At 34.5% G+C, this 109,241-nt stretch overlaps 2 protein-coding genes across 2 annotated transcripts; both read right to left on the bottom strand.

Annotated features, from left to right (window-relative positions):
- Positions 1–24,880: 24,880 nt before the first annotated feature.
- Positions 24,881–47,585, bottom strand: LOC143379440 (coagulation factor XIII B chain). The gene is made up of 12 exons (XM_076832043.1): positions 47,522–47,585; positions 41,470–41,670; positions 39,585–39,770; positions 39,221–39,397; positions 38,667–38,843; positions 36,000–36,179; positions 35,729–35,914; positions 34,463–34,645; positions 31,886–32,083; positions 30,982–31,164; positions 26,621–26,837; positions 24,881–24,914 (listed from the first exon to the last, which is right to left on the bottom strand). Exons 1-12 carry the CDS (start codon positions 47,583–47,585, stop codon positions 24,881–24,883), a joined length of 1,986 nt encoding a protein of 661 aa, XP_076688158.1.
- An 11,372-nt stretch (positions 47,586–58,957) lies between these two features.
- Positions 58,958–105,135, bottom strand: Aspm (assembly factor for spindle microtubules). Its single transcript, XM_076872933.1, is given in 31 exon segments — positions 58,958–59,063; positions 61,175–61,344; positions 62,365–62,541; positions 63,881–64,035; positions 64,614–64,806; positions 64,986–65,177; positions 66,140–66,289; positions 67,440–67,649; positions 68,755–68,851; positions 69,999–70,165; positions 72,007–72,413; positions 72,416–72,585; positions 72,587–72,673; positions 72,675–76,312; positions 78,747–78,941; positions 80,120–80,248; positions 80,348–80,490; positions 80,616–80,823; positions 82,044–82,265; positions 83,088–83,173; positions 83,266–83,411; positions 85,219–85,394; positions 86,087–86,217; positions 86,777–86,918; positions 88,302–88,369; positions 89,047–89,292; positions 94,385–94,531; positions 94,962–95,066; positions 101,405–102,869; positions 103,028–103,171; positions 104,839–105,135. Coding segments are annotated over 31 exon segments (9,969 nt in total).
- Positions 105,136–109,241: the final 4,106 nt, after the last annotated feature.

Raw genomic sequence — 109,241 nt, 5'->3', positions numbered from 1 at the left:
TTCAGGATATAGAAGAGAATAGGGAAGGAAAAAGACAGTCCATGCCACAGAACCAAAAGGCAGTAATGATGTTTACACTTCTATTTCACAGAGGAATTTCAGCCAAACATTGTAAGACAGAGATAAAAGAAGGTCATTTTATACACACACAAACACTCTCTCTCTCTCTCTCTCTCTCTCTCTCTCTCTCTCTCTCTCTCTCTCTCTCTTTCTCTCTCCAACATGGGAGAAGCTAAATATAAAAAAGCAAATGTTAATAGATCTTAAGGGAGAAATAGATTGCAAAATAATAATAGTAGGGTGCTTCCATACTCCATCTTTAATACAATAGATCATCCTGACAGAAAATCAATAAGAAAACCTTGGACTTGAGCTGTATGTTACACCAAATAGACCTAACAGATATCCATAGAATATTCTACACAATAGCAGCATACACATTATTCTGTAGTGCATACACAACATTCTCCAGGATAGGTCATGTGTTATGCCACAAAACAAATTTCACATATTTAAGAATGCTGAAATTATATCAAGTATCTTTGCCAAATAAAAGCCCAAAACTATATATCAATAACAGGGAATATTGGTATATTCACAAATATATAGAATTTAAATGACATCCTCTTGATCTTCTAATAGGTCAATGACAAAATTTAAAGAAAAATGACACTTATAGAAAAACAAACATCAAAACATAGAATACTAAAACTATAAGGTGCAGAAAAAGAATTTTGTAAGGGAAATAAGTATATAACTATAAATGCCTATGTGATTTAGATCTCAAATAAATAACAAAGCTTCAAACTTTATGCCTCAAAGAACTAGAAAATGAAGAAGTAACTAAACTAAAGATATTAAGAGGGAGGAAATAAAGGTATCCAAAAAGAAAAAAACAATATTAAGAAAAAAAAGAAAAGAAAATACTCAGAAAACACTATTAAGCATCTACAAAGCTAAAAGCTGATTTTTAACCAATAAACAAAATTGATAAAAAGTTTAGCTGGACAAATATGGAAGTAAATAAATTTCAAAATGAAGAAGAAACATTATAGTTAATAGCACAAAAATACAAAATGTACTACAATTCTGGTATGAACAATTACACCAGCAATTTGGATGACCTAGAAGAAATGAATCTTTGTAAAAAGTTGCAGCCTACCAGAACTGAATCACAAATACAAAATCCCAACAGACTGGTAATGAACAAGGAGTTTGAATTAGTTATTAAAAATTATTTTATGAAAGAAAAGCCCAGGACCTGATAACTTTACAGGTCGGTTTTATAAAACATTCAAAAGTTAACATGACATGGATGAACTCAACTCCCTTGTATAACTATGAAGATTAAAAAAAAAATTAACATGAATCCTTTTCATATCCTTCAAAAAAACTGAGGAGTAGTAAGCACTTCCAAATTCATTTATGAGGCCAGCTGTTAGGGTCCGTAAACAAGTCAAGATGGCACCTGGCATTTTACCAGAGGGAGTGGTTGGAGAAGTAACGCCAGCGAGCCATTGAGATGATAGAGATTCCTTAATGACTGCTGTGTCTAGATTATGTCAATTAAGTTAAGCTGTGTGTAATTATTAAAATGAAGAGAATTCATTAATGACCAATTGATGTATCTGGATGTTAATTGAAACAAGCTGTGTATAATCAGTTAAGTGTATATATACCTCTACTGTCCGACAATAAAGTGGCTCCCAATGTATCAACCTTCACAAGTTCCTTGTGACTCGTCCCCTGGTTATTTCACCTAGCCAGACTGCAGCAGTCAGCATTATCTTGACAACAAAGCTACACCAGTATACTATGAGAAAATAATAACCCAATACACCTGATGAATATCCCTGGTGAATAGAGGTGTAAAACCTCTCAATATAAGATGAATTCAACAGCACTTTTATGGGATCATAAGACTGACTATCTGTGATTTATTTCTGGGACTCAAAGATGGTTCAATAAATACCAGTCATTAAATATTATATATTACATTAACAGAATAAACTTTTAAAATCATGATTATTCAATAGATGGAAAAAACAACATCATTTTATAATAAAAACTCTCAAAACATTTGGCAATGAAGGAGTTATTCCAAGAAAGGCCATATACAAGTTGAATAATCCTAATCCAAAAATCCAAAATCTGAAATGCTTAAACTTCTGAAACTTTCTAGATAGTAATGCCTAAATTGGAAAATTCCACAACATGATTCTTTGCTTCATGCACAAAATTATTTGGAGTGTGCATATAACTCTTTTTGGACAATATTTATGTAGTAAATATGAAAACCAAATAAGTTTTGTGTTTAGGCTCAGGTCCCACCCCAGTGTATCATTATGTATACATAAATACTTCAAAACAACAAAAAAAATGTGGTCACGAGCATTTGTGATTAGGGATATTCAACTTGCATTAGCAGTCTACAATTAGTATCATACTAAATGGTAAGAAATTAAATACTTTACCTCTAAGATCAAGACTAAGGCAAGAATATCCACTGTCTTTGTCTACTTTCTTTTGCTATCATAGAATACCTGAGATTGGGTAACCATAGCATCCAAATTCATGCCCCCAAATTCATGTCTTTCTCACACACAAAATAACATTCTTTTCATCCCAATAGTTTCAAAGTTTTCACTTCCTTTAGCATCAACTCAAAAGTTCCAAGTCCAAAGTCATTTAAATTGAGTATGGGTGAGACTCAAAGTCTAAATCATTCTAAGGCAAATTTTCTATAGCTGTGAACCTATAAAACTAAAACAAGTCACCTCCTTCCAGAATACAATGGGAAGACTGATATAGGATAGACATTTACTTTCCAAAAAAATGGAAAAATAGGCGAGAAGAAAGGAGTAATAGGCATCAAGTCCAGTGGGAAAACAATTCAGTCCTTGAGCTACAAAGTAATCTACTTTGATTCCATGTCTTGCTGATTGGAATCAGCAAGGAGATTGGAATCCCCAAGGATTTCAAATTGACAGTCCTGTGGTTTTGTTGGGCTTAGCCCATGCTTCAGCCCTGTTGCACTGATGTGGTTCTAGAGTTCTGGGGTTTGGGGCAACAGTCCCTATTCCAAACTTGCCTCTGTACTACCATAATGAGAACTGTCTGTGATAGCTCTGCTCCCATGATTTCATTAGTCACTGACCTAGCAGTATTCTGTGTTGTTTCTAGCTCTGACCCCACACTTCTGCTTAGCATTGCCCTAGTGGGAGCTCAAGGTGCTGGTTCCGTCCCATTAAAAAGTTTCTGCCTGAGTCACTGGGTATGACCTTGAAATCTAGGAGGAGACTGCCAAACTTGCATAGCTCTTTGCAGACCTTCAGAATAAATTACTTTCATGTGAATGCTGCCAAAGTTTATGGCATGTACCCTCTGAAGCAGTGTGTCTAGCCATAACTTGAACTTTAACAGGGTATCCCCTTCTAGAAGTTGTCCTTGGCAAGATCACTCACTGTCTTTTCAAATCCTTTAATACCTTCTCCCTGAAAATCAAAGGAAAATCAGTAGAATAGAGAAAAGGGATCAGGGAGAGGAAAGAGGGAAAGGAAAGGGGAAATACTGGGAAAATATTCTCTAAATTATATTGATATGTTATGTACATGTATAAGTAAGTAACAATGAATCCCACTACTGTGTACAACTATAATGCACCAATAAAAAATATGGGGGGAAATCCCCTCCCTTTTACTCAGTATTTTACGTTATAAGGAAAGGCCTCCCCTGCAGAGTCTAAATTCTGAAAGGCCTCACTTGAATAGTTTGGATGTCAAGCATTTTTTGATTCCCAAACTCAGGGGGCCTTTGTAACATTCTTCTTGTCAGCTAGCTTTAGGGAGTCAAAATCTATTGTGACAAGACAAATACACTCTCTGAGGAAGACCCTGCCCAGCCTCCAGGCTGAGTTCATCCTTTCCTCTCCTTAAAAACCCTTTACTCCCTGAGCCTGAGAAAAATCAGAGTTTGAAAGAATTGTATGTGATTCAGCAAAAGCAGCATCAACAGGCAAGTCCATAGCAATAGGAGCCTACATCAAAAGGAGAAAGCTTTCAAATAAACAACCTAATGATACACCTCAGGAAACTAGAAAAGCAAGAAGAAAAAAAAAAAAACACCTTTAAGCCTCATATTATTAGGAGAAAAATAACAAAGATCAGAGTGGAAAAACTACAGAGACAAAAATAAATACAAAAAATCAATGAAACAAAGATTTGGAGGTTTTTTCTTTTTTGAAAAGATAAACAAAATTGAAATAATTTTAGTTAGTCTTATCAAGAATAAAAAAGACACAAACAAATGAAGACAGAGGAGAAATGAGGCATGACAAGTGATAACACAGAAATTAAAATAATAAATGTTGGCAAGGATGTTACCTTTAAAAGTGTTTCTATGATTCCATGGTGAATAAGTGTAAGCTAATTTTGAATAGTTATCTATCAAAAGGAAGAACAATTCTTTGTTGTAGCTTTTAGGATTCCTATCTTTTGGAAGACAAACATTCCTATGACTAAGTTGTGATTTTATACAAAATGATCAACAATATAAACTAACAGTTACAGCTAATTCATCAATAGAAAAAAATAAATTTTCAAATTTCAATGCTCTTCAATATGCAATAGAAGTAGAAGAAAATAAGTTCAGAAGATAGTATTGAATATAGATTTAAAAGTTAGTTGTTATATTGTTGAAAAATAAACATGCCAGTTTATTGCCCATCTAAAATCTATTTTTCTGAAGTGTACTGACCTGAATTTGGGAAGCATTCATAAGCTTCATAAAAATTAATTAAACATAAATATTAAATTATGCGCTCAGTAAATATTAGGATCCTCATAGCTTTGATCTTTTAGTAATAAAAGTGCACTGATGATTTCCTTTAAGAACAAATAGGTGGGCTGGGGATTTGGCTCAAGCAGTAGCGCGCTCACCTGGCATGCGTGCGGCCCGGGTTCGAGCCTCAGCACCACATACAAAACAAAGATGTTGTGTCCACCGAAAACTAAAAATAGGTGCAAGATCATGTAAAAGATCAGGAGCTGGTAAGAATTATTTCCGTGATGGGGCATTTCTTTTTTCTCCTTTGCTTACATATTGAGCTATTTCAATTTTATATGGCATAGAACAATGTCTCATGTGAGGTATGTATATAAGTATATATGTATTTACGTATTTATTCTGGTGCTTGGGATTGAACCCAGGGGCACTCTACAACTGAGAACAGGTCGCACTAAGTGGCCTAGGCTGCCCCTGAACTTTTGATCCTCTAGACTCAGCCTCTCCAGAGCAGCTGGGATTGCAGGATTATATATGTGTGCCACTAACTGAAATGAGCATTTTTTTTTCTTTTAGTACTGAACATTGAACCCAGGGGAACTTTACCACTGAGCTACATCCCTGGCCCTTTTGCTTTTTAATTTTGAGACAGAGTTTCATTAATTTGCTTAGGGCCTCACTAAATTGCTGAGGCTGGCCTCACACTTGTGGTCCTCCTATCTCAGCGCCCAAGTCACTGATATTACAGGCTTGGCCCCACTGTACCCAATGAAATGATACTTTTTAATGATCATTACACTAAAATATCTTGCATTCTGAAACATATTGCATATGAATATTGAGTTTTGAAAATATTCAACCTAATTTTCTTTCCTCCAGGGCTGGAGAGTGAGCCCAGGTCCTCCCGCACACTAGGCATGTGCCTTACCACTGAGCTGTGTCTCCAGCTCTCAACTTCAGTTTTCTATGTATCATTATTTGCACTGTAGGTCTTTCCTAAAATACAGGTCCCAGAACTATTTATCATTGAGAAATTCCTTGTTCACACCTTTCACAATGCTTTGACTTCACACTTCACAAGGTAGTCATTTTGCTTACTATATTAAAGCCAGTTTTGATAATAGTTCAGTTATTGCCCAATTCATTTTGCTCTGAATCAAAACTAGGGGAAATCATATAAAGTATTTACAGTCCTCAAGTATATTTTTTTTTCTAAAATAACTTGTGAAAAATAAGAGATGACACTCATTCTTTAATCTTTTATTTGTTGTGTTATTATCCAATTAGGTTTGGTGGGAGGATGTCTCCACACTTGAGTCCTCGGGTTACAAACTCCACCTAGGTTAGTGCTCACACTACTTGAAAGTCTAGAGTGGAGGACACTAAAGTGACACAGCCAAGTCTCAGCCCAGGGCAGCGACTGAGCCATCAACTTCAGAGTCCTGGGACTCAAGCTCTTTGCAACCCATGAGGCTCCTGTTCACAGGGGCTGTCCTGCCACACAGGGAAACCAAGTTCTTTGAAGCTGTTCCAGTCCTGGGCTGCCAAGTCAGTGGGTCCTTGTTTCTTCTCCCCCTTCCTTTTTTTTTTTTTTTTTTTTTTTTGGTGTTGGGAGCTACCAGGGATTAAATTCAGAGACACTCAGCCACTGAGCCACATCCCTGACCCTATTTTATATTTTATTCATAGACAGGGTCTCACTGAGTTGCTTAGTGCCTCACTGTTGAGGCTGGCATGAACTTGTGATCCTCAGCCTCCTGCGCTACTGGGATTACATGTGTATGCCACCCGGCCACTCATCTATTTTCTTGCTTAAATGAACTCTGCTAAATTTAACTTGTTTAAGGGTTTTCCTTTAACCATCAAGTATGGCACAGAAACTAAAACTTTATTGTCATGTAGTTATAAGTCAGTGATATTTATGTATAGGACCTATTCACATATAATATTTAAGATAAAATGGTATTTCATTCTAATACATGTGAAACATTATGCTTTTTCAGATTTTGCCTATAAAACTCTTAATAAAAATTTGAGCATAAATGAAAGTAAACATATAATCTAGCCAGCAACTAGCGCTGGCTTCATTAAAGAAGGTTCGAACTCTGAGCAAAATGCTAGGGAGTTTTAAATTAAAGAGGCAACACTCTAATTACCTTGAAAACCAGCTCCAGGATGGCTTCTCCTAGCTCCAACCTCCAGCCACCTAATGCAGTAGCGAGGTTTACTAAAGAGGCTAGCACATTCGAGAGAACACACCAGGGAGTGGACTTTTATTGGGGAACAAAAAATTCTGAGGAAAATCCCATCCAATGAAGGTTAATCGGGGCAGCATTCCAAGATCCGGGCAATGATTGGATCTTTGAGCCTCTGCAAGGACAAGCCCTAGGACCTGGAGAAGGGTGGGGAAAGCTCTGACACAGCTGTGTCTGAGTGCCTCTCACCCAGCCAGGGAGGTAACTCAAATCACGTGCAACAATGGCCTCCCACAATATAATGTTTGGCATATACACATATATGCAAAATAAGCTTCAGGGAAATAAAAATTGTCATGCAATCTAATTCACATATCTAAGATAGAAATCACACTATGTGTTGTGACAAATTTTGAGGAGAAAAATGACCAGAAAGTAATTAAATACATTAAAACCATGTTCTCAATGTTTTTGAGTTTTCAAGTCCCTTTTCCTCATTTTGGCACAGAGAGAACAGCATTCCTGCCAAGGAACTGGTAGAAATGAAGCAGAGTTCAGTGCACAAAGTTGGAGGCATGGTCTCCTCCCAGAGACCAGCAGGTGTAGGGTGCAGAGGGAGTCGGCCCTCTTGGAGCTCCAGGGTGTACTCTGAGCACCATCCTAGGAATGAGGATCCCCTCTGGATCTTCAGGAGGTTCAGATGGGAAGTCAGACTCCAGGGGCTCAGTTCATTGGCTGTCCCCTCCTCCCTGTCCCAGCCCAGACGCCTGCCCCACATCAGAAAACCCAATACAGTCCTCTCACCAGAGGAAATGAGGTCCAGGGGGTCAGGGATCAGACCCATACATCCAATAACTGTTTGCTCCATGATGGATTAGGATAAAATATGCTGCTATGTCCCCCCATTCATGGCATCGTGGGAAGGCTCCCATGTGACAGCCCCCTGGAGTTATGCACTTGAGGAGGCTAGGCAGTCCATTTTGATTTCAGTGGGCCTGGGGCCCCAGACAGTATAGATGGACATGTGCTTGGTCAGGGTAGGCAACTAGGGTGCCAGAGGGCAGAGGGGCTGATATGTCATGTGGACACAGGGGGTGGGCGTGAGGACTAATTGATTTGTGTCCCACCCAGGGCCTGAGGTGGAATATATATTCCCCACTTCTGGAAGCACAGGCTGCACCTGGAGCTGCAGGGTGAGCACTATACAGTGAGCTGGGAAAGGTGGAGAGAGAGTGATGAGACAGAAGTGGGCCAGAAGCACTGGACCAAGGTCTCACCTTTTCCCTGTCTCCTGGAGCTCCCTTGGCTTTCCTGACTGGGGACAAAATGGCTCTGCCTTAGGAGAATGGACATAGAATCATTTGTCATGGCTTGAGGGATGTCAAACACCCTCACAAGTCTACCTACTGCTTGTTGACCCCATCAGGTAGCCAGGCTCTGTCCTCCTGATTGTCCAGTTCCCACCTTCAGCAGGGATATGTCCTCACCTGCAGTGCCCCAGATGGTGGGCCAGCTCAGACTCAGCCATCAGAACCTTGCCCCACAGGCCTAGGGTGGGATCCCTGCACCTGGAGGTCCCAGCCCTGGCTCCCCATTTTGTGCCTGGCAAGCAGCCATCTCTAAAACCTTCCTCCTGGGACAGTGGGTTCATGACCCTGTGTAGCAGGGCACTGAGGCAGCTGAGCTACATGCGTGCCACAGGCTTAGTGAGTGACTGCTCCTGCATCTCAAGCTTTAGGTGAAAGGCCACATTGCATATAGCTGCATAAATGCCCACACACATGTGCCTGGAACTCGGACCTGTCCTTCTTCCCCTGGGGAATTGGGTCTCAGGACTGGAGGATTCAGCATGCAACTCCATGCCCTGACATCCCTGCCCTCACGTTGACCATCCCTGCAAGCCCTGGAGGCCCTAAGCTCCACAAAGAGGACCACGCTGGTCCCCCTGTCCTGGCCCTCAAGCCCTGGCCTGACTTCACCTGTGAAGGCACCCTGGGGGCAGGGCCTAGGGCAACAGGGTCCATCCCCACACAAAGTGGCAAGCCCTCTGCAGCCCTACCCCCTCGCGGTCTGGCTCTCCTGGGCTCAGATGGCCACAAGCTCCACTTGTGGATGATCCATGTGCTCCAGTGAGATGCCGGTTGATGTGTATTCTGGCCAAGGATCCAGGCAGGAAAACGGGGTGGCTCGGACCACAGAAGGGCGGGCACGCAGATTGTGAAACAAAGTGGTTCCTGAGTTGGTGGCCAATTGAGATGGAGGCGCAGCCAAGCAGGTGGGTGGGTCCAGCCTGATGCGGCCCTTGCGCCATCCCTGATGGCCTTCCCCAGGACATAACCCACTGTCCTTGGGTGGGTACCAAGAAGGGGGCATGATGCGCTCAGGCTCAGGCCAGTCCCTGTCTTTCCCCTCAGGCAGTTGGCAAGGATCTGATCAGCATGGCGCCGGTGCTCCATAGAGGCGTGCCACCTGCAGGCACCTCCTTCCTATGAGTTCCAGTCCAGAGGGCCTGCTGGGGACAGGATGCCTGGAGACAAGTGCTCTACCACCAACCCCCTCCCTGGTCTGCAAGAAAGACTTGGGAATCCTTTTCCTGGGATGCCCCTCCCCCCCCCCCCCCCCCCCCCCCGTGCTCTCCTCTGTCCCCTGTTTCTGCCATGGCAGACATGGCTGGTTCTTAATAAATTTCTCTTCCTCACAGATCTCCTTGCTTGGATGCTTTTAGGGGGACCAGGGAGATTTGTCTGGGTTGCATCCTGCTCTGAATTGGGGCTGGGCCACCATCCATTAGAGTGAAGGAGTGGTTCTGTAGTATTGGGAATAGAGCAAGGCAAGAGGGCTCCTGGATGCTGTGGAAGTCCCCTGGGCAAAAAAGGACTCTCAAGTGCTTGGGAAGGTGGGAGGCTCTTGAGCTGCCTGGGGGCCAGCAGTACAGACCCTGTGGGGCACCTTCTGACTCTGCTGATCCCTGATGAAGAGCATGGAGAAGGCGAGGTGCTCTGGACAAAACATGCGCCCAGAGATCATGTCCTCAGTGACCTATCTCCTCCTGCTGGGCCCACATCCTAATATCTCTACATTAACCCCTAGCCCACCAGGATACACAATCACCAATGTCTCCATCCATTCGTGAACTCACAGCGCCTTTTACAGCGCCTTTGATCATTCACCTACCCCAGGACCCCAACAGAGAGTACTGCTCCCCTGAGGTTCAAGCCTTCAAGTGAGGAGCTCTCTGGGGACTGGGAAAATTCATAGCAGAACAAGAGGGGTGTAGACTGTTCTTTGAATGTGGATTCGAGGCTGACCATGGGGTCAGAAAACTCAATTCAGATCCATTCTGTTCCACTGACCCTCTGAGATACTATGGACATGTCACAGAACTCTGCAAGCCTTAGAGTTCTTGTTTATTCCAGAGGCCTTATTGAATGCCTACTTTGTGTGTGTGTGTGTGTGTGTGTGTGTATGTGTGTGTGTGTGTGTGTGTGTGTTTACACATGCTTGTCTTTGGGATTCGCCCCAGGATCCCACCACTCATGAAAGCATATTTGTGCCCTGTGACAAAACAGGACCCACACTTTAGCCTCATGAACAGTGAAGCACACACACGAGGCGGATCATAGGAGAGAGCATGACACATCCAAGGGTCTGTGTACATCTCCTCCTGCTTTCCTTTTCCCTAAAAGGAGTCTCCAGAAACAGGGTCTGAGGTCCAAGGCCGAGTCTTGAATAGGATCCACTAGTCCTGGTATGTGGAGGGAGCCTAGTTGGTGCCGGAATCTCTAGATTTTGTCAAGCTGCGTTTTGAAATGCCTTTATGTGAGACAGAACTTCTAATATTAAGCAACTGAACTGATTCATTTTTTTATCTTCTGTAAAGCAACTAAGTTTTTTACAGTGTACACAGGCCAAAAGCTAGGAGTTTATAGGGTTGGGGAAGGTCACTTGGCCTTTAGTCTTCTATTCATTCTGTATCCTCTGAGATTCCTTTGTTCTAAATGTCTTATTGCTCATTTCAGTTGTTTTGTTGTTTTGCATTGTGTGGTGTTTTATTTTGTTTCAGTCTCAGAACATAGTTCCAATTCAGAATCTCTACAGCTGACATATTCACCCAAAGACTTCTTGGGAATCAAACCCATAAGTCATCTTTCTTGCTAGCTTATTGTGAAGTAAGAAGAACATGAATTCTTTGATACTCATCACATCAAGAAGTGGTTGAAAAAGGAACTCTCTTTATCTGGACAGTCTCTTTAACTGTTTTGACCCATAGCATATGGTAGAAGCTGTATCATGTAGATTTCTGGGCCAGGGTATTAAGTTTGTAGCTACCTCCACTTGCTGTCTCTTGGAATACTTACTATGTAAGAAAGTTCAAACATTTCTGTTTAAAAGCCCTCCTGGAGTAGAACTAAAATCCCAGGTCTACAGTCTCAGTCTCCCAGTAACAGGCAGCACCAATGTACTAACCATCATGTGCTACCCATGAGTCAGCCATCTTAGAAGCAGATATTCCATTTCTAGTCAAGTCCTCTCTAATGAAATTCAGGTGACTAGAGAAGCACCATCCTGTCAATTCCTGACTAGACTGCAATTTTGTCAGCACAATTTTTTTAAGCCAAAAAATTTGCAGCGATTTCTTTTATAGGGATAGCATACCGTGAAATATTTTATTAAAAATGTATATTGAATACTGCCCTGTAATATTATGCTTATTTGGCAAAAAAGCATCTGTAGCTATTATCTTATTAAGACATGTTTACCCTTAGGACTATGAAATTCATACCAATAAAATTTAGCAGGGCCAATTACCACCTAATACAATTACCAACTCTATTATTATTATTTTTTTTTTAATACTGAGGATTTTGGTGCTCAGAGGTGCTCTATCATTGAGTTACATCGCCCACCTTTTTTATGCTTTTTGAGAAAGGTTCTCACTAAATTGCTGAGGCTGGCCTCAAACTGTGACCCCTTCTGCCTCAGCACTCTGAGTCTCTGTGATTACAGGTAAGCACCATCACACTGGATTTGGTAGGCTCATGTGGAAGCTTAACATTCCTGCAATTCCAGCCCACCTCTCTAAAGTTAAGCCCCAGGGACTGGGAAGGCTGAGGCAGGAAGATCGCAAGTTTCAGGCCAGCCTGGGAAATTTAGAATTCTAACAACCCTGTAAGACACTGTTTAAAAATAAAAGCTGAGCGAGGTGACCCACTCCTGTAATCCCAGCATCTCAGGAGGTTGAGGCAGGAGGATCAAGAGTTCCAAGCCATCCTCAGCAAAAGTGAGGCACTAAGCAACTCTGTCAGACCCTTTCTATATATACAAAATAGGGCTGGGATGTGGCTCAGTGGCTGAGTGCCCCTGAGTTCAATCCCTAGTAACAAAAAAAAAAAAAAAAAAGAAAGAAAAAAATGCTGAGGATTTAGCTTAGTGTAAAACACCCATGGGTTCAATCCCCATTACTAAACAAAGAAACAAAAACAAAGCAAAAACAAAAAATTTTAAAACCAGCAGATGGGCTTCAAAGGAAAGCTTAAAGGCAGGAAATCAAAAATAGCCTGGAGTCATGCTCATATTTAAGGCTGGAAGGAGAAGAGACTCAAATGGTGGCACTGTCCAATATCATAGCCTTTGTCCAAATGTAGCCATTTATAGTTACGTTTTTTTTTTCATTTCTTAGCTTTTTTCAATTTTTATTTTTGTATTCTAATTTGTTTTATATGACAACAGAATGCATTATAAGTCATGTTACATATATAGAGACCAACTTTTCATATCTCTGGTTGGAAACAAAGTATATACACACCATTCCTGTCTTCATACATGTGCTTTGGATAATCATGTCCATCATATCCCACCATTATTTCTAACCCCATGTCCCCTCCCTTCCCCTCCCACTCTATCTAGAGTTTGTCTATTTCTCCCCCTTCCTACCTGACTATGAAACAGCTTGAGCTGGTTGTGTTAATGAATTATAATAATAGTCATTATTTATCAGGTCGTTAGTGTTTGCCCAAAACTGTTAAAACACTTCATAGACTAGATTTCTTTTTAAAGTCATGTTTGTTGAGATATAATTTATATATGATACAATTTACCCCATTTACTTTATAGTTATATGTATTTTGATTACAAAAATATAAAAAGTGACAACATGTATACATGTATACCATGGATACATGGTACTACCAGCAAGGTACAGAATGTTACCTTGTTCTCCTTTCCTTCTTTTTTTTAAACAAATAGAGAAATTAATTTTAATATATTTCATTTAACCCAATGGATAACCACTATCACTTGCAAAGAAAATAATTGTTAGCAAGATATTTCATGTTCATTTTCTTAGTGCTAGTAATTCTTTGGAATCTAATGTCTATTTAGCACATAGCACACCTCAATTTAGACTATACACATTTCAAATACTCAGTGGCCTCATGTAACCAATGGCTGCCCTATTGGCTCCTTTATCCATCTTTCACCTTTGGATGAGACACATGCTGTAGGCTGCATGATAAGTCTCCTTGTTATGTGGTTTCTTGTTGCATTCTATCAGAAAGGGACACCGAAGAGATGAACTTAAAATATACAAGAGTAGAGCAAGGTGTTTTATTCCTTCCTATAAGACTCTATTATAGATGGTGAGTTGGTTTCTACATGCTTTGAGTGGGAATAACTTCAGTTTGGTCACCTTCCCCTAAAGTTTTTCATAATGGCTCTCTCTTACTTCACCTCCTACCTCTCCAGGTTTACAGAAGGAAAGGTGCTTCACAAAATTTATTAGTTCCCTTCAACCTTGCCCTTATCTTTATAAATACCTTAGTAAACAATTTTTCCTCTGATCTTTTCCATCTTTGAGTCTTAAATAATGGCTTTTTAATTATAAGAGAGTAAAGTATACCTCATCTCATATCACAGGCAATGTATATACACATACTAGATTAATTACATATTAAAATATAACATATAAAATTCTAACACTTTTAAAAAACATATTTATATAACTTTGTGAGGAGAAATGGGAAACAAATAATATGAAATAAACAAAAACCTGAAAAATGAGATGATATTGTAGTTTAAATTTTTATGTGTAAAAATTTATCAAAAAGTTGAAAGAGACATGAATTGTATTACAGGTCATTTTCCTTTATTTTTGATATTTAGCTTGACTTGGTTTCTCCTTTGGTTGGCTTTTCCTTTTGTAGTTCTTCCCTTTACAGATTTTTATTGTTGTTTTTTATTTCCTCCTCATGGAATATTTTGCCAAGAATGTTCTATAGTGCGGGCTTTCTTGCTGTAAATTCTTTTACCTTTTGTTTGTCATGGAAGGTTTTTATTTTATTGTCATATTTGAAGCTTAATTTTGCTGGATATAAGATTCTTGGTTGGCATCCATTACCTTTTAGAGCTTGGTATGTATTGTTCCAGGATCTCCTAGCTTTCAGAGTCTGGGTTGAAAACTCTGCTGAGATCTGAATTGGACTTCCCTTATAGTTAATCTGATTGTTCTCTCTTGCAGCCTTTAAAATTCTATCCTTATTCTGTATGCTAGGCATTTTCATTATAACATGTCTTGATGTAGATCTGTTGTAATTTTGTACATTTGGTTTCCAATAGGCCTCTTGTATTTGATTTTCCAGTTCATTCTTCATGCATGGAGATTTTTCTGCTATTATTGCATTGAAGAGATTGTACATTCCCTTGGTTTGAATCTTTGAACCTTCCTGGATCCCGATAACTCATAAATTTGGTCTTTCAATAGTATCCTATAATTCTTAGATATTCTGTTCATGGTTCCTTACTATCTTCTCTGTGAGGTCAACTTTATTTTTAAGATTGTATATTGTATCTTCATTGTCTGAGGTCCTGAATTGCAAGTGATCTAGTCTGTTAGTGATGCTATCTATTGAGTTTTTAAATTGGCTTATTGTTTCTTCATTTCAATTATTTCTCTTTTTTCCTGCAACTTGTATTTGCTCTCATCTCTTTGTTGGAGTTATCCTTTTTTGCCTGTATCTGCTCACTTAGGTCATTCTTTAATTTCTGAATCATTTTAGTTATGTATATTCTGAACTCCTTCTCTGACATTTCACCTACTTCACTATCTATTGATTCTATTGTTGTAGTATCTTGGTTTGTTTGAGGCACTTTCTTCCCTTGTTTTTTCATGATGTCTATGAGTCTTCCTCTCTTGCAGTGTAAACCCGAGGTATGACAGTTTCTGCCCTATTGTCTTATAGTGTCCCTATATGTTACCAATACCTCACTTTTAAGGGAGAGATCAATATTACAACACTCAATGTACCCAATATGCAGCCATATATCAGTAAGCTTCTATTTTTACATCTTGCTGTATTTTACTCATCAGAAATGATGAGTTTGGTTATCTTCTACCTTATAGTCAGTAGGTTTGCGTAATGGTTTACAGTTTCTCATGGTAGAAGTGGGGCATGGGGGGTTGGCTGAGATGTTTATGAAGTAGGATATTAGAATATGGAGGTGTTAGATTATATGACAGGTGAGAGTGTAATCATAAGAAGTTGGCTGTTAGTAGGAGAAACATGAGATAGGCAACCCCATGCAAGTCTCCCTGTTACCTCAGCAACAGGATAACTCTTAGCACCCCTAGTAGAGAAACCTCTGGTGCAGCCAGGCCCACAGGGACCTTTATGGCATCTTACCAGGTCCTTATTGTTGTCCCTTGATACAAGTGGTGATATCCCAGTTTCGTAGTGGTGGTGGCAGCCTCATACCTTTATGTACCCTGATGTTAGGCTGTGGAGCCATGCTTTGGTGAATAAGGAACCCCAATGTGGGGTGGTTCACCACATATCTCTGGGACCAGGACAGACCTCTCCTCCTGACTTCCTGGCCACATATGCTGGGCCTCTCCTCCAAATCTATGGGCCACGATGTGGCAGTCAGGTCTCTCTGGATCTCTGGGCCACGTGTCACAAGGCTGTTCTTGTTTGGCTTTAAATGTCTCATTCGGTTCTACCTTACATTATTTTCTCACAAATATCATAAAAAATTAACACTGCCCTCCCAGATCCCTATGTTCTTTTCATTTTGATCATGCTATTCTCTCTCTTTTGAAGCCTATTCACAAATTCCTAGAAGTAGACTGAGAAAGCCTTTTGCATATGTTAGACTGAGAGTTTAAATAAATGTAAACCTGCTTAAATATCTAGAATCAATTTTCCTTCTTATACAGGTAGAAAACTTTCTGCCTAGTAATTTGCCTAGCAGAAATCATGATGACTCTTTATCTGGTAATGGTGACCTGAGAAAATCAAATGATTATTTACTTTTACAAGTATACTTCTTTGCACAGCAAGTAATACCTGCTATCTCAGGTTATAGTCCATACCCATCAGTGTAGATTATTGTTTGTGTTTTTCAAATGACGTTGGCAGTTTAATTCATTCTTCCCTAAGGAATATTTCTTATTTTAAGACATAAAAAATAAGATGAGATTAAAGTATAAAATTCTGATGTTAGTGTAAGTTAAATATAAGCTAGTATAAAACACAGGTGATATTCTACCATGTATATCCCTTGATTTGTTATTTCTTAATTTACATAAATATTCAATGCAAATAATAGAACAGAAATATTTTTTCCAGAAGAACAAAATGGCACAATATGTTGTCAAGACTTTTAATATTCCAGTGCAGTATTCTGGCGTTTCATCAATTAGGGAAATATGCATGTTTTTCTCTGACTTGCTGTTGTCTTATTAGTGAATTAACCTTGTTTAACCTTTGAGCCTTTACTTTGAACCACAGCGAAGGCAATATATAAAATAAGTTAAGATGTCAATGCTGAGTTTAGGTAAAGTCAGTGAGGAGAAAACTATGGCAGGAGGAAGAAAGAAATCAGAGCCTGCTAATTATATCTCACAGCCATATCCAAGGGGGATGCATGGTATACAATTGATGTCACTGATTTTTTGCTCTTATATTTTCTTAAAATTGAATATAAATTTAAGAATTATAAATTCAGGTCAAAGAATTTTTCTAATTCGTTTCTTTCTAAAAAACAAAAAGAGTTCTGCCATACTGATTTCTTCACAGCTGTGCCTCCAGTAATTTCCAATTAGAATTGGACAGTTTTGAAAATTCTCCTTACTATTCATTTGATTTGTAATCTACTGTACATCCTAGCTAAGCTAGAATTGGACTGGACTTTAAGAATGATGGAATGTGCAATAATCTCGATTGTAAATTTTAGGTATTAAGATATCTACCAAGCTTATTTTCTAATAAAATGAGAAATATGGGCACAGAGTACTTGAGTACCAAAAGAACTTCCAGATGATTTAGTTGGCAGTTCTAACACTAAAAGTGTAGTTATAAAGTCTGATGTTCACCATGTACCACTATTCTTTACTCATTAGGGAACTGAAAATGATTTGGCTCGTGTCATATTTATTCCCATTTGAATCTTTATGGAAATCAATATTCATTGCCTTATGTTAATACCCTTTTAATAGACCTTCAATTCTAACTGAATGAACGATACAATCAAGAAAGCACATTGGCTTCTAAGTTCATGTTGCATACATTGTGCATGGGCCCTGAAGCAACAATATTGGATTAGATCCATTATCTACCAAGCACATAAATAAAGGAAATGTAATACATTATGCCTGAATCAAATCTGAAAGATGGTTAAATAACTACTTATATGTCAACTCAATGCAATTAATTTTAACACAGTGTGGGACTCTTTTTATTCTTTATAAAAAAACTTTGTTATCCTGTTCTCATCCCACTTCCAGGAAACTAATGGAATCCACTACTCAATCTGGCCAAGCTACTCATTTATTCAGCCCTCATCCTTTCTCCTTCTAACACTGATTTCTGATGAGTACAGTTGCTCCACACACATACATTCTACTATTCCTTTGTCTTCAATCTGAAGATTGACAGAGTTCCTGCCACAGTCATTGCCAAAAAGTTAGCAGAACATGGTACTTAGTCACCCAAACCTCTGCTACCACCCACCTATGCCCACTTATACCTAGTTCACTATGTATTAATTTCTTCCTTTTTTCCCCCCTGGATTTACTTATTATCCTTTCCCTGTCTTTTAGATGTTTAATTTATTTATTATTCTTTTATATTAATTTATTATTTGTAAGCTAGTACTTGAATGATATTTTAGCTACATCCCATAAATTCTGATATATAATATTTTCATTATTTTTTTCTAGAAATTCTATCAATTTAGTTTATACTATCCTTTTGACCCAAGGATTCCTTTATAGAAAGTCTGTACATTTTCAGCGTGGTCAGCCTTTTTACTTGGCTTACGTTTTAAAAGTGTTGCACTGTAACCACAGAATGTGGCTTAAATAAATCTATATTTGGAATTTAGCTGTATTTTCCTTATGGCCTAATATAAATGGCAAGTTTTCATGACTGCTTCCTGTGCACTTGAAAATAACCTACATCTTTATTATTGGGGTGCAGAGTTGGCATAATCCATAAAGCATATCTTTTCTAGTATATTGATCACATAAAGTAGACAAAAATATTTATTAATTTTCCCTCCTTTTACCTGTCACATAGATTTTGCTTCATAAAATTTACTGTTGTGTTAGATCACTATAGATATGTTTAACTGAACTGTATCTCCCTTTGCAATTGAGGCTCTATAAAGGATTCTTCTTTGGTTCTTTTGTTGTTTGTGTCAATATTTTCACCTTCTCAGGATTGAGATGCTTGTAATACTTTTCTCCTCCTCCTCTTCCTCCCCCTCCTCCTTCTTCTTTTTGAATTGGTTATACTTTTACCTGATTTTTTTAACTTGTGATATAATACACGTAACTTAATATTTACCATCATACCTAGTTTTAAGTTTACAGTTCAGTGACATTAAGTGTATTCACACTGTTATGCAACCATCACCAACATTCATCTCCAGACTCTTTCAGTGTTGAGAGACTGTAATTATACCATTGAACATGAGCTCGCCATTCCCCTTGCCTTTCAACACCTGGCAAACACCATTTTATCCATTTCTATAAATTTGCCAACTTGAGAGTATTTTATTTACTGTGCCTGATTGTTTCACTAAACCAAATATCCTCAGTTATCTTATTTTCTCTTGTAATAAGTTGAGTTCTTCTGTTGTTTGTTATATCTATGATGTGTGTTTGTATATGTTTTTAAAGTTCTTTGTTATGTGTTTTTTTCTTTTATTATTATATTTTGCACTTGTTTTTTATATTTATTTCAAGGAGGAATATATTAAGTGTTTTGAGTTCTTGATATATCCTTGGGATTAGTGCTTTATCTAATGTGCATGTGGTAAAAATTTGCCCCCATTCTATAGGCCCTCTCTTCAGTTCATTAATTGTTTCTTTTGCTAAGAAGAAGCTTTTTAGTTGGAATTCATCCCATTTATTGATTCTCGATTTTACTTCTTGTACCTTAGGAGTCTTGTTAAGGAAGTCAGGTTCTAAGCTGATATGATGTAGATTTGGGCCTGCTTTTTTTTATTATTAGATGCAGAGTCTCTGGCCTAATTCCTAGGTCCTTGATCCATCTTGAGTTGAGTTTTGTGCAGGGTAAGAGATAGAAGTTTAATAATTTCATTTAGCTGCATATAGATTTCTAATTTTCCCAGCAACCGTTTGTTGAAGAGGCTATCTTTTCTCCAATGTATGTTTTAGGCACCTTTGTCTAGTATGAGAGAACTGTATTTATGTGGGTTTATCTCAGAAAAAAAACATAACACCAAAAAAACAAATAACCCAATCAATAAATGGGCTGACTTAAAATCAGCATGCTACAGTGATGCAGCCACCTCAATGTTTATAGCAGCTCAATTCACAATAGCTAAACTGTGGAAACAGCCTAGATGCCCTTCAGTATATGAATGGATAAAGAAACTGTGGTATATATACACAATAGAATACTATTCAGCTTTAAAGAAGAATGAAATTATGGCATTTACAGGTAAATGGACAGAATTAGAGAATACCATGCTAAGCAAAGTAAGCCAATCCCAAAAAACCAAAGGCCAATGTTTTCTCTGATTTACATTTGTATTGTTTAAACTGATTAACAGAGTTGCCAAAGAGTTGTTTCTATATTTGAGAAAAATAATGATCCATAATGGGTGAGGGTCAAGGGAAGAAGAAAGGAACTTTGGATGGAGCAGAGAGGAGGGTGGGGGTAGGGGTGGAGTATATGGGGGGGATGGTAGAATGATGTGGACTTTATTACTCTTATTTATGGGTATGATTGCATGAATGGTGTAACTCTACATCATGTACAATCAGAGAAATGAAAAGTTGTGCTCCATTTGTGTGAAAAAATATAAAATTGAATTAATATAAAAAAGAGGACTATTATCAATCAGGTAGTTACATCAATGCTAATATTTAAATAATATCTCAACCCCATATGCCCTGTGCAATATGTATTTGACCTTATCTGAAAAAAAAATACTAGTTTACAATTTCTTCTTTTCTTCTCCTTCCTTTGCTTTTCTCATCATCCACTTTTATTCTGTGTTAATACCTTTCTGGATATTTATTTGTTCTTTGAAATATATTTGAATTCTACTATGTCATTTAGCTTTAAATTTTATTATTTGACTTCCACCTATAGCCTATGAAGGGAAGAATGAGGAAGAAGGAAGAAAGTGAGAAATATAATTCTAAAATATGTCAATTAAAGAATAATTAAATTATTTTGCCTCCAGCTTATGAAATGCTACTCAGTTATAAAAAATTAAATCAATCCACATATCAATGTGGTGATAGATCTATCATATTTTAGATGAAAATAGAAGCTTTCAAACAATAATATAGCATAATATATAATATACATTATTTTTGTATATAAGTGAATATTGGAGAATATATATTTACATCTGAGAACACACAGAGCAGATTTGTTAAAATGCTTACCTCTGGACTGAGAAAATCAATCTAGGATATTGAGGAGAATAAAGAGAATTTCATTCTTTATCTTATTTACACTTGTATTGTTTAAACTGATTAACAGAGTTGCCAAAGAGTTGTGTCTATATTTGAGAAAAATAATAAATATGTTAATATTGAAATTCTTATATCTAATAGTAATAGAATAATCTATTTGATGCCAGCAAATTTATTAACTGAATTTTTATTTTCTCATATTTTGAAAGTACATAAAAAACCAAAATGTTTTTTCAAAAGACATTTTTCAAAATGTCTTATTGAATCCTGCATACTGTCTAATAATTAGTCTTCTATTTACATTTGGGAAAAAATATATTAGGCAAACTACTTCTCAGTTTGGGTTGGTCTTTTTAGAGTTCCCATTTTTTCCTCAATGGAATCATGCTGGGTTGCCCTGAATTCAGTTTTAATGTATAATGTTCTCCAGCATTTTGGTCTTTCTTTTTTATGAAGAAAAAGATAGATAAGTATGAATTCTTAACTACCCTTTGAAAAATTAAAGTTCCTCTTTGCAGAACCAGGCAGCACCCTTCTCAGCTTCAGAATACCTTAGGGTGATCATCAGGTTAGGGATTCTTTGATCATTGATGTAGTGTGTCTATATCACAATGATGGCAAATTACCTAGTCAAAGTCTGCTTTCATATTCATCATGAGGAAAATTTTCATACACACAGTTCTTTAGAAGCAAAATGATAATCATTGTAACATTATGCTCAACACCTTATACATTTAATTCAGTGATAATTCTCTGAAACTATTACAGTTTGTTAATCACCTTGCTAGATTGTTCTTCCTTCAGCTTCTATCTCCATCCACCTATCCCTCATTCTCAGCCACAGAAGAAGCAGAATCCAGAAATGACCTCTTTCTAGCCACAAACCCAGTCCTTCCTCCCATAAAAGGTCAGGCACTCAATTTTTTTTTTTCATTTTATTCAAAAAGATCTCTTTTATCAGTATCTCCCCACTCACAGTCCTACTTATTGACAAGTTCATCATGTTCAAGTCTATGTTTTCTGTACCTTACATTTATTTCTCAACTACTTCCATTCTCAATTTCATACTGGATGCTGTTTCTTCTTTTGGGGGTAATCAATAAGTCCACAGTATCCAAACAGTATTTTTAGTCTCATCTCTTCTGGTTTCCATTGAACCAGTCCAGCCATCCCTTTACAGTTTATTTGTTGTACCTTGTCTTATCCCAAACCACTAAACTTTGAATATGTCACCATTTTTACCTTGTACTTGCTTTCACTTTTACACTTTTCATACTTTTCTTTCTTTAGCATTGAGCATTTGCAAAAGGCAGCTTTGAACTATATTGTCCACAGAAATTTTTATCTCCCTCCAAAATATTAAAATTAGTAGGCCTCACAATTAACAAATCAGAAGATTAAAGTATAGCCATTACTTCAAACTAGAGAGTGACAGTGATGCTCTTTCAGGTCTGCAACAGATCTGTGTGATACAGACACTGTCATCATGCTTGCAGGACTGGCTAATTTCAGACCATATCATTTGCATGACCCCAGTAATTTTCTGACCAAAAAGAATTACTTGGGAAGCATAAAATATAAAAATAGCAATGGCCATTCATTTTTTAACCATGTTCCTTTAGCAATATTTTAGCAGGTGGGTAGTTCACTATCATAAAAACAAATTGACTGTTAACCTTATAGTAAATATCACAATTAATTTTTTATTAGTACATTATAGTTATACACAATATGATGATTCATTTTTATGTAATTACACAAGCCTACAATATAATTATCTCCAATTCAGTCCCTAGTACTTCTTTCCCTTTTCTCCTTCCTCCTCTGTTTCCTTTTTTTTCCTACTCTACTGGTCTTCCTTCTATTTATCTATAGTTTTTAAAAAATTACTTCTTTATAGATATATACATAGGTGAAATGCACTTTGGTATATTCATATATGCACCTAAGATAGTTTGGCCAATTTAATTCTACCATTCCTCCCATTTCCTGTTCCTCCTTCTTCCATTGCAATACTCTTCCTCTACTTCACTGATCTCTCTTCTATTTTCATCTGTCTTCACCCTTTTTCCTTATTTTTTTTCTAGCTTCTGTGTTACGAGATAAAACAGTTGTTTTAGCTTTTTTGCTACTGCAATTGAAAGACCAGATCACAACATTGGTAGAGGAGGAAAAGTTTATTCAGAGGGCTCATGGTTTCAGCAGTCTGAGTCCACAGAAGGCTGACTCCATTCCTTGGGGCTCAAAGAGAGGCAAAACATCATGGCAGAAGAATGTGGCACAGGAAAGTCATTCACATGATGCAGAAAGAGACTCCATTCATCAAATACAAAATATGTACTCCAAAGACAAGCCTCCCCCAATGACCCACCTCCTCCAGCCACAGCCTATCTGCCTTCAGCCACCACTCTTTAATCCTATCAGGGGATTAATTCACTGAGGGAGTCAAGACTTTCATAGCCCAACGATTTCTCCACTAAACCTTCTTGCATTGTCTCACACATGAGCTTTTGGGGGACACCGTGACAACATTTGACCCTTGACTTTCTGAGTGTGCTTATTTCACATAGCATGATGTTTTCCAGTTCCATCCATTTACCAGCAAATGCATATCATCTTCTTTATAGTTGTTTCAAATTCCATTGTGTATATATGCCTCATTTTCTTTACCCACTCATCTGTGAAATGTGCATCTGGACTGGTTCCATAACTTGGCTATTGTGCATTGTGCTACTATAAACTGGATGTGGCTATATCACTATAGCATGCTTATTTTAGTTCTTTTGGATAAGTACCAAGGATTGGGATAGCTTATTCATACAATGGTTCTATTTCTAATTTTTTGAGGAATATCCTTACTTCTTTCCAGAGTGGTTGCTCTAATTTGTAGTCAAACCAACAATGTATGAATGTATCATTCCCCCACATCCTTTCCAGCATCTGTTATTATTGTTTATAATCTTGATTATTGCCATTCTGATTTGAAATGAAATCTCAATGTAGTTTTGATTTGCATTTGCCTGCTTGCTAGAGATGTTGAAGATTTTTTATATATTTGTTGGGCACCTGTATTTCTTCTGCTGAGAAGTATCTGTTTAGTTCTTTTGTCCATTTATTAGTTGTTTTTTTCCTTTTGGTGTTAAGTTTTTGATATATATATATCAAAACTTATATATATATATTATATATATAATATTGATATTAATCCACTAAGGAGCAAGTGGCAAAGATTTTCTCCCATTCTATAGGCTCTCCACACACTTTTAACTGTTTCCTTTGCTGTGCAGAAGCTTTTTAATTTGATGCTTTCTCTCTTATTGGTTCTTGGTTTTATTTCTTGTACTTTAGGAGTCTTGTTAAGGAAGTTGATGCCTGTGCCAATATGTTGGAGTGTTGAGCCTAGGTTTCTTCTAGCAGTTGTAGAGTTTATGGTCTAATTAGTAGGTCTTTAAACCACTTGAGTTACAATTAATTTTAAAACTTTTTATAATTAAACAGTCAAGGAAAGTCTCTTCTGCATTTAATAAAGTAAATTTTCCCTAGTGTGATTGGTTCTTTGCCATTACAAGCATATTGCATTGAAAGTGACAGAAAAGCCTAATATTAATGAAAAGAATAAAGACAAATGTGAATCTCAAATTTTTGCACATATATGAAGACAATAATATAGTCCAGTATTATTGCAAACAAATATTTTGATGTGTGGATTATTTTTAACAGGTTAAAGATATGCAGTAAACATTATGCTATGTCTCAGATCAACCAAAGTAGAAATGAAATATTTTTGGCTTTTATTTACAATTAAAGAAAATGTTCAGCACAAAAAAATAAGATTCATATCTTCCAGTAAATCAATATTTAAGACTTTTTAGTATATACTTTCTAAAGCTTATTTTAAAAGAGATTTTATGATGTGTTGAAATCCTGTTCTTTTTTCTGCCATTTATGTTCATGTCCTTAAGGGTTCTTGATAAGACAGAATCCTTGATTAGAGAGAAAAAGAGACAAGAATTTTTTTGAATACAAGCATTAATTAGAGTCGAGTTTATTATTATCTTAACCATTCAGCATTTCATATACTGAATCATTTTTCTAATTAGGTACCAACAAGAGAAAGTAAACATACTTAGTAAATAATACCATCAGTTCCCTTTTAAAAACCCAATGCCAGGGCTGGAGTTGTACTCAGTGATAAAGTGCTTGCCTGGCATATGCAAGGCACTGGGTTCGATTCCCAGCACTGTGTATAAATAAATGTCTATCAACAACTAAAAACATGTTTTTAAACAAACCCTAAAAATCAATAAAAATATAAATAAATAAATAGTAATTTTGCTTTTATCTAAAAAAAAAAAAAACAAAAAAACCCAATGCCATTTACTTCTCCAACAGTATTTTTTATTTGTAACTTTTTCTGTTATTTTCTCTTGTAAATGAGATATCCAAGATAATCAAAACATTTAAACAATATAAAATTTTTCCACCCTGATTTTATGATGTGTCTTATGAATGTTTTTCTCAGTTTTCAAAGTATACAAAATGTGTTTTTAGTTAGTTCCTATAGATCATTTTTAACAGTTGCTAAAATGGAACTACATGTATTTTGCCAGTACTTTTTAAAAATGTTTATTCTTAGTTGAACACAAAATATAATTTCCCTTTTTTTTGGCGGGGGTTTGGGGCGGTACTGAGGATTGAACTCAGGGGTATTGCACCACTGAGCCACATCCTCAGCCCTATTTTTGTATTTTATTTAGAGGCAGGGTGTCACTGAGTTGCTTGGTGCCTCACTTTTGCTGAGACTGCTTGAACTTGCTATCCTCCTTCTTCAGCCTCTGGAGCTGCTGGGATTACAGGCTTGCACCACCACACCCAGCCTTCATTGTTATTATATCTTCAAAAGGATCAAAATCCTGATTCTATTAAATTATTCACAGCATGTTATTGTATCTCAATATTTGTCTAGGAAAAAACAATTTTTATTAATCAGGTGGTGGAATATATATTTTTAATATCATATAAGGAAACACATTAATGATTTCAATTCTTTTTTTGTTTGTTTTGTTTTTTAATTTTTTTAGTTGTAGGTGGACACAATACCTTTATTTAACTTATTTATTTTTATGTGGTGCTGAGGATGGAACCCAGGGCTTCACATATGCAAGGCAAGCTCTCTACCACTGAGCGACGATCCCAGCCCAGTTCAAATTCTTATACATAAATGTGATCCTGAAAATGAACACCATGATTTCAAACTATTATAAACATGCTCTTTCCTCAGTACAAAGGTTTGTACAACTGTGTTAACAAACCTTTATTGGTTACACACAATGAGAAGCAAAAGAAAATATGTTTTTTTTCTTGTCTCAGAATATGTATGTTAATTTTTGAATATTTAAATATTTCACCTATAAACTGGATTATTTATATAATTGTCAAAGTGCCATAAACAGCAAATAGCAAATAACAGTGGGGGTTCATACAACTCAGAAAGCTTGCCGAATTAAATAATGCTTTCAGGAATTTTCTTAGTTAAAAAAAATGAGGAAAATACAATTCTGTTTCCTTCCAATTGCCATAAAGTAGACATTTTGTAGAACATATTTCTGAAATTTATAACATGATGAATCTCTTGAATAACAATCTGATAGAAAGAAGCAAATAGCCATGGGTGCAAGCCTCTTCTTACCTGTCTCTTGGAATACACCTTGGATACTTCAACTGCCCTCTGTCACACTGTACTCTAAGTTCAGAGACAATAACAGACGATGCTTCAGCTACGTAAGTGTTCCTTCTGCAAAGAAATTCAATATACTCTCCATGGAAAATGTGTGGTCTATTATCAAAATCCCACTTCAAGAGTAAATTATTCCTTTCCATTTCAACAAAAGATAATGTGCAAGGTTCTAGAGGAAAAAGAAGAAGACTATCTTGATACATCTTGGTACTACCAGAAATAATTATGTTGCCTGCTCATGATGACCTCACAATTGCGGAGAATGGCAAATAAATTAGTTAGAATCAACATTCAAGTCAGAAAATACATTCAGACCCCCAGGAAAAAGTGCACCATTTACCTTTGTGGTCCTATATTCAGAGAAAGTATACCCTGCCAGTCACTTAGTTTTATGCCATTAGGATATTCAAAGATAGCAATAAATTATTTTTTCAGAAGTATTGACAGTCAATAGTATTCACTAAAATTATGCTTTTTCTTTATTCTTCTTCAGAAAATTCACATAAAATATTCATGAGACAAACCATTGACTAATGAATAACTTTGTGGAAATGCAGAAACAAGCATGATTCTGAGCAATGACCAAACAATTTTTGGCCTGATACCATCCAAAGCAGTTAAGAGTTTTCTCTTTTAAATTTCCAGTTAAGGAACAGGAAGATTTGATTGTTTTAAATTTGTTACCTTGCTCATTTCCACATGTATTAAAATAAAACAACAAAATTAAAAGCATTAGGCTCTCCAACAAAACTATTTTATGATGATTTTTTCATCATAAAATTATTGACATTTTAAGTTTCAAATAATAAAATATTTCAGAAAATAGGTTTTATTATGTCCTTGTTTGCCTCCAGGATTATGTAACATTAAAGAGTAACTTCTAAGATAAGTTAAAAAAAAGATTCAGGGTTGATGACACAACATATCAATATACCTGTAATACATTAACAAACATATTTATTCAGATATTTTTTCAAGTATTTGAAATGCTTATACGTTTGGCTAGGAGTGCTACAGATAATAAAAATGAAACAATTATTAAAAAAATACTTTAGATTCACTATAAAATAGTTTTAAAAAATGAGGTGAAGTGGAGCTATATAATTTAGGAGTCCTTGTTTTACAAAAAAATGAAATTTTAATTAAAATAAATTAAAAATTGATTTATAGACCTCCTGCTATGATGGGTAGCTAATATCAGACCAGCACTTCTACCAAGGATTAGAAAATCTTGAAAACAGGCAAAAAGCACATATTTCAAGGCAGCAGAGAATCTTCAAGGAAGTCAATGAGCTGAAGTCCTGGAAAAGTTAATTTAGATGAGTTCAACATTTTATGTGCATTTTCCTCTTAGCGTGTTTGTTAATTGTCAGCTCAGTTAAAAGACCAAGTACAGAATGGACCTTAACAGGCATAGAGCAAATAGGGCTTTTCGGAAATCTCATAGGGTTGAGTATAGAAAAATTGGAGTTTGGAGGTTGCTATAGCAACCAAGACTTGAGGAACCAAGAATTAAGAGGAATGGGGAAGAGTATAAAAATGAGCCTGGTGCTCTGTATTGGGTTTTCCTTTGAGGCAGCTGCTGATTCTTGATTGGTACAGAAAGAGAGAATTAAGGAGCTTAGAAAGTTGACTTAAAAGCTACACTCGGCAATCTACAGTCTCCCACTTATATCATCTTCAGTGTATAGGGAGATATATCCCCAAATGCTCAGTAAAGAGCCTTGGAGGGTTACATATTGTGATTAAGGGCAACCAAATATCTGAAAGCAAACACTGAAAGCTCCATTTTCAGTTGGTTTGAGACCAACTATCCCAACCATAACCTTCAGCCAGTGGATAGAATGAGAATTCTGTGGGTTGGATGACATACTTCGTGCTCCTAAAATTTTCCACAATATTCAATTTTCAATTAATTACTAATAGAAATAGTAAGGAATTTGTCTGTTATATAGAAACTTTCCTCTAAAGTGATTCAGATATTGGAATTTTCAGATTAGGCCTTAAAGATAAGTATAATTAAAATGGTCAAAAAAATGATGTCAAGATGGAATCTTTCATTAGACAAGATGAATTTACCAAAAGAAAGTATGAAGCAGACACTCTATAATTGAAGATAATAACTGAAATTAAGTGCTTAATAGACTAGTCTAACGCAGATTAGGCACATCTGAGACGACAGTGTAAAGATACAAGAGCAAAAATGATAGAACAGCAATAAGAAATCCTACAAGGTGCTCAGAGAGATTCGACATGCTTCTCTTGGTATCTTATAAGAAGACAATTGAATAGAAATGGATGAACTTAAAAAAATAAAAATTAAATTCAACCCAATTGACATACATCTAACAACTCACAACGACAAAGTTAATTTTTTTTAGAGAAAAAGGAACAAACATGTGCTTCTTATAAAGCAAGTATAAGTGAATTTCAAAGGACAGATAAAATTCAAAGCATATCACAGTAGAACTAAATTAGAAGTCAAAAGCTGAAAAAACACTAGAAAATCTCCCAAATGTTCAGAACTTAGAAACTTCTCAATGATTCAGAGTGCACAGAAGATAGCAAAATGGATATTATAACATCTTTTGAACTAGATAATAGCAAAAATCCAAAATATCAAACTGTGTAAGATAAATTTGTACTCGGAGTGAAATTTGTATCCTTAAATTCAAATCTGAAAAGGAACATGAAAGTCAGATATTAATAACCAAGGTATACATCTAAATAAGCCAGAAAAATAGTAATTAAAGAATCTCAAGAAAGTATAAAAGAGGGAATAATGAAGATAAGAGCATAAATACAGTGAAATATCAAGAAAAATTTGAGGAAATGACCACTAAATGAAAATATTGACTCTTTTTAAGACTAATAAAATTCACAGGTTAATTTTATTAATTATATACAAATAAAACTTTCAGCCACACATGTCAAGAAAGATATATTAGTAGTATTTTCATCCTAAAAACATGAAAATGAGGATAAAAGAGTGTCACAAGTCACTTTATGTCAACTAAATTTGACAATTTAGATGTAGTGGACAAATTCCAAGACACCACTTTCTACCAAAATGGATGGAAAAGATAATGACTTAATACCTACTGAACTAATTGAAGTTATGATTAAAATCTTTCTACAAAGGAAACTCAAGAGTTACATGACTTCTTTGGTAAGTTCTTAAAATTATTAAAGAATTTTCAGAGAATTGAAAAAGAACGCTTCCCAATTCATTGTATGAGGTCAACAGAAACTTGATACCAAAACTGAAAAGAAAAAAACATGAAAATAGACACAAAATACCTAGGTAAAATATTACCAAATAAAACTCAACAACCTTTAAGAAGCATAATTCATCACAACTATTTGGAATTTCTTATGAGAACACAATCATGCCTTAGCATTCAAAAGGAAGTAATATAACTCACGAAATATACAGAAAAAGTAATAATCTTGTGATTATTCAAACAGCTATTAAACACCCTTTGAAGATCATTAGAAATACTCTTAGCAAATTAAAGTAGAAGGTATATATATCTTAAACCTACTATTTGAAATTATTTATAATTCCACATTTAAAGGTGAATTATTAAAAGTTTTACTTATGAGATTGGGAAATAAAACTATTCATTACCTGCTCCATTCAACATTGTACTAAAATCCAAGCCAATGAAATAAGAAAAATAAATAAATGCCAGAATTGGTTGGGCATGATGGTTTATGCCTGTAATCCCAGCTTTTTGGGAGGCTGAGCCTGGAGGATTTCAAGTTCTAGGTCAGCCTGGGCAATTTAGTGAGACCTTGTCTCAAAATAAATTTTAAAAAAATGGCTGGAGATATATCTCAGTGGTAGAGCACCTGTGTAACATGGCTATTTTATGCCTTCTAATATTCTTGGTAAATGTTGTAATTTCTATTGGAATACCTTGCTAAGAAGGAAATTAATAAGCTTCATCTTTCCATATTGAGATGGCCATTTTTTTATTCCTCTACTGTGCTTGTTCATATTTTCAATTTATAGTGCCAGTCACACTTCATCATAATTGCTAATGTTTGCCCATACCAAAATAGCTTATTCAATTTGTAGCCAATACCACAATACTAACTGATGCATGGTTTGCACTAGGTGTTTATTATAGCAACTGAACAACAGTTATTTGAAATCTACGGGAAAGAATAGAAACCAGTAATTAAATACTAATAAAAAACACAAATGCAGCAAATTAAGTATTAGTTTCATATCAGCATAAAATGACTGAAAGCTAAACATGCGTCATTTTACTCTATTAGCTAGAGGCATATGTAGTACTACATACCTAAGCACAATGGTGGTGTAGTCCATACTCCCTCTACACAATAGGCCTCCCTAGGTCCTTGCAGGAAATGGTGATCAAAACATCTGTATTCTATTGAAGAACCATTCTCATAGATGCCTCCTGCTGAACTAATAAGCACTCCATTTTTAATAAGTGGAGGAGATGAACACATTCCTTTAGATTCTGCAAAAATACACATAGATAGATAGATAGATAGATAGATAATAAATTTCTACAAGTATCCAGAGTTTTAATAATTGCTACAGAAACTAAATGAGATATCTTATTGCCTTCAAGGAATTTTTAATGCAGTTCTGAAATATTTTTTAAGTATTGAAGATATCTGGTAACACTGTCATACTTCAAAATTGACTATTATAGTTAGAATTTCATGTTATAAACTTTGAATACATATTTACAACTATGACAGTATTTTTTTCCCTTTCAATCTAGCTGAAATGAAGGCATACAAGATCTCTCTTAAAGTCTTGCCTTCCATATGTTTTATCTTCCTTTTTTTCTTTTTAAAAGTAATCATCCCTATTACAGGGAGTGCGCAAAATTTCTCACTCTCTGCATCAAGTAGTTTTCTGAGCAAAACCTCTAGTAAAGATATTTTAGTGTTGTTGAGCGCTGACATAAAAATCCACTGATAGCATGGTAATGTTTATTAAATCTTTTATTTTTTTCCCTTCATAAAAATGACCTATTGGAATGAAATTGTTAGTATAGGCTTTTTTTAAGTATATACACTGATTGAAAACTAGAAGTTGGAACACTCTGAACTTAGACATTAGAAGATGTGGTGCCCAATTGCTTACGCTCATAACTTTAAGCTTTCAACCAAGGTAGTTGATATCCATTAGTTAGGTAAGAAATTATGTAAAAGTACTATTATTTTTACCTTTTCTAACACATAAAGGATATTTCACTTCTCCACGATTGCACTGCACAGACAACCCAGACAGGGTTGATGGAGGCAAATCATATCCTTGTTTGCATACAAAATCTATTAAATCTCCATGCAAGATTTTTCCTTCATAGGCCCACTTCATTTCTATGTTATTTATGTTCATGTTATCCACATTCACGGTGCATGGCTCTGAAAAACAAGTGCTCTTTTAAATTCTTTACTCATCTATCCACTATGAAAGTCATGACAGGTATCAAAAGCAATAGTTTACATTTTATATTTATCATTATTAAAGCTCCTCACACAAAGATAACAAAATATACACTTTTATTACTATCAAATGACTTTATTGATTTACATACCATAAATCAAAACCACTCAATTTGAAACATTAAAAATATTGCTTAAGGTCATCAAACAGTTAGGTTAATCATTATTTCTTTTTTTATAAAATAATAATCTTAAAAAAGAAAATGTACTTAATGTATAAATATTTATACAAAACCTGCCACTTGTTACATATCAATGAACAAAATAAAGAACCCTGATCATGTGGAGCTTACCTGCTAAACAAAACTCCCACAATAATTAATAGACATACTAAATATATGAATTTCATAATTTGTAACTATCCTTAAACTACAGCATATGAAATTAGGTGGAAAAAGGGTGAAGGGGGAAGGAGCTATCAAAAGTGCAGGGGGGAAGGAGGTTACACTCCAAGTCAGATAGCTGGGTGGGCCTAAGTAAGTATCTGCAGAAAAACTTGAAGGTTGACAAGTGTCATTATCTGATGAAATAGTGTACCTGACAGAGGAACAACCCGGAGGTGAGAGCATGCCTAGCCTGAGGAAGAGGAAGGAATCCAGAATCCCTAGAGTAGAGGAGAGCAGGAAGACAAGTAGGGAGAGGTTATAGAGATTCCCATCTGAAATAATAATTCAGACAGAAAAGTCTGTTCCTCTTCACACTGTTGTGTGAATTTGTACAGATAACATGCTCAATCCCAGTGGAAAATCAAGACATGCAAGCTCTCATCTTGCCCTGACAGTGAATGATCATCACTATTTGCTTCAGTTCATTAACATCATGCCTAAATGTCTTGAGGAAATTGATCCAGATATTGAATGACTGATTTCTTTAAGCCTTATTATTCCTTATGAGGTTGTTTCATTATTATCTTTTCCATTTCTATTTCAATCTAGTCTCTGTCCTCAAAGATGATTGTACTCCTATTCAATGCAATATCAATCGCAAAATGAGAAACTTAATATCCAGTATCTCAACATAAAATTATGAGAGTAATAGAAAAATTATAGGTGAAGATACATTTGAATTTGAATGGAATAGCATCCTAAGACTTACTTGAAAGACAGGAACTATGAACAAAAGGCTTAAAACAGCTTAAGACTTAAGCATCTATATTTTAAAACACTAAAAATAAAAGTAAAATAAAATGGTTGCAGTATACATGATTCTCAGATACTCCATTTAATTTATGTAGATATACCTTATGAGTATGAAAAATGGCTAGGCTATGAACAATCGCTAGTAGAAAAAAACAAATCTGTGGCCACTTAGAAAATGGAAAATAAATGCCAAATTGGCTGATACTTAAGTAAATCAAATAATTTTGCTTATTAAATTAAAAATAAATTTAAAGATTAAAATACTCAAAGTTGACAAAGATTAAAAACTTCCTACTTTAATACACTAATGGTAGGGTTATAAATCAGAATAAACTTTCTTTTTTCCTTTTTTCGGCAATTAAGAAAAAATTAATTTCCTGATCTTTTCATCTAGAAATTCTACTTTGGAAACTCTGAAAAATAAGAGAAAACTAAAACAAGGTCAAAATATATTTAATTAACTTTTTAAATGAAAAATAATGTTTTTAAAAATGTATAAACATTCATTTACAAAAATGTACTGTTTGGAATATAAATATATTAATGCTAAACATCCAGCAATAAAGTTATCAATTAAATTAATTTTTATGTACCTGCACTGTGGGATACTATTTAGCCATTCAAATGTACATGTAGAAGTTAAGATCAACTATGTTTACAAAATTTTTAAGTGAAAAAACAACAAGATACGTAATGTCTGCACAATATGGCAGCATCTTTATGTTATGTATGTGTGTTTAAATGGAAATAGAAAAAAGCTTAGAAGATTTTTCATGATCTAAATCACTAATATCAGTTGTTTCAAACAAGTTACTGATATTTTCTGTTTTCTTCTATTTGGTTTAATTTGCTTATAAATGTTTTTGGCAAATAACAATGACTTGCTTTTACAGTTTAAAATTCCAATACTTATTTAAATGAATATTTTAACTTACAAGAAGTTTAGCGTGCATTACACATTTGAAAAAGTAATGTTGTAATATGTTAATGCAACTACAGTGTTAGAGATTTTCTACTTGTTTAGAGAGTTTCTAAAATGAAGGGGATAACATGTCAGAAAAAAAAGAAATTATACTATTTCTATGCTATACAATATTTAAAGAAAATCAAAAATAGCAAACATAATAGTAAAATAAATTTGGTGTTTTCTTTTTCTTACCCAAGCAAACAGGTGGGGATGACCATCTTCCTTGTTCACAATGAGATATTTTTGATCCCCTCAATAAGTAATATTCATTGCATCTATACTCCACTGAGGATCCTGTTGTATAGCTTGGCAATAACACACCAACCACAGCCCCATTTGTTATATTAGGTGGAGGCCTACAATTCTCATTATTTTCTAAGAGAAAAAGTTATTTCAATTAATATAAACTCATAACAATATAATAATATAATATTGTTACCCAAACTATGGTATCTCAATAGTCCTGTATACTTAGGACAACTGATTTCTAAATTCATCAGAAATGAAAGAAATGTTGTTCAGCTGAGGTATTTTTAAAATTTATTAAGTAAAAACAAACAGCAAGAAAAGTATGCATACTTTTCTCTTAATTGTGAAGGAATTGTGGTAAAGATATTCCTGAGATGTATAGAGAGGTAAATGATGTTCTTCAACCTAAAGATTATAGTTGATTCTAAAACCACCTTTTGGCATCAATGCACCTCTATCTTCTTGCTTCTTGTTGTGTTCACCTCAGTTCTCAATTAACCCAGGGATGAAATATCTATTTTTCTCTCTTTAGAATCTTTCTCTTACTCTGCAAATTTATTTAGCATCATTTACAGCTGTTGTAAATATACTAGGTAAACACATTTGGAGTTTTCCTCAATATCTGGTCAAGAATGAGAAGGATGACAAGAAGGGTAGCAACTAGGAATGTTTCTGTAGCCTGGGAGTACTCTTCAGCAACACCAAAGATTAGCAACCTGTCTCAGAAAGGTATAAGGTTCAGAATGGCCAGATGCAAAAGTAATATCAGTAGGACTTACCTAAAGACAGAAACAGAATGCTAGACCCTAACTTCATAGGACATGTGGGGAAAGGAACTAGATCACGCTCATGGTCATTCTCCAACATGCCTTTACTTCTCCAGTGAAGCACATGCTCACCTGTTTGTAGGTATTTAAGCTCATAGGTCATGGTGCTCACAGAAGTCAGATAACCGTGCCCAGCACTAATGTATTTAAACCTTTTTTTTTTTGGTTAGTTTCTGAGTTATTTACATTGGCTTGAATTCTAAAGATGACTCTTTACACACACACACACACACACACACACACACAAAGTAGCAAAGGAGGTATAGTAGCAATGTACTTCTAACCCTTGTAAGCAGTGGTTTTGAGCTATGAGTATGTAGAATAAACAGAATGGAAAATCTTGCACTATAGTCCTAGCTACTGTTAAATGTGGCAGACATACCAACACACTCAGGGGGAATTGTCCATTTTCCACGATTACAAGCTATCTCATTTGATCCACGGATATGGTAGCCTCTGTCACATCTGTATGTCACTTTATCCCCACTGTAATAAATCTTAGAATATAGGTTTGCTGCGCCGTTCTCCACGAAGGGTGGTTCATCACAGACCCTCTTCTCCTTTTCTTCTGAAACGTACCATTTGAAGAGAAGGGATCATTTAGCTACACATGCATAGTTCATTTTGGGGTGAGTTTACTCAATGTTACTAACCAATGCATTTTGGAGGTTCTGTCCACTTTCCATTTTCACAGCGTATTTCTTCTGACCCCTGAATCAGAAAATTAAGTTCACATTGTATACGAACTATTTCTCCGTGACGATAAGCAGTTGAATACTTTTCTGTTTTGGAGTTTAGGGGCAGAGGTGGGGGAGGACATCGATGTCTTCTTCCTTATGGAAAGATATCAGCATATTTAGTCATATAATTAACAGAAACAATGAAGATTCAATAAGAGCATTTATGGTATCAAGCACCATAGAAACTATGACAGACAGGTTCTAGGAGCACCCCTAGGACCTCACCTCTTGACATTTACTTCCTTACGTAATATTCCGATCCACCAGTGAGACCTGTGACTTGCTCTGGACAATCAAATACAGCAAACATGATGAATTAGTATATGATTATGAATACGTGATTATGCAACATAAATTTATGACACTATTCTTCATGGAAGATTCTCCCTGCTGGTTTTGAAGACACAGCTGCCTTGTTGTGAGTTTCCAAATGGACAAGGCTACAAGGCAAGGAGAGGAAGGTTGCCTGAATGCTTCCAACATGCTCAATAAATTTGGAAGATCATTGCCTAGGCAAGCCTTGGGAGAGCCTCCAGGCCCAGCCAACACCTTCACTGTGGCTTTGTTAGACACTTATGCAGAGGAGTGAGTTTACCTAAACCCAGACTCTGAGCTACAGAACCTGGGACTAACGCATGGATTCAATCTGAAGCGGCTGAATTCATGGTTTACATTGTTATGTACCAGTAAAGTAATAAAACACCAAGCCTTTTAAATTCATTATCTCCTTAGGTCCTAAATAATTTTCTTAAGTAGGGACTATTATTTCTCTCATATTACAGATAAAGACACTGAAGCTTATAAAGTAGGTGACACATTTGTTCTTGAGCCCGTGTCTACCTGTATTAAATCTGTTCCTAGCTATGAAATACTTTATTAATGGTTTACTATTGGTACAGTAACAAATTGCCATAATTTAGTGGATTAAAACAGCAGAACTTTATTCTCTAACACTTCTGGAGGCCAGAAATCCAAAGTCAGTTTCACTAAGCTAAAATTGAGGTTTCAGGAGGACTGTGTTCCTCTGGTTGGTTTTCAAGGCAGATCCAATACTTTGGCTTTTCTGCCCTCTGGAGGCTGCCTATATTCCTGGGTTCAGGTTCACTCCAGCCTGTTTATGCATTTCAAATCGCCTACTTCCTCTTCTGCAGTCAAATCTTCTTTCAGTTTCTTAAAAAGGACACTTGTGATCACATCTAGGGTCCAAATGAATAATTCCAGATAACCTCAAGATCCTTAATCACATCTGCAAAGTTCCTTTTGCCATATAAGGTAACATTACTGGTTTCAGGGATTAGGATGTGGGTATCTTTGGGGGGAGTGGGGAAGCATTATTAAGCCCACTATACTACATCTCCTGAGTATTTATTATCAAATAGCAGGCTTGTTGGCATACCAGTTCGGAGAGGGGAAGGGTGAGGAATAGACATTAAATATTTGTGCCACTTATGTTTGAAATAACATGCTGCAGGCAGTTTGCTAACAATCTTCCTCTCCACTGTTGTCCCAATGCTATTTTGTCCTACTGGAAAATGACAAAACTGCCAAAGTTTTCATTGAGTGCAATTAGGAAACTCTGATAGTTCCAGGCAATCCCATTGCATAGCCCTGGTCAGAAACCTAGTTCATTCTCCCAGCTCCTGTTTCAAATTTTACTGCTCTATTCCAAATTCTACCTTCATGTCTTTCACCTGCCTGTGGATGATGAATTATTTCCTATACTACAGAGAAAACGGTTGCTACCAAACCCTGTGCCTCCTCCCAGTCTTCAAGCTCTTATTTATCTCTTAAGACCCAGTCCAAATATTACCCATCACTTCTGTGAAATATTACCCATTACCTCAACAAATACCATCTCCCACCATACCTATATAATAATCTAATGATTATTTAAATATTTTGTACCTGATTTTATAGCAACATTTGCAACATCAGAGCAATTATTTTTTCATATTTCCTTTGCTGGATTAAGACCTTCTTCAAATGACATTGTAGTTATGGTTAAGTAATTATTAAGTTGGTGTCTTCTGACAGATAAGCATACCACCTGCCTGAACAAATTCAGTGATAGAAATGTAACCTTAGACTACACTTTTGGAGTAGCTCTAACTAGATGACCTCATTTTCCATTTTCACTTTGAGGTAATAGTCTTCCAAGTTTTCTGCTCTCTATCTCACTACTTTGGAGATTGAATTTTCACATCAGTAAATACGTAACCAATGAAGAAAAAGCCCTCATAAAGATACTTCCTTGGGGCAACTATCTGTAATAATTTCCAATTTTTTAAAGTTATTAATTATAAGAAGAGATTTAGCATTGATAATACAGATGTTTGAGTATTATATTTAAAAGATACTCCCACTCTACAAACTAATTTAAAGCTTTAAGTTTCTTTAAATGGAATAAAGATTGCTGAAAAGAACATTGGTTTAAATGAAATTATTTATTTTAAAAATAGCACTAGAGACTAGAAATAGATATCACTACAGATATTTTTTCAGAGCTCATAGAGATTAAAACTTATTAAAATATGAGGTTAAGATATGCTACTTCCCCACGCATAAAACTTAGAAATTTACCTTCACATACAGGAGATTCTGGGTACCAACCAAAGTTATAGCACTGAATTAGGTCAGGTCCACTTAGATAATAATTTTCATGACAGAAAAACTGAACCACATCTCCTTCTTCATAGGTTTGCTTTATAGGATGAAAATAGCCATTCTCAATTAATCTTAAAGAAGAGCACTGCAATTCTAAAATTGAAAGAATGAATAAAAACACAGTGTTTATTTTTCCTACCAGAACAAAATTTATATACTATTTACAACCTATATCTGCATAGAAACTAATAAGTTTCTCTTATGCTGTTTTAGCTAGCAAAAGTTTTTGAATTTATTTCATATATACATATATATAAAATATATCATTAGGGTTATTTAAATTCCATAAGCAAAAATGAATTTTCCCACTTGAAAACTTTAAATGATCAAATTCTATTATGAAAGTAATTAAAACTAAAAACAAAAAAATATGATTATGGGTCATAATTATCATAACAACTTATAAATACTTCAGCGTGAGAGGTACTTTTTCAGAGTGAAAGTAAGTTGTGTTGAACGTGAGAACCTACTGGTGCACTTTGGTGTGAGAGACCATCCATATGTGTGGCATTCCACCTCCTCTGCGTGCTTTCCTCCAGCTGTGTAGTAGCCAGCAGCACATTCATATTGCACTTTATCCTTCACTTTGAATGTTTTCTGTGTTGTGGAATAATTTCCATTATGTAATTCAGGGGCCAAACATGTTTCTAGAAAATTTAAAGTTATTTATTTTATGAACCTCACCAATAACTTAAAAGAGATTAAATATATATATATATATATATATATATATATATATATATATATATATATATATATACCTGCCCATAGAAGGGAACACTAGTTTTGCAAGCTCTTATCCTCAGTCTTAACATAAGATTCTTAGATACCTACCATGCTCCTTCCTACAGGTTGGGTGAGAAGACCATCCATCGGAAAGACACTGCACCACTTCTTCATCCTTCCCTCCAGTGGTTTTATATCCAGAAGCACAACCATAACGCATATTCTCTTTAATTTTATACAAGAATTTTACATCAGAGACATAACCATTTGTTAGGTCAGGCTTAGTGCATTTTCCTGTGGGGGGGGATTTCTTTGTTTAGCTTAGTGATGAAATGAAGCTTGCTTTTTATTAAATTGCAAAATGAAAACAAACATTTCATATCACTCTTAATTGGAATTTGAAGGAGGAGAGAGAAATAATTTTTCTCTCCACAATTCCTTGATTTAATTTTGGAAATATAATCTTACAGGTCATGAATAAAATTTCTTTGAAAATGGATTCAGTTTGACACTGTCTCTGTATTTACTAAATTTAGTCCTTATGTTCATTCCTAACCTTACCTACTTTTAGACTGTAAGTTCACACATGCTAAGCAGTCACTCTACCATTGAGCAACATCCCTAGCTGGATGGATCCATGAATAATTCTGCAAACATCTTAAATTAATATGAAAACTGTTCTTTCATTCTACTGAATATATAGTTTAAATAAATCTTTATTTATTTAAAATATTTATTTAATTAATTAGTATTTATTTAAAATATTTTGGGATCACCTAGAAGCACAGGATTCAGTATTTAATCCATTTAAACTGTGACTAAATCATACAACAAACTTATTTTTGGTAAATATTTGCAACAAGAACGTATAACATAATAAATTTCTTTAGCGTTCTGTGGAAATCTATCATTTTTATAAGCTATATTGTTAGACCTTCATAACAAAGCAATTCAGAAGAGTTAATAAATTTGTCCAAGGTTCATGTAAGTTTAAATATTTTTAATACTTGCAGCATGTCCAACATTATGTAAAGCTTATCTCATTGAAGCAATACCAATTCCATTGTACAGATAAGAAACTAATGTTCAAACCACTTCCCTGTAGCAGAGCTGAATTCACATACCGTCAGTTTGACTGCAGAGATTTGTATCTAAACCATTGAATTACCATGCTAATTTCTTCTGACTCATATTTCAATATTCTGTTTTCCAAGATAAAAGAGTCAATAAATCTAGGGCTTATAATTTATTTCTATGCTTTAGTTATAAATAGGATTTATTTACTAGAGTTAATGTATGCTCTGTGTTAATACCAAAAGTGCAATGCCTAAAGTATGAGCTGTCCTGAAGCCACAGAATGGATAATTATCCCAAATGGATGTGGTATATCAACCACAGTTACTACCATACCCAGCCTCCTCTTCTAAATGAAACAGACCCAAGCAAAGCCGTTTACTCTGGAAAACAGAGCTTAGAGAATTCTTAGCTTAGGAGAGTTCACCTGAACCACTGGAAGCCCACCAATAAATTGACTGTAACATTTTTCAACTAAATAATGAGATGAACCTATCATAATACCAGCTCACAAATTTGGACTCAGAATTTTTAACTGGTATTAGAAGTTGGCACTCAAAGGAATTAAGAGTTCGCGAATGATAGGCCCTGGAATAACAACCGTCCTTGCTGAGAATGTTTCATAAGTATGTTTCCTGGCCTATTATGCAAAATGTTCCATATAACAGTTTCATTTATTACCCTTGTTCCCTTCACAGTATATGATTTTAAAAAAATATATAGAAAATAACATTTTAAAATGAAAACATTATTTATACTATTTCAGATACATCATTTTTTAAAAAGAAAGTTTGCTAGTAATTCTGTTCTTATCTACCAAAAGGTTTTTTTCATAGAAATAAATTAGCTTTTTCAATAACGTAGTTTCTTGGAGCACCATAGCCATCCCTGGTTGTGTTAACACAACGTGCTCACTTACTGAAGCACCTTGGTTCTGGAGACCAGCCCTCTGCTGTACATCTGCTTTGCTCTTCTTGTTTCCCACTTTCAGTTGTGTAGCCAGCCAAACAGAAAAATGGCAACTTTTTGTCTATGCTCATTGGGAAGTAAAAACTCTTAAAAGTATAGTAATATTGGGCAAGCCTTCCATTTTCTACCGTGGGAAAATCACAGCGTTTCTCTGAAATGAAGAAAAACTCAAGCTGAGACCATGGAATTCGCAATCAAGCAATAACACATTTTTAAATCCAGCACTTATTTTTATTACCTAAAATTTAAAGGTGATTTTTTTTGGACAATCCAAGCATTTGTTTTCTTTTTCCACCATAATTAATATACTAGTAGTTCTGAACAACTCTAATAGATGCATAATGAAAATCATATGTAATTGTAAAATTCCTAAAATTCTCACATTACTAAAAATAAAAAAGAAGCATTGAAGTTCATTTTAATAATATGCTTTATTTGGTCCAATACCTTAAAATATGTTGCATTCTTCTTACCCCCTTTAAAATCCTGTCTGTATTTACACTGACAGCACCTTTTAACTCGGAATATCCACATTTCAAGTACTCAACAGTCATAGGATTGTCCCTCAAAATTAGCAAGAGATTGGTTCCAGGGCTGTCCAGCAGATATCCAAACCCATGATGCTCAAATCCCTTTGTGTTGGTCTTGGAGTAAAGAATAGTAAAACATGATGTCCCTAAAATGCCCATTTATATTCCCAAGAATCTAACCCTCTCAAGGGAACAATGAGTGGCCCCAGCCAGATGGTCCAGATAAGTGTTACTTGAAGGACACTGACTTTCTCTCAGGCATGCTGAGAATTAGGACAAATTAGTGTTATCTTAGAAAGCTGCTTTCTTGCATGTATGTCAAGTTCCTTGGAATGCTGGTCACATCATGCAAGGAAGCAAGCTAATGATGTCACTGCTTCTGTAGCCTGACTCATTGATTCTCCTCTCCCTGCAGTAACTACCATGGAGCAGAGAGCTGTGGAGAGGATCAGTGCTCATCCAGCCAGCTGCCACTGGACAAAGCACAGTGAGGGATAGTCACTGCTTTCTGGCAAGGCACCATAAAGGACAGAAGAGCTATACTTCCAGCCCCTCACCACTGGACCTTCCACATAAGCAGTTTTCAATAAACCTTATGTCTTGCACTCTGTCTCCAAGTCTTTCAGCAACATGTCCCACTGCCTAGTACAATGGGACTGTGGAGTGTTATGTAAAAGGTGCACCCTTATGTAAAATGCAGTAGTATTTGCATGATGCCTACAGCCCTCCTAGGCAGACTTTAAACTCTCTTTAGATATTAAAATACCTAAAGCCATGCCTAATGCATGGATTCAGCAGAACACTGGGCAACATGGCAAATTCAAGTTTCACTTTTTGGAACTTTCTGGAAATTTTTCTAATATTTTATATCCTCAATTGCTTAAATCTGCAAATGAGGAACCCGGGAATACAGAGGACTGATTGCATGTGGCTACTATCCTCTGTATTGGACAGCATCGTTCTAAAACAGATGAACTTCTCCTTAAGATAGGCAACCCCCTACCCCAAACTGTGAAGTAAATGGTTTTTGGTCATCTCTCAAGACAAAGACAGATTAAAATAAAGATTTGAATAAGAATTTAACAAATGGGATATTTAAATGGTCAGAGATCAAGTATTCAGCCTTTTTCATCATCAGGGAAATGTAAATTGAAACCATTATGAGATACTGCAAATCTACTAAAATTGTTGAAATGAGAAAGATTATCTCAATGGTTGTTAAAGATATGGAGAAACAGGACCTCTCATAGCACTATAAGTGAGAGTATAAATTGGTACATGAGAAAATACATTGGTAATACTTATAGAAGCAGAGCATGTATCCTATTATCCAATAGAAGAGTCCACATCTGTGAACACAAGGACATGTCAAAGATTTCCATAGCAGCACTGTTCATGTGGTGCCAAATCAGAAACAACCTAAATGGCCTTTAATGGTAGAAAAGGTAAGCACGTCTCAGATGAGGCATACCTGTAATGTTCTATGTACAGCAACACAAATAAATGAATGATGAATCTCACAAACATAACATTACATGAAAGAAGCCAGTCAACATACATTATATAACTCTTTAAGAAGACAAACTAAAAATCCCTGGTAAAAGAAGTCAGAAAAATTATCTTTAGAAATTAACACCTTTGAGAAGTCATTTAGGAAGTTTTTTTAGGTGTTATTGATGCTCTATATCTTGATTTGGTTAGTGAAACGCTGTCTAAAATTCACACAACTCTATCTTATGATATTTGCCTCTTTCTGTGTCTATTATATTCCAAATAAAATGTTTACTTGAAAAACCTCTGGTTATGTTGGAGACCTTTAAAAAAAAATGCTTAAAGGAGAGAAACCCTTGGGCAATTCCTGGGAGTGGCGCTGAGTGAAAACCAGACTCAACCAGACTCGTGGGTCAAAGAAGGCCTGGAGCCAGTGGGTTATTCTGGTTTCAATGCCTTGATTACTGCCTACCCTAATATTGCCCTAAAATAATAAAGACATAAAATAATGATACTGCCAGCCCATGGCTGAGGGGAATGGGCATGGAAGGATGACTAATATAAAATTGCCAGCATCTTGAGAGAGCAGAGCACCAGATAAATACATGTGCGGAACAGCCTCCACTCCCTGAGAATTCCTCACACCATTTTGCAGGAATTTCAATGAAAAGACTTCAAAAATATTAGTGAATACACAAGGATGCTCCCTGAGGGTCACTGTTGCTGGACTGAGTGGGATGGGGGCATGTGTCTTTATCACTTTGTGGCTTCAAAGACTGTCCTGAGGCATGTATCTCTACCACCAGGAGAGGCACATTACTGGTCAGTAGATGACATGCCTTGGAGAATGTGAATTCATGAGAAAAAAGAAATAAGAAGAAATAGGAGGAGCTCAACTCCAATAAAATAATGTCGACAAACTGGATAACACATATCAGATGAAGTGAACTGAACAATTAAGCGGAGAATTTCAAGTTTGCATAATGAATAACTTAAATAGAAAATGGAAAATACTGGTATTATAGACCATACATAAGAAGCTATAAAAAAGCAACAATGAAGTTAGCCAATCCCCCCAAACCAAATGCTGAATCTTTTCTTTGATATAAGGATGCTGATTCATAATGGGGTTGGTGGCGGGGGAGCAGGGGTGGATTAGACAAACTATAGATAGAGCAAAGGGGAGGGAGGGGAAGGGGCATGGGGGTAGGAAAGACCTTCATGCAAAAATTATCCTATTATAGGATATAATTAGGGTATAGGACATCATTACCCTAAGTACATGTATGAAGACACGAATGGTGTGATTCTACTTTGTGTACAACCAGGATATGAAAAATTGTGATCTTTATGTGTAATATGAATTGTAAAGCATTCTGCTGTCATACATAACAAATTAGAACAAAAAAGTACAAATTTCAAAAAATGAATTTTTTTAAAAAAAAAGAAGCAACAATGAGATACACTGAGTATGAAAATATAAACAACCTGTTAAGTATGGAAAATAGCAGAAAATGGTTTAAGCCAAAGAATTAATTTGTACAACAAAATATAAGATTTTATTATTTCTAACTCATAACATCAAGGCCCCATATTGCACAGTTCAGGAGGTACCAATCACACTGTATGATAGTTCAAAGGTACAGAAAAAGAGAAAAGAAAAAAGAAACTAAAGGGTAAAATGTAATGGGCTTGATTATTTAAAAATTTGAGAATTTCTTTGAAAGTCATTTTCCACAAGACACATACATACTACTTTAGAAGAAGGAACTTGCAATGTCTAAAACTGATAAGAAGTTACAACTTGTAGTTTATAAAGACTTCTTACAAATCAGCTCCAAAGAGCCATAAAGCAAAGAGAAATGCTAATCAGAAACAATTTAGGAAATCCCAGAAATCTGAACATCTAAAAAAGTATATGAAGAGATGTACAAACTTACCCAAAATCAGAAACTATCAAATGAACATAAATGAGATAGCACTTTATGAACAACAGTATGGCAAAGAGCACAAAAGCAGAGAACAGGAAGTGCTGCTGCGGGTGATGGGAAGCAACAGCTCATGCCCATCACCTTTTGAAGATTACATACATTGAAACAGCCATTTCACAAAGTAATTTGTCATTCTGTTTCCCCAGGATAATTGACCTAATAATCCCACCTGTGAGTGAATACAGGCTGAAGAAATCTCACAGAGCTATAGATGACTATATGACAGTATCAATGTCAGAATTATTTGAAGGTGGGAAGGAAGTAGCATGTCCATCATCTGAAGACAAGATAAATAAAATATATGAAATGCTACACAGTTCAAAAGGGAACAAAATAGTTTTGCAAAGTGGAAATATATTTAAACAGTATCTAGTAAAATGAGAAAATCAAATCTACATCAAACTTTCATTAATGTGAATGTGAAACACATGCACAAATAAGACATATTTAACAAAGGAATTTGAATATTTAAGAAATATGGAAATCATATAGAATGGAATTCATTATCAGAGATGATCTAATCATCTCTGAGTGAAAAGCGTATAAATAAACAAAAGCAAGGTCTTTCATAGGTCAGTAATGATTGTACACCATGAAGTGAGAAGGACCATTAATTCACTCTTGTCCCTGAGGTCCTTAGTTGGAGAATATGAGATCATGATCCCTGCTTCATGTAGCTTACTTTTTTGTGACAGATGAGTTTATGCTCATATAATAGAAAATTAGCTACAATTTTACAAAGTCATCACAATGTAGCTAATAGATAATGATATCATCTTGAATTTTCCTACTTAGAAAAATAAAAATCAAAGGAAACTTCATGCAAAAATTGTCCTATTATAGACAGAAATGTATGAAATGAAGATGAATTTTATTTATTTCACCTTCATAATTTAATTGTAGACCTTTTGGCAGAAAATTTGTAGTGAACTATTCAATTAAGAAGCAATTATAACTTACAGGATATTTTATTTCAACAATTCCTCTAAGGTGTTTATTTTAGAAAAGTTTTGTTGCTGTGGTTTCCAGTTTTTCACATTCACTCTTGCTAACTGCTAACTGACCTGCCTAGGTTCTTAATTAATCCTACAGTCGAAAAGCACTGATAATCCTTCTTAAGAACATGCTATTGCACTGCCTACCTTTTATTGACACTGATCTTACACACCAGGCAGTCTGTTACAAGTAACAATTTGTCTCATTTATCACTGTTGTCCAGACATAATTCTTTTTTTAAAACATTTTTAGTTATAGATGGACACATTTATTTTACTTACTTATTTTTATGCAGGGCTGAGGATCAAACCCAGTGGCTCACACATGCTAGGCAGGCGCTCTGCCACTGAGCTACAGCCCCAGCCCCAGACATAATTCTTAATAGAGCCCTCTCACTCTCCAAAGTGGAATATAAAAAAAGTTTCAGCTATGCGGATTTCATACTAACCACTACTTAATAATCCAGCCAGTGAATAAATAAATCATGGAATAAAAATCAAAGTAGCAAGAGTAGAAAATCTTGTTGATGATTTATGGTTATTTCTTTTTCAAATTTCCCTCAGTAAGCTCTCACCTTGTAGATAGAGAATTAAAATTCTGTAAGTTGTGTCAATGTTAAGAATGGATTCTTGCATAAAACTGGAATTAAGGTTAACATGTGACTTCTAAACTGCCACATTATTGACCAGCAATCCTTTAAAGTATATTTAGATAATGTTAGATCGTGGTCTCCTATGCTCCCAAACCTATATATTCAAAGGGTCTTTGTTTTATGTTTTTAACTTAAACTACTTTAACAACAGTTTGCTAGTTTATCCCAAAGGGGAAAAAAAAAACATCTTTCTAAATGCTATAACAAGCTAAATTTACATAAAACATGTGATAAAATTGATACATCAAAATGAAAGATTATACCAAAACTTAAGTTGTATGAATATTAGAATTTCCATTTATAGTTTTTTAGAGAATAAAGCAAATTAAGGATTAATTTTACCTTCTGCAGAGAGTTCTCCTAAGATCATTAATATAATAACAAAAGCCAAATCTTTCAACTTCATCTTCAGTGGTATGTTTCATAAAGATTCTAACAATTCGAAAACACTAGGGAACTCATCATTAGGTAAACAATGCTTCTCTTGAAGAAAAAGTTAATAATTTACTACATCTAAGTCCGTTAGGAACAAGCCTTTTATTTTACCTAAAATATTTTCAAATAATGTTAAAACAACACAACTATATAAATTGACATTACTTTTCCTACCAGAGTCTAATAAGAACATGTTAACCAATAAGGGCAACAATAGTAGCAGCACAAATAATTAACACAGGCTGTTTAAAACAAAAAAGGAAAAAAATTCAACTTTGATTCTCAACTGTCAGTTCATAGAGTAAAGTACACGTAGCCATTGTTGTTTACTAATATTGATCAAGTGAAGAGATGAACTTAGGAACATGAGATCATAGGTACTGGATGTTAAAATAGATTGTTGTCTATATAGCGTTCCTTAAATACATAAATGATCTTAGTTGTCTCAATGATAAAAAAAAAGTTTATTAAAAATACTAATAGCTAACATTTAGAGAATTTGAACTCTGTGGCAAGTGGCAGATAAACACTGTGTTTTATGATCACTCATTTGTGAAAAAGATTTTGAATGTCCACCATATTCGAGTCCACATTGTAGTCCTGAGGCAGACAGCAGTGAAAAAGCAGACTAAAAATATTACTCCCATGAAGTTTACATTCTAATAAGGTTTAATTAAAAGGAAAAATTAATACTAATAAGAACAATAATGAGGGAGGTATTAATGTTCCAATTTTAGAATATTTTATTAAAATATAACATTAAGGGATGGGGTTGTGGCTCAGTGGTAGAGCGCTTGCCTAGCATGCGTGATGCACTGGGTTTGATCCCGGCACCACATAAAAATTTAAAAAATAATGGCATTGTGTCCACCTACAACTAAAAAAAATATTTTTAATAAAAACATAAAACATAACATTATTAGAGAAGTACCTATATCAGTGAATTTTTATATCAGTGAATTTTTACATCACAAATTCAGAACCCAGAACAAGAAACAAAATATCTTCATCCCAGAAGCCCCTTCCAAGTCACTACCTACACCTTTCTACCCTCCCCAGTGTAAAAACTATCTTTACTTCCAACAGTGTAGATTAATTTTGCCAGGTTTTAGACTACATGAATGACATCATTTAGTAACCATTCTTTTATACCTGTTTCCTTTTGTTTCACGTTTTGCTTAAGAAATTCATCCTTATTTGGGGGTATAGTAGATAGTTTTTTTTTTTCTATACAATACTCCATTCTATGCCACAAACTTTCTATCCTTTCTACTGTTTGTTGAAATTTGGGTGATTTGTAGTTTAAGAAACTAATGTGGCATATGCTCATTTTCAAAGAAAAAAAAAGGTATTTTTTTTTTAATTTGAAAACTTGCAAACAGAATGCTTACCTGAATTCTATCATTAACATTTATATATATATATATATATATATATATATATATATATATATATATATATTTTACAAAGTCATTATATATAATGTGCTACACCCAAGTCTGGCAATTCAATTTTTGATGTTTTTATAAACCTCCATATTTTCCCCCCATAGAACTGTACCAATTGACTTTCCCATGGAGAGTGCACAAGGTTTGTTTTCTCCAAATGCTCACCATCAATTGTTATTCTTTGTTTTATTGATAATAACCATTCTAACAGCAAGAGGTGGTATTTCATTGTTTTTAACTTGCATTTTCCTAATGATTCGTGATGTTGAGCACCTTTTCATTCACCTGTTGGACATTTGTTTGTCTTTCTTGAAGAAATGTCTATTCAAGGATTTTGCCCATTTAAAGATCAGGTTATTTCATTTATTATTAAATTATAGGAGTTACTTATATATTTTGGATAAAAATACCTTATCAAGTATATGCTCTGCAACTATCTTCTCCCAGTCTCTGAGTTATCTCTGAGTGCTGATGCTTCCACTGCTGGGCCCAAGCTTCTGAGTTTGTTGTATTCCCACTGGTTCACTTTTTATTTTTTCCTTGAGATTTGGGATGAATTCCAGGAAATCATTGCTCAGACTAATGTTCAGAGATTTTTTCCTGTTCCCTTTTAAGAATTTCCTTGTTTCATATTTCATATTTCTCTAACTCATTTTAGTTGAATTTTGTAGTTGATGCAAAAATAAGAATCTAATCCTTTTACCTCTGGATAGCCAATTTCTCTAAGACCCATTGTGGGAGATTGCAATTTCCTCACTGCATATTCTTGGTACCTTTCTGAAGGTCTGTTGTTATATTCATGTGGGTTTATCTGGAGGTTCTGTATTCAGTCCTATCTGACTGTATGTCTGTTTTTTACCACAAAACCACACTGCCATAATTCTGTAGCTTTGTAAATATGATACATCAGCTTTGCTCTTTGTTATGGTTTAGATATTAGGTGACTCCAAAAATCTCATGAGTGAGACAATGCAAGAAAGTTTACAGGAGATATTATTGGGTTATGAGAGTCTTAATCCCTTGATGGGGTTAACGGAGGAGTAACTGCAGGCAGGTAGGTTGTAGCTGGAGGAGGAGGTCCCTGAGGCTGTTTGAAATCTTTCATAGTTCCAAATGAATTTTAGGATTATTAACATTGTTCTTTTAACAATGAGCAGAGAAGGAAATTAAGAAATAAATTCCGTTTAAAATTGCATAAAATACTAGTAATAAAATTATCCAAAGAAATTAAAGACATAAATTCTGAAAACTACAAAACATATACAAAAGAAAAAAAAAATTTTAAAGAGAGAGAGAGGTAGAGAGAGGCAGAGAGAGAGAGAGAATTTTAATATTTATTTTTTTAGTTATCAGGGGGCACAACATCCCCGCTTGCATGTGGCGCTGAGGATCGAACCGCGGCCGCACGCATGCCAGGCGAGCGCGCTACCGCCTGAGCCACATCCCCAGCCCACAAAAGAAAATTTAAGAAGTAAATGGACAAATATCTCATTTTTATGAATTGAAACAATTCATATTGTTATAATGTCCACATTCCCCAAAATGATATATAGATTCAATGTAGTACTTATCAATAATTCCAATGGCATTTTTTTACAAAAATGAATAAATCCCCAGAAGTGAAATGTGGATTAGAAACAGATAAATATTGCTATTTTTAATGAAAGCATGCCTATTAATTATTTTTTATTTCACTATGAATTGCCTATACAGGTTCTTTGCATATTTTCTGCTGAGCTATCTGTCTTATAGATATCTATGAGCCCATAATATGGAAAGTGGAATTGCTTTGTGATTTTGAATTTTATATTCTTATTATAGTTTGGATATGAGGTCCTCCAAAGGCTTCTGAATTTACACAGGAATGTAAAGAATTGAAATGATTATAGATTATGAAAGCTGTAACATAACCAGTCCATACTGGTTTGAATGGACTGAATGAGTGGTAACTCTAGGCAGGTGGGGCAGGGCTGAAAGAGGTGGGTCACTGGTGGTATGCCATGGAAGGGTCTTCCTGGACCCTTCTCTGCTTCCTGGCTGCAAGAAATGAAGCAGAACTTCACCATGCCCTTCAGCCACAATGTTCTGCTTCACCTTGTACCCAGAGCAATGGAACTGGTTGTCTATGGACTGAGTCCTCTGAAACCAAGAGCTCCATATTAACTTTTCCTCCTCTAAGTGCTCTTGTTAGATGTTTTGGTCACAGAGATTAAAAGCTAATTAACACAGAAATTGATACTGAGAAGTGGGGTCATTGCTGTGACTAACCTGACCATGTGGTTCAGAAGCCTTTGGAAGTGGTTTGTGGGAGAGGTTTGAAAAAGTTGAGAGATGCAGGCTGGAGAGGGCTTAGAATGTTGTAAGCAGTGATTAATGGGCAATTTTGGTGGGAGCTACATTTGGCTAATTTGGCTACATTTTACTCATGTCCTGAGACTTTGTGTGAGGCTGAATTTAAAAGTGAAAGACCAATTAATCTGGTGGAGGAAATTTCAAGGCAGGACATCATTCAGTCCATGGCATGGATATTTCTGGCAGTTTTGAGCCAGAAAATCCAGGATATTTCTGGCAGTTTTGAGCTAGGTTTATTCTAAAAATTAAGAGCAAAACTAGATCAAAAACATTGTAAAAATTTGCAATTTGGCCAGAAAAATGCTTTCAAAACTGGGGTCAAGAAAGATGTGGTTGTGCCGGGAGCATGGTGGCACATGCCTGTAATCCCAGTGGCTAGGGAGACTGAGGCAGGAGGATGGATTCAAAGCTAGCCTCAGCAAAATCGAGGTGCTAAGCAACTCAGTGAGTTCCTGTCTCTAAACAAAATACAAAAAAAAAGGGCTGAGGATGAGGATCACTGGTTGAATGCCACTAAGTTTAAGCCCCTGTACCCACCTACCCCCTCCAAAAAAAGAAAGAAAGAAAAGTGTGGTTGTGGGTTGGAGTTGTAGTACAGTGGTGTAACTTAGAACCATATAAAAATAAATAAATAAAATAAAGGTGTTGTGTCCACTACAACTAAAAAAAAATTATAAAAAAGAAAGTTGTGGTTGTTTTATTAAAGACATTATAGCTACTAAAGAGATGTTAAGTATTTGCACAAGACCTGATGCCTTGAAGGCATGGCAGGAATTGACAAGATCACATTACATCATAGGCTCAAGTGTGTAAAAGGAAAAAGTCTTTTGAGAAGAGTTCCTGGGCACCCTACACACACAGTTGTTTCACTGTGCTCAGCTGCCCAATCACTCAGAACTACTGCAGCTGTAGTCCCAGGAGGCCCAGGTACAGGTCGAGATGGCAGTAGACCATGGCATTCAAGTGGTGCTATTTCTGCAGGAATGCATGATGATGGATTCAGTGAGTCATGGAGGTTTCCACTGATGTTTCAAGGAAGGCCTGGGAGGCCAGGCAGAATCTACTAAACATAAAACTTTTGTGGATAGTTATCAGAGAAGTAACTTTTTTTTCCCCATCAGAATTGCCAATTTATTCCAATTATTTATAAAATAATTCACTGTTTTTGCACTGTTCTGAATTTCCATCATGGTAATTTACTAAATTCATGTACATATTTTAGGTCTATTTTTAGATTTTTCTAACTATTTCATCATTTATTTTAGTTAGATTTTTTAGTATCATATTTTCACTACTGTCACTATGATAGATAATGTGAACCTAGTTTTCACACTTCAAGTCATCTTTTCAAAAATTTTCTGACTAGTTTTGTTTGCTTATTTATTATTAATGTAATACTGGAGTAAAGACTGGAGTTGCTCAGCTAATTCATAATCTCAATATCCAGATTGTCAGTTTGGAAAAGCACTACTTGTTTTACACTTAAAACTCTTGATCTCAAAAATAAAACTTTAAAATAGTAGCAATCTTGAGGTATATTGTAGACATACTACTGAGATAAGTTAGTATTCTAAAGGTTGATCGTTAAACACACACACACACACACACACACACACACACACAAATTAGAAGTGGTTTTAGAAATAAAATCCTGGGGTTGGGGATGTGGCTCAAGCGGTAGCGCACTCGCCTGGCATGTGTGCGGCCCAGGTTCGATCCTCAGCACCACATACAAAGATGTTGTGTCCGCCGAGAACTAAAAAATAAATATTAAAAAAATTCTCTCTAAAAAAAAATAAAATAAAATAGAAATAAAATCCTAAGTTTCATAAAACAAGACAAAATACAAAAAAAAACTTCCAATCTATAACTGTATAACCAATTAAAATGTTTCAAAAATGAAGGCCAAAAAAGTAAATAATAACAATAGTAAGAAAAGGTCCTTTTAGACATGCATAACTTGAAAGAATTCCTGATCAGTTGGTTTACATTATGAATCATGTTGAAAGGAAGTCCTTTTAGGCAGAAGGAAAATGACACCAGATAGAAATATGCAACTAACTAATTGACTGAAGATTAACAAATATAGCACCTATATGAACAAATATATTTTTAAAATTTAAGTCTCTTTAAAATTAATGATTATTTGATTCAAATGGGTGATATGCCATGAGCTTTGTAATGTTTTGAACAACCAATAAAAAAAATATTTAAAAAAAAAATTAATGATTATTTAAAGTAAAAATGATGAAATAATAATTTATTTAATACACTAGAAGTAAACTATTGATAACAATCCAAAGGCAGAGGAGGAATAAATTTAATAAATTGGAAAATCTTTCTTTGTGTGTGTGTGGTGCTGGGGATTGAACCCAGGGCCTTGTGCATGAAAGGCAAGCACTCTACCAACTGAGCTATATCCCCAGCCCTAAATTGGAAAATCTTTAATAATGTATATAAAGTTGTATAATATTACTAGAGATAGTGTGTTAAGTTAAAGATGTTTACTAAAAACCTTGAAACAGCCACAGAATAACAGAATAACATGACAAATATTTATAGCCAACAAAGTAGATAAATTGTGATCACAAAAACTATTCAATCAATCCAAAAGAGGAAAAAAAAAAAAAAAACCAGAAAAAAGGAACAGATGGGATGAATAGGAAAAAAAGAACAGGGAGAAGAATTAAACCATCCATACTAATAATCATAATAACTATAATAAGTCTAAATGCTCCAATTAAATGGACAATTGTTAGAGTAAATTAAACAATAAAGTCCAAATCATATATCTTCTGCAAGATACCTCTTAAACACAGATAGGTTAAAAGTAAAATGTGGATGGGTATACTATATTATAGTAGATTGGGTGGGGACCTCCAAAAGAGATTTCAATGTTCAAATCCTAGAACTTTTGAATGTCATCTTATTTGGAGAAAGGGTCTTTGCAGATATAAGTAAATTGAGAATCTTGAGATGAAAATACCTTGGATTACCATTGTGTACCCAAAACTCAATGACATATGTTTGAAAAGTAGGGCAGAAGGAGATTAAATAAAGAAAAGAGAAAGAGGCAATATGACTATAGACAAAAACTGTAGTGATGTAGCCAGAAGCCCAGAAATATACCAGGAGTCAACAAGTTTGAAGAGGCAAGGGACAGTCGCTCCTGGATCCTGAGGGCTGCAGCCCTGCCAACATCTTCATTTCACACCAATGATCTCCCAAACAGAATAAGTTTCTGCTGTTTTAGGCCAATAAATTTGTGATCATTTGTAATAGTAGCCCTCAGAAATTAATATACATGCTTATGCAAACCAGAATTAGAATACCCAAAACGTGAATGCATATCATATCAATAAACTGCACACACTTAAAAATGGTTAAAATGTTACATGTGTTTTACCACAATTAAAACATTTTAAACATAGGAATGGGGGGGGTGGCCAGAGACAGAGAGAAAAGGGAGCAGGAACTGGAGTTGCTATATAAATATCATGCAAAATTTTACAACAAAAAAAGTTACTAAGAAACTAGATCATTCCATAATTAGATTAGTAGACGTATTAAGACCACATAACAACCTTGAAGATTACAGAATAAGAGAGCTCCAAAATACATTCAGTTAATTGTTTTTTGATTCAAGGGGACATAGACAAATCTGCAATTACTACAACCCTCTATCAATAACTGGTAAAAGAAGACAGGTAGTAAGTAGACAGAAGTCTTGAATAGTACTTATCACCTAATTTGCCTGAATTGGGTTTGTCAAACACTCTACACAACAGCAGGATATTTTTTTTTTTCATTTGTACGTGGAACAATAGCCATGTGGTCCAAAGAACATTTTGCAAACCAAAGAAGCCAGATCATAAAAATAAAATACATTTCAATGGAGAAAGAATAGTCTTTTTAAATGAATTAACTTGAAATGGATCAATGAACTAAACAGTACAAATGTAATAGAAAATCTTTATGTCTTTGGGTTAAGCAGAGATTTTATATCACCGAAAGCATAATCAGTAAATGAAAAAAGACAAATTGGATTTCACAAAAATTAAAAACTTCTGTACTTCTCATATCCTATAAAGGACTTGTGTTCAAAAAGATTTAAAGATCTCTCACAACTTAGAACAGTCATGTGCAAGACTTGATAGACACTTTCACCAAAGACATGTAAATGAAAACCCCCCAAAAATACTCAATATCATTATTGTTAGGGAAATGGAAATTAAAACCACAATGAAATAGCACTAGTCATTTCGAGTGTTTAAAACTATGCGTGACCATAGCAAAAGTGCTCTTCAGGATGCTGTTGATGTAAATAAATATGCAAAAAACATATTGCATTATTTAAAGGAGTCTTACCAAAAATTGAAATGGACATAAAAGAGATGGATAAAATGGGAAGCTGGCCAAGTTAATTAAATGAAGTGTTCACACCTGAGTATGAGATAGAATGAGGAGACTCCACTGGAAGGGCATGTAGGACTGGTAAGTGAAAACGAGGAATGCAACGCAATTACAGGGTGGTGATGCAACTACACTGCTTTTTTTTTTTTTTTTTTTTTTTTAAGTATTGGGTATTTCTTTTAAAACATTAAATTGTATACTCTATTTTTATGTGGTACTGAGGATTGAACCCAGTGTCTCACATGTGCTAGGCAAGTGCTCTACAACTGAGCTACAACCCCAGCCCCAACTACACTGCTTTTTTATATTTTTTCACCTTACAACAATTTATTTTTAATTTGTTCTAATTAGTTACACATGACAGTAGAATGCATTTTGACACAGCATTCATAAATGGCATATAACTCCTTTCTTTTGGTTGTATATGATGTAATTATACAGATTATATAATCATATATGGACATAGGGTAATAATGTCTGACTCATTCTACTATCCTTCCTATCCCCTCCTCTCACTGCCTTCTGCCCAAGCCAAAGTTACTCCATTCTTCCCTACCATACCCACCACATTATGGATCAGTATCCACTTATCAGAGAAAACATTCGGCCTTTGTTTTTTTGGGTTTGGCTTATTTCACTTAGCATGATATTCTCCAGCTCCATCCATTTACCTAAAAATGCCATAATTTCATTCTTCTTTAAGGCTGAGTAATGTTCCATTGTGTATATACACCATATTTTCTTTATCCATTCATCTGTTGATATATAAAGAACTCAAAGAAACAAATAACCCAATCAATAAATGGGCAAAGGAACAGAACAGGCATTTCACAGAAGAAATACAATCGATCAACAAATATATGAAAAAATGTCCAGCATCTCTAGCAATTGGAGAAATGCAAATCAAAACTACTCTAAGTTTTCATCTCATTCTAGTCAAATGGCAATTATCAAGAATAAAAGCAATAATAAGTGTGTTATTAAAGATGTGGGGGAAAAGGTACACTCATGCATTGCTGGTGGGACTGAAAATTGGTGTAACCACTTTGGAAAGCAGTGTGGAGATTCCTCAGAAAACTTGGAATGGAACTACCATTTGACCCAGCTGTTGCACTCCTTCGTTTATACCCAAAGAACTGAAAATCAGCATAATTCAGTGATATAGCCACATCAATGTTTATAGCAGTTCAATTCACAATACCTAAAGTATGGAACCAACAATTTTTTTTTTTTTTAAATCTCACCCTATCTAGCTGTTCTAAGATGGGAATTGTACTTCTGTGTAATGCACAAGACACAATATCCTTATCATTAAATTTGACAGTGTATAAACCATAAAGGAAATTGCAGAGTAGGCTGCAACTTCACCCCACGTAGTAAAACAGAGTTGTGCAGGAACAGCTCTATAATTCCTTACTTGTTAAATCTAACACCTCTCCCTGGAAATGGGCAAAGGGGAAGTCCTGGTAGGACTAACGTTACTGCTTACTGCTCCCTGGGGCTCAGTAATACTGTTAAATGTCCTTCAAAAGATTTTTGGTTTTGTGTAATATTCAACAAGGAGAAAAAAAAAAAAACTATTTAAACATCAGGAAGTCATTTTCTTGCATGCATAATATTTATTGTGCAATTACTAGTTGGTTATATTTATAAGAAGTTAGCACCATTAATGTTTATATGCTGGCCAATTAAATCCTAGAAGTATATATAATTTACCAAAGTAAATAGATTATTTATAGTAAAGCTCTGTTGAATGAAGGAAAACAAAACAATGAGAAAGTCAATAAATATTACAATGTCTGAAAAACACTTAGAGTGGAAAACAAAAATCTCCATCATATTTGAATATACTTTCGAACACATCAATATGTTTAGATCTATCTTAACCAAATTATAAGTTGTGTTAGCTTTGGATCACTTTGACCAAAATATCCAACAAGAACAACTTAGAAGAGGAAAGGTTTATTTGGCTCTCATGGTTTCAGAGGTCTTAGTCTGAAAACAGCCAATTCCATTGCTCTGGGCCCAAGGTGAGGGCAAAGATCATGGCAGAATGGTGTGGTAGAGAAGCACTGCTCCATTCATGGCATCCAGAAAGCAAAGAGAGAGAAGGGGTTTCAGGGAAGATGAACCCTTCCAGGGCATATCCCCAGTGACTCACTTCCTTCAGGCCTGCCTCAACTGCCTACAGTTACCACTTAGTGAGTCCATTCAAACTAGGATGTACTGATTAGCTCTCATAGTCTAATCATTTCACCTCTGAACATTACAGAATGAACACAAGAGCTTTTGGAGGACACCTGAGATGCAAACTATAACATAGGCAGACAATTTTAGGTTAGTTAGGATTTACTTACTATTTCAAACAGATAAAATTTTTATAGTGTCCATGCATGGAAAACTTTGGGGTCCTATCAGACTTCTGTGGCCCTGGAGCCACATAGATACAGATGTCAATAACCTAAAGTTTACAAAATAAGTATCTTCCAAACTAAATAACTTTCCAATTTGTAGTATGTAAATGAACAACAAGTTTCTTTTAAAGCAATACTATTCTCTTCCCACTATAAATTATAATCCAAATTAAAATCTGTTCAAAGTTAAGGGGTTTTAGTATATATACTTACTGGTTATATTCTTATAATTTCCCTAGAGAAGCTCATTTACCTCTCTGGATGCTTTAGCCAGTGAAGGATACAAATTAGTACATTATCCATACACATGTGTGGGAATATTTTATGCTCTTCTCATTTTCTAAGTGAATAGACAGAATCTTTGACTTTCAACATGTGTTTTAGTAAAATGCTTTTGCTTATCAATAAAACAGGTAATAATTGATTCCTTTCCTTTTAGGAATATGACTACATTCAAACTAATATAACACTTTAATAGACACGAGTAATAGTATTATAATCATCTTATGACATATTTATTTGTTATATGCATACAGCTATATTAAATAAAAAACAATGAAGAATTTAATAAACAGCTTAGTTATTTGTAATATACATATTTATTTTTAATACAAAGTCAGATTTTAGAAGTTGTACATAGAAAGCAAAAAGCACTTTACATATTCATGATTAGCTTTAATATTTCTTTATACTGTACACACTGAAAATGTTTATATTTACTGATAAGAAATGCCAAGTGTATCCATCACCATTTGAATAGCTTGCAGAGAATTGGTGATTTCTTCTATACTATCTCTTCTTAAAACCCAATCCGGTTTAAGTCTGTTTTAAAAAATAAAAATAAAAATATGGCATTAAAACAGTACATTTCTTAAAAGAGTTAATTTCTTAAAAGAGTTAATTTTTATCGTTATGTGTTAAAAATGTGTTAACTAATTCATGACACATCATTTCTCTTACAACCTTTTCAAAGAGGTGGAAGAACTTCATATTACTGCCAATTATCAGTTCTAGAATATTTCCTTATGATACTGACTTCTTTGAAGCTTATACTACTTATTTTGCTACCATCTTTTGCTCATTGACCATCTCCTAATTATGAACCTGCTCTTGGACTCCCCCCAACTCCTGCTACCATTCTCATTAATATCAACATCCATATGGCTAAAAAACCAACAGCATTCTCAGTTTTTGCAACCCTTTCCTTCCATTCTTTCTTAACCAATCCTTTCTCACATAGTTTACATTCTAGACTTTATCACCACTTCTGATTTATCCATGTTATCTGCTTTAATACAGTCACTGAACCAATTCCTCCACCCTACTGAGATCTCTAGTTCACCTGACCTCAACACATACCTATTGTTCATTAGAATGTTATTCTCACTTTCCTCCCTAACTAGTTTAGTTATCTCAATATTATTCCATTCTGTTTCTCTCTCTTATCAAACTTGTCTAGAAAATTCTATTTGGGTTCCAAATTAAATAGAAATATCTTCTTTCTCCATTCCTATACAGATATTGCTAAAGAAACTATACATTTTTATTTTATGTCAAATGGGCATTTGAATTGCCTAGTATGCTTCTGCTCTCCCAGATGACTATTTTATTTCTTTCCTCTTTTCAAATATCCCTTCCATATCCTCTAAGCTACTTCTGAGTTGTTGAGTTTAAAATATCACACCACATTGAGTAAACGGTATCAATCAGGGGAGAGCTCATGTATCTTCTCACACAAATCCCTACTATATACACTTCCATCTTCTTATTCTTTCTTGCTAAAAATCTAAATGCCTCACCATTGGTTAGTGGTCAAAATGCGGTATGTATCCATACGATGGAAAGGAGTGATAGAAAGGAGTAAAATTTCAATCCATGATCACATTCATTAAGTGCTATCTACATCCTCAAACCAACAGTACTCCAATTTTTATCTAAAAATTTGTTCTTCTGTTCAACCATAGGCATGATTTTCTAATGGCTTATTTATATTTTCCTCTTATTTATGCTGTAGGTTTCTCAAACTTATTCAAAACAAAAGCCATGCCATGATGCAACACTCCTGCCCACTCTGTGCTATCCTCTCCTCAACTCACCTTCCAGGACTTAAAAATCACATGATGCTTTCTCGGCCATTCTCTTTATCTTAGTAGTTGTCACTATCTTTATTATTTTACTCATTAATCTGTTTGCTCATTGTCATTCTTCCTGAACCACATAGCTTTACACTGTACAACCAAATTTAAGCACTTTGTAATTCAAGATGCAGTTCTATATGATTTCTACTCCCTGATCATGGGGAGTAACCACATAAACAAACACACCTTAAAAAAAAAAAAGTAACATAAACTAGGCAAACCACAATTATCTTTATGGGTCTATAACAGGCTAAATGATGACCCTGAAAGATATATCTATGTCTAGTCACAGAATCTGTGATGTTACATTATTTAGAAAAAAAAGAAAACAGTTTTTTTTTTTCTTTTTTTGCAGATATACTTAAGTAAATGATCTTGATATAAAATCATCCTGGATTAGGCTGGGGTTGTGGCTCAGCGGTAGAGCGCTCGCTTAGCACGTACGAGGCCCTGGGTTCGATCCTCAGCACCACATAAAAATAGAGATTAACATGGAAAATAAAACTGATATAACAAGGTTCTTAGCATTAGGTCTGAACTATTTAACATAAGGAATTTGTTAAATAGCTACTAAATACCCAAAGCTACATCAGTATTATTTCATTATAGTGAAATCGATTCCTTTAGATTTACTGAATAGTCTATTGTTTTTCTTTTTTTTTAAATAGTCTATTCTTATTCATATGTTGTTTCTCTATGGTTAAGAACAATATCTTGTTTATGATAGTGTTAACAAATATTTATTTAAATGAATGAATGGTGACATGAAATTACAGAATACAATTAACTGCTTACCTTGAAACTATTCTGGTCCTTATTGGTGTTTCTGGAATAAAGGGAATGCCTATGGAAGAATTCTTCTTTTGATTATTAAGTATTCTTTCAGCATTTATTTTATGTTTACGAGCTGTAAGTTTGTAGATGCTATAAATGCGGTCAACAACTTTGGGACTACTTCGTACATCCTAAAAAAGAAAGTGTACATTTACTAAAACCTAATAAGAATTCAATCTCTCCTAGAATAACAAAATCAATCATTTGAATACTATGCAGTAGGCTTTTGAGCTTTTAACAATCAAGAGCATGGCTCTCTAAGAATAGTAGGCAAATTATTTTAAATTGTGAAATAATATGTAAGACAATTATAAAGAGAAGAAATATTCAAAAATTGTACATTTAACTTGATACTGAATGCAAAAAGGAACTATACTCAATATAATCTGTCATATCTAATTACTAAGTCCTATGAATTTTACCTCTTCCAACTTTCTAGAATCATCCACTTACCTCTCATTGACACAACCCTAGGTGAAGCACAATCTCTTGTCTAGCCACTACATATCTACATTTGCCTCCTTTAATGGTCTCCCCATATCTATACATGCTCTCCCAAATTCATTCTTCAGTCAGTAGCCAGGGTGATGCTAAAACTTAAATAGGAAAATATTATTCTCTTGCTTAAAATGCTTCAGTGGTTTCCACAGTTATCAGGATAAAGGCAGGGCTCTGGTTACTCTTATGTTGATTGTGATACCTGGAGAGAATAACTCAGATGTCTCGGCACAGAAAAGCTTGAGACATATTTATGGTTATGATAGGTGGATAGAGAATTATACGTATCTTATTTCCTATCCTGCTAAGGTAATTTGTTATACTCTCCAGTAAGTAGGAAATTCTTATTTACATGACTGAAATAAATTCTATTTTCAGAATTCAGTTTCTTTAATATCAAAATGAAACAATGAATACACACACACACACACACTGATACTAGGCAAAAAAACAAAAACAAAAACAAAAACAAAAAACAAAAACAAAAACAAAAAACAAAACAAAACAACAACAACAACAACAACAAAAACCCCAAGTTTGATCACATGCAAAATCCTATTTTAGTGTAATGGTTACTAAAGGAAAAACATAAAATCTATACATAAAAGAACATAGAAAATAAGCTCAAAGAAAAGTAACTGATCAATACTTACAGAGGCTCTGTTTGTTGTCTTCAACAAAACAGCCAACAAACAACAAGTTTTTGTGAAAATGCTTCCACCCTTGTCTGCAACTTTGTCACCAGGCTTTTCTCGGTACATCTGCAAAAGCTCCAACAATGTGTGTATAGAGTTTTCTACATCATAAACTGCTGAAGTAGTTTTCTCATACTTGAAGAGAACAGAATGAAATTAAAAGTTGTAATAAGCATACACCTTTAAAACTGACCAACCGTAAAGACAGCTTAGAGCCAAATCTTTGAAGTATCTGCCACAGGTACAAAGGACTTCATGAGATAATTTTTTGTTACTCCTATCATATTTGAATCTTATATGCATATTAATCTTTTACTTTCCTACCCACTTCAAAAGTTCCACATAAAACAAATTAAAGCTAAAATCTCTAAAAAAGAATATCTTGAAGTAAATAAAAGCAAGTTTCTAAAGAGAAGACCATTTTAGCAAGACTCTCTCATGAAAGAGAACTTATCTGTTACAGTTAGTCATAGGGTAAGATAATGATGTATCAAGAACTTTTAAGTATATTAACTCATTTAATCTTCATAATAACATTTTGAGATGAGTATTATTTTTTTCTATACCCATTTTACTGTTGAAGAAAATAAAGCAAAGAGAGGCCAAATAATCTATAACAGCTTGCAGAACTGGGATTCAAATTCAGTAGTTTGGGTCTATGTTCTTAATCACTATTCCTCAATATATTGGGTACACTACAGTCACGGTTGTGAGGGTGGGCAAGGAAGGTAAATGTCTCATCTTAATACCACTGATTGTATGCAACTTCTGTAAGCATTATCATTCCTTTTCTATAAAATGGGAAATATATGAGTTACTTTACAGGATTATTATAAGGATTAAATTAAATAATGTACAAAAATACTGGCAAGTTCTCAATAATACTATTATTCATATTATTATTCATATTATAAAAGTAATAGAAATAAAACAACAAAATAGCATTCATATCTATAGTTATATTCATAAATTAAATATTTTTCCCCACCAAGACTCTTCATATACATGAATTTTAATTTAGAGGCCTAATTTCAAACTTTGTTTTTTTTTCCTTTTTTGGTGCCATGGATTGAGACCAAGGGTAGTGCTTAACCACTGAGCAAAATCCCCAGCTTTTTTTTTTTTTTTTTTAAATATTTATTTTGAGACAGTGTCTCACTAGGTTGCTTATAGTCTAAGCTGCTGAGGCTGGCTTAGAACCTGCAATCCTTCTGACTCCTTCCTGAGCTATTGGGATTAGGCATGCAGCACCATTCCCAGCCTAATTTCTAATTTAGAGCATTTCTACTCTACTTCGTAGAGACTCGTCCAATCCACACTGGATGTGTGTATATGTGGACGTATGTATTTAATCCTGCAGAATAATACCTTTATTTTACAATTTATATAAATTCTATCAATTCTATCTATCTATTAATTTGCAGAGTTACATTTCTTGAACAATGAATATTTCATTATTAAAATGGAAAACTACCTTAGCTACATTAAGCAAAACTTGTACAGCATATCTGATGACCTCCATACAAGGAACACTACGATTACAACTTCGGATTAAAACAAATATTTTAGAAATTGCTCCACTCTCAGCCATGTTCTCACAACAACGGGGAGATAATCTGGTAACAACCTCTGAAAGAGAAAAAGACACATGTTAATTTCCAGTAACAACAATGCATTCCAATTTTATATATAACTATAATGTACTAAGTAGAAAAATAAACAAACAGAAAGAAGACCAATTGAATAGAGAAAAGAGGACAGGGGAGGGACTGGGAGAAGAAGAAGTACAAAGGATTGAAATGGAGCAAACTGGCCGGGTGTGGTGGCGCATGCCTGTAATCTCAGAGGCTTTAGAGGTGGAAGCAGGATGATTCCCAAGTTCAAAGCCAGCCTCAGTAACTTAGCCAAGCCCTATGCAACTCAGCAAGATCCTGTCTCTAAGTGAAAAAATAAAAATAAAAAATAGACTGGGGATGTGGCTCAGTGGTTGAACACCCCTGGGTTCAACCCCTGGTACCCCCCTGCCCCCACCAAAAGAAATGAAGCATACGAAGTATTATGCATTTACGTCAAAATGAACCCCACTACAATGCTCCAAGAAAAAATGAAGTCTTAGTTAATACTGTGTAATCACAATGTTCTTTAAACATTCAAAGATAAAAAATGCATTCCTAATTTTATGCAAGATATTGTTATAACAAACTAACCGAGGTGTTTTAGGGCCTCAAGAATGGCAGAAAGGTGCTTATACGTTAAAAGATAATGAAGTGCAAGTGTGGTTCTTTTGTAGAGTTTATCTTCTTCTCTAATCTCCCTATTAACCATCTGAAGACTTAACCGTATAGCTTTAATTTTTGTACAATCATGTTTCTTCCTCCAAGAGTAGCCTCTCCATAATGCCTTAAAGAGATAAAAGAATAATTTTAAGATTACAGCCTGTATTGTTTTGAATTTATATATACATTTATTTCTACAAAATAAATATTTTCAGTAAATTTATATGATATGAACAGATACATTTCAACTAAAACCTCAATTTTGGTTTTATTCCTGTATCAAAAACCATAGTTTTCACTTACCTGAAGTTTAGAGATTCTACCATTAAATTTTTCCTGTCTTTTGCGAAGGAGAAAGTGACGTACTGCTTTCTGTATTACTGATGCAGCCCTATTTTTCTGGTTAATACATTCTTGAACTTCATGCTCAATTTTTATGATGCTATAATATTTCTCAATAAATCTCTTTCGTTCTAATTTTGCTCGAAACCATCTCTGTTTAAAATGTGAAGATTTTTTTCACTTTTAATACACACATTTTTAAAAGTAGACAAAAACGTACATACATTTATATACATATTTTATATATGTTAGCATTCTTCATAGCCATGTGAAGTTTACATGCTCCTTGAATTCTAAAAGCAGATAATATGAAGCTGCTATGAAGTGAAGGGGGAAGCCAAACTGGCTGTCAATGCTAAACTCTAAAGGAGAAAGAAATAGAAGGTCAAAACGCCTTTCAAATCTCCAGTATCATTTCCCCCTTCTACTTCGTAGAGACTCATCCAGTCCACACTGGATGTGTGTATATGTGGACGTATGTATTTAATCCTGCAGAGTAATAACTTTATTTTACAATTTATATAAATTTTATCAAACTATACAACATTCTGAAAATTATTTTTTCACTAAATATTTTATTGGTACATGCATGTTAATTACACAAATAGAACTTTATCCAGAATATAGAATTCCTATAAATCATAATAAAAAAGAACATCAAGTAGAAAAAGGGACAAAGTGCATAAAAAGAAAGATTAGAAAGAACACATGATACACAGATAAGAACTTGAATAATAAATGTAAAAATTTCAGAACTGCTGGCAATCAAGTAAATGAAAAACAAAATGAGATACCATTTCCAATTCACTGGAATGGCAAAAATCAGGGTGTCTTCTGATGCCACTGTTGTGAAGGATTTAGAGGAACAGGTACCCTCCAACTTTACTAGTGGGAGTATAATAAATGAGTAAAATTACATCAGAGAGTAATTCACAGCTTTATTGCTGTTCCATAAAGAAGATTTCCAAACTTCCAGTCATCCTAATAGCTATATGCTGAAAGTGTTACATATTATATGATCTTACCATAAGGAATCTGAGAATTGTTCAATATATGTCAAAAATTTCTAAGAGGAAAGTTACATCTCATAGTTTTTCTGCAAAAGACAAACTGACCTGAATACAAATGGCTGAATTAACCCGTTTGTTAGCATTCTTCATAGCCATGTGAACTTTATATGCTCTTTGAATTCTAAGAGCAGACAGGTGATAATATGCAGCTGCTGTGAAATGAAGGAGCCGAGCTTTGGCTCTCTGTTCTAAAATCTAAAGAAGAAAAAGAATATTAATAATCAAGTGTCTGACTTTTTTGATACACCAATATTTTAACTGAAGAAATTTTTTGAAGTACTATAACAAATGAGTTGATTGCTCAGTTGTATAGCATGTAGAATATTAAAATATTTTATTTTTTTATTGGTTCTTTCTAGTTATATATAATATTAGAATTCATTTTGACATAATTTAAAAACAGAATATAATTTGCTATAATTCAGATCCCAGTACATCTCCTTTCCTTCCCCCACTTCCTGCCCTGTTCCCTTCCCTCTATTAAAGTGTCTGATTCTTAAGATAGTTTTTTCTCTTATGTAACTACCATGATTCAATGTGATTATAATCCTGTATTTCAAAATATTTAGAATTATTTAACTCATGATTCAGAGTATGTAAGCAAAATTATAGCATTTAATGTAACTAAACTACCCAATAACAGCAATTTAAGACCTTCAATGTATGAATAATGAAAGATATCAATGCTAAAAACCAAAAGGCTACTGTATTCCAGCAGAATAGTTAGAGATGGTGATGTTAAATCTGATAAAATTATATGAATTAATTGTTCCAGTATTAGTGTAGCACAAGTCCAGTGTAAGATTCTTATAGTATGGCTTTCAACAGTGATCTTGGGGCTTTAGATTTCTAATATATATGAGTAAAATACAAAAGAACTCTATTTTAGGTTCAAATCAGGCTGTTATGTCTATGCCAGTGCTTTACATATTGGAAGCCAAATGTCATGAGCTCCCTTAACAGAATTATCTTTTGCTGAAGATTGGGGTAACATCACAGGAATGGCAGTTACAATTCCTTAAGGGCAGCAAAAGGCTACCTGAGTAAAAATTAACATCTTTAACTTATGAAACCTTTCCCTCATACTTCTTTCAGTTTTTTTGTTGAGTCATTATACAAGAGAAATTTTATTTTGCATCTCTGGCAATGGGAAGCAGCAGGGTCACAGAACAAAAATCTGTGACACCCAATGCCCTTCTATGTAGCTCTGCAGCAGCTGAATGAACTCAAACTAATAATTATATAAGCTCTGAAAATATTCTCCAAAGACCAAAATGTCTTACCACCACTTAACAACAAATACTTTCATTTCACGTGATTGAAACATTCTACTTAAAAAACTTACTTTTCTCCTTTCTAACCAGCCACGCACTTGTGCTTGTAGAATAACTGTAGACTTTTTTAATTCAAGATATTTTATTCTTTCACATTTCCCAGCCTCCCAGGCTCGTATATGTCTTTGTATGATCAAAACAGCAGATTTCTGCTGAAGAAAGAGCTGTCTTCTTTTGTGTCCTCTAAAATGTGCTTGGATCAGACAAGCAGCACGATGTTTCTACAAGGAAAATTTTACAAGTGACATTAATAGATAGAAATAATAAGATTTTCAACCTACCAGAGATTCTTGAATTTTTTCAATGTTTGAGGATGTCATATTTCATAGATATGAAAAGGTGATACAATCTATACAGATCTATAGCCAAAATTGTAGGGACAAGCCAAGATCAATAGATATTTGGTGTTCTCTCCCTCTTACCCTCCTGATTCTTTTCATTGTGAGGAGGAAAAGGACTAAAGTCATTATAGGAAAAATACATTTACTAAAAGAGCTGGTTACATTATAAAGAGCAGAGTGGTCATTATAACCAGCCATGAGGGAACTTCTGTGGTTTCAAGAACCACAAAGCATACCACCAACATACTTTATGTTGCTCAGTTACATAACATCCTGACAATCTAATTTTCACACACACAGAGGATGTGAATTTAAATAATTTAAATTAATTTAAGCTAGGTTTGTTTTATAAACACCCAGCTATTTGGGCAAATAAATTTACCTCTCTAAACATTTTCCTCACCTTTAAGTTGAGTAGGATAATAGTAACTATCTTATAAGGTTGTATGAAGATCAAATTTGTTCATATACAAGAGCTTATCCAATGCTTGGCATACTTTAAGTATGACTAGTAAGAGTAATAACAATAATAGTTATATTATTAACCATAGTGAATATTACATGAACACTAAAATTTAAGTCAAATTTTAATTTTCAATTTTTTAACTAAAGCCCAAAGCTATTTTAAAATGCAGATGTTAAACAATTTAAATATATAATCAATAGTGGCTTAAAGAGCATGTTACTAAGTATTTGACTTATACTAGACAAAATATGCTACATTCATTATGATTTCTCCAGATTGGTTATTTTCACTGAAAGCACTTCAAACTTGAGTTTGAAAATAACTTATAAATACATACGATATATGCATGCACTATATATATATATATATATATATATATATATATATATATATAAAATACTAGTGTCTTTCCAAGTAAAAATAACTTTTACTTGAGTATAATAGATATAAAATAAATGAATAATTAGGTCTAAAAAATTCTTTTTGTCTTATAAATGAGTTATTTTGATTTACACCTACTTTTGCCATTAAGAAGTGCTCATGAGCCATTCTTAAAGAAAGTATAGCTCTCCATTTTCTCTGAATGATAATTGTTGATGCTCTCATCTTCAAAAACCTAAAAAATAGTTATTATTGAAAAGCAATTTCAAATTTAATATATTCAACAAATATTTATTGTTCTCTTACTTCCAATACTGAGGAGAAAAAAATACAACAAAGGCAAAACAAAAGGAAGCAGGAATTCATACTTAAGTTGTAGCAAACACAATTTTATGCATACACTTAAGACACAATAAAAAGGAAGTTTTGCAATTGGCAATATCCCAGTGAGTAGGAAACAAGAAGTTCCATAATTCTGGTGTGACAAATAATTTTGAACAAGATCAAAAGAAAGTATGACCATTTGGGTCCAGACAAAAACCACCATAAAGTGAGTCATGACAAATAATAGTAAAGAATAAAGTCTGAGTGAGTCTCTGAGCAGACAGGAGGTGGTCAAAAAGAGAGGCTGGAAGATTACAAGTAGCATCAGATAAGAAAAGGACACTTATTTGAGAAGAAAGATGGGCTCTTTAATTTCTTCTCACTATTATAGAAAAGGTAAAAAGATGAGTTTGTTTGATTGTCAGATTTCTTAGAAAATAAGACTGAATATCATTGAGAAAATTCACCATTTTGGTACAAGAAAATAAGATACTAGTCCTTAATATTGATAGTGGCAACTGTGTCTATATATTAAGTCCTCTAACTCTGCTCTGCTCTCCTAAACTGGACAGCAATCACAAATTCTGGGATGTGAAGAAAAATTCTTATAGTGTGAAGTGAAAAAAAAAGGCCATTTAATAGCAGCCTCTAAAAATGTAAGTAAAACATACATTAAATGACTCGGGTAAGTGAGGAAATAGAATATGCATAGAAAGTTGGTAATTAGGGTCTTCATCATTAAGGACAAAGAGTATGAAGAGTAATACAAAGTAAAGAAAGAAAGAAAAAGAAATATGAAAACAAATTTAGCCAATAGCTATATCAACAACAAAAAGGACAAAAGCTTTAAGTGTATGTAAATATTTCTTACTAAATTATATCATCAAGGCTATGCTCTATATTTAAAAAGCAAGATATCCCAAGAGATATATTATGGTTCATGAATGGAGAAAATACCAACAAAACTAACCATATAAATTGAGCATAGCAAATACTTATGAGGACTTGCCAACCACACATATACTGTTATGCTCTTCCACAGGGCTACAATACATTACCGTGTTCTCTCCCGTTTGGCATAGAAGCAACCTTGAATAATTTCAACAGCTTTTAATACAGCTAAATATTCATTGCGTGCTCTCCAACACCTATACCAGGCTTGAATCTTGCAGGCAGCTCTCACTTTACATAAATATTTCTTAGATTTATATCTTCTCCATATAGCCTATCAAATGCAAAAAAAATATAACAGGTATGCAATGATTGTCATTTTTGTAAATTGGAAGAATTAGTATTAAGACAGTCAATCTGAGGTTAATGCAGATAAACAAAAATCAATTGTAGAAATAAAGTCACATACTAACTCCCATTAGAGTCTGGCATATAGTGAGTCCTCTGAGGACAGTGGTGCCGATATAATGAATGCCTGCCACGGGACTTTATCACACATACCCTGTTGCTGGCTGTCAGAAAAGTCTAACGTAACCCTAGCCAATATTTTAAATTGTAAGATGTGCATTACATGTGGAAATCCAGATATATGTGCATCAATGCATTTGGAAGAACAGAAAGAAAATGAACACACTGACCTACTCTCCACTTCCTGGGGAGTAATCCTTACCACTCCACATACATTCTGGTTTTTGTGTGTAGTCTGTAAAGGAATCCTGCTCTTACCTTTGTTTCCGGTGTCACTTAATGGTATCTTCTGCTGAGTTACCTAAGCCATAAACATGTCTTGGATCCCTGTTCATGCTCAACATGATGTCAATTCTCTTCCTAACCAAATTAATTCTCCAAACTTCATTTTCACTAACCTATATTAAACTGTTGACTTTCACCTGATCAATGGCCTCCCAAATAGTCTCCCTATTCTAGTTTTGTTCCTTTACAGTTGACCTTTCACATTCCTGTCAGAGTAACTTTGTAAAAATAAAAATAATTCTAGCCTTCTCCTGCTTAAATTCCTTTATAAATTTTTTTCTGCATCTTACAAAGATATTCACAATTTTGCTCCTGGCCAGTCTTGTCCTATCTTACTTTGTATTCCTCTCTGAAGTTTTTCAATTTTTTGTGTTATCTCCTATAGCTGAAATAGTCCCTCCATACATTTTACTTGGCTCTTTCCAAATTTATCCTTTAGCCAAATATTTGAATATATATGTCACTCACTCTAGAAAGCTTTCTCTGACCACAAGATTAGCTTAGATTCTTTTTGTTCCCACTAACATACACTTCTTACTTAATATTATCATTTCCCTTGCTCAATTAAGTTGTTTGAGGAGAGCAACTAAGTATAACTTATGGTCTATTCCTAAAACCCAGTACAATATTTAGCACCTTATTAGCACTAAACAGTTGTGGATTTTGAGAGAGAATATTATTTCTAAGCTTAACAGCAACTATCAAGATAACAACATATCACACTTAGGTTCAAAGCCCAATTTATTGCACATAGAACAAAAATAGCTGAAGTGCTCAGATTCAATTCCTGGATCTGCCTCCTTCCAATACAACATTGAAATTTTTGGTTAATTTTTTCTCAGTTCTCTAAGATTTTAAGAGATAAAACTCTATTTTCCTCGCACATTGGAGAATTTATTAAACAAAATAACAAAATGCTTTAGAAGCCAAAAGTGCTAAACTGAATAAAGTACATCTATATAATAAGCAGCTGTAGCTAATATATTATTAGAGGAATATAATTATCCTGTTTCATCCAATTATACTAAATAACAGTTCACTTTAATTTAAAATTTACTCTTAAAAAATGTCAAATACGGAGATCCCATCTTTTCAAAATTCTTCCAGGAGTGCGATAATTAACACCTATGAAATGCATGAAGTGCAAGGTGACCAGGGTCAAAACAACTCCAGTTCTGTGCTGTCTTGCCTGAATCATCATTGGTGTCTTTTCTCACTCTCAAAATAATGTTCTACTTTGGAAGATGATAAAATGGTCACTCAAAGTACTATTATTCTTTATGGCCTGCTTAAACTCATTTAAAAAATTCTCACAAACACTGACCAAAATATTGAAGCTTTATATTTAAAATAAGTAAATACCTGAATTTTTATGGTGCTGCTTTTAATTTTATAAAACTTCTGTTTCTGTATAAATCCTTTGATTCTAGCTTGAATTATAATAACACTCCTCCTGATTTGCAAATAGACTTGTCTTTGGTGTTTTGCAGATAGACGGGCTCTGTAGTGATTTTGTAAAATGACCGCTGCTTTTCTATATAGTAAAAACTGCTTTCTGGTTTGCCATGTCCTGATATAACGCTGTAAAGTGACAGCAGCTCTTTTCTGCTGAACAAATCTTCTCCGAAACACAGCCATCAGAAGGAAGGACTGAATTTGGAGGGCAGCACATTTCTGCATTTCCAGTTTTCTTGTGACTGTATCACAAAGATCTCTTTGAATCATTACTATAGTCCCACTTTGAGAATGATACTCTCCTTCCTGTGAAAAGCAAACAGAGAAGTGTTAAACCACCTGTAAATCATAACATCCCCACTTTGAACAGCTTCATATTGGGTTTTACTTCTGTAACAGTTGAATGCAGATTGGTTAGCAAGACTGCCATCCTTTCCTCATATATATTTTAAATTTCTGTCTGTCATGCCATTAAAGGCAACCTGAGGAGGTCAGATTTCTGAATCTGCTAAAACACTTTTTTCTTTCCTTTTTAACTCTGACATATGACCTACAAAAATCTGTAACAAAAATCAGTTTTCTTTGTTCAATAAACAGCTTTGGCTCTGTGCATTAGGTAGAATGACCAAATTAGTGTGGCAGCCAGGTGCATACATTGGATATTACTTCTTACCTTAAAGCCTCTGTAAGAAGACTGTACAGAAGTAACTGTTTGGGTTCTTGTTACAGTTAATGCTCTGTATCTTCTTTGAACAGAAATTACTGTTGCTCTAAAGTGGAGATAATGTCTCCTTGTGAGAAAAGCTTTTAAATGCTTCTGAATAATAATGGCAGCTTCATGCTGTTTCTGAGTTTGTTTTCTTATGTTGATGTCCTGAAAACTTGCTTGAATGCTATTTGTTTCTTCTTTACACATATTGGGTTGAAGAGCTTTTTGTTTCTTTTTATTTGCTCGATATCTGTCTTGTAACACTTTTGTAGTCCACCGGAGCTTTTGGTAGAAACAATATTGCTTATACATTTTGTATGTGCTTTGTATTCTAATAGCAGCTCTGTGTTTTTCCCTTAAAAACTGTCTTGTTTTCATTCCTTTATATGCAGCTTGAATGACCACTGCAGAATCCCATTGTCTGATAAAATTTTCTCTTTGCAATTTTGCAGCTCTGTATGTTCTATAATGTTGTTGAATTATAATTGAGGCACGTTTCTTAGTCTGAAATGAAACAAATGTTCTGTGCATTCTGAAAGTCGCCTGAATGAGAACAGCAGCCCTCTGCATTTCTTGCATTTGTCTCCTTACCACCCACCCTCTGTATGATGACTGGATCTTAATAACTGCCTTTCGTAACTGAAGGACTTGTAAATGATGCTTCTTTTCACAAAGTTTTGCACGATATGTTCTCTGAATCCAAATAACAGTTTTCCTGAGAGAAAGGAATTTTCTTCTCATCATCACAGTTCTAAATCTCCTCTGAATAAGGGTGGCAGCTAAATGCATAACTTTTAAAAGTCTCCTAGTTTTCATGCCCCTAAAAGTAGCCTGAAGGCGTACTGCAGAATGCCTCAATTGGTTATACCTCTGAAATTGTTTGTTTCTTGCCTTCACTGCTCGGTATCTTTGCTGTACTATTTTTGTTGCCTTCTTTAACTTATTAAAATACATTTGCTGCCTGTATCTTCTATAGCATGACTGAATAAGTGTTGCTGCAACCTGCATCTTTCTTAGAGTCTGTCTAACTCTTGCTCCTCTAAAACTTGCCTGAAGAGTATTAACAGCCTTTAAAGTGGCCAGGTACTTTTCACGCTGAATTTTACCTTGACAATATGCTCTGTATCTTACTTGAATTGCAACAGCTGCTCTTCTCATTGCATGGTATCTTACTCTTGACTGATACATTTTAAACATGGCTTTAATTAAAGTGGCTGCAATGTGCATGTGTTGAATATGTCTTCTTACTCTAATACCTCTATAAGCAGCTTGGATTTTAATTGCTGTCTTCTTTAAATTAAGATACTCCTTTTGTTGATGGTTTGTAATTTTGATATCTCGATACCACCTCTGAATTATGATAGCTGAAGCTCTGTAGATTGCATATTTCTTTTGGGCTCTGTAAGCTCTATATTTAGATTGTATAGTGATTGCTGCTTTGCTGAATTTCTTTATTCTTTTTCTCACTTTCATACCACGGTAAGCTGACTGTAAAATTAGCACAGCCATTTTTGTTTTCAAATACAAACGATGTTGTTCTCTCCCAATTCTGTAAGTTCTATAATACATTTGAATCAAAAGAGCAGCTTTTCTCATGAGTCTCCACCTCTTTTGTTGCACATGCATTCTATAGTATGACTGTATGATGGCCGCACATTTGTGCTTCCTTTGAATTTGTCTTCTCAGGGTTCTTCCTTTCCATGCAGACTGAAGCACCAGTACTGCATGACGGAGTTCAACATACTCCATACGTTGTTTCTTTCCTATAGTCCATGCTCTTAGATGTTGCTGGATGATTAATGCTGCTGATTTTAACAATCTGAATTGTTTCTGGGCCTTGTTCATTCTAAAAGTAGACTGAATCTTGATTGCAGCTTGATGTTCCCTTCTGATCTGCTGCCGGACTTTCCAGCCTCGATAAGCAGACTGAAGAGAAATCACAGCTGCTCTTTTCTTTAAAAAATGTGTTCTTATATCATAAGCAGATTTGTGTGCCCTGTACCATCTCTGAATTTTCATTACCGAACAAAGAACAGATTGATATTTTACTCTTTTACTGTAGCCTCTAAAAGCAGTTTGAATTTTAAGAGCTGCTAGAGATTGTTGTTTCAATAGTCGGCGAACTTTGTAACCTCTGTAGACTGCTTGCAAACAAGTAGCTGCTCTTTTGACTTGCAAGAAGTTCTTCCTCTGATTGACTTGTACTTTGTATGCACGATAGTAATTCTGAATGACAACAACTGCTTTATAAGTTTTCAGGTAGTGCTGCCGCATCCTTCTCATTCTGAAATAAGACTGCAGCGAAACAGCAGCTTTTCTTTGCAATCTCATCTGCTTTCTGACCAGGTATCCTCTAACAAAAGCTTGCAATTTGATACAAGATTCACGTATCTTCACATATTCTTCTCTCTTTCGTGCAGCCATTTTTTGTGTACGGTACCATTGCTGGATTAATAGTACAGCTTCTCTTAAAAGTAAATATTGTTTACGTGCTTGTTTCATCTTGACAACTGACTGCAACTTTATTGTAGCATATTTTAGACTCACAAATTTCTTTCTGGAAATATAAGCACGATAATATGACTGAATCTTTATAATAGATGTTAAGATATGAATAAATGTTTTCCTGGCTTGCATCCCTCTATATGCAGACTGTAGAACAATGACAGCAGAACGTGTTCTCTGATAAGTTGCTAGAACTTTCCTGGCTGAAATGTAAGCTCGGAAATGAGTCTGAATTATAATGGCTGCTTTCTTCATCCTCTTATATTTCCGTAATTGCTGATGTTTTCTTATGTGTGCTTGCAATCTGATAACAATCTTCTTAAGGTTTAAAAATCTAAATTTGTCCTGTCGCATTCTCCAATATGATTGCAAAACATAAGCAGCTCTAATTTGTCTGTATAAATTCTGAGCCTTCATTCTCCTGAAAGCTGCCTGTAGTTGAATGGCTGCAGCTCGTTTCTGTAAGTAGTTGGTGCGCTCAATCTTTCCTTTAAGATATGCTTTGTAGTACTTCTGGATAGTCAGTACAGACTCTTTCTTTCTTTTATATAACTTTTGGGCTTGAAAGCACCGAAATCTTCTCTGAATAATAACAATACAAGATCTAATATAAATATATTTCTGTAATTCTCTGTGCCTTCTATACCATGATTGTATGACAATAGCAGACTTTTCTTTAGCTTTTCTCCTAGAATGCCATTCTCTAAAAGCTCTTTGCAATATTACTGCAGCTTTTATTTGTAATTGCATTTTACGTTGCTTCCATCTTCTGAACACAGATTGGATTATAAGGCATGATGATTTTAACCTTTTATATCTTTGTTGATCTTGTTTTCTTCTTAAACTAGCACGCCAATGCCTTTGAATTGTAATTGTGGCCCAAAGATATCGTTTATAAGATTTAACAGCAATTATCATTCTTATTCTAGATTGCAGGATGATTGAATAATATTTCAATTTCAGAAATCTTTTTCTAGTGGAATATCTTCTCCAATACCCCTGGGAAAGGTAATAAAGGACAAAATGTAAAATAGACATAGCTTTCTATTCTTAATACTTTTGAAAATATCAAGTTTTCTAATACCATGCTTAAAAATGAACACATTAATTAGAAAGCCAATATTTCATTGCTAACATCTTGTTTATAGTTTAGCCTTTACATTGATACAGCTGTAGTCAATTCAGAAATCCATTTCAATTCTGATTGTATTTACAATGCATTTGTATTACAGAGTCATAAGTAGCAATTTTGTTATATTAGAAGGAAAAGAAAAATATTATAATATTTTTGGTATCTATTGGTTACATATAATTTCTGAAGACTTTATTTCCAGATCTTAAATATTTCCTTTATTTTATGGTTGTTAAACTATCTTATTATGCTTGAAAATTCTGTACATAAGGCATCCTGTACTATAACATTACAGGACTGATAATATAAACATAGTGAGCCCTCTGTTTCCATGGATTTCCCATCCATGAATTCAAACAGGTGAGGGTGGAACATTTTCCAAAAGAAAAAAGAAAAGAAAGATGTGACAGTATTGAACATGTACCAACTTGATTTCTTGCCATCATTCTCTAAACAATAAAGTCTAAAAACTATTTATATACTACTGGCATCGCATTGAATACTAGAAATACTATAAGAGAATTCAAAGCATACTGGAGGATGAGGATGTGCATGGTTATACACAAATACCATGCCATTTTGTAAACATATAGATTTGGATATCTGCTGGGGGCCTAGAACCAATCCCTCATGGATACCAAGGGACAACTGTACAGGAGTTTGAGAAACAAATGAGCTAGACCACTTTCAGGGTTATTGTTGTCATTAAAAATAAAATTACTTTCTTTTACCAAATATGGGGATTATAGATATATAATATATGGAATATATATATATGGAATTTTGGAAACACTCTAAAGTAAGCAAACTTTTGTCTCTTGAAAAGCCACAATTATAATGTAGCTTCTTAGTCAATGAAACAATATGTTGGCTCAACAAACAGGACTGCAGACTTTCCAGCCAATTCCAGTTGCTGATATCTACATGATCCCAGGCTACTGGTAATCAAGTTCCAGATAATTCTTATAGAAACCTGTCCAAAACAATCTATAAATTGCTGATTGGGAGAGGGGCATGTTGTTTCTTACTATATGTTTTTTTTTTTTTTTCCTTTCATGCAAGTAGAGCAGTATAGGGACTGGGTACCAAAGAATCTACAGAAAAAAAAAAAAAAAAAAGAAAAGAAAAAAAAGAAAAAAATCTCAGAATAATAAGTAAACAATAAATGTATAAGCTTAGTACTATTTACATTTGTAGCAAAACAGTGAAATGCTAAAGTGCATATCTAACAAAATATGTACAAAATCTATATGAGCAAAAATTCAGAACTAATGAGAAATATCAGAAATTTAGATCTAAATATACCATGGTCATGTATGCTTAGGAAGACTCAAAATTATCAAGATGTCATTTCTTTATTTTGATTCAATCCAATCTCAATCAAAATCTCACCAATTACTTTGGATATCAGCAAACTGATGCTAACATTATACAAAAAAGCAAAGGACCCAGAATAGTCAACACAAGGAACATATTATGTTAAATAGATGTTACATATTTTGGCTAAAAAGTAAAATAACATAGACATTCTATTGACTAATTATAAGCACTATTTTCATTATATACTAACTAAATGGGCTTGGAAGAAAAATGTGTGTATTATTTGTTCCCAAAGAGAAGTTTCTAGGACTCATTATTAAGATAAAGCTATACCTTGGAAAGGTACATGGATTCAAAGTAGAGTGATGCTGTATGCCACAATGTCCCATGCAGTGGAAGACTACAAATCTCTAATACAAAATGAAGACAGCAAGACGCATAGAACTAGAGTCTTGTCCCTTTCAGAACAAAGCAGGCATTTCAATCATGTTTCAGTCTTATGCTGAATGTAGCAAAGAGATTCACAGATAGTAAGGAGACGCTAAATATTTTTTATATCAAATATAGTCGGCTTTCTGTATCTATGAATTCTACATTATTAAATTCAACCAAGAGATTGATATTCCAGAAAAAAAAGTGCCTGTTCTGAACATGTACAGACTTTTCCTGTCATCATTATTCCTTCAACAATACAGTATAATAACCATTTATACGGCACTTACATTGTGTTAGATATTATAAGTAATATAGAAAATTGAAATATACAGGAAGATGTACATAGATAATATGCAAATCATATACATTGCAGATTTTGGTATCCACAAAGGGGTCCTAGAATCAATCATCTTTGGATATTAAGAGACAATATTAGAAAAAGAATTCTAATATATAATCATTGAAGACTTTGTCATATTTTTCCTTCTTCCTTTAAAATGTTACTAGAAATGTTTAAGTTAAAAAAATTTGTTCAGGATACTATACCTGAATGACTGTTGCTGCTTTATTCTGTACATTTTCCAGTTTTTCCTTTTTTAACATTAATAATTTTCTTTGTGCTAAGACTCTTCTCCAATATTTCTGAATGACCAGTGTTGCATTAATCTTTCTTTTCACTCGTTGTTTGGTTAGAAAATTTATTACAGCTGACTGAATAATTCTTGCAGCTTTGTTTCTCTCCTTAAAAAACAAAACAAAACCAGCAAATGTGAATTAAATACTTAATTATTTAAGACTTTATTCCTTATATGATAATTAATTTTTTTTAAGTTAATTAAGTTACTACAGGACTTTGGGCAAGAGCAAATTATTTCAGTTATTATTCTTTCTAAGTCAGACACTGTATAGGAAAGCAGGTTATGTTTCGTAGTTGCCAAAATGTTAGTTGTTTTAGATAGCTACTGAAAACTGGCCATAAATATAAATTTACTGTAATTAAAAATTTGAGGAGCAATAATGAATGTAACCTATTTCTGAAATATCTATGATAAATTTTATTAGACGACGACCACTTGTTCTATTATTGATGGTTTTCTAAATATTAAGTATAATATTGGTTAGTAGGTAGGAAGATGAAAGGGTTAAAATAATCTGTTCTGTTCAACTGGTCAAGAGACCATTTCTCAGATTATTAAAAATGGCATTTTTCTTAGAACCTAAGAATGAAGCTATTTTATGTTAATGAAAAATTTTGTACTGTTGGGATCACAAAAGAAAGCAATAAATAACATCTCTATCCCTGTGTCCAGATCTTAAACATTTTAAAAAATAAAATAATGGACACCAAAGTACTGCTTTATAAAGGATAAACTGAAAGATAGTCTCAGGACAAACAAAATGGTCTTGTTAATTACTGCAAAATCAGACACTTGATGTCCAGACCCAATCAACACTAGCACTAGGATAAACCTCACAGAGCACAACTTGAAAAAAATCAAAAGGAGAGTCCTGCTGTAAGAAGAGCTGAGTCAAGCATCCCTAAGTTATTCTTCACAAATTTACAAAGCAGACATTATTCCCCATGCCCTAGGGCAGACTAAGTGAAAGGGTGGACAGAGGTGGAAAGGAATCAAATTAAGGAAATAGTAGTGATTAGAATATTCACACCATGTCACCTCAAAACACATACATGCAATTATTAAATTTATCTTTTTAACTTCATATATTAGTAAATATAAAATTTACATTAAGAGCCAATCAACTGGAGGCTGTATAGTAGCTCAGTGATAGAACATTAGCCAAGTATGTCCTGGGTTTGATCAACAGCATCATTAAAAAAAAAAAAAAAAAAAAAAAAAAAAAAAAAAAACTAGCATATTTTAAAGTACAATTCATATGTCTTCATTTTCTAGGATTACCTTATAGAGCTTTAGTTCTGTTTTTATTTTATATTTTCTCCATGCTGTCTGTATAAGTCGAGCAGCTCTTATTTCTTTACGAAGATCTAAAAGCCTTGCACAAAGAAATGACAAATAGGTAATAACCACCTAAAAAAACACAAAAGATGAATACAGAAGATCAACAGAGAATATATACTCACTGTTATATTCTGAGACTTATTAAGAGTTTAAGAAACCCTTATTTACCTTTTCATCTGGAATTGTATTTGACATATCTGAATGATGAATCATAGCAGGTATTCCACCAAGGTCTCTAACTGCAGACCTGACCAAATAAAAATTTTTCTTTTCATTTTCCAGAAGTTCTTTGTGGAGTTCTGAAGTATTTTCTATCATGCAAGTAAAGAAAAAAAAAAAAAAGAAAGAAAGAAAAAAAGAAAGAAATTAGAATGCTATAGCCCAAAATCAGACATGGCAAAGAACCAGAAAGGTTGATCAACAAAAAAGGACTAACCAGGATCAAATGATTTGAGAGATATGTCCAGAGTACTGTCATCCGATTCAGAGGAAGAATTTAATACCACTGAACCAGTTTGTGTGCATTCCACAGTTTGAGTAGTACGCTGACGTATAGCATCAAAAGGCACATAGCAAGGATGGTAGTGATGGATAAGGTAACATAACACACGGCCATCTGAGAAAGACACTGTAAAATTCTCTACCTGATTGGAAATACCAGAAAAATAATTACTTGTTTTTAAATACTCATATAAGCTTTCATAGAACATTATATCCTTTTAGTAGTTAAAGAGTATCACACTAATTGTTAAGAGAATCTAGTATACCATATGCACAGCCAAATTCTCAAATATTAAATCCTAACCATTTCAAAAGTAGGGTTTTATATTATTACTGTCTTGGATTAGATAGTTATCAATCAAAACTTCACATCCTTCCCAGAACCTCAGGATGTGACCTTATTTGGAAACAAGGTCATTATAGATATAATTAAGTGACATGGGGTCATACAAGTAGGGTGAGTTCTTAATCCATTATGACTGGTGTCCTTTTAAGAAGAAAGAGACACAGACAGAAACACAAGGAGAACTCCATAAGATGGGAAGAGGCAGAGACTGAAATAATGCACAGATGAGTCAAAAACTTCCAAGCACTGCTGGCAACCACCAGTACTTAAGAACATGACACAGTTCCCTAGAGACTTTAGTGAGAGCATATTCCCTTCTCAGGCATGGTATCAGACTTCAAGTCTCTAGAGCTGTGAATAGAATAAAGGTCTAGTTTGCAGTAATTTGTTATAGCTCTCTTAAGAAAATACAGTAATTATAGTCAATTCTCATTATCCATGAACACTGAATAGGGAATACTGACCACTTCTCAGTGGGGAAAGACACAGTTAAGTTGCTGTGAGTCTCTGGTCCCAACATTTTCATCAGTCTGTAGATGGCATTGTTCTATGTATGTTTCTGATTCAGTCAGAAACAACGCATGGCCAACAGCACTATATACTCAGTGCCTAAACAAAGTTTACTTAATGTACATCCTTTGTTTGGAAATCACAGTTTTCTCTTATGAATTCTGCATATGCTTCTACTACACTTGATAGCCATTTTAAACAAGAATATAATAACAAAATGGACATCATATACCAGTTCTGTATAAATGCTTAATTAAGGGCATTTTTCCCCCTTAGTGATATATAAAATTTACGTCATGCATTTTCCAATTGGTGACAACTTAGATTAGTTAAAATCTAGCATATAACAATATAATCACTCATGTGAGGAAAAGACTGCTTAAATCTAAAAATTACATTATTTAAGAAATGTAAGACAATATTTTATGCATTAAGCTTAATTGATATCAACCAAAATTATTTAAAGATAGTGAATTAAAACAAAAACAACCACAAAAAAACCTTTACCTTCTTATTATAGAAGGCACAAACTGCATTTACCCAGTCCATCAATAATTTCACATTTTCACTATACTGTTCAAAGAAACCACTATTTCTTTTGTCTTTTTTCTTATTAATAATAGCATCAGAGCGGCACGACACTGCAGACAATGATTTCTTTATACTGTGTGTGTATTTTAGAAAGTGAATTTCTTCCTTTAATTGCTCTAAATTAAGGGAAATATCCACCTGAAACATATAAAAAAGGATAAATTCCTTAATTTTTCATATATTAGTTTATATTTTTAATGTTTTATTGGTGCTTTATATTGTACATAATAGTGAGATTCATTGTTACATATTCATACATACCCATAACATGATTTGTCAATGCCATTTCCTAGTACCCTTCTCCCCTTTTCCTCCTCTCCTGCCTTCTCCTTTCTTGCCTCACTTTCCTCTACTATACTGGTCTTCTCTTTTCATGAGATTCCCCACCCTATCCCCACTTTTTTATCCTTTGTTCTCTCTAGTTCCACATCATGTTATTTTTGACCTACAGAATTAAAGTATCTATTCTGTATTTTGATCAACTGCAGGTTAAAAAAATAAAACCTAATCAGAAATTTTAAAATCCAAAAATAAAATCCCCAAAGTACAGAAAAATCTACATTTTCTTTAAGGACCTCATACATGCTAGGCAAGGCAAGCACTCTTCTACTAAGCTACATCGCCACCCTACAATCTACACTGATAAAAAATATTTAGTGGTTAAGAAAATGAGATTTGGGGCCACACAAGCTTAGATTCTCAGCACAGTTCCACCTATCAATGATATAAACTTGAGCTTCAGTTTCCTCACCTGTGAAGGAGACTTAACATGACCTAATGCATGTGTGACAAATATTAAAATAGAATACATACAAAAATTATCACAGGCCTGAGACAGAATAAATTCTAATAAGTGGTAGTTATTATTGTGTTTATTTGATTCAAATTTTTTTTATAAACTAGTAATCAAAATTGAAAAATAATAAAAAAAAAACACAAAATGTGCCAAATGTATAATACCTGAAAAGCAAATACAATTTTCCAAAGCAATGCAAGAGTCTTTTCTCTGTGCCTATCCACAATATCCTTAGATAGGATTGAATTTCCTGCCAATAAAAATGCAGTCCATTAGCATGATTCATGTATATATATCTACCAATATTCAATGAGAATAAGTATTTCTCTGTTCAGTTTTTACCATGTTCATCACTTAATTGAATTCCTCGTGATTTAAGAATTTGAAGAACAATGTCAACATTGTGCATTTTTTGAAGACGACTTATTGCAGGAATCCTGAGTTTCTTTGAAAGATTCCAGTTCTGTGTGAGAAGTTCCATGGTTCGCCTAGTAGTAAAGAAATTTTCAGATGAATTTGCTATGTAACAATATATATGAAAAGAAATATTCATTTAAAAATAGTTATTACCCACATAAATCCCAAGAGTTTAAAGAGAGTAAGGTCAAAAAGACTCCAAATAACTATCTCAAAACTGTATTGCTCCATAGTTAATGAGTAGCTGTTTTTCATTTTTAATTTTTAAATATGGAAATCCATGAATAAAATGATAAGAAAACTGAAACATACACAAAAATATACATACATATCAACAAAATAATAAACTTCTACAGAGAAAGAAAAAAAGGAAGGAGAGGAAGGATAAGAAGAAGGAGGCATGTATTAAGGTGTGCAATAATCTATTAATCAAGTTAAGTGTTTTTTTGTTGTTGTTTTTTTATTTTAGTCATCATGGTAAATCCCATAGTCAGGTATTAGTGGCCCTTTTTTTTTTTTTTTTTTTTTTTTACAGAGAAAGAAACAAAGGCCCAGAGGAAGTTAATTTAATTGATCTAATTCATCATCATATACTGCTATGACAGAAATAAGACAGCAATTAAAATCTTGTTTCATCAGTTTCCATAACTACAGTTGGTCGAATTCTCTCTCTCTCTGTGTGTATAATAGTAATGCATACAATAAACATATTTAAATGTCTACCTAAAAAAGACATGTACTCCAGAGCTTGAATTCAAATTCCTAATATCATCTAGGTTACCAATATTTTATCCACTACACAATAGTCAATATTTCCACAGAAAAAGCAAGCCTCATATGATGTTGTATATAACTAAAAGGTGGCAAAATTATTTACAGAATCATAGTTTCTAAAGGCTAGAAAATGACTTAAGATCATCCTAGACCAATCAATGTAGGAAACGTTTCTGCAACAATAGACCAACCCATTACCAGTTTAACTGGCTGGTTTGAAATTCAAATACACATAAAAAAACATACATAATGGGGCTAGGGCTGTAGCTCAGTGGTAGAGCACTTGCCTAGCATGTGTGAAGCACTGGGTTTGATTCTCAGCACCACATAGAAGTAAATAAATTAAATAAAGATATTGTGCCCATCTATAACTAAATCTCTCTCTCTCTCTCTCTCTTTTTTTTAACCCCCAAAGTGTTTCCTTGATAAGGGTATAACATTTTGAGAGTTCCCTAGAAATAAGACTATTGTCTCCAATCCAGAAATTCTAAAGAGACTAACTGAAGTACATGGTCAAAGTCAGGCCTTCCAAAGCTGAAATAAGCAATCCATTACTAAAAATCATAGCCAGTTGTGAGGGATTCCAGTTTATTATTTGGTAAATATTCTGTAATTTAAAGTCAGACATCAAAGAGTCTATATCTCCATTTTATTCTATAAAACTTGGGCAAGTCATTCTATCACTTCATCTGATTTTAATCAAACATTAAAACAAAGTAAATGCTACTAAAGCTAGTCTGAAATGATAATGGAACTCATGAAGCTACTGTTGATATAAAACGTATTTAAGTGTTTCATGTTTTAATTAGTTTCATGCTCTTTCCCAGTCCTTTTCTGAGATATCAGTAGTTCCTAACCATGTACTGCAGAGCATGTACTCAAGTCACATGCCAACAGAAAAAAAAGTGTGATAGGAGAAAAGTTTCTGGGCATAAAACTGATATCATTTTTTTGAAAGAGAAATCTCAATTTTTTTCAACCCTAAATTTATTCCATTACAAGAAAGAACAAAAAAATATATATATTTATGAGTACAGAGTACGATGTTTTCCAAAAAATTTTAGTCTATTCCATTAGCAAAATGATTCTATTTCTTATACTTACACAAGACGCACTCCACACTGCAAATCTACAGCAAGATTTGTAACAGAAAAATCAAATTCATCAAATGGTGTCTGAACATGGCTAACAGGCAATCCCAAAAAGCCAAGGTGACGGGAAAGATCACCTTCACCACTTAGGAAATCTCGTGAAAAAGCCAGAAGGATTTCTTTACTAGCCTACAAAGAAACAGGTTGCAGATATAATATTTCAATAGTATAACTTTTTATATAATAAAAGCAAATCCTTTTGGTCATTCTGTACATATAGACATAAAATTAATTATAGTATAAAAAGATTTTCAGTTTCATATCAAATGTTAATACTGCAAATATCATACATTTTCAATTTATGTTCTCTTTAAAATTTGCTCATAATTAATAACATACTACAAAACAGCATTAATTTGTAATATGTTACATCAAAATTAGGTAAGAAATTTCCCTCAAAATTAATTTCTTAGAAACATAGTTTAGTTCATTTTCATGTCAAAATTAAGAGTAATAATGATGTACTGGTGAAAGGTTAACCAACAAAAAATCAGGCAAGGTAGAATTACTGATGGGATTCACTAAATAAACATTCATTCATATTATATTCTAACATATTAGTCTCTAGAAAGTTAATGTTCTTTCTGGGCTGGGGATGTGGCTCAGTGGTAGAGTACTTGCCCCACGTGTGTGAGGCAATGAGTTTGATGCTCAGCGCCACATATAAATAAATGAATAAAATAAAGGTTCATCAACAGCTAAAAAAAAAATTAAAAAAAAAAACAAAGTTAATGTTCTTTCTAAACAGAAAATATGCCATAAGATCAACAAAAGTCTTAAATGGGAAATTTGAAATATATAACATAAAATGAAAACTATACCTTGAATTCGGCATCTTTACAGAAGAGACAAGGATCATGATCAATAAGTCTGGAAAGCTTAGCATGATCAAGGAAACAGACCAACAACAATAACTTTTTCAATGTGAACTTGGACAAAGCTTCTTCATGATCTTAGAAAAAATATTTAAAAAAAAATAATAACAAATTCATCCATGAAAGGCAAGTTTCACTTAAAACATGAAAAAAGTAGTAGCAAACAAATAAAAAAATCACACTATGTGCCTTTCTTAGTGTTTTACATATATGAATTCAATAAACCTATACAACAACTCTACATAAGAGGTACCATTTAATATTTTCAATTCATGGATAAGGAAAATGGGCACATGAGGAGATTTAGCTGGATTCATTCAACTGACATGTAAGGAGCACCTACTATTTGCAAGCTTTGTCCTAGGCACTATATATACAGTAGCAAAGCACGACAAATATAATTTGAATAGGATTTATAACCTACTGGAGGGAGAAGATGGATAGAGACAACAAATAGTAGTAATAATTATACATAGTGAAGAGGAATAATGGGAATAAGGGAAAGGAAGGCAGTGGAAACAGACCTATTTAGACTGGTTTCTTTAAGAAAGTAAAACATAAATAGAAACAGGAAGAATAACTAGAAGCCATTTGTGCATAGTGTGGAGAAAATGCAAAGGAAGCAGCAATGTTTACCATCTCTGTATAAATGAGGAACAGTAGGGTGTCTATATTCAGCTGCTATATCAGGATTCCAAAGCAAGCGATTCAGAATAAACATAGCCAACCCTGTGACATCACTATTGTCTTCCAAAGATATGAGTTCACCATAAATTGTCTAAAAACAAAAAATTAAAACCTAAAGTCAGAATCAAACTACCTCAAAAAAGGAATGAAACGCTATTGGAGAAGAGTAGACAACAATCTTCTAAAGAACTGGTAATAGTCTATATCCTAAACAGTAAGGAAATGACATAGTCATTCAGTAAATAACCCTTTAAAACTGTACATATATACTTTATGCATTTTTAAATGTTTACTTCACAATAAAAAAAGACAAAACTTAGAACTTAGATAAATTTTTAATCATCTGACAAGGAGCTTTTACATTTATGTTTAAAATTTTTTCTTTAAGTTAAAGGAATATTACAGGTATATACCATTGCTGGGGGCAGTGGTATATACCTGTAATCTCATTTACTTGGAGGCTAAGGCAGGAGGAACACAAATTTGAGGCCAGCCTCAGCAACTTAGCAAGAACCAGTCTAAATAAAAAATAAAAAGTATTGGAGTAGAGTACTGCTGGATTCAATCTCCAGTACCAAAAATTTTAAAAAGTATAGGAACATTGTTCAAATTTAATTATAACCATGCCACTACAGATATCATGAAAGTATAACAGAACCCTAATTATTCAAAATTTTATAATAGTTAACAAGTACTATGTAATAACTCAAAAATGGATGATGTTTTTTAAGTAGTAGTCCATCAAATAATTGGAAAGTTGTGATTTGGCTCAGACAGTTGTAGGTACAAGGCTTGACCAATTACTGGCATTTTAAAAGTCACTTAATATCATAGCTTTCACTTTGTTAGAGAAGTAAAAATAATAATACACATCTCACTGAGTTTTAAAGAGACTTAAATTAGAAAATATGTTTTAAACAGCCTAGTCTTTTCATTTATAAATGTTCAAAAAATTAGTTTACTATACTATAGGTTCATTACAGCCAAGATCACATTATGTATATTTAAAAGACTACAGAAGTAGCTGGGCATGGTGGTGACACAACTGTAATCCCAAGTGGCTTGGAAGGCTGAGGCAGTATGAGGCCAGCCTTAGCAATTAAGCAAGGCCCTAAACAAGTTAACAAGACCTTGTCTCAAAATAAAAAATAAAAAAGGCTGTAGGTGTGGCTCAATGGTAAAGTGTTCAATCTCCAATACAAAAAAAAAAAAAAAAAAAAAAAAAAAAAAACAGAAAGAAAGAAGAAAAAGACTATAGAAATAAATTACTCTGTAACAATATGTCAATAATAAATAATGACATGGTCTACTTATCTAATCAGTATTTCCTAGTTGACCTTATATTTTATATTGAAGATGAGTAAAGCTAAACAAATAATTTTATAACTTCTATGAGTAAAACCACATTTTATTAAAGAATATTCTAAGTATATAATTGAAAAATAAACTGTTTAAAACTAAAACATATGCTCACCTCTAGGCCAATTCGAAGCCACAAAGGATTATAGGATAAAAGCCAGTTCAAGACTTTCTGACGTTCTCCTGAAATATAGATCAAAAGAAAGACAAGTTCAGATCACTAATTAAATAAAGAGGATAAAATTCCATGGAAAAGATATCAGTGGAAAAAAAAGAATAATCACTTATATGAAGCAAATTGTCTATATGAAAAATACTTCTATTCTTAACTATACATAATTGTATTTATGTATGTGAGATTTGGGGCAGAAAAGCTAAAGCAAGTAAATTTAGCTTTGAAACAAAAAATATCTCTATCTATCTATCTATCTATCTATACAAACACATACACATACACACACACACGAAATGAAATCAGTGTCTGGAAGAGATAAGGGCTGAGGAGATGCTTATCAAAAGGGTACAAAGTTTCATTTATGCAAGATGAATAAGTTCTAGAGATCTACTGTATAGTATTGTGATTATAGTTATCAAAGCTGAATTACAAACTCGAAATCTGTTAAGAATACATCTTAAATGTCCTCAACCAACCCATCCTCCCCACAAGCGTAACTATGTAAGGTGCTAGATATGTTAATCAGCTACATTGTAGTTATCATCTTACAATATATATGCATATCAATGTCACACTGTACATCTTAAATATATACAATTTTTATCTGTCAATTATACTTCCTTCAATAAAACTGGGGACAGGGACTAAATGCAAAATTCAAAAAATTAATCAGTAACCTTCTTACCAATATCTTTCCAGAGGTGTTTATCTTTTCGAACAATTAACCGCCTATTTTCAATTTCAATTTCAAGCTTTTTAATAGCTTTAACCATTTTTTCAGATGTAAATAAACAGCATGCTGTGCGGCGTAATCTATTCAACCTGCACCGTGCAGTATAAGCTCTGAGAGACATTTCATCTTTTGTAGGCGCTCTAGGAACACTTATTTTATGTTGATTCTCCGCTCCCAAAAGAAGAGTAGCAGCATTTACTGGATAAAAAAAAAAAAAAAGGATAAATGTTTCTGGTTAAAAAATATCATAAATTCTTAAATTCAGCAATAAAATCCAACTTAAGATGATAAAAATGGAATCCATTTCCCACTCCTTCCAAGTTTTCTTCTGATTCTCTAATCTTAAAATGTAGTTGTCATCATTCACTAAGTACCTTGGGCCAATATATCTCCACAACCTTGACCTTTGAACTGGCTTATTTTCCATCATTTTTATAAATTAATAAAAAAAAGTTAAGCTCCTAAAGAATGTGATTTTTGCTCAGATCCAAGATGGTAGGGAGGCAGCATTCTGTGTTGCTCCATGACAGGGGTCTCAGCCTGTGGGAATACTGCTTTGCTGAGAGTGATAGAGGACCCCCCATAGCTGATCCCTAGCAGGAATCACAGCCTCTTTGCCCACAAGGCCCCAGGCCTCAGCTTTAGAAAAGGACTTCCTACTCCTGACTACTTGCTCACGCAGGTCACAAGGTGCCTTAGTGGGACCACTGGCATCAGCACCAGCGCAGAATTCCCAGACGCCACTCCCACGAAGTACAGCTGCTACCCATGAGCAGGAACTCCAGACGCCACTTCCATGTGGACCCCGGTCTACCAATGTGGGGCTCCCTCAGTCACTTCCATCTTGGGACTCACCAGCTACTGGCTTAGTCCCCTATTTTCAGTAGGCAGCCTGCACCTGGGGACATCAGAAGCTCTGAAAAAAAGCTGAGAGCTGCAACACTGCATGCTACAGAGCTCATCTAAATCAATCACAACACATCTCCTGGCTACCCCACTCCACCCCACCCAACACCCCATCGAAGAAAGCAGCTGCCTCCATCTTGGGTCATCTTCATCACCATCTTTAGTTGGGGCAGCTACCAGTTTGTAACACCAAATAGCCCGTACCCATAGTTTTCTAATTCCTCCCAATCGCCAGCAGCTGCTAACTTGGAACAGTGCAATAAAAAACAGCCCTCTATGACAGCCACCAGAGTGCAACAAACAAGAACCTCTGGAGAAAGGCTCCTGATTAGGAAGTAGAAAGGGAGGGCTCCTGATTAGGAAGTAGAAAGGGAGGGGGTGAGGGAGATACACTTTAGAGACTAATTTAGAGGGCAGGAACTGTGAGGTCTACAGGTGAGATAAGGAGATAAGACCCAGCACCCACATGACAGGAGCAGATAGATGCCAAAGGAGATCCTTGAGGTGCAGTCTCCCAACTGGAGTGCCAAACCCCACTTCCAGGTGCCCTGCACACAAGACCAACCCTCACACCCTGGTAACTCCCACCAACATGAGGGCAGAGATACCAACTAAAAGCAGACAACCCCACCTACTGGATGAGAAGGGAAGCAGGAAAGATTCTCATCTCCAACCAAAACAATCCTTATTTCTTCCTTTGAGATTTTTTTCTTTCTTTCTTCTCCCTCTTTATTCTCCTGCCCTCACATCCCCAACATATGTGAAAGCAAGTACTTTGCATGAATTAGGATATTGAGGACTGGTATGACTGAATAGTATATTACAGTTGTGTTGTATATTCCTTTTTTTCTTTCTCTCCAATTTTTATTATTTTAACATTTTTAAATTTTTCTTAATATACATGTGTTTGTTTTATGTATTCTATGTCTTTCCTCTTACTTGTCTACCCCAAATTACTACCTCTCTATTCTCCTGCTACTAACATTCTTCTTTAGATTTCTCTTTCACACATCCTAAGATTAACTCTATATCCTCATCTCATACCTCCTCAACATATCTTCCTACACCTCACCCCAGGTTCTTTGCCCACCATCAGAAACTGTAAACCCTTTTACAAACCTACTGATTATATTGTAGATAATACTTGAATTTACCATTTCTGTACACTGTGACCAAACTGTAAACATCTTAATAACAAATATTTGTTTTTAGGTGGTATTTTGTTTATATTTGTTAACATTGTCCTTTCCCTCAGGAGAGGTATTGGAACCCTACAGGGGCACTATAAGCCTATGGGATAAAAATGGTAACGCCTTGGTTCCACAGAGCTAAAAAGGAAGACACAAAAGCAACATGAAAAGACAAGGGAAGAAGGTGCCACAAACAAATGAAGATACCACATTATTAGAATCCATGGCCAGCACAGCAGATAAAATGACAGAGAAGGAGTTCAGGATGTATATAGTTAAAATGTTTTGTGAATTAAAGGATGATATAAGAGAGCAAATACAGGCAGCAAAATTCTTAGTTGGCATCCATTTTTTTTTTTTTTTTTTTTTAAAGCTTGATATATGTTGTTATAGGATCTTCTAGCTTTCAGGGTCTGGGTTGAAAAATCTGCACATAACCTAATTGGTTCTCCCTATATGTAATCTGATTCCTTTCTCTCGTGGCTTTTAATTTTCTCTCCTTATTCTGTATGTTGGCATTTTTATTATAATGTACCTTGGTGTGAATCTGTTGTGATTTTGTACATTTGGTGTCCTGTAAACCTCTTGAATTTGGTTTTCCAATTCGTTCTTTATGTTTGAAAATTTTTCTACATTATTTCATTGAATAGATTGTTCATTCCTTTGTTTTGGAACTGTGCCTTCCTCTATCCCAATAAGTCTTAAATTTGATCTTTTTATGCTATCCCATATTTCTTGAATGTTCTGCTCATGGTTTATTACCATTTTCAACTGTGTGATCTACATTCTTTTCAAGATTATATATTTTTTCTTCATTGTCTGAGGTCCTGTCTTCCAAGTGGTCTAATCTGTTGGTGATGCTTTCAATTGAACTTTTAATTTGTTTCTTTCATTTCAAGGATTTTTTTTTTGAGAGAGAGAGAGAGAGAGAATGAATTTTTAATATTTATTTTTTAGTTTTATTTTTATGTGGTGCTGAGGATCAAACCCAGCACCCCGCATATGCCAGGTGAGCGCACTGCTGCTTGAGCCACATCCTTAGCCTCTCATTTCAAGGATTTTTGTTTGGTTTTTCTTTAGAACTTCTATCTCCCTATTGAAGTAATCTTTTGCTTCCTGTATTTGTTTATGTAGCTCTTTGTCAGGGAGTGCTTCCAAATTCATTCTGTGAGGCCAATGTCACCCTCATTCCAAAACCAGGCAAAGACACATCAAAGAAATAAAACTTCAGACCAATATCTCTAATGAACATAGATGCAAAAATTCTCAATAAGATTCTGGCAAATTGAATACAAAAATATACCAAAAAGATAATGTACCAAGATCAAGTGGGTTTCATACCAGGGATGCAAGGCTGACTCAATATATGGAAATCAATAAATGTAATTCATTACATCAATAGACTTAAAGAATCATATGATCATCTCAATAGATGCAAAATAAGCATTTGACAAAATACAGTACCTATACATGTTCAAAACACTAGAAAAATAGGGATAACAGGAATATATCTCAACATCATAAAAGCTATCTATGATAAGCCTAAGCCCCAGGCCAACATCATTTGAAATGGAGAAACAGTAAAGGCATTTCCTCTAAAAACTGGAACAAGACAGGGATGCCCTCTTTCACCACTTCTATTTAACATAGTTCTTGAAACACTGGTCAGAGGAATTAGATGAAAGAAATTAAAGGGATACAGATAGGAAAAGAAGAACTCAAATTAGCACTATTTGCCTATGATTCTTCTATACCTAGAAGATCCAAAAAACTCCACCAGAAAACTAGTAAAATGAATTCAGCAAAGTACCAGGATACAAAATCAATTCCCATAAGTCAAATGCATTTCTGTATATCGGCGACAAATCCTCTGAAAGGGAAATGAGAAAAACTACCCTGTTAACAATAGCCTCAAAAAAAGAATAAAATACTTGAGAATCAAAATTTAACAAAGGAGGTGCAAGACCTCTACAACAAAAACTATAGAACGCTAAAGAAAGAAATTAAAGAAGACCTTAGAAGACGGAAAGATCTACCTTGTTCTTGGATAGGCAGAATTAATATTGTCAAAATGATCATACTACCAAAAGCACTATACAGATTTAATGCAATTCTAATCATAATCCCAATGATACTCCTCATAAAAATAGAAAAAGAAGTCATGAAATTCATCTGGAAAAATAATAGCAAAAGCAATCCTTAGAAAGAAGAGTGAAACAGGTGGCATCACTATACCAGAACTTAAACCTAAACTATACTACAGAGCAATACTAACAAAACAGCATGGTATTGGCACCAAAGCAGACTGGTAGACCAATGGTACAGAATAGAGAACACAGAATCATATGATTACAGTTATATTAGACAAAGGCGCCAAAAATATACATTGGAGAAAAGATAGCTTCTTCAACAAATGTTGCTGGGAAAACTGGAAATCTATATGCACCAAATGAAATTAAACCCCTATCTCTCACCATGCACAAAACTTAACTCAAAATGGATCAAGGACCTAGGAATTAAACCAGAGACTCTGCATCTAATAGAAGAAATCCTACACGTTTCTCTGGTGAATGTAAAATATGGTCTGTTTGAACATTGCAACAATGGGGAAATCACCATTTTGCAAGATTACACAATGGTTTGATAACTAAAATCATTTTAGTTATCTGAAATGGATTCCTATAATTTCTATGAAGAATACACAAAAGTTAATTTCTTTCTCTTTCAGAAGAAAATCCTTCAAATGTTTCGAAGTGTCATGCTTCTACCTTATCCCACACCCAAGTCTTCTCTTCCAGAATAAACACTGCAGTGTTTTAAAATTTCATCTGAATTGTCTCTCACAGTCCCTGTACTATGCAGTGTTCTGACCTACTCCTTAAACTAAGGTATTAACAGTGGAGTCAATACATCCAAAATGTTCAGGCCACAAAGGACTGCTTACATTGGCTGATAAATGATAGAATGGAAGGTAAAAAGAAAAATCAAGTTTCATACTTTTAGTACAGAAAATCTATTCATGTCAACCTATGTAAGAAAAATTACCTACACAATCTTAAAAACTTAAGTCAATAAATTAGTGAAATATAACGTAATAAGTAAAGTATATATAATTAAAGAATGACAAATACTGTCAAATTTTGGTCTGCTAAAACAAGAGTATTATTAAATTTAAACATTAACTTAATGTTTACCTTCAGAAATACTTGTTTTTACAGTGAAGTCATCCGGAGTTAATATAAAATTTAGCCACCAAGTGAATCCTTGTTCCTGTTTTTCCTTCCAGCGCTCATCATAAAACATGTTTTTTGCAGCAAATGGCATTGGGTGTCTAGGAATATCTAAGAATACAACTAGATTATTACATATAAAAATTTCTAGTAAATTACTGTACAATATATAGAAAAATAACTTTTTTTAAACTAGTGAAACCATAATAAAAAAAACTGAACAATATTTGCTTTTCACTACTTGCTGCAAAGACTTAAACATTTTGGGTATGAAATGTGATCAAGCAAAATGATAGGGAATAAAACAAAATTCCCTGATTATTTAAAAATCCTAACCTACCATGAAGCAATTTCAGTAAAATCTGATAGAATACCTTAATTATAATTTGCATACACACTTTAAAAATTCTTCAAGGCCTTTATTCAAATTTTTAAAAAAACTCATTTCCATTTGAAATGAAATTGATGCTTCATTCCATGTCACTTTTTCAGATTAAATATAATAAACTATATTTTCAGTTTAAATATAATAAGCACTTACCTGCTTTTAATGGTTTTATGAAGGTCAAATTAGACTGTGCCACAGCAACAATGGGTTTTATCCTTTTATTTGTTTTAGAAATAGGCGTTTTGAATGCCATTGAATCTAAAATACATTAGAAAACAAAATTAATAGCATTAAAAAATAAAATTCCCAAAGTTGGTAGCTCATTTAAAATTAAAAGTATGGGTTCTTCATAATCATATTCATTTAGCAAATACTTAATAATTACTATGCTTCAGATACTAATATTACGAACTTAGTGGTCAATGAAACCAACATCTAGAATGTACAGACCAAAACAACACATTTAATTTTTGTCTATAGAAGTTACTGTCCAGATTTAACCACAATTGACTGTGTGCATATATTCAGACTGTGTTAGGTCCAGGGAAAATACAGAATAGAAAGATAATTGTCACAGCCTATAGGCAGTTAAGTCTAATACAGAAAAATTTTAAAAGGGGCATAAAAGACCTTCTGGATGAAAATATACATGTGCTAACTCCTAAAATGAATATTAAGCACAAGGGATATGGCTTGCTGACAAAACTATAACAAGGATACAACAAAGAATAAACACATATAAGAAATTACATAAAACAATTTGGAAGAAGAAGGGAAGATATCAACAATATTAATAATAGTGGCAGCTAATAATTGAATATACCATGCCAAGAGCTATTAAGTATCAATCTTTCACTCATATAATTATCGCAATAAATCTATGAAAACAGTACTATAATTATCCAAAATTTACATAATTAGGATTCTAGGGCTTAGAGGTCACATAAGTTAGGAAGCAGCAGGGATTTGAACCTGGGTAGTCAAGTTCTAGAGCCTGCACTATTAACAAGTTTGAAGTACCCTCTATTTCAGTGACAGATTTTATTTCAAGAAATAACACCTTCATCTTTATTTTTGAAAATAGTATAAGCAAGAAAATGAATGGGGTTATGACTAAAGATAAAAAACTACAAAGTAGTTATTAGCCAAGTTAGATATGATAAAACAATTTTTAACAAAGGTAGGAAACAGAGCAGAGTTGCTTTAATAGTCGAAACAATAAGTCTTAATACCAACTCACTAGGAAAGTGGTGAAGAATGAGAACAGACTGATTCCCAAGTATATAGCTTACATGATAAATAAATAGCAAGTAATTATAAAGGAAAAGGCAATAAAATTCATAGTAGCAAATACCTATAGGAGTAGCAGTTCACTCTCTCAAAAGCAGGTTTCATACCAGCATATTCTGCTACTAAATGTAAGCATCTTTCCTAATTAGAGCAAACTATAGCCCATGTGTAAAATCCAGCACAATCTTCTCTTGTATGTTCTATAAGCAAAGAATAGTTTTTACATTTGTAAATGAATGGAGGGAAATGAAGTGAATAATATTTGATGACATAAAAACTACATGAAATTCAAATTTCAGTGCCTATAAATAAAAAATTATTAGAACACAGGCACATTGTTAATGGCAGAGCTAAATAGTTGTGATAGAAATATAGCCTGCATAGCCAAAAATATTATCTGAACTATGAAAGAAAAAGGGGCTGGGGTTGTAGTAGGCAAGTGAAAGAGCACTTGCCTAGCATGTGTGAAGCCCTGGGTTCGATCCTCAGCACCACATAAAAATAAATAATTAAGATAAAGGTATTTAAAAAGTTATTTTAAAAAAATCCCTAAAAAAAAAAAAAGGCTGCTTATTCTTGTTTTAGAGGAATCTCAAATCTATACCTATTATGAAGATAAGGAACATGATCAAGTTATAACATTTATTAAGTTATAATTTTCTTTTTATTTGAACATTTAAAACATAAAAGGGAGACTCACTTTGCAACCTTCAACAAGCTAGTCCCTATGCATTGAAATCATTTTATTCATTAGGAAGCCTGCATTAGTACTTTATCACATTCTTTGCCATTCATACAACATCTCTGCTTCTATGCTTCAATAATTCCCTGGGCAGAGCTTAATCATTAAAACTGGGAGTAGCTTGAAGATACAAATTATATTTTTTCCCTGGGAAAACAGAGCCTAAACAATGTATGAACACTTAATATGTGCTTTATTAAGGGGCCTCATTAGTGTTGAAGAAATATATCTGGAGAATTGTTTGTCAGAAGAGTAAGAAGCTAGAGCAGCTCTTAGTGAACTACTGGCTCTTCTATGGGCTCATATATCAGATACCAAATATGTACAGTTCTCTCTAAACCTAACAAAGAGGTTCAACCACGTGGCGGCCTCAAAAAAAAGGTACGGGTTTGAGTGTCAAAAATTCAGTGGTCTTTGTTCATTCATTCATTCACGAATTTATTCTGTTCATCATTTGTTGTATACCTTGCAGGAGACCAAAATGGATATGTTTCTTAGAATCAAATAATTTGTTATCGGATCAGAACATATCTACAAAAAACAGTAAAGCAAGAAATAGAACTAACAGGTAGGTTCAAGATGTCACATAAGCTGTAATTAGTTTCTAAGGGAATATAATTAGAGGGAAATTCATTAGAGAACAGTATTAACAAAAGTTGGTTATAGTACTTGAAATAAAGGATTGAATTAATGAGAGAAAAACAGATATGAATGTTAGTAAGAGGATACAGAATGGTGAATAAAGATATCTGGCTAGATAAACAGAGATCCTATAACTGATGACCTAAAATGACAGAATAATAATTTTGTAAATCATCTGATAACAGTAAAGCACCATTGGAGTTTCCTGAGCAAGGAAAAAAAAACACCACATAGTGGAAAATTAGAAGAGTTGTTTTAATAATTATACATTGGCACAGAACTTTGAAGCCAGTGAATCCCATTGTGCCATCACTATAATCCTTGGTCGTTACCCCAAATAAAAACTTTTATTTAGCTTTTCTTCCATTTAAACCCCAATAGTTTAACAAGAATGGTGAAAAAAAAAAAAAAAAAAAACATTTATGTTGTAGCTAGGAAAACCTAAGTTTAAACTGTGACTCTAATATTTGGTAGCATTTGAGAACCTGGGTCAAGTCACTGTTTTGAACATGATACGATGATGAGTGAACTAAATAAAAAGGTCATTCTAGTTAGTGAAAACAACAAACTGCAAATACCCTGAGGACAGAGCATATTTGAAGTTTCAAGGACTACAAGGAAGCCAAAGTGGTAAAAATCAGTGAGCAAGGGAAAGAGAAAAGTAAGAGGCTGGAAAGTCAAAAGGTCATAATATTGATGTTATAGGGACCTGTAAACCATTGTAGGAATTTTGGTTTTCACTGGAACAGGAAGTCATTAGATGTTATGGAACTGAACAGTCCAAGCCCTAATATTTTAAAAGTAGTATGTGGGTACGCAGACTATGGAAAAGTCAAGGGTGAAAGCAAGGATATCTGTTTGCACATCCTGCAATGACAAATACTGGCCCAAACGGTGCCATTCAATGGTGAGTGAGAAGTGATCAGATTATGATTATATTTGAAGGAAAGAGAAAATTTGTTGGTGGACTGAGTTTAGAATCAGATGTGCATTTGAGTTTATAAAGAAAGGATGAGAGAGAAACACAAATAAGGACAATTCCACAGCTTTGGGCCTCACTATTGAGAAATAATAGATGAGATCATTAAGAGAATGAGTAAAAATATAAAAATGTTTAATGACTAGCCCTCTGTAATCCAAAGCGTAAGGGAAATAAGAAACTTCCCACAAAGAAAACTGAAAGGGAGCAGTCAATGAAGAAGGAAGAAAACCAGGAGAATGAGAATGGCAAGATAAAATGTTCCAAGAAGATAGAGGTTCAAGGCTCCAAACTGTTTACAAATAGTTCAAGATGAAGATTGAGAATAGCCAGGCATGGTGGTGCACGCCTGTAATCCCAGCACTTTGGGAGGCTAAGGAAGGAGGATCATGAGTTCAAAGCCAGCTTCATCAACTAAGGGAAACCCTAAGCAACTTGGCCAGACCCTTCAAATAAAATACAGGAAAGGGCTGAGGCTCAGTGGTTAAATGTACCAGGGTTCAATCCCCAATACAAAAAAAAAAAAAAAGATTGAGAAATAATCACTGGATTTACAGTGTGGAACTCACTGACCATTTATCCCTTCAGTCTATGCTCTATGCTTATGTTGCTTACATTTTCTTTTAAGCAAAACTCCTTAATAGAGTCAATGTTCCCTTTGTGATCATTCACTGAGTTATATACTGATTTGTATAATTTTTGCATATAGATTATACTTAATTAAAAGTTATTTTCTGAAGTAAAACATAATTTTGAAAGGAGCTTTATTAGTTATTTCCAATTCATCACCTAAAATTGTTGAATCCACTTCAATCAGTTTTTGCTATTTTATTGAAACTTTTCTTGTTAAGGTCGATTATAATGGGTTTATTGGATGTAATCCTTAATAAATAGAGAAGCATCTATATTTCTACTCCCTCAGTGAAATAGGAAACAGGTCATCAGCTTGGATGAGGATCACAGAACTGACATTACCTGGGGTAGAACCCCAGCTTTATCACTGACTGACTGTAAAATGGGCAAATTACTCAAGTCTCAATGTACCTATTTGTAAAATTGTGCTATGGGTAAAAATAACATTTACTGCACATGAATGTCATAAATATTAAAAGAGGTAATAGTAAGGCACTCACAACTAGGTCTGACACATAAAAGAACTCAGTAAATGTCAGCTACTATTATCAATCATGAGACAGGAGGAAAGAGAAGTTTCAGGAGAAAAAGGTGAGGTACCCTATAGCAAAGTTAATAAGCCAGGAAAATACAGCCATAAAAAGAGTTCAGGGATTACTTGGGGTTTGTAGTAATAAAGAACAACCAAGCAAGGTTCAGGCATAGAGTAGGCAAAGTTAGACTGAAATACAGTTGGAATTTGCTGCATGGACAATGAAGGGAAGGAAGGCAGAGGAAGTGCTTATGTTGAACCATGGAATTCAAGCTGAATTAGGAAAGATAGATAGGTCAGAGATGAGGGCCATGGAAACAGTGGTGGATTAAAGAACTGTATGTGTACAGTGGGGTATAAACAATGTTGAAGTTGGGTTCTAGAGGAAATGTGGAACTTATAGAGATAGATGCTGGAGATTAAGATGCTTTTAGGAGAGCATGACCTAAGGAGGTTGGAACTAAATTCCCAGAGTATTAGAAAGATATTCGAAAATGATTTTGAAATCATAATAGTAGTAGTTTTAGAGAAAGTATAATAAGCAAGATTCAAAATTTTGAGAGTGAATCATTCTCTGCATCAAGAGAGGACAGAGGTGAGAAAGTCTGAAAAATGAGTTTTAAGCTATTTTGTTATTTTCTTTTTGCTTGTTTTTAAGGGAGAGAGGGGATATTAGTTTGGAAATAGATAAAAAATAAAAAGTAGATATTAGAAGATTCCAGCAGGAGCTCCAAAATCATAAAAGTAGGAGAGAATGCAGACAGAACTTGAGAGGATTATAAGAAAGCACTGTTGTCAAGAGAAGGTCAGGCTGCAACAGGGTAACAAGGTAGGAGAATGTTTGCAAAGAAGTGCTAATGAAGAACAGTGAGTCCAAAGGATATAGAAGGATTTACAGAATAGGAGAAAGAAAACAGTTCAAATTGAGGGATGTTCAAATGAGAGATGTGTATATTTCTTAGGAGGCCTAGAATTCTTCCAAATTATCTGGTAAAATACATAGTGTGGGTTACTTTCCTGCTTGGATCTTGATTGTCAGAAGAGGTATTTTGGGTTAAAAGTGTGATGGGATTAATCCTGTCTGCTTCTGAGGCAGTGTGATAAAGCTGTGAATACTAGAAAAGGAAAAATATTCTTCTCTAAGAAATGGAGAACTCTAGGGACCTATCTTCATTTCCAATTAGTGGATGGGCAGAGGCGAAGACAGAGTAAGCTTATCAGGAGCACAGGACATGAAAAGGTCTTTCCTACAATCTTTCGGATGGTAGTATGTGGGCCAGGAACTTCACTGGGTCTTCTAGTTAGGGCGTGGACTAAGGCAAGACATGTCAAATACTTTCTTAGGGTGTAAAACTTAAGGAGGTACCAAAAATATCAAATTGAGATAAATATTTGGATATAATATTTTTTAAAAAACAGAATTATTGCAGAAAATTCATGAGTAAAATATCAAAAGTTTGGGCTGGGGTTGTGACTCAGTGGGACTGTGCTTGCCTCACACATGTGAGGCATTGGGTTCAATTCTCAAGACCACATAAAAATAAATAAAAGTATTGTGTCCATCTACAACTAAAAAATAAATAAATAAAATTTTAAAAAATACCCAAAGTTTAACAGACAAGATTGCAACAATTTCAGAAATTAGTCCCACACTATTTGTTCTGTCTTCCACTGAGCAATTTGACAAATGAAAAGTACAAGTTAATATAAGTTTATCAATAGCAGATTCACTAAACCAAAACAGAAAATACACTAGAGATTTTATAAATAATACTCACCAGTTTTCTTCTTAAGGCTTAATTTCTCTCTGTTGCTAGTACGTTTTGAGATTGGTGTTGTCATCTTTATTTTTTTAACAGTTGATGTTTTCGATTCCAAGGGAGAAAAATGGATTCTTTTGATTTTGGGTATATCCATATGTTCTATAATAGCAACCTTCACATTTGTATCTTCCATGTTTCCATCACTTTTTCTTTTACAAGCAACTAAAGCTGTCGTTGAATTAGTTACTTCACTTTTATAACACTTAGGTTTACTTAATACTGAATCAATAATTGGAAGATGAGAATGTAAAGCTTCTGTTTCTTTGGGGTGATTTATTACTTTTTCACATTCACCTACTGTACTGTTGAGGCATCTTTTTGCTTTTGGTTTATTAATCTCAGTTTGATTTTCTCTGGCAATGGTGGTCTTCCTTTTAATAACTGTGTTAGAAAGTATGGGGCGTCTCTTATGTTGCTTATTATGGCTATAACGAGAAACATCATGAACTGCAGAAAATTTAGGGTGAATTTGTTTTCTAAAATTGTAGTAACTTGACTTCACTTCTATAGGATTTAGTTCTTCAAAATTAGGCTTGGGTGTTTTTGAACCCTGATATTCAGGACTACATGGCAAAACTTCATTTTTTCTCCAGTGCTGAGGAGACCGGGCAATCTGAGAATTTTCATTTGATAATGATAATATTTTACATGTTTGCTGAGAGGTATATATATGTGCCATGTTATCTTTTACAAATTGATTTGGGGATAAAATAGGATTAACTGAATCTGACTCTAGATCCTGATTTGCTCCATAATTATCATTTACGAAAGAATCTGGACTTAAAATTGTTCTGTAAATTTCATGTATACTTTTGGATTCCAAATTCACAGACTCTGAATTATCTTTTTTAAGTGTATCTGATGAAAGAAATGTCATTAACCCTACTTCATTATTAGCTGTATGACTATTACTTACAAAAGAATCTGGACTTAGAAAATTTGCTTGACTTTGCATAATGTTCAAAGTTGAAGAACAGTTTGGGGTCAGAATAAGTTTACTATTCTCCTCACTTTGAAAGGAAGTTTTAGTTATGACTTCCTCATTAAAATTAAAATCTTTTGAAATGGTGGCATCTTCTACTTTTAACTGTTCCTCATTTTCACATGCAAGAAGAGATGAGTAGGTAGTAGACCGACGTACAGAAAGTGGCAAGCAAATTTCACCATGACATTCTTGGAAAGCAGGGCTAATAGGTGATATAGGTATTTTATGTTCTTCAAGGGTTAAAGAACTATTTTCTGTTGGAGAACAGGCTTCATTAATAGCCAGATTTTCACATGCCTGTAGTGGGCTCCTAATTCTGTCAACTTTTTGAGAAACACAAAATGTTTTGTTAACGTTTTGATCATTTGAAATCTTTTTGTTATAACTTGAAGAGGCTGAATTTTTCTTTTTATTAACGGTATTCCAAAGACTCCTCTGTAAAAACAAACAAAATATACTGATGAAATTAAAAAACATTGAATAGTATTTTAATAAGCAATTTATACATGTTACTTCAGGCTTGTCATCAAAACAATTTTTACACATTATGAAACATTTTCTTGGAGTAAATTATAGAATGATTAAACTATTACCTTTTTCTTTTTCTGCTCTTCTGCATTTCCTAGCAATATGGCTTGGTGTTTCAGAACATCATTTACAAGAAATGTCACAATCTCTCTTATTCGGCCTTCTTTCAATGGTGTCCAGTTAACAGAAATAACTAGTTTTTCTTTAGGCTACAATCAAAAGAATACATTTTAAATGATTATGACAATATAATTAAAATAATCAAAGCATACCATACAACTATTATTCATGAACACTCTAAAATCCTAAAAGCATTTGGGAAGTCAAATATATTTTTCCCACCTGATCTGCTCATTTCATTATAATGAAAATAGTCACCAGCACTAACAGGGTTCATAACAACATAAAACTATAATAAAATCCAACTGGATGGGGGCTGGTGTCCTGGCTCAGTGGTAGACCTCTTGCCTTGCATGTGTGAAGCACAGGGTTCAATTCTCAACACTACATGTAAATCCATTGACAACTAAAAAAAAAAAAATTAAAAAAAAAATCTAACTGGATGAAAGCAATAGAATAGTCTCCAGATCATTTTAATTGAGTGGCTTTAAAAAACAAATTGAAATGTCTACTCCTTTATCATGTGCAGTACTTCTATTTCAAATATAATGGTCCTGTATTATAAAGATTTTGTGGAAAAAGAAACATAAAGATGGTCAACTAAATTTCCTCTTTCTCACAAACTCCTCTACAGTCCACATCATAAAATTGATCTTTCTTAAACAATCTGTATGTTTCAGGAACAATTGCAGGTATCTCATACAACTGGTTAACTATGAAGTGACCAATGTCTAGAAACTTTGTCAAAGTCATACCGCTAATAATTAGAACCCAAGTAGTCTGGCTCCAGAGTTTAGACTTTAATATCTATCTACACCATACAGCCTGTCCAGTAGAATCTGCCAAACGCTGACATGACAAAACAACAATAACAAACAAACAAAACCTTGGTTGTTTGTCAGAGGAAAAAAACAGTTTTTTGTTTGAAAAGTAAATCTATATAACATCATAAGCAGTTTGTTTTAGAAAATACAAATACAGAATCTTTACTGTGTAAAACAATTTACTCTGAAAACAAGAACTTTACTTCTACATTATAACAACAACAACAACAACAAAAAAAAAAAAAGTAAAAGTATCACTATACAGAACAGAAATCTAACTTTCCATAGGAAGAAAAGCAGTCATTTATAAACAAGACCAGCCAGGTTCTGAAGTGCAGATGAGCAGTGACACAGAAGGCAATGGACCTCAGATTTGACTACTGCCTTATGAAGTGGTTATTAGCCATCTAGACTCCCCCAGTTAATGATTTCATGCTTTCCAAGGATCTATTCAATTAAAAGGACACATCAGTCAAAATAAGAACCAAATTTTCTCTTTTGTGGTGATGGGAATGGGACTAGTACTTTGGCCAAAGCAGGCTGTAAAAGCTACTTGGGAGGTTCTTGAAACAAATGTCATAAAATTAATTTGAATGCACTCTTAGTGCCAACTATTATTTTAAAAACACCAAAAGTATTTAAAAATACCCGGAGCATATTTTTAAATGCCTTTTTTTTTTAACATAAAGTTTACTTAGAATGCTGTTAAAGATAAGTAGGCATGCCTCGATGCACTGTCACCGCCCAAGTAACTGAGTGCCCTAATATTATATATGTGCGTGGAAAAATGTGTCAAGGGCCACCACACTCTGCCTTTATTCTCTGAGGGTATTTTTGTCATTCCTTTCCCAAGCTTCATCCCTAAGGAGGAAGGCGGCGGGAAGGACAGGGTAGAAAGCGCAGCCCAAGGCACGCCCCACCCCACGACATACCTGCAACACGAAACAACGCTGAGACACGCTGAAGCCCAGGTCCGCGGCCGGGAAGTGGGAGATCTCCACCTCAGCCACCTCCTCGTTAGGGTTGTGCAGGACCAGGGGCAGCGTCCGCGAGGCGCCCAGGCGGACATCTCCGAAGCAGAGGAAAGGGGACCTGCAGAAGTGGCTGAGAGACAGCGTCGGCGGGGAAGCCGCCTCCTCCTGGGCCGCTGGTTCCCGCCGCCCCGCCGGCGGCCGGCGTTCCGTAGGGCTCAGCTCCCAGCAGGTTCGCCCCACTCGCCGGTTCGCCATGGCAGCCTCAGACCCCGACCCGGCCTCCTTCCCTACCCCCTACCAGGCTGCTCCGGAGCAGGGACCTCCGACCAACGCTGACCGCTTCACCCCGCGGCCGTGGAAATGGTCGGAGCGAATTTACCCCGCTTTGTTTTCCAGAAGCCGACACCCTAGAAATAAAAAGGGTACCAACCCCACAAACTCGCAAACTCAAGTCACGGAGCAAAACTAGACCTGCCTTTTGCCTCCGTTTAAATTTTTCGCCTCCGCCAATGGGCACCTCCGCGCTCCGCCCACAACACCAGGGAGCCAATCAATGAGCAGCAGCTTCTGGCCAATGAAACCTCAGCGCCTCGTTTAAATGATTGCATGGGACCCGCCAGTCCTTCTTTGCAGAGGAAAAGAAACGCACAGGTTTAGGATTGAAATTGAGTTTGTAAACAGGTTATGATAAAGGGAAGATAGTAACAGCATTTCCACAGTAAAAGTAGGAATCATTGCGGTTGCGCGGCACAAACATAGATAAAACCGTTGAGTGGGCAAAATAGTTTGTCAGTCCACTCATCTGATCCACCACGCCCAGTATTACATCGATGAACTTCCGCGGTTTTCTGGGCTGAATTGGAAAAATATAAAGACAATTAAGTTGACAGTTTAGTAAACATGCTTATTTTAGTGGCTGGCCATTGCAGAAGCTCACTACATGTACACTCTGTTTCTTACCTCCAGATACTGGGAGCAATACTAGATAAATAAAAGCTAAGATTCCCAATAATCCATAAATGATGGTTTGGATAGAAAATTCTCTTGACAAACAACCACTGATTTTTATATTAATATTTTTATAATAATGATTTTAGCTCACATATTACTGTATGTCAGGAACAGTTTCAAACCCTTTACATAATTATCTCAAACTTGAATCCTACAAGATATCTCATGGGACATAATTATCATTATTTGCATTTTATAGATGAGGACTATAGAGCATACAGCTAATTAGAAAGTAGCAAGCCAGGATATGTATCCCTAGTTTGGCCACAGTCTTGCTTTTATCCTCTAAAATGTACTGCCTCTAAAGGCAGCAGAAACTTAAAAAACAGTAATAATGTATAGATGTATGGTTACACAAAATCTATAGAAAGAAAAGACTGAGAGGAAAAACAAAATGAGGAAGATAATGTGTGAAATTATGTTCATGACACCACATTTGACCTGAGTTTGAACAATTACCTTAATATGTAAACAAAGTTGTTCAGAGGGCTGGTGCTGTGACTCAGTGGTAGAGTGCTTGCCTAGCATGTGTGAGGCACGGGGTTCGATTCTCAGCACCACTAAAATAAATGAATAAAATAAAGATCCATCAACATGTAAAAAAAATGTCCAGAGGATTTTTTAAAATCCTACAGTACTGATGCACAATTAATAAAAATGCTAATATGAATTACAATTATTTTCAAATGCATTATATATATATATATAACATATATATGTTGCTTATTACTGTGAATGTTACTTATCAAATTAGTATTTCAAATAAATCCTCCTTATATTAAGACACTCAAATTTTGGCTTCAACTCAATGTGTTAATAGCACAATTTTTCATATTTACTCTATGCTTCATGGGTTTCTCATAAAGCAACACTGTTGGCTTATATTTTTAAAAAAAATAGAATGAATTGTACTGAATATTTTTTACTTGCCTCTTCCTTTCTACTCTCCAATCTTTTCCATTCTGCATTTTGCTTTAATATGCTAATCTCTATTGGCTAAACCAATGGGTTTTCTCACTTTGTGGTTTCTCATTTGCCTCAGTAGAGGAAGGTGAGAGTACTTCTCTTTCCTAATTGCTCCTCCATGAGTGTTAGCTGGCTTTCTCAACATTAAACCTCACACATAGCTTTAGAGGTACCCTTTCCAGATGGGACTTTCCCTTCACAACTTTGGACCTGAGGGTCAGAATACCATTTTATTACTAGTCCTAAGGTATTGCACTATCACTTATGATGTCCTTAGATCTGGTCACGTGTTTGCAAATAGTCCCTTTATTAAAATTTCCTTGAATTATACTAAATTGGAGTAGAGAACTTTGTGACCCAAACAAAGTTTGGTCACAAAAAAATCAATCACTATTGATTGATACAATAGTGGCCTCAGGGAATTCTACAATTGAGTTGATCATATTTGAAGAGCTCAGGCATAACCTCTTTAGGGGAAAACATCATGATAGTCTGAGGTATGTAATGGAATCATGATTATTCAAATTATTGCTGATGGGAGCATGAAATGTAGTATATATGGAGAGCAATTCATTCAAATATCAAGTGGCAGTGACATCTAGTTGCTATGCCAACACTTTATAAATGATTATAAAGATTATAATGTTACTTAGTTTTGTCTGGCTACCCTAGAGAGCATAGGTAGGGAATAAGATGAAAATCTATGAAACAAACAGCTAAGAACATATTTTCTGAAAACAAGAGGCATCTATGAAACTCTGAAGAAGTCCCTCACTTTCTGTATTCTTAAGGAAAAATGGTCAAGAATTAAACACAAATATCTGATAGTAAATCCAAGGATTGGATAACAAATTTAACAACACTATTTAAATGCTCTACAGTGTTAATTCTTTTAGACTAGGTAAAAGGTTTTATGGAGAAGGAGGATTTCCTTGGGATTGGGTATGGTGACTATCATATTTTGGATCTGGAATGTTCATCCAACAGTCCATGAGATAGAGACATGGTCCCCAGTGAGGAGCTACTGGGAAGTAGTAGAACCTGTAAGATATAGTGTTTTGTGGGAGGTATTCAGGTCATTGGGGAGCATGCCCCTTAAAAGGAATAGTGGGACTCCCACCTCTCTTTTCCTGTCTTTTGCTCACTAATCATGAGCTGAGTTGTTTTGCTCTACCACATATTCCTGCCATGAAGTGTGACCACAGGCCCAAAGAAACAGGGCCAATTGTTCAAGGACTGGAAACTTAAAAAAAAAAAAAAAAAAAAAAACTGAGCCAAAATAATCCTGTTCTCTTTTTATATCTCACAATCTATTATGGTGGCAGAAGGCTGACTAACAGTGACATTTGGAGAATTGACAAGGCTGAGAACTGTAATCCTCTTTATTTCTGTAAACTTCCCTTTCCAGCACAGGCAGCCCCCTTCACCCTATGTCAATTTGAGGGCTTCCTTATTTTTTAAGAATTGCACCTGGAGCAGGGACTCACAAAGTCAATGTCAATTTTCAGCATTTTCCCCTCCCCATGATCGCTTATTAACTCAGATTGCAAAAAAATAAAACATGGGCAGAAAAAGTAAATGTGACAACTACTGTGAGAGGAAATAACCTGTACTGCATACCAAAAGAGTTACAAGATTTTGATAGTCTAAAGTGGATTATAATGGTATTAAACCAAGGGGAAAAATCTTAAGAAACAATCAGAAATAATTGTCATGGGTACACTTTGCCATTTAATGCATTGGAACAATAATTTTACGGGTTGGCTTTACTACTTGTGATTCATTGATTGGAAGTTGAACTCAGTAGTGGTTTACAGTGAGTTATCTACCTTTTTTATTTTGTAGAATAAAAATTCCAAAGGTTTAGGAACATGGAAATGTTGTAGAACATCTATAAGTGCAACCTAGCCACCCCTAAACATACATATTCCCCCCACCTCAGAATCCTTCCTTCAACTGAGGCTTTAAGAAATGCATTGCTGTGAAACTCGAGCATTCTTGAAAACACATATGAAGAATAGCATCCTGTTCTCTATATGACAGAAATGATGATAGAGGATGCTACAATGAAAACAGCCTCTCTGATCTTCAAGTGGATGATAGGACCCACAAGTGGCCAAGACTTGTTGGTACTTAACACAGCAGGTATGATAGAACTTACCATAATATGCCAAGGTCTAAATGGTAGAGGTATGGATTTGTGGCAGTAGCTAATTGATAGAAAATCCCTAGAAATAAGATAAGCAGTGGATTATGCTGCTGCTTGAAATATAAATGTGTGTGTGTGTGTGTGTGTGTGTGTGTGTAAATTACAACATCTATGAAGGAAAAACTGAAGTTAGTATTGTGGCGATTTAGAGCCTCTTGCCCAGACACAAACTACT

The sequence above is a fragment of the Callospermophilus lateralis genome, chromosome 13 (genome assembly GCF_048772815.1).
Source record: "Callospermophilus lateralis isolate mCalLat2 chromosome 13, mCalLat2.hap1, whole genome shotgun sequence".
Classification (NCBI taxonomy): domain Eukaryota; kingdom Metazoa; phylum Chordata; class Mammalia; order Rodentia; family Sciuridae; genus Callospermophilus; species Callospermophilus lateralis.
Note: the sequence above shows the minus strand (reverse complement) of the source record. Positions and strands in the feature narration are given on the sequence as shown.

Coding starts and splice junctions, on each gene's coding strand:
- LOC143379440 (XM_076832043.1), bottom strand. CDS start 47,585: ATGAAGTTGAAAGATTTGGCTTTTGTTATTATATTAATGATCTTAGGA. Junction 39,771..41,469: donor TCCAGAACCAAGGTGCTTCA/GTAAGTGAGCAC, acceptor CCCCCCCCACAG/GAAAATGCACTAAGCCTGAC. Junction 35,915..35,999: donor AGAACCTCCAAAATGCATTG/GTTAGTAACATT, acceptor GGTACGTTTCAG/AAGAAAAGGAGAAGAGGGTC.